The sequence below is a fragment of the Mya arenaria genome, chromosome 3 (assembly GCF_026914265.1).
Source record: "Mya arenaria isolate MELC-2E11 chromosome 3, ASM2691426v1".
Lineage (NCBI taxonomy): Eukaryota > Metazoa > Mollusca > Bivalvia > Myida > Myidae > Mya > Mya arenaria.
Window position 1 is genome coordinate 10,345,544 of NC_069124.1, and position 121,375 is coordinate 10,466,918.

The 121,375-nt window shown below is 33.8% G+C and overlaps 1 protein-coding gene across 1 annotated transcript; it reads right to left on the reverse strand.

Annotated features, from left to right (window-relative positions):
* Positions 1-16,228: 16,228 nt before the first annotated feature.
* Positions 16,229-90,779, reverse strand: LOC128225656 (uncharacterized). Its single transcript, XM_052935569.1, has 2 exons — positions 90,708-90,779; positions 16,229-18,820 (listed from the first exon to the last, which is right to left on the reverse strand). Exons 1-2 carry the CDS (start codon positions 90,777-90,779, stop codon positions 16,229-16,231), a joined length of 2,664 nt encoding a protein of 887 aa, XP_052791529.1.
* Between the last annotated feature and the right edge of the window lie 30,596 nt (positions 90,780-121,375).

Below are 121,375 nucleotides of genomic sequence, written 5' to 3' on the forward strand. Positions count from 1 at the left end.
CCTCGAAAACCATAACGCCATCTGCAAACCTCATCAACATCAGGTAACCAAACCACAACACTCAGACAGGCGATAGGAACAAGTCGGCAAAACATGTTCGATGTAACAGCATGAACCATTAATAAACCAAAATTCACTAACATCAAATAATCAAATAGCACTGACCACTTTTATATAGATAAGACAGCTATATACGGGTTACATCATTCAAAACGTTCGGGTTATTAAAGGATAGTTTTGTGCTTAGAAATTAATTAACAATAAAGAATACTTTATATAAAAAGCATATTAGTGTTTAGTCAAGACAACAAATATCACCCTCCGTTCGACGACCACTAATGTTAAATCGTTATTAAATTCTCTTACGTATAAAAACAGCTTCAACAATTGACAAATAACTCTGATAAATATGAAACTAAAAGATGATATGGCGATTTTCTTATCAGCCTATATGGTCGACGCTTGTTTCCGACGTAAATGCGATAATGACAAGAATGAAGTCAATATGGCTGCCTCCTTTTGCCTGACCCGACCGGAAGCACGTTAGTTTATAATCGCATTCCCATTCGGTGACAATGGGATGTAATTAATTTATATTATGTCTGTGTCCTAGAAAGTGCATTTAAAATATTGAATATTTAAGTTTTGATGGCAGACTGATTAGTTCAACTCATGCAATAGAGGCAAATTAAATCATATCGGACATTTTGAACACATGGGAAAAACACATTGTAAATTTGTTCCGCTCATGCATAAAATGTTTGTCCTGCAAAAGGACCAGTTTACCCCTCGCGCATTTTCCAAGAGCATCATAGTGCTATTTTATTCGGCCCATTTCAATAAAGACCTAAGTCAAAATAGTCGTAAGTTAATTATAAGGAATTATCTAAGTGTCATAGTTTCATTATTTTGCTACATAGTTGAGTGAATTCAGCTTTAGCCAGAACGGTAAATAAACACAAGGTTATCGAGTTCAAAATAATCATAGTGTTGCCATTTGTAACGTTTATACGAATTGAAGGTATTTAAAGTTACGACTAAAATTCTTCAATTTTAATATTTGACTTCAACGCAATACTTAATTAATTTTTTTGATCGTTCTTGATGCCCCCCAATACCCCCAGCCGTACTTGCGTGCTTGCTAATTTTAGCCTTCCGACAATTTAAAATAATCATGTTGCATTATATTTTATTTGAGGAGTTAAAGGAGTCGATGCCTTGTGTAAATTAATTAACACGAGTGTGTACATCACAATATTTAATTATTATCTACCCGAAATATTCAATGCTACCAACACGTCCTTAAATGTAAACCGCGAAAGTTGCAATTTGTTTACAGAGCAAATGTTTTCTATACAATTCATATGAACGGAATTTTGATTAATGTTTATATCAAAGGATTACCAAAGAAATCAATTGAATAAATATTCTTTGGCTTTTCATATAGCCAAAGGTAAAGTTCACATTTATATATAAATAATATAATATGACTATTGTGTTTATCGATATCACAACTCATCAGTATGTATTATATTTGTATTATACAGGCACAAATTTCTGCAAGCTTCTTAAGCTGAACTTGATAAAGTAGCTTATTTCAAATAGCCATGAAACATACTTAAGTTTCATTCTGATCAATTTGCTAAATGCAGACAAACAAATATTTAAGTTTGCTTTTTGTTGTAATGTTTCGAAAAATCATAAGCTAGTGAATGTATAGTGACACCACAAACTAAATCTGCCTGCCGAAGGAAAAAACATATTGATTCTCAAAATCACTCTGAAAAAGGTTACTGTTACATTTAAATAAATAGACTTCTTAGAATGGCCAAACGTGTTCACATGTATGACGATGTATTCATTTATTCCATTCTTGTCACATTGTTCCACATATATGAATGTATTTCTCCATAAACATTTGTCACACTTTTCCATATGAGTAAAGGAGTATTGCAACATCTTCCCACATTTATAAAGGTGAATCTCGGAATGCCGATTCTACACGATTCCAAATGAATGAAGGTAAATCCCTTTATACCAGTTTCACACGATTTCTCCATGTATAAATTTGTATCCTTTTATAGCAGTATTGCAGCACGATTTTCCATGTAAAATGTGAATCCTTTTATAGAAGTCTTGTCACACAATTCCCCATGTATAAATCTGTGACCCTTTATAGAAGTGTTGTCACACGATTCTCCATGTATAAATGTGTATCCCTTTATAGCAGTGTTGTCAAACTATTTCTCTCTGTATAAATGTGTGGCCCTTTATAGCAGTGTTGTCACACGTTTCCCCATGTTTAAATGTGTATCCCTTTATAGCAGTGTTGTCACACGATTTCTCATGTATAAATGTGTACCCCTTTATAGCAGTGTTGCAACATGATTCCTAATGTAAAAATGTGTATCCCGTTTTTAGCAGTGTTGTCACACGATTCCCACTGTATAAATGTGTGTCCCTTTATAGTAGTGTTGTCACACGACTCGCTATGTATAAATGTGTATCCCTTTATAGCAGTGTTGTCACACGATTCTCTATGTATAAATGTGTATCTATTTATAGAGGTTTTGTCACACGATTTCCCATGTATAAATGTGTATCCCTTTATAGAAGTGTTGTCACACGATTCTCCATGTATAAATGTGTATCCCTTTATAGCGGTGTTGAAACACGATTCCCCATGTATAAATGTGTGCCCCTTTATAGCAGTTTTGTGACACGTTTCTCCATGTTTAAATGTTTATCCTTTTATGGCAGTGTTGTCACACGATTCTCTATGTATAAATGTGTATCTCTTTATAGCAGTGTTGTGACACGTTTCTCCATGTAAAAATGTGTATCCCTTTATAGCAGTGTTGTGACACATTTCCACATGTATAAAGGTGAACCCCATTATAACAATTTTGTCACAAGATTCCCTGAGTATTCCTTTATGACAGTGTTGTAACTCGCTTTACCATTTATAAAGGTGTGCATCACTTTTCTAGAGTTGTCGCACGTTTTGGTATTAATAAAGGTGTGTCTCTCTATACGAGTGTTACATGTTACCACTTATATAAAGGTGTATACCAGTGTCACATATTTCCTCTCTATACCAGTGTGTCATGTTTCCACATGCATGAAGGTGATCGCTCTATACAATTGTTGTCCCATGTTTCCTCATAAAGGTGTGTCATTCTATACCTGTATTTCACGTATTTCCACATGCATAAAGGAGTATCTCTATTTACCAGTGTTTCATTGATAGGTTAAATAATGGAAGTCCGCAATATGTAAAAGCTGAAGGTGGATCCTAGTTTCTTATTATATACAATTTTTAACTATATGTTTTACATTGCTCTAATATTTATTCTGATGTATAAGCACGGGTCTATAGTCTTCTTGGCAGAAAAGCAGCTTTGGTTACAAAGACATTATCGTACAGGAAGAGTTATGTTATTGTTGATTCTATTTTAAGTTTATTACAAAGCTTTATTCTCTATTGAAAATGAATTCTCGATCTCTCCATGTATATGTTAAAGAAAAATTCATATGATGAAATAATTAACACAAAAGTTCGTTATATGTACAGACTGTCATTTCATTCATCTCTTATTCACTTTGCAGTGCTTCTGTCTGCTTAATCTTTATGGTAAAGATTGATGTCTGCTACAGTGAAAGCAACGTTATAAAAGGCATTGATAAACTATCTTGTGTGACCCTGGTGTGTGCTGTTCCTATTTTTGACTCGTTTGGCGTTCATCGACCAAATCTTGGACAGGTTCAACTTCATCTTACTTTCATTTGATTTTTTATGTGTTTTTTCCGTACAATTTGGTGATTTTAGACAACTATTTTGACAGATTCATCTCAATCATTTCAATGACATTCATTCCCAAACTTGGCGGCCGTAGACCAATCAAGGCAAGATACGATTCCAAACTTTTTTCTTCTTTTCAATGACAATTTCCCCAACAAACTCCATTCTATAATAAATATGTAGCTTATCAACGCAAATACTTTTATTTTAATAAAATGGGTCACTTTTAAATGTCATGATCAGTCTCATGTAAAAACCTTGGCTTTTGTGTTCAACTTGGTACAAGATCAATAAGTAGTTTGTTGAAGATCTCTGCTAAAACATGTTAAATCTGCATTGATTAAACGTTATGCACTGCATTCTTAGTCCACACCTAAGTCTGTATGTTTATCGTTCAAGTTAAGATGTTGTTGGTGATATAATTTAGTTCAAAAAAGTGTTACTTGCACCAGCTACGATTGTATTGAGTTTCAAATGGGATCAGACTTTCACTATTTTGGCTTGAGCGTAACGACGGCACAACAACTTAAAAGGTCAGTTAAATGGCCCAGTATTGTCTACTGCTTCAATAAATTATTAATCAAACCCGTCTTGTGATCCCGCCTTCTCTCGTTTAAATGATTGAATCGCTTTGGTATATACAGCAAAAGTTGTTGCATTATGAAGTTCACCATAAATAAGATCTTTAAGAGCCAGTGATCTTTCTGAAAATCATTCAGCCTCATGATTGTAAAATCCATTTAAATCGCCCGACAATCTAAACCATTATCCGTTTAGGATAAAATGTATCGTTTGCCTTTTCAGAAAAGAAAATCTAGCAGTTTAGTATTGCTTTGATACAAATGGTCCAATAGTTGGTTGTTGCATATTGTATTTACCCCATTTGAATATGAGTACCTACTTACAATATGAATGGAACACAAATCACACAAATGCATCTGTCAATTGTCATTAATCTCGTTATTTCTTTCGCATGGTATGATCCCAATCTTTTGGGAATACGTAGGTCTGCTGTCTGGGTTTTTGAAAGTGCATTTAGTGGCTTTGATAAAACGATCTTCTGTGATTTTAAGTGTATTATTTGTATGTCACATTTGGTAGTCACAGACCATACTCTTGACATATGCAAGTTCATCACATCTTAACCTCCGCACGAGTTTATTGTCAAGGAGTAACGAAATTATTGGAAGAGATTTAATCCAATCATTGCAATACCCAGTCTGTGAATACCACGTGATAAATTAAGTCATATATGCTAAGTTGGAAGGGAATTGTTTGCTTTGAATGGAGACTTTGTAACAAACCATATTTCATTTTCTTCACCATTTTCAATGAAACAACGAGCAGTCGCTTAAAGAGCCCCGCTTTCGTCTTGTTTTCGTAGTTTGATGATGTGATGAGTTCGACCAAGCTGTTTCCAAACTAATGTGTTGACAGTACTCAATCTGGTGATGTTTTTGTTTGTCGAAGTGTTTTCAAAAACTAAACTCTCAATGAAACTCTCGTAAAAGACCGAATGTGGGGATCTTTAAGCGGTGAAGACCGTGCTATGCTTCATTCAAAATGATGAAAAAAGTTATTTTTGTTAAAAGTGTTCATTCAAAGCAAAATATGGCATTTTGACGAAGCATTCCTAAAGCAAATTATCATGTGCTATAGCCACACTTATACAGCTCTTTCCTAAACTTTCTGTCTCAGACCAATCTTGTCAGTTTCAACTACACCAGATTATATTTAATTTGCAAAGCCATTTTCCTTACAAAATCAATACTTTTATAAGGCAAGAACTTACATAAGTCCTTAAGGATTAAACAAACCTTGATAACATTTTATCATGACAAGACATCAACAGTATTACGCTGAAATCGGATGTTTCGGAACCTTTTGTCGTTTATGCCACACAACGCATCGTCTACGTCTCAAACTGACAACACGGAAGTATAATAGCATTCGTATGCTTCTTTACAGCTACACATTTAAAATTCAGAACGATCCTTCGACAAGTGTGATATTTCATAACATATAGCAAAGGATAAGCAACTGCTGGTTAAGATACAAAAAATAGTCAGTTAAACTTAACAAGTAGTAATAAGTACAGCCCAAGGCTCATGTTAATGCCTCATTTAAGGGTAATACTAGACATTGCCAAGTTATTTAAAACACATATCTATTTAGATTATATCTTGAAAGCAAACTAAAATGATTTAATTGGCATTTGATAAACCCAATCCTTACTACTAAATTCGTAAACGCATATTTTACATTACAATGTGGTTGAAAAATTGTCTAACGGCTTTTTGGAGCAGTTAAACGATTAATTATTTAAAAAATTAGTAAACTATTATAATTTTATACTTACTTCAAAAAGTTGTTGTATTTCGATTTTACTAAATTCCATCTTAACTGCTTTTTCCGAAGGAAAACTTAGGATAATATATTGGGAGATTTTCGTCGGTAGGGCGAGCTGTTGGCATGGCGAGTTGGCGTCAACAAGTCGTACCGGTATGTCACTGGGTCTTATATTTTTTTTAATAATTTATCGTTTAACTGCTTTAAAGGGGAATTGTTGTTTTTAAATAATATAAAAAAGTTCATTATGACAAGACGGTATTGCCTGCAGTCGCATGTATGTAAGCAAAATGTCAATATCACACTTAATGGTCGCTTGAACCCTGCTTGTCAGGACTATTGCTGGTACATGTGCCTGGTGGCTTGCATTGATGGGTTTTATTATAAGTGTTGTTTTGATAAACACCCCTAGTTTTATTAGCCTTTATACCTTATGTTGTTGTTTGAGGATGTTTGTGTTGTTGTTTTGTGTTTCCGACTTTTTTGCTTAATAATTTATTTTTCTTCGTTTACTTATATAACATATTCCCAATATTAACAATGCAAAATAGAAGTTAAATAGCAATATTTGTGAGACCGGTGTTTCGTATTCAACACCAAGTTAATGGTCAATTATGAGTCGTTAATCAAAATTCCTTGTATTTCGCTAGTTAGAGACCCAAATAGACTTGTGTGTCAGTGAAGTGGAGTTTCACTGACCGTTTCAATGCGGTGTTATCAGTAAAGTGTGTGGTCTGTTTGTGGAGGTTGCGTTTTGTGTTTGTGGTGTTAATACGTATGTCTCTCTAATTCATTGACGTTCTGGTTCTTGCCTGGTGCCTCAAACAGGGTTCATTTTTACTAATGTTTAACCACTGGACTTGTCTATGTAGTTTTCATTGTATTGTTAGCTTGGTCAAAATCTAACTAGAATAAATCGTAAAAGGTGGCCATTGAAATAAACCTGTTGATCTGCAATTGTGAAATTGAGCGCTTGCCAACCCCTCCCGAGTAATTTTCTCGGTGTGTCCACAACACACACTGGTGATCCATATAAACTTTTACACGATTCATTAAATCTTTTTAACTGTTCGAACGTGTGTGTTGATTTGTTTGCGCAACTCTTAAATATAGGTTAAATACTCTCGGTTCCTCTATATTATATTTACCAAAAAAGAAACATGTGCATAAAAGCATTTAACAACATTTGTTGGCTTATTAATTCAAAATTAAATGTATTAAAATCGACCACGCAATATGTCCGTGGGCATGAAGACCAGAACATGCGTCATTTATGTATCATTAACTGGATTTAAAGAGGCCTTGACTATGATTGAATAATATTGTAAACAGATATTGTCCAAACCCGGAGCAATAAAATGTAGCTTCCTAATAGAAAATGAAATTAAATTAGCTGAATAAAGGGATACTGTTATCTACGGAAAATATCAACATTCTGAAACTTATGTAGTAGTAGAATGAATACAAATTGGGAACCCGGTGTATCTCAATGGGAAATGAAATTCAAACCAGATTTAAGTTTAAAATGTACATTCATACCAAGCTATATCGTGTACAAACAAGGTGTGTAAAATAAAAGAAATATTGTTTTCAATTTCATTCTACAGAGAACATGATTGAATTCTCACAATCCTCACGGTCTCAGTGTATCTGTGATACATTACTCGATATAAGATAAAACTTATCTAAGACAATAAACGACCGTAATAATAGACTCTTAAAACCCGTTCTCCATTGCGTAGCGAATATTTCGTACAGTTAGTCTGGGTACCGGATATTATTCAACATACTTGAAAACATTCGTTCCAAAATCATTAATATTTTACGTTTCTACGCTTACCACCATCTCAAGTACCGGATACTTGTTAAAAGGCTCTTCAACATCACTAACTATAAGCCTCATGAAAATCAAACATATCAGGAAACGGGAAGGCCCTTTTGGATATGAAATATTATTGTTTTTTATGCATTGACCACTTAAAACTGTGTTTTGCATAACGCACTTGAGAGATTGGATAAGATCAAAGAAGCCGTAAAACACGACCACTTATAGTTTAAAATATAATATGTGTAGTTAAAGCATGTTTAATTGCAAAACTGCTTCCTTTCGCACAAAAAGACGAATTAAAAAGACGGATACTTCAAAAGCTTAAACACTCGTAAACTTCAATATAGTATTTGCCTTTTTCTTTACGAGAATAACTGAGCACTGAATGTAATCTTTTTACTCAAAATGATTTACTAGTTAATGCGCGCATTCACCTTAGAAAAAGAGGCAAAAGAAAAAGCAAAAAGACTAAGAATAAGTAGAATAATGACAAATACAGTGTGAATCCCGGTGAAACAGTTTTTTTTTTCATTTCCTCGTGTTTCAGTGCAATGCATTTTGTAAACATTTATCAATAACTGTTAATAATGCATGTATGTTCCTTATTATAACAGTTAATGCACGTGTTTTCAATTGATTAGGGGGTGAAAACATTGACCAAATTACACTGAAAGATTATTAAAAAGGTCGAAAGTGCAAACAAAATAAACTAGGATTAACATTGAATTAAAAAAGTCCAAATTTTAGAGTTTGTTTCACGATACATGGCTTCATGATACGTGCATATTAAATCGCCCTCACTGTGGAAAGACCACGCTTCGTTGTCTGGCAGTTGCGTTTGGGTAATTTTGTTTACATTGTTAGTTCGAAATTGTTTTGTGAATTTTTCAGTCAGTTCGTTTAACAAAGTCAGACACTTAATAATATTAAATAGATGATATAACAGCGAATTAATGTTCGGGCATTTGTATTTATCAAATGTTATGTATAAAAGCAAATGCCGAGCATTCAGCTTCCAAAAATAATTTTTGAAAAATGGTATTGCCATTTCCCTTATAAACGGTAAGTTTAAATCATTATTTTGACAATTTCCTGGTTCAAAACTTAATAACTACGATTGGTTTTAAAAGAAGTTCTTAAAGTTGATATTTTCGCTCCTTAGTTTAAAAGAAATCACTGCTGTTCTTTCACTGATGAAATTCCATTATCAACTGAAAAGCATGAAGAAAAGGCGTCATTCGAGAATTTTCGAGGCGTTTTTACGAGTTTATTTTACGGCTTAAGGACAGGTATTAAAAGTGTTAATTACGTGTGAAAGAGCCGTTATTACGAGTTTAAAAGACATTATTACATGATAAATACTGTTGTAAAATTAAATGATTGATAAGAACGTTTTTTGAGAGGCATAATGCATTATCATTTAACATTATGGCTAATGGCTCGTTACAATGACAAGCTTATTTGTACAACGGATACTTTAACAGAAGCAAATAACAGTATATCATGTTAGAGCGTCATTTCTGTGTGAATATTGAAATATTATCTAATTATAACATAATTGTCAGGATTAATTTATGAGATAATGTAGGAATTTAACCTTTTAGCTTACTGAAAAATATGTGTTTTGGCTTACAACGAAACACAACAAAACTAATAAGCACTTCTTAAAAGGGAACTATGAACATTTTATTTTTTTTAAATAAGGTGTCGCTGTTGCTCTAGTGATTAAAGTGTTCCGGTGTAAGTACTATACATAACATTTATTTCTGCATGCGCCTGATTGTTCTTACGGTGTGCGTACGCAATGAAGTTTACTTGTATTGCTAGCCGATCTCAAAGTTTCCACAAGTCCAATTCAGGAGAAAGCTTCTGTCACCACAGTTCGCACAATATTGAAACGAAATCGTAGCCAACCTGCAGTTAAAGCATCCTTACACGGTACCACATTCTCCGATTCTCGAAATATGTCCATTAAAAAAAATCAAATCAAATATAAATCATACTCACATGTGTGGAAATAAGCACAAAGCACAGCTTGTTCCAATATGTAATGTATGATGAGACAGATTGAGCTGCGATTTCCATAAAACGCATCAACACACACACACACACACACACACACACATATATCTCCTCCTGGTTTTGTGTAAATTGACATGAAAGGCACATATATTTTGACCTGTGTGCGAGGGGTATTAAGAAAATATGCGGAAGAAGTTTCTTTTTTCTTCGAAAAAAAAAACGAAACGGGGTGAAAATTTTGATATGTAGATCAGAATATACCATTTCAATTGCACAAAATGTCGAAAGGTCATCGGTATGTTAATTAACACAAAGTATTCCGGACGAAATTGTCACCTTTAATCTATGTCTGCTTTCAATCTCATCGTATTTAGTTCACCATGTACAATATTATACACAGTTTTGTTACTACTGCCGAATATTTCTATAGTTTCGCGAGTCGTGTTTCGTCGGTACATGTCCAGCGACTGTACTCCGCCGCTCCATGGTTTTTAACTTACACTTTGCTATCGATCTTTTAACCTTAAACATCACTTATGCTTCGATGTTCCCTTTATGGAAAGGCCTTCTAAACCAATTGTTTTTTTTTTCTTTTTTTGACTTTCGATTAAGAAAAAAAAATCCGTTACTGTTGATCTTTGCTAAACTTTCATTTAACGAAACGGTTAAATCTCATCAGAATTTGAGTATACTTAGTGAACATGACGTTAAAGTTGAGCGCTTTATTGATGGCAAACTTGAAAGAGCTTAGGGTGATAAATAAACAAATGCAAATGGCACGACATGTCTCAAGCAATCAGACATTAACAAAATCGACAAATGGATCGGGTAACGTTAAGTGTTTCTAACATAAGGAATGCATTTCACTTATTAACATACATGTGACTGTAGGTTTTGCTTCATCAAAGCTCTACACCTTAGTCTACATCGGATTTAGATCATGTTTGATACACATTTTAACCCCATACATTTAAGGTCAAGTTCGACTTTGGTTACAAACCATTGTTTCTTTATGGGTTTGAGTCTCCTTTTTTCTAAATTAACGTGCAAAAAGGCGATGTCCGCACAATCACCCATTAAATGGTTGATGGATTGTAATAGCGAAAGGGTACATATGTTTGGTAATGAAAGGTTAAACGAATTTAAATATGAATTTGGTGTATGGAGTTTGGTACATTCATTTATTTTAAAATGAAAATTTATGTGTCCAGGCGGTGCATGGGAAGAATCGTCACGTCTGTAACAGTTCTAGTTGAAATTAGGAGGATTTTCAATTAAAATGTACTTTGCGATTGTTTGTTGGCTTTTTTCGAAAAAAAAACAGTCACTTCACTCTAGCATCCCTTTAAGAGTTATGACACTTACTAAACTGAGAAACGGTGTTTGTTAAACAACACTACACGGCTCCGGATCTTTTTATATATTCACTAGAATCAAACATGCACTCTGAATTTAAGCTATGTACAAATGTACAAACCGATATTTTGTCTAAGAGATGTTGTTTTGAATTACATAGCTCTGGACCTTTCAAACTTGTTTTGGTAGAATATTTATGCTAAATCATACTCTGGCCAGTATCAGACCGGCATATCGATTGTACTCTTGAAATTAAGAAAGATGCAAATCTGCGAACAGATGGTTTGGTATTAAAGTCAACCACCGGCATTACAGTGTTCCTTATATGAGGTACAACAATGCGTAAGTTTCCTTGCCACTACGATAATTCAATGGATTTAATGCCGGTTCTTGAGCCTCTCAGTCACCATCCGTGTCAGTGCGATTAGGCAGTGTATATTCGATTAATTCATCAATTTTAAGGCGATCTTACGTCACACTGCTGGTCTTGATATATGTGTTATTTCGATAAGATATTGACGCTCCGGTCAATGCGTCATCTTTATTTCATTTGATTTGAATAAAGGTGCAGACGGTGAGTTCCATGCAAACAGATACGGAAACTAGAAGTGAAACTTAAAGTGAAACCGAATCTGGGTCAATTGGTCGATTACAACAAAATAGAAGAAGCGGTTATATACATTGAAGACAAAAATCAGGCTGCAAAAACGAGAAAAACACTCAATGAGGGCTAAAATATGTCATGGTTTAACTATTTATAGATCCTACAGAAAACTGTTTATATCAATACCTAAATCATAAGTTTAACAAAACAAAATGAACATGTAGGTTGTTCTTTATTGACAACTATATTTGCACAGTTTTTAATAAAGCAGTCTTCACCTTCTCTCAACAGTCATTTTAGTGACATTGGTAAGACTTAAACTTTTTTATGTTTAATTAAAACATTTCTTTTCATCCAAATTGATTTTTTTTTCTATTTTTATTAATTAATGTCAGTGACTGTTATTGTATTTAACTCCTAAGTATTTCAACAAACATCCAGACTTGTTTAAAACAAATGCAGGTATGACCAGATCTCCAAGACAGCGGGGCTTTTCAAATACCACATGCGGGGAATGTCTGTCACGGTCTACACAGCACAAACGCCTCATCAGCAAAGCCGATTTGGCAAATCTTGTCGATTATATTTAGCAAGAAATCCAGTATTACCAGAGGTATTCGACGTCAGAGGGGGTGCAAGATACACCAAGATAGATTTTGACACACCACAAATTTCAGCAACTGAATCGAGACGCGAGTTTCAGATTGACGAGGATGAAATGGAAAATTCGAGGCTAACGCCTTAAACCTATCAGAAAAAACTTAAGGCGATAATTACGCAGGACAAAGTTTTATTAGATAGAAAGATGGGGCATACCCGGTCGCTCTACTAAAGATTCTCGTTGCAGATCCGTCTGCGGAATTTCTTGTGTAACAAGAACGCTCTGTCCTCACCAAGCACAACTTCCATCTGGTATATCAACACTCCACTCTTTGCCAGAACATATAGCCTCTTCATGGGAGATATGAGTCAGTGGGCTCTCACAAATGCAACCTACACTACTCATAGCCTGAGAGCTACTGCCATTCATGTCCTCAGTGACACAGGTCTGGATGCCAGGCATATCATGTACATGTCTGGTCATCCAAATGAAGCTTCCCTGTGGTCATCCACCAGGAAACCAATTGCCAACCAGAAACGCTTCATGAGCTATGTCCTCAACGATATACGCCTAAAGATTACCATATGCAACGACTTCATTTGGACCTTCTGTTCCGTATCTTCTTGCCCCACCCATTTTAGCTTTGGTTCCACGTCCGACTGTCACCTCCACTGTGCCAGTCGTCACATCTGAATTTGATGATTCCTCTCAGTTTGCTCAGGTTTGCACTAGTGCCACATTCAATTATTGTGTTTACCGGTCGGAGCGGTCTTTTTACAGAATGGGTGAGAAAGAATTATTGTAAGGTTTTCTTAAATTAAATATGGTATTTCTAACAATTCTGGAAAGAAATAATGAATTATTTGTGAACATATAAGTACTCAATTGCGTTATTGATGTCAATGTCGGGGTAATGAACACTGTGTGGGTGGTTAAAGAACGCGTGGAGTCCTCCACTCTTTAACCAACCCAACTGCATTCATACGCCGATAATGACATTAATCATGCAATTGATTCCTTAAAAAGACGTAAAAACACTGAATTATATCTTCAAAAAGGATATCTGGTTCATGCTTTATTTCAACGCATCTTCCGTCCTCACATTTAGTCCAGTTATAAACAAGGAATTTTTCAAAGGCTGAAACAATCGTTAGTCCCTAAATAGCATTTATTTTTATCTAACGAGAATTAGTGATGAATGAAATTAATCTCTCTTTTTTTCAAGTGATTGACTTAAAAAGGGCATTCTGTGATTATACTTTACTTTTTTGAATGCATAAAGCTAAAACAAAAAACGATACCAAAAATATGACGTTAACATCGGATGTTTTGGACTCAGCTTTTAGATATTAATGACAATAAAGTGTATCACGTACTGCACTTTTGTTCAAAATGATTCCAAACATTGTATAAAACTACATTCTTACGCACATCACAGTAACATAATATGTGAGTTTTGTTCAAAAATGCATTTTCTGAAGATTTCGAAGTTTGGCATGCACGTTGACATATTTTAAAGCAATCGTACAAAGACTACCTAACACGGCAAACGCACGTAGGCATCTCATAATAAGGAGTTAACGTACTTGTCAATAGCTATTTAAACTTAAATTAGTTTATTTATTTTATTCTAATTCTTAAATCCATTTCTATTGCGGTAAGATTTTAAATTTACATTACCATAATGCTTACGGTCATAAGCTATAGGGAAACACTTTATATGGTATTTATGAGTCTGCATGAACGTTCCGATGGAAATTGCTGTCTGCTTGAATAAAAGCCTTGCCTGTGATAAACGATATTATGTCACTCTGGTGTGTGATTTTCTCATTCCGTCGCATTTGAATATCGCTGACGAAGTTTGGGAAACATTTAGCTCAAATCCTCATTTGCTTTTCAATGTCATTTACTGACAATTCCATTCGCTTAATTACTACCAGTAAGAAATGAGGCACTGACAACCAAGAAATTGTAGTGTACATATTCCTTTATGAAGGCATTACAATATATGTCAATCATGCCAAATCCATAAAACACGTCAGCTTATTAAATAGATAATGCATTGCTATACGTTTCTCCTTTCTGTTGCTTAACTACTCGATTTATATTTTCTAATATAGAAAAAATAGCTTCCATAAAATAACAGCAATCTTACAACAGTTGAAGGTGATGCCTTAGTAATAGCATGAATGCATTTGTATACTTGACATTCACTCAATAGTATAATTTTCGCCGATAGATAGATTGAGTATGTATGTTTCGTTTGTATGACGTACTGTATGATATCTCTATTGTAATTCTGTGCACTAGCAGCATGGCCATAAAGCGTCCCTCCAAAAATCAAAATTATCACGAAAACGGTCTCAAATAGCAACAAATCAAAATAATTTTACTGAGTTTGAAAAACAAATTCCTTAAAAGTTCCCAGGTGGCTAGTAAACACTGTACCAAAAACGGAATGAGCTGACAACTCAAAACTCGTCGAGCTGTGTAAAGTCGTATCAACAATATAAAGGTGTACAACCAAAACAATTTAAATTCGCAGTATATTTATTGTCCTTACAGCCTTCAGGTATATTTCAAATACATACAGATCTTTAACCCGTGAACATATACCAATGCTATGTATATTTGAATTATATATTTTAATATAACACTTAATTTAAAACTGCTATAATGATGCTATTCAATGCTGTTCCCTATTGCAATAAACTCGTTTTCCTCTTTCTTCCTCATTATGTGTCGTGTTTATCTGCATCCATAGGGATTGATCACTCATAAACGTTGGACGGAATTAGTTCGTGTAATGCTTGCCCTTTGAACTAGATAGGAGGAAAATAATTGTTTACAGATCTGACAACGACAGGAGACTATTTATAAACGAATTGCGAGGAAACGTTTTTACGTAGTTAATAAAATGTTTGAAAAATACGGTTTTTTATTTTTATGCATGGACATTGTTTAGTTTTATTTTCAATTTATATTTAGAGAAGCTATGGAGCAACTTATTTTACATGAAAATAATTCAGTTACACGATATTTTTTCTACGTATGAAATAATTAACGCGGTTTGATTGAAATGTTTATTTCACAACGCCATTTTTCATTATGGCCGGTTGCATCAGTATCAGTTTTGAAAGGTTGTTTGCCACAATGCACTACCATAACATAACCCTGGTTAGAGCCGCTCTTATTTTTGAGGATACTGATGATAATTGTAGCGCTGATACCTTCATTGACACTGTTGATAGGTGCAGCGCTAAAACCTCCATTATCGGTGATGCTAGGTGCGGCGCTGATTCCTTTATTGACAGTAATGATAGGTGCAGCATTGAAACCTTCATTGGCAATGATGATAAGTGTAACGCAAATACCTTCGGTGACAGCGATGATAGATGCACCCCTGGAACATGAATAGACAGTGATGATAGATGCACCGCTGAAACATGCATCGACAGTGATGATAGATGAACCGCTGAAACATGCATAGACAGTGGTGATAGATGCACCGTTGAAACATGCATCGACAGTGATGATAGATGCACAGCTGAAACATGCATCGACAGTGATGATAGATGCACCGCTGAAACATGCATCGACAGTAATGATAGATGCATCGCTGAAACATGCATAGACAGTGATGATAGGTACAGCGGCGCTGATACCTCAATAGATAGTGATGATAGATGCACCGCTGAAACATGCATCGACAGTGATGATAGGTACAGCGCTGATACCTTCATAGATAGTGATGATAGATCCAGCGCTGATACCTTTAATGACAATGATGATAGGTGCAGCGATGATACCTTCATTGACAGTGATGATAGGTGCAGCGCTGATACCTTTATAGACAGTTATGATAGGTGCAGCATTGATACCTTCACTGGCAATGATGATAAGTGCAGCGATAATACCTTCATTGACAGTGATGATAGGAACAGCGCTGATACCTCTTTTGACAGTGATGATAAGTGCAGCGCTGATACAGCCATTGACAGTGATGATAAGTGCAGCGCCTAAACCTTCATTGACAGTGATGATAAGTGCATCGCTGATACCTTCATTTACGGTTATGATAGATGCATCGCTGATACCTTCATTTACGGTTATGATAGGTGCATCGCTAATACCTTCATTGGCAGTAATGATAGGTGCACCGCTGATACCTTCATTTACGGTTATGATAGGTGCATCGCTGATACCTTCATTGGCAGTGATGATACGTGCACCGCTGATACCTTCATTGACAGTGATGATAGGTGCAGCGCTGATACCTTCATTGACAGTGATAATAGGTGCAGCGCTGATACCTTTATTGACAGTGGTGATAGGTGCAGCGCTGAAACCTTTATTGGCAGTGATGATAGGTGCAGCGCTGATACCTTGATTGGCAGTGATGATATGTGCAGGACCAAAACCTTGATTGGCAGTGGTGATTGGTGCAACGCTGATACCTTCATTGTCAGTGATGGTAGGTGCAGGATTTACACCTTCATAGGCAGTGGTGATAGTTGCAGCGCTGACACCATTATTGACAGTAATAATACATGCAGCGCTGATACCTTCATTGGCAGTGGTGATACGTGCAACGCTGATACCTTCATTGACAGTGATGATGGGTGCAGCGCTGATACCTTCATTGGCAGTGATAATAGGTGCAGCGCTGATACCTTTATTGACAGTGATGATACGTGCAGCGCTGATACCTTCATTGGCAGTGATAAAAGGTGCAGCCCTGATACCTTCATTGACAGTGATGATAGGTGCAGCGCTGATACCTCTTTTGACAGTGATGATAAGTGCAGCGCTGATACCTTCATTGACAGTGATGATAGGTGCACCGCTGATACCTTCATTGACAGTGATGATAAGTGCATCGCTGATACCTTCATTTACGGTTATGATAGGTGCATCGCTGATACCTTCATTTACGGTTATTATAGGTGCATTGCTGATACCTTCATTGGCAGTAATGATAGGTGCACCGCTGATACCTTCATTGACAATGATGATAGTTGCAACGCTGATACCTCTTTTGACAGTGATGATAAGTGCAGCGCTGATACAGCCATTGACAGTGGTGATAAGTGCATCGCTGATACCTTCATTTACGGTTATGATAGGTGCATCGCTGATACCTTCATTTAAGGTTACGATAGGTGCATCGCTGATACCTTCATTGGCAGTGATGATAGGTGCACCGCTTATACCTTCATTGACAATGATGATAGTTACAACGTTGATACCTTCATTGACAGTGATGATAGGTGCAGCGCTGATAACTTCATTGACAGTGATAATAGGTGCAGCGCTGATACCTTTATTGACAGTAGTGATAGGTGCAGCGCTGATACCTTTATTGGCAGTGATGATACGTGCAGCGCTGATACCTTCATTGGCAGTGATGATAGGTGCAGGACCAAAACCTTGATTGGCAGTGGTGATAGGTGCAGCGCTGATACCTTCATTGTCAGTGATGGTAGGTGCAGGATAAAAACCTTCATAGGCAGTGGTGATAGTTGCAGCGCTGACACCTTTATTGACAGTAATAATACATGCAGCGCTGATACCTTCATTGGCAGTGGTGATACGTGCAACGCTGATACCTTCATTGACAGTGCTGATAGGTGCAGCGCTGATACCTTCATTGGCAGTGATAATAGGTGCAGCGCTGATACCTTTATTGACAGTGGTGATACGTCCAGCGCTGATACCTTCATTGGCAGTGATAAAAGGTGCAGCCCTGATACCTTCATTGACAGTGATGATAGGTGCACCGCTGATACCTTCATTGACAATGATGATAGTTGCAACGCTGATACCTTCATTGACAGTGATGATAGGTGCACCGCTGATACCTTCATTGACAGTGATAATAGGTGCAGCGCTGATACCTTTATTGACAGTGGTGATAGGTGCAGCGCTGAAACCTTTATTGGCAGTGATGATAGGTGCATCGCTGAAACCTTCATTGGCAGTGATGATAGGTGCAGGACCAAAACCTTCATTGGCAGTGGTGATAGGTGCAGCGCTGATAACTTCATTGGCAGTGATAATACGTGCAGCGCTGATACCTTCATTGGCAGTAATGATAGGTGCAGGACTAAAACCTTCATTGACAGTGGTGATAGGTGCAGTGCTGATATCTTCAATGACAGTGATGATAGGTTCAGGACTAAAACCTTCATTGACAGTGGTGATAGGTGTAACGCAAATAACTTCATTTACAGTTTTGATAGGTGCAAGGCGCTGAAACTGTTATTGGCATTGATGATGGGTACAGCGGTAATACCTTCGTTGATAGTGATAATCAGTTCAACGTCGTCAAAAATGAGAAGTCACATGCCAAAACAGCCAAAATCGTGTTCGACAAAAAAGGTTTTAAAAATAACATGAATAAGCAAAATCTTTATAAAATCAAAGGACTGAAAGCTTAGTTATGTAAGAATGCTATATTCAACCCTATATTTTGTTACATGTATTCATCTTCAAAAACTAGAAAGCAAGTGCTCTTCAAAATATTGTCTTTATATCCACGGTTTAAATAAAATCCAAGTAATTCATTGAGTCTATCTGCCCAACTAAATTCAATGAAACCAAGATCGCAGTAATCATACTTTAAATATGTTTTGCGCTTCCGAGAATGTCTTTTCCGAGATAATATCAATAGCTCTCATAAGCAATTCCAGACCTTAACTGAAGAATCAGACTTAATTAAGAAACTATTTCTAGGCAATCCATCATTTTAATAGTAACTGTGGTGAATACGTATAGATAGGAAATTAACATTCGGCTAATTGCAATATTAGTAATCGCATTTGGTGTAGTCGTTACTTTTAAAATCAACAGCAGCGGACATTTTACAGTATAATTTGGTTAACAAACACTTGGGAATTAGGTTTTTAGATTGCATTTGGATTTAATTGATTTGGCTTCATGTCACATTAACTGTCAGTCTAAGGTTATGCCTCGGTGTTCAGCAAAAACGCAATGATATGATACTACAAACCAACGTTTAACTTGTAAAGCTTTCTAATTTCGTCAGACAATTGGCAATTAATTGTTTTAACCAAATCGTTGTTATTCGTATTTTAAAAAAAAACGCGATATGTAATTGTTCTCTTTTGTAAACATACAGGCAAACAAATTTTACATATAATAACAAACAAATCACATCCTGAAATAACAAATGGATTGGATTACAAGTTAAAAGACAAAAGATAAAAAATATGCATGGTTATTCTTAGACATGTACCAATGTTATTGAAGAAATAAGTCAATGGATATAAAACGTATGTTGAAGAATCATGATGTTTTATATTTCCTGTGATGTGGAATGAAACAGTAAATAAAAAGAAATAAAACCCCGCAAATTGTTCCAAGGTGCTACACATGATGAGAAAACTTCAGCTCCGATGTCCATAAACCCAGCTGCGGAGGACGAGGTCTTTACCAGGAAAACGTTTAAGGGTATAAAGTGTATTATTTAAGACGTTTTCACGGTGCACAAATTGTTTGTTTGACAAAAACACAGAATCTTCAAAACGTTATTATTCAATTTTAAGCTGACATAATGCATGTGTTGTTCTTTTACACCTTTATAATTATTGACATGGTGTAATAGCTAAGCTTATTGTACAAAAGAAGTGTTATCATATTTTGGTCCAAAAAGCTATTACAATTTTCGCAAAAATTTGATAAAATCAGGATTTATTTCATGTGGAAATTTGTTTGATATTATCCAATCAACAATGTATTGTGGCTCTGTATTGATCGCCTCTATTCAAGAATAATATTTGCATTTTTGTAACCAGGAACTAAATCTAAGGCAGTATTTCCCCATATGTATTTAATTATTTTTATTTTATTATCTCGTCACGAAGCCATAAAACATTTTTGCCACGATCCTCTGGAACATTCGACACAAAAGTGTTTTGAAATACGTCCTCGTAAACATTTTATGAGTATGATTCGATCTCTTGCAGAATGCTATTTTTAATAACGTATTTTCTCATAGAATACGTCATTAAAAATGTCAATATTTCATAGAATACTCATTTTAGAGTGGAAAAAAAAATGAGAAATTGTTAAAAACAATGAATTTTACTCGAAAACATGTTTTGCTGTAGATTTGTCCCCTTTGAATCTTGATAAAGTCGTTAATCAGTATAATCAATGAGTGAATTCGCTTTACTAATACTATACACCATGTTAAGAATGTGCTGTATTCTCTGCCTGGAGGCCTTTGTTTACAAATACAATTGAGTGAAGTTGGTTTTTATTCTGCCAGCTTTCGTTTGGATAGAAACTATTTATCTTCGCTGAATTTTATGTTAGATATTTATTGTCTGGTAGAATAGAAAGCAACGCCACTGATAGACGACACGGTGTTACACAGGAGTGTGCTTTTCTAATTCCGTAACATTAGGCGATAGCAGACCAGACTTGTGACAGATTCAACTCTATCAAATCCGTATTTGCTTTTCAATGGAATTTCCTCACATTATTCCAGTCCTTCATAATAGAAGAAACAAGAAGAAATGAGGCACAAATCGACAAAGTGAAAGTGTAAAAAAAGTATTATTTATGACGGCCGAATAATATGTTTGCATAATAAATCACGCCCGGCGAGAGTTACTTAGCAAGATTTCAATGACTAAAATCAAGTTTTTTAACAAAATTACGACCCTCCTTTCGCAAAGTCATATCAGATATATAGAGAATACCGTTAGTGCCGTGGAAGGAAGACGTTTATCTAGCAAGGCAGAAGAATTCCGCAGCCAAGCCAGATTTTCTCTATCCATGGCACTAACCTAGTATTCTATTTATCCAGTTACTTTGTTAAATTTAACACTATAAATAACCTTAAAATTATTCAGTATCTTTAAAAGTAACTGATATTCCCTGTTGACGTCAACACACTCGGTATCCATGTTTAAATCGCCCCCAAAATTGTTCTCAAAACTGTTCAACTTTTTTAAATACGTTTATATTTAGAGTCATTGCATTTTAATACGTCAATTCAAAACATAAAAAAGCTTTTAACAGTGCATATACATAGATCAGTCTCCTATTATTAACTGATGATGTAACAATTATTCAGCAAGTCACAGAGTACATTACAAGATGATTTAAGATCACGAGTGTTTACAAACACTCGCCACATGTTAAATGGATTTAATTCCTGCTGATAGTGTTGGATGTTCAGAACAGCACCCGCAAAGAGATCATTGATATCTGTTGTTAGTGAGATTTTGTCATTCACCACAGAAATGGAATAAACTTTCGACGGGTATCATTGAATGCTCCACAATTTCCAGCATTTGAGTGTGGGGTACGATTTTCACATCACATGTACTAGCAGTAGATTTCCAGGTCGATTGTTTTGCCAGTGTCATAATTATCTTTCTGGGCGATGATTTTTTGAGGTCTGTTGTTGGCGGACTATTGATAAGATACTGAAACAGTATTTGGGCTTTTCCTCGGGCATTGCAGAATATAGAAAAGAAGTTCTTTTTCGCGGTCACATGACCACCTGACTGTGGATAAACATCACGTGGTTTACTATCCTAATGAACTACAATTTACACGGCACCTTGTTATTGTATGCAAGTGACAGGATCAAAACAAGATAGTAAAACAAATGGCATAAGTTGAACAACTAAAACCACAACAATCAACGTGTTCAATCGCCGCTGTTATTGAGAAGAAAATATACTTTTTGGCAAACCCGAAAATACTCAACCTTAAAAGAACAAGGGTCTCCACGGCTGGATTTCTTTCATAAGCTTTTGATAAATGTGCTATAAAAGTTCGTTTAGAGAGTGTGGACCTCTTGGTTTTGCCATAGTTTAACTCAACCATTAGTTTTGTGTGTTCAATTATAATAGCACATTCTTTACAAACTATCGAAGCCTTATTATCATTAAGGGTTTGGAGATTATAGCAAGGCTGCTCTTGGTAAGCGTTAAGAACAAAACAATTTCAAATCTTAAGTGCATGTAAATCAATCACCAACGGGCAGAAAAACTAATCGAAATAAGTATCTTGAGTTTTCTAGAATGGTAAATATAGTATGGAAAGAAAATTACAAAGGATGGAAAACGTACTTACATGCATGACATAAAAGAAACATATTTTACCGATTCACTTATTAAGCATAAGTCAAAATAATTCAATAACATGAACTGATTCTCGATATTAAGAGCTGAAACACGCCCTTTATACAATGTCTGAACATTAACATTTTAATAAGTCACAGATTTCACATTGCAGCCTTAGTGTAATCGTCCATTGAGTTCATTTGGCATGGCCTCTATGGGATGTCTGTCGCATTGCAGATACTGGTCTCGGGCAAGAAGGCTGCGTTCTGGATACCAGGTTACAACTGCAAAGCTAAGAAGCAAAGATATGGAACAAAATCTAAAAATATAGTTTAATGGTACATGCCCTTTGCACAATGACGGCTCAAAAAGGTGTAGCGAACGGAGAATGCTGAAAAATGAATGGCGGGATGGATATAACTAAATGTGAAATTGTTAGAATAAAAATAACCGACATGTCTTTTTTGGATGCTGGTGAAATATTATATAGTCCGTGCGCGTCCTTATAGAAATAGTAAGTCGAAATAGGTATCATTACATCATGTAATGAAACTTGACTTTTGAACTTTCCTTATTTAATTTTATTTCAAGGACGTATATCTCACGTATTCCTAGAAATAATATAGTACAAACTTGTGTTCATGGTGCGTCTTCATAAAGTTTATTGATTTTGTTATTTTATTCAAAGCTATAAAGAAATACTTTAGGGAATTAGATATTTTAAGTGAAAGCGATTAGTGTGTTGTTCGGGTATAAAATATCACGAAATTGCCTTTTAAAAAGTTTCTTCTTTTTTTCATGTCTACGCTGATCAAATTAGCATGTATTAAAGGAAGCTCAGAATGTATTCTTATAGCCAATTTGTCGGAAGAGTTTTATCTTATTACAATGAACAATGAAGATCACAATAATGGTGTTGTTTCATTATTAGGTTTTCCACCTATAAAATGAAGTTTACACCAATGAAGCACCTAATAGAACGTTAGACATATACACGAAATACTCATTCAATTTTAGCAACTGTAATGAGTTAACAGTCTAAATCCCGCTTGAGAGAGTCATTTCCAGAGCAAGTGTCCGAATGATTGCTTTCTTGCACTTATAATTCTCCCAGACTGTATTTCCATTCGAAATTCATGGTTTGGTACCTTACGTGTTGACCTTAACATTGAATACATGTACATCAAACGTACGGTGGCTGTTTTTGTCATTGCGTGCAACACGTGATGGTATAAATCAGCCGCCATTCAAATGTGAATTTCTTTCAATGGCAAATCAATGAGGATTTGTTTGTCAAATTCTTATATATGAAAACAACAAGCAACAATGTTTATATTATTTCTTGTTTAGAGAATGGACTTTAATCTACGATTAATTGAAATATATTGATCAACGTCTTACCTCCATAAACCCGAAGATTTTGCGCTAAAAATGGATTAAGTAATGACGAAAAACATATTTGACTAAATATCTGGCAGCTCTAAAGGAAACGCACAATACACAGAAGAATATATTCCTAACGAAGTTGATATTTCGGAAGGGAGTGCCGTTTTAATTTTGACCAAGACGTTAATTTCGCACTTATGATTGGGAAACGAGACTTGGATCAATATGGTTGAACCCCAGAGGAGGTCTGATAAAAAAAACAATGGAAGGACAACACCAGAAACGTCCAGTTTTTCCAAACACAATAACAGAAAAACACAAAGAAATGTATATACAAATATTCTTTCATTCTTGTGGCCCAGTGAGGCATTTGTATTTTTCCGTCTAAATGTTTTCGGGTCAAATATATGAAGCTTGTTATGCATGTGAAATTCACCAGTGCACTAAGGTCATACAAAGGGCAAAGCACTTTCATGGAACATTGCCGTATAGGAGATTATTTCGAGGGGTTGCAATAATGTTTTTTTCGTGTAATGGATTTTGATGATATGTTATGTACCGTATTAACAACTTTTTGTAGTACCCTCGTATGGGTGTCAATAGTTTTAAGAAGGCAATCAGCTTGAATCAGATTGTAATTAAAATTAAACCGGTGTTGAAATAAACAGGATCAAACAAATTTTTCTAAAATTCAATCAAGAAAGTTTTCACTAGCGCGGGAAATCAACATCCAGCAACTTTTAAACGTTACAAAATATGTTTAATCTCGAGCAAATATTAGTAGTAACAAAAGAGTGACATGACTTTATGTCGTGCAACGGAAGATTGCAATGCTGCATATATTTTGCTTTTAACTGCTTTACATGGCAGACAAGCTTTCTGCTGATATTTTCGTTTTGAGTCTCTTGTTCAGTAGGTGTAAGATCTTCGACAGAGTCTTGAGAGTTTGACTACTGGGCTTTTCCCTGTTGCATTTATATTTACATTTTTTAAATGAATGCTAAATATCGAATTGGAAAACACATTTGAAAGCACGGTGAACGTGTAGTGTGAAAAAGCTTTTCGTTTATCCGTACACCAATGCAGAATCCCTACATAATGATTTTGCTAAAGCCTCTAACAATAACCATTTTAGTAAACTGACTTTCAGACAAATGTATGTTAATGTTTGCTGACTGAGATTTCTTACTAAGCACCGTATATCAAGCTTATTGTAGAAACACGTCAGAGAAATTGGACGGAATAATATTTTCTGAGAGTTGCAACGAACCAGTAAATGTGAATGAGTTGAGGCCCTGCAAATTGTTCCAATTTTTTTATTCATGGTGAATCAGGATTAACTCCGATTTGTATAAAACTCTTCAGCTAATACCGGCTCCTAAATTCGAAAGTTTATTACTTTTTATAATAAGAGTTATCCCATTTAGGTTAAGCGATTTTGTTTGAAATGCGAATCGGTTTAATTATAAACGTGGTTTTATCAGTCTTAACGTAGGCAATGGTTCATACATGGAGAGTGATGTATGGGGAAAACGTTTCTTCGCCTTAAGTAGTGTCTAAATGCATTCATTTGTATTAGGTCCTTATATAAAACTCATTAATGTTTTAGCCTTATTAATACTATAATATGAAAAAGAAGCTATTTAAACACCAGGCTTAGTGTTTTTCCACGTACAGCTGCGAACAGCAACGTACAGCTACTTTATTATGATTGGTTTGTAAAAATATTTTGAAAAGATTTTCTCAAAAACAAAATGTGTATTTTTTGTATTCTTATTGAATGCTTTTGAATGTGTTCTGAATGTTAACACTTGTCTAATCTCTCAGTATTTGAAGCAAAAGCCGAGTTCGGTATACAAATGAATACTATCTTGAAATGGAATATATAAGTTGTTTATATATTCATAAAAGAGAAGAACAAAACATTGCACATTTCTTCAAACATGGCCTGTAAAGCTTGTCCCTGTAGTTTCCATTGTATTACCAAAGAGCCATCTGAATTTGCCTAACGGCAAATATATATATATACGGTCAAAGACAGTTTAAACTTAATATTATCCGCAGTGATTTGCATGTCAGTGATTTTCAAAGCGTTACTGCTCTTGAAGTTTAATGTGTACACTTTTGTTCTGCTGTATTTCTAAGATTTGAGACAATTGTTTCAGCTGTTTTTATTTAAATACAGATTTTCAGCTAAATCCGAATTTCCTGTTCCGAAGTATTCCAAATGTAATTCATATAAACAACGTGACAATACTTATCTAAAAAGCTTAGAAGCAAATAACTATTTAAATTTCAGCTGTCAGAATAGTTTAAAAGGTTAACAAAACAATGTGTACAATGCGATGGGTGCATGTAAATTGAACGTGTCTGATTGACGCGTTTTGACACTTTCGTTTACACATTTTTTGTTACGAACCAATTCAATTTATTTGTTCTCTGGTTGGCCTTATATGTCAGAGGTAAATGTAACAATTATTTTAAGTTTTTTATCAGAACTTCAACTCCTTGATAAGCCACACAGAGCCTATAATGCTGAAGGGTCAGGGTTCTAAATGGGTAGTTAGGTTTCTGGTGTGATAAGTCCGATTTAAAAACACTATCCTGATAATCTTTCGCACTTGAGTAGTCATACAAAGAAACGCCTAACGGGAATGTTTAGTGCTTATGCTGAAGGAGAAGTCATTCCTTGTATACCCCAGTCAAAACCTAGTGCATATGACCTCTTCATTTGTAGTAGAAAATATAATCCAGTAAAGTATATAAAGAGATTTGGATGAACGGAAAGACATTTCTAAAGTTCTAAGAACATTTTGACCGGAATGCCAGTCAGGATTTACCAGTGATATTACTTGTTGACAGCGTGAGTAGCCACATTGACTTGAACATTTTCACTTTGCAAAGAGAAAAAAGAGAACTTTAAAGGTTAATACCTATTGCAACCCTTCAGCCAACTGATAATGGAGTGTTTGGGCCTCTGAAGAAAGTATGCTATAATAATGTCAGAAAATATACTTACTTAAAAGGAAAACCCAGGTAAAAGCATAGAAAAAGAATGTTTTGCTGGTAAGCTTTATGAAGCATTGTTGATGTTTTACAAGCCGGTTATAGTGTCTAGCAGTAACGGATCTACTGGCATATACCGGTTGTTAAGTAAAAATAAAGAAAATACACTGAAACCATCATTAAATATTTCAAATAGAACCAATATGACATTACATCATTACTTGAGTCCTCAGTGGAAGAAAACTCTCATTCAAACAATTCACTATCAGGTCTGTCCCTTCTTGCAGACATTGCACTGACTGACTGTAACAATAATATCTGTAATAAGTCAACCAAGGCAAACAGTGTTTATCATGTTTAAACAATGCATGTCCTAGTGTAAATCTTAAAAAACCTGTAGTATCAGCGCTGCATCCTCATATGTTCAGTCTACTGACTGTGGTACCAATGTACCTATGCATTGAAAAGAAACACTTATATACCCCTCTTGTAGCATGGATGTGATTCTAAAAAAAAGTCAGATTCTATACCAGACACCTAAACATTATCATAGAGTATTGGGAGTGCAGCATTAAAAAGCTTGAATTTCAAGAAATTTTGCAAAAAAAGAAAAGGTTGCCAAGAATAAGTATGTTAAGAACATGCTAAGCAGACTTTAAACAAAATATTTCTAACAAAAAAGCAGAACCAGTAAAAGAAACGCAAAGAAATGTCTTGTCTTTCGAGACAAATCTGATAATTGTGTTATTTTTAAACTGTTGTGTGATGATGAATTAGGATATGTTCAATGTGATCCGTGTGACTGTTGGCTAGATATGACATTTATTCCAGGCCCAAATTTCTCGAAACTTCCCTTATAACAGGATAAACCTAAACGCACTTTCTTATATTTTCTAAAAGTTGCGCACTGAAAACACTGTTCAGAATTTTAAGACTTCAAACAGGAATTATCTTTAAACTTATCAAATAAACGACTTTTCATTCATCAAAGTATGTGTTTTGGTTATTGGAATTAGCTTCTTAAGCGTCTTAAGCTTAATAAGATTCGTGAAATTTGGGCCTGATGATCACGAGTATGATAAAAGTGCTTTAAGCCAATAGAATGAAGACGTCTATTGCCACCTTTGCGAACTTGAGTTATCCACTGTATTTAGATGCATATGAAATGTTAGTTCGTTTGTAATGTAGCTAGTATCACCATACTTTATTTTTGTCGCTTCTACTTTGAGATAGCTCTACTTTAAAATAGCTGTTATGAAATATACTGTTGACATCAATAATTTGAATAAAAAAGCAAACCATGTAACAATACTAATGTCTTTATTATGTAATCAAACAATTAAAGACATGGCATTTTTCTCTGGCATGGATGATAATGATAAATCCTTCCCCATTAAGTCCACATGTTTCTTATTTTCAGATTTAATAACACAATCACATGGGATAACAGTCCCTCATCCAATGTCATGCACAGCAGGCCATGGTGGGAATTTCTGACATGGTCTTCTTTGGCTATGGCACTGACAGAACTATCTGACTCTATAACCTCTCGATATGCAGCTGCCAAGCCTCTTTGAACATGACCAATATAAAGTCCAGCAATATCATTTAGCTTCAAAAAGCGTTGAGGGTCAGTTACATGTTTATGAATGTTTGAAGGGAATTCTTCAATAATTTGAATCCATACTAGTGCAGCATTGTCATCATGCACATAAGTGTATTTAAGATCTACTTTCAACAGTGTTCAGTGGTGGTTTAATCTGGAAAAGATGTTACTACAGATTCCTTTATTTGTATGTCTTTGCTTTACTCTGTGCTAGACTGATATAATATTTTTCCAGCTGTTATTTTTTTTATTCAGACTGATCTCCGAGCTCAGCGTCGAATATGTTTCGAACCCTATGAAAATTTGCATTTGACACTTTAGTATATTATTGAGCGTATAACTACCTTAAAAACTTGGTAAAATTCCCTGAAGGTACCCCTCATGCAATTTTTACATGAATGTAAAATGACGCCGGAACCGGCGAAAGTGCATCAGAACCGGATAACATAGGACAGTATTCAATATTGAATTTACTAATCATCTATGTATTTCGCTTGGAATTATAATTGTTTCTAATAAAGGACTGTATAACTAATGAATATGAATTGTGATACTGTAAGTGCAAATCGTTCTTGTTGAATGACACGCTTTGTTATAAATAGTGACTCGGAACCGGTCAACAAACTGTATGTGAGCACATCATCAAATAGCTCACGTTGAAAGTTAACAACAATGTCGTTAATTACGTTGTTTACTTTAACAAAGTTCTGAAAAATCGGTCTCATAGTCTTGATAATGCTTGCATCATTGTACAAAGAATGGGGTAAAAAGAAACAAAAGAAGAAAACAGTTATTTCATATGGCATCTAAAATTCGTCGACATGCATCCTTACGCAGAAACATTTTATTGTTTATAACCGGTTCAGGTAAATCTGTTTATATTAATGGTAAATAAACATCGTTTATACGCTTGTGCTGCCCAAGGTGTTTACAAAACTACAAAGACAAGTCCAGTAGCCAATCATTTAACGATCACCCTGTTAGAGGCACAAGATTCAAGGCCTAACAAACATATAACGAGAGACACACAGTGTGAAAAAGTACAAATACATATATCAAATGTCGAGATTACCGGCTTGAATTCGGTAAAAGCAACTTAGTTATCAATGTTGGATATCCTGGTGTGAAAATGTATGGAAAACGACGCAAATTCGAGAATGATCAACATCCAATTTGTATCACTGACAAAACGGAGTAGTGGACTGTTTAGAACTATTCGGACATCTTCCATTTCCTGTCATGAAACGGTTACAAATGTCTAAGGATGCCTGCTGTATTGCGTCCATTTGCAACCCCCGCATTTCACAACATTTAGAAATGATGTTTCATGCCTGGACCTATATGTAGAGTTTAAAAAAATTATCGTTAAAAGTCTGCTTACATGAGCTAACTTCCACCATTAAATTCTTAGCTAGATCTGTGATGTGTACATCCTTTTTCCTGCCTAGGGAACATGTGTACAACCTATTTCCTGGGACTACTGTAATGTTGGACACAAACAAACAAGTTTAAACCCGTAAGTCACCCTCTCGTTTGAAAGGATTTGAAAGAAAATAGGAATGATGTTTTGATGTTGCAAGGTATTCACCCCAACATTTACTAATACGATATATAAATGAATATTTATATGTGTTCTGTCTGTGTAGCATTGCGACCTTGAATAACTCTTGTTACGTGTCTTTCGTGTCTTGATCTGTGTGGCTCTATATAGGGTTATCGTTTAACGTTTAATGTTTGGCTATCAGGCTCACCGCACACGTAGTATCCATTTTATGTTGAAATATTTTCGAAATTATTTGAAACTTTATTCTCACATTCATTCAAATCCGCTTAAACAAAATAACATCTATCGTCTTTGAAAACGGCAGCAAAATGTGTGTAAACGTATTGTCATTTTCGAATTCGTGTCGTTGATATTTTATCTTAGTATTATGTTTAATTTGGACAAAACATCGTAATTAAACTTTTTTATGCAATCGTTGTTTGAATTTTAACGACATGTGTCACTTTTTGCGTGTCCGTTATGCATTAAACCATGAGCTTCTAAAATGTTATTTTCTGTGTGTGGGCTTGTCCCTGTAGTTTTAATTTGGTATTATCAATAAAGAGTAAGTATTATTTCTCTGTTTTAAATATCAAGTTCTACTCCACAGCAGAATATCTATTGAGCATTGTAAATGTAATTATAATAAAACTCTGTGCTACAAGGCACCGCCTACTAAGCGCCAATTACACAATTTATCGGTGGTGCAAAGAAAATGACTTGTGGACACTTCATCAGTGTATCTGTGCCTTTTGTTTATTTGCACACACGTTAGTATATTTGATCTCTTTTTTTTAAATGGACATATTTCGCATATACCTCTTTACACTTAAAAGGCGTATTTTTTTCTGCTAGTTGTGAGATGTTGTCATGACGTATGACATACTGTCTTCGAACTTTCAATCAATCTAAATTTTCGTAATAATTTCGTTGCATGTTTTCTTTAACACTCTTTCCAATTGTTCGATTTGATTATGAATTTTAAATTACTGGAATGTAATGTCCTGCATGGCCTTTCAAATACGGTTTTTATCTTCGCTGAAGGGCAATAAAGCAGATCCTGTAAAATCAGTGTTGTCACGCAAACGGCCCCTGACAATGGCGAATCACATCGAAATTTGTTTACCAAGCATGTTCAATAATGATCCCATGTGACCATTAACCAGCATTGAAGAACTGGCAATAGATGGAATACTCTCAGAAATTTTAAATGTTGTAAACTAGAAAAACCGCAATGCGACGAAACAAGGCTTCAATTTAAAAGGTTTAGCGAAATGAACAGTAATGTAAAAGGATGTTCAATAAATATAAAACAAAATATTGTTTTATTTGTTGGGGCGAAGGCAAACAACTCACGGTAGTGAACAAACTACATATAAAAATCATTGCTAAATTCCCATTTGTATGATATGTTAAAGGTAGTACCAGGTACAGTAAATGTAATTTTGATCTAGGTCTTTTACATGGCACCCAGGCTTCTCATCGATAAACATTTCTCTCAAATTATTGGACACCCTCCACCAATACATAGCCAAAATACAGCCCTTACAACTAAAATTACAAGGAGTTTTGACCAATTACTCTTTTGGGACCTTGACCTTTGAAATATTGACATGGACCTTGTACACAAAACGCTGGTTTCTCGTGGTAAATGTTTGCGCCAAGTTTCCCGTTGTGAATGTTTGCGCAGAGTTATTTCACAATCCCTGCGTTTCAGCCCGCACAAACCAAATTACAAGTCCTGTTGACATTTAAGTTTGACTTTGACCAGTGAATTAATGAAATTAGTTTTGCAAGCGACACACCGTCTGTTTATGGTAAACCAATTCGGCACGCAGAAATGGATTACGTCGTTCAGACCGTTTGCACGCCTGCTTATCCGCACACTCGTCCGCACGCCTAAATGCATAATAACCCTGGTTTCCTTTTGAAAACCTGTTAAAACACAGGCAGTTATCTAAGACGTTTTCATCAATGTGGTAATCCTAATAATTTTTAACACGCTATGTTCCTTTTTTCCAGTAAGCAGATATTTATTTCGATGTAACTTGCATCCTATGGGACAAGGAAATGTATGGCGTAAGGTTTGATCCGTCAACTAGATATATGAATATGAAAATGTACATAAATTATAAGAACGATATTATTACGAGACGTTGTCGATGAAAACGAGAAATTAAGTGTAAAGGAACGTTAGTCATTCATAAGATATTGAGTTGTATAGAACGAAAATCTAAGCGATACAGAAATGCTGATAAGAAACACGGTCTCGTATATGTTGTTTGTGTGTTGTACCTTAGCTTAGTGCCTTTTAACAGGGTCTTTTTTAAAGTGTGGACTACTAAACTTGTCCCTGTAATTTCCATTGCAATATGGTGTATAATGTATTTAACAATCCTTATAATGAATACAAATTCATAACCACACACACAGTTATCTCATAAGACCCATCTAACGTGTCCCTTTGTTTTTGCTGATGACAAAACATTATTCCGTAACGTCGCGTTATACAACGACTAAATTTCAGACCTATCCTCTTGGTTCTGATCTCACAATGTTTTGTTCTTGTTTTTTATCAAAAGGGGCCACGATGGCTGAATGAAAGGGATATAATGAGCCCGAGAAATAAGGGTAATGGTGCTATACACTAGCTCATTCATAATTCATAGGTATAAATATATGTATTATTTTATGTGACCGATATATTTGAACGCAATACATGAATGTACAAAATAAACTGTTCATGTATATAACTATTATGGAACTCTCCAAATGTTCCCGAGGTTCTTTTAATTCGCCAAGTACAAGGTGAAGGAACACTAAGTCTTGGTACTTTCCTCTTTTTAATACCATTAAAATGTTTAGCCCCATCCCTTTTGCCGCTGACACTACAGTTCAACAATGATTAAGGACCACAGGGAAATTGTTATTTACGACTTATTTCGGTGTTTGTCATAGGCAACTATAAGATATCTAAAAATAGGAAGATAGCGTGTTAAATATTATAAGGGCAGTGGTTCCAACAAGATCGTTTTTTTGTTTTTGGTCATCGATACATTGTTTTCACGATTTTCGGAATATTCTTTATGGACGAGTTTGATAAAATTTTGTTTTATATGATGATGAGTGCAATTTGTTTCTTCAGACGCTTATTCCGGTTAAGACATTGCAACAACAAAAGCCTTCCTGTTTCACCCGCTCTGATGATAGGCCGAAATGACAAAGAAACTCCATTTCCCGCGCTGCATGCTTTGCAGAAATAAATAGTACCTGGAAAATGTTGTAACAATATATACATCCAATTTTTATGAAAAATGAATACTGAGATGATATCCAGTAAGTACCACAATAAAATCATTATATTTTAACAAAAATTAGCTTTATATTCAATGGTGAAATGTCATCATCATTTTTACTGGTTATATTTATACGCTATCAATCGTCTTTTAAAGATTTTATCAAATAAAATTGGAAAAAAACACATGTGTGTTTAGATAATCTTACAATCATATTGTTTTAGTTTTAACTTTGAATTAAAACTTAAAAATCGTATAGCGGCATTTCAATCTTTCTGCGAAGAAGCCATTATAATGTGTTATTCCACTTCATTGAATAACTGTAATGGAAGTTTGCTTTATTTAATTAGTCGGATTTTATCCACACTAATTTGATTTGATATTTGCGTGAAACCACTTAGCTCGGGCATTTTAATTTCAATAGAGGTTTTTCTGATACATTTAGGTTATAAAATGTTATTTTATATGAACTTAAATATGTACAACCCTCTGATAACTAGCAACAGCCAAATCGCATGTAAATTCGAGTTATGAGAGTTTCCTTTTAAAATAAATACAAACATGTCAAACGTATGACTGAATCAATGAATAATGTATAAGTCTGTGAGCCCTAAATCGGGATATTACTCTTGTAAGTTGTTTGTCAAAGATTTTAACTGGTAGAATCAATAAACGATTCTCAAATTGGGCCGGAAATAATGATGTTATAAGTGACACGCGATTTTGTTTTCGGAAGGGACGTTCAACTGTAGACGCTATTTTTGTACTAAATGCTGTTGTCAGGAATTCGTGGAAAATCATTACGTACTGTTAAAAATATGTATGCAAATGCAAAAGTACGTGTTAGATGTTTTTTCGAATGCTCTTTTGGTTTCAAACAAGGGGAAGTTATATCCCCTTTACTGTTTTCTATGTGTTTAGAAGATTTAGAGATTTTTTGCAAGATGTGTTCAACAGTGGTATAACAATAAATGATATATTAATTGTATTAATGTTATTTGCTGATGATATGGTTATCCTTGGCAAAAATGTTGAAGAATTACAAAAACGTCTTAATCTTTTATATGAATACTGCCAAACATAGGGACTATAAGTTTACCCGAAGAAAAGTAGAGTTATTGTGTTTAGAAAAAAAGGAAATGTTATAGTTATTGAGAACTGGCCATATAGAGATAAACCTTTAGAAGTTAGCAGGATAGATAAATTCAATTACTTAGGCACTCAATTCAATTACACCGAAAGTTTCGTACTAAATCAAGCACTTTAGCTGGTAAAGTTCTAAATGCATTAAACGCTTTGTTAGTGAATGTCAAACCTTGTATACTTGATTACTAAAGCCAAGTACTATTTGTCAATTATTTGATTCTTGTGTTGATTCAATATTAAATTATGGATGTGAGATATGTGGTTTTATTAAAAGTAAGGAAATAGAACGTATACATTTGAAATTCTTTGAAACAACATTACATGTTAAAACCTTAACGTGTACAGCAGCTGTATGGCAAGCTAGGTAGATACCCCTTGTATATGAAAAGGTGGTTAAGAATTATCAAGTTTTGGTGTAAAATATAAGAAAGTAAAAATATTAATGTACAGCGTTTATATAAAAGTATGTTGGTTGGTGTTGCAAGAGGTAAAAGTAATTGGGCATCAAATGTAAAGACGTTATTAGATAATGCAGGCTTTACGGATATTTGGTATAACCCAAATGGCATGAATGTAAAATATTTCCATGTACTATATAAACAAATATTGATATACCAGTTCAAACAAATATGGTTAAAATCTGTATATATGTTATCCCTGTTTTATTTATGTATAGAGAGTTAAAACATATATTTGAATTTTCAGTGTATTTGGACAATGTACCGAAAACATACCACATTGCTTTTACAAAATTAGTTGTCTTCATACCCTTGATGTATTGAAACTCGCCGATACGGCATTTGTAGAATGAATAACGATATTGTTGTATATGTATATCTGGTGATTTGAGAGATGAGTATCGTTTTGTCTGTATTTGTAAAACATATGAAAATATTCGGAAAAAGTATCTTTCGAAAGCCTACCATTGAAAACCCAGTGTTGTCAAATTCATTGAACTTTTACAAACAGTTAATATTCATGCTGTTCTAAGATTGTGTAAATTTATTCATGACGCATTTGTTATACGTTCTGATACTGTTAACAATGTAGTGCAATAATAGTTATGGATTTAAATTGTTCTTTGTTTCATGAATAACAAACCAGTCCAATCTCTTTTGATATTGTTATTTATGCATGCATATGTTTATTAATTTTCTCTTTCACTTGTATACTTAATATGCGATTACTTGATTAAAAAGGTTTAATTCACATGATATATAATGTTAATTAAAACTTATCATGTAACAAGAAACAATATGTTTACGTTTCTTAATAAATATGTTTAAATCTTGAAATCTTAACATCGAAATCTCGAAGAAAGATCATTTCCTTTGTAGCCAAAAACCAAGGAGTCGTATACAATATCGTTCTGTTCCTTATCCTTACACAAACCTAAGTGACTCTATTCAATTCATTTGCCAGTTATGTTTACAAAATCAAAACACTTGGACTCTGATCTTAAAAGTAAAAAAAATCTAAGGTGTTTTTTTAATACAGCTCCAGGCGCCCGTTTCGATACATACATGTACCCAGTCGCTCCTTTGTGTGGTCAGCGGCATTGGAAGTTCGTAGTATTAATTCTTGTTGTTTTCATTTTGTGTTGGCCAATGACAATCGAGAATTGGTTGTTTTTTTAACTTATTTTACGCCAAAATCAATACACCCCCACCCCCACCCCCCCAAAAAAAAGAAGCGTCCGTTGATAGTTAGATAATGGCTGACAGTGACACCGCTGAGCGTCCGGTATGTTTGACTGCATTAGTAAGCACTTTGAGGGTGTTAATAATTCGGACTCAACAGACAACAGCCCCTCCGCAAATATGGCAAAGTACATAGATAAACAACTTTCGTTCCATTCAGGTTACAACCCTTTCAAAGAATAGTTTAAAATGGACGCAACCAAGCAGACTTCCTAAACAGTACCGTGACAGGAAATGGAAGATGTCCAAATTGTTTTAAACAGAGTACATTCCCCATCAAAGAAATCAGTTCTAAAAAGGCCAATAAGTTATATTAGGCCTCTCTCGGTAGTTTAACATACACAATTTCAAAAGATGTTTGAAGTTTGATACCGTCTTGTTACAACTTATGAACGTGAGAGTCGTGTGATAGTTTTAACTCAATTCGATTATCCAATTATGTACCAGACACACACACGGCGCGGGTAGCTACGTCTATCTGCACATAGAAAAGAAGTAATCCGTATCGATCCGTACCGGGGCCGTACCTCAACGTAGTATTCCGTATTAATCCGTACCAACACTTGGTCAAAAACGTATTCAAGAATTATCCCAAACTTGCAAGTTTCTCCAACTTTTGAACAGGCACAAACGTTTGAGGGATATGTGGCCATTTGTGCAGTATTGTTTGCAAAACGCTATGCTCCGCTCACTTATCGAGTGCATAAGCATATATTGAGTGAGTAAACACAGTCGTGAATCCTTAGTTATTTCCCATAATATTTTATAAAAAGGCATCGTATGATCCTTGGGGCTTTATCAAACATTTACCAAGAATCTATAAGAATTATATTTGTTGTATTCAACGACTAGATCACAATTAAGGTAACATTATTATAAAACATGTGTTTAGGTGTATATATCCGGCTATAATAACTGGTAGTTCTGAGACTTATAGAGTATTAGGAAGCATACAGTTTGTATAGATAAAACATTTATGTTTATCTATAATCTTAACCATTTTTAGATAGTTAGATTAACAGAAGAATTGCGTGTGTACATAAAAAATGTTGGGTTATAAAATTGTATTGAGAAAACGGTAATGACTTCAAAAAAGAGATATTATTTATACGTAGCTACGGTTAAGACGATTTTAGCGCGGCTTGTAACCGTAATGACACAGGTCCTTCTGGCATCTGACTAGCATGGCTCGTCCATCTTGTTTATATTTGATGATTTTTTCCGTCGTATTGTTGTGCAGGTAATTGCTACGTTGTACAGTTCTACAAACAAAGGTTAGTTGGAGTCGGTCTCATCTTATAGCCCTTCAGAACAGCGCTTGAGCCTGGATCGTCACCTCTTACAGACCCTCGAGGGCCTCTGGTACAATTGAAGCGGTTTATATACATTTCAAATATGTACAGCCCAGCCTCCTTGCCAACCATTAGGACTATTTTATTAGTGGATTCATCCTTTTCTTCAGCGATTCTGTAATTCAGTCACTGTTTCCCATACTTTATTGATAGAGGTCATCGTGCACATGAGAGCGAGTATCCAGTTTGTCATATGACTTTGCCCGTGCTTTAAGGTCCTCTATTTATGTCATGAGTGGCTGTACAACTTCATGTACACATGCTTTCAGAAGCATGGCAATTTTCAATTGAATGGAGGCTTTGACACACTTCAATAATTCAAAACCAGATACTATGAGTTGGAGAGGTATTTGACATAGAATATTGCAACGTTTGTCATGCAATAGTGGAAATATAGAATTTGCACTTTTTCAGAGGCCTTCATGGCCATAATTTACTAGACAATCAATGTGAAAGACACCTTTTCTATAAAAGATTTATACGGTTGTATAAGGTCGCATATTATAGTCTGAATGTTTTAACATTTAACAAATAATAACTTTAGTTTGTCTTTACAGGACCTCCAATACTTGATTACCCAATCCAATGTCGTACGACGTACGAATGTCTTCTTTAAGTCGTGTATGGAGTGTAATTAACTAGGAAATTACTGCAGTTGTGTTGGATGTTGTTGTTGCCACGTGATATTGTTTGCGAAAACGTCTACCAACATTGTGGCTTTCTCTCAATCATAATCATACTTTTAAACAAAGCGAAAATGTCTAATTTTTCAAGCATTTGCTCGGACAATTCATTTGTTAGTAATTCTTTCAATGTTGATACTTCCCAATGTAGTATATCGTTGTAAATAACAAGCAATCATAGTTCGTCAAAAGCTCAAATACGTTTTGTCTAGGATGGACAATGGCAATGCTGAGGAATACGGAATTCATCAAGCAGATAGAGTTCGACCGACGCTGAAGAATTATCAAATGTCCGTAGTAATAAGAATTCAAACGAACAGGCATTAATTGTTTTGACAGTATTCTTCGAGTTCGACTGACACGTTAAGAATTGATATTGACATACTTGTGGAGCGGCCTTATTCTGATTGACACGTCTTCAATAAGAAATACTGCCCCGGCTGCTTGCTTAATGTAACGTAGAGTGATAACTAACTCGGTGTAGTGAGTTTACAATTTATTGACTGATTTGCACAAACGCTACCTCAACGCACTCTGAAATATGAATTGCTGTTATTTATAAGAAAACAGTGTACAAAGATAAAAATCATTGGTAACAGGATAATGAAAGTTTTGTTCTATTGCAGTTTCGATCTATTATAGATTGACCTGATGTACCTAGAAATCGTTGATTAGATTGATTTTCATTATTTGGTGTTTGCACTTATTTATGGAACCATGCCAATCGAGGATTTACCCCATTTACTGTAGTTCCATATGACGAAGAGTAGATCTGACACAGTCTGAATACAGTATTTATTTTCATAGAGAATATTCCGTCGGTCTACGTGACTTGGCACACGTGTTTTGTTCATAGATCACTCTGTCCTCTGTGCATGCGCTAAGTAACTATGATTAACAGCTAAGGCTGCTGTTTAAACTAACACCATTAACCAGAATTTAAGACAAAGAATTGTTTTAGAACAGCTATCAAATCGTATTGACAACTATCAATTGAACAATTTAAATATTGATGTGAAAATATATATTTCATTTAATCAAACATGTTTAACAAGGTAAACAAATATAACATATTGAATGTTGACGTCACTACTGTATGCGTACAAGGGAGGCAATCACGTCATGATTTAGCTTAAATATTAAGGCAGTTATTTACCCTTATATGACATTCAAAATGTCACTGCGGCCACATGACCTGACAGTGAATTTTCGCTTGGTCACGAGTCAAAAATGTTGCAAATGTTTCTGACAGTCAAAATCTCTCTTTTTCGGGTAATGGGATTTTACAATTGAAGACAAAAGTGAGGTATACTAATAAACAATTTGAAACATTTAGTCAAAAGAGTTAAACACGAATGTAAATAAAAAATTTGCATCAACCTACATTTCTTATACATTTAAAACGGCCATGGTTAAATGATAGGCTGTCGGGTTAGTTGGGAAACATTAAGTTTACTATATGCTACTTGAAAACATCTACGGCTTCTACAATCTATTTATTCTATGTTCGTATTTTTGAATAAAGGATAGTTTTAAGACCCGATTTGGATCAAAATCGGCAAATGAAAAATTGAAATAACGCCAGTTCTTTCATGGAACCAAAATACGCGGCGAAAATAAATTTCTATTTAGGTTCACCAAACGGTAAACAACGAATAAAACAATGCAAATGGTCCCAATTCGTTATGCCTGATGAGACGACTTAAGCACTGGTTTCCATAAAACTCATTATCTCTTGCGGAAGTTTGCATTAAGGACGTATATTACTGAGGATTTCCGAATTGACAAGTGGGAATTAACATTAATCACGACAATTTGTTGGTGCATGCATTACATGTTGGCTTTCACTAGACATAATTCTTGTCCGTAAATTTTGAAGTGGTTTATTTCAATTGATATGGCCGAAACATTGCCAACGCGATAGACAAGAGCTGTGTTTTCAGTATTAAAGACACTGTTTATAGTCATGAATATAATGATAATACGGAAAGTTCTGTTGTGACCATAGTTCTATATAATTTATATGTTTTAAATCATATAAATATAAACATTGTATACAAGTTTAACGTCAATAGTCATTGGTCATTGGTCTACAATCTAATGATTTTAACCAGCTCTTACTAGAAACATAACAATCATAACTCTTTACTAAGTAAGGCTCATATTTTAAGTGTTTTTAACCATTTTAATGAACAGAAATGCAAGGCAAAATCAAAGAGAGGACTTTCAGTCATTGTCGTAACAAGAGATTTGTTGGACGTTTTGATCATACGGCTAAGACTAACAAATATCATACATATACACAACACTTCTTGAAGGTCAAAGATGAACGTATGTGTTGTAATACCACGTTTGGAAATGCCAGTATACAATAACTTCTTTCAGTGGGCTGGAAAAACTTCCAGAAAGAAAATGTTTAATAGTGCAAGGTTAAAATGCACCACACCTGTAAGTCGTTAATTATGTGTTCCTTATTGTGTCTAATATGCATTGATAGCATCAATCAGACTTATACAACTGATAAAAGGTGATCCTATTTACTTTTGTTTTTCCATCCTTTGATGCTTTGCTTATTTCGAATGTTTACATTTGCGCATGAATTGAGAGAATTTACGAGAACGTGTTGTCAGTGGTAGTGATGTGAGCAGAGAGTTAAAGTGCACTGTTTCGTCAACACATTACAAGAATGCTAGATTTTCGTGTTGAAATTTATTCAGTCGGTGGTTCTACAGAAAAGCCCACCGAGCATTGAAGGAGCAGGTTGTAATGATCCTAACATAATATACCCCATCGGCAGTCTTCATAATATTCCTAGCTGTACGAACCAAATGTTAGTGTAAAATATTAGAACATACCGTTCTCATACACAAGAGGTTCAACATCTAGGTGATACGCATAGAATCATCGCTCTGATGTACGGGAATGGTAAAATGCATACTGACCGCCTCTTTGAAATAAAACACACATGCTAACAGTATCATATATCGTTCCTTGCTGTGCTCTTTCACGACATGAAATTGATCATTTCACTGTAAGGCTATTAATAAAATCACTTAGTGCAAACGGAATAATTGCCTAAAAATAAAAGGAAATCATGTAAATAACGAAGCGGACACCAACACCATTAGTGTACTAATATCAAAACACTTCCCTAATAATTCCGTGCACGATTTAGTCCTTTTTGAGACGGTGAATTATTGCATTGGACAAATAAAAAAAATGAAAAGACTGCCATGAGACCACTCTTTCGCCTAGCATTCTTTAATCATGGCTGCTCGATCATGTATTGGCGAACATAAAGGAACAGCCTTTAGAGGTAGGGAGATCCAATTTTGACTGGTTATTGGAGAAAAGAATCGGGCGTGTAAATAATACAATGAAAATTACAGCGATATGCCCAGTAGCAAAACATTTAACGATGACCCTTTTATCTACTCTCTATTATCCGTGTATAGGACGAGGGTGGTGTTTATACGTTGGTTATGTAATTTAAGTTGTTATATCGCATCAAACAAAAATCCCCTACATCTGCGCTTTGAGCGAGATGGCTGGAAATACAGGACCTGGTTGGAAGAGAATACCATTGCATCATATGCTTAAAGAATAATTTGCTAGGAAAAAAGGGTTACTTTAAATTTGCAGTCTCTAGTTTATGACCAGTACGATTTAAACACTTGTTTTTTACATGAAAATAATTTACTGTAAGTTAAATATGTTTTCAATTCTAAACAAAACAATTGGTTTATAAGAAACTAACATGCATAAAATATTAATAGATTAGATTATTCCATCAGATGGCACGCGCGCATATTCCAAAGAAGAAATTACTAACCTCTTTTGCATTAGAGTATATATTGTAAAAGTAGAGGTTTCGATATATAAATATTTATATAATGAACAGCAGACATTTGTTACGTTGTAAAGAATTGATTAAATAAAAGTTATCGCGCTTAAAGGGACTATACACCAGATTGGCACTAAAAAAGTAACGAATCTCAGGACAATTATTTAATAAAATGTTTTACTCTTTGATATCATAGTTGTAAATATCACGTCATGAACGTTCGAGGTTTATTCAGTTTATATATGAAGCAGATTAGGAAATTGTAAATATGTTATTGTAGTATATACGTGCATGCTGAGAAGTGATTACTTCTATGTTAAACAAATTACCGAAGGTACATCATACTTAAAGACATCTTTCTTTTTTTATTTCAACTGAAGCCGAACGTAATGTTACCATCTTAAAAAAATAAACCCAAAGAGTAAATAGTTTGCTAAATTATTTTCGTTAATATTTTTGCTCTTCGTTTAACTGCTCATAGAACCCTTTCAAATGATACCAACATGATGGGTTACCAGGGATCGAACATTCACATAGAAGTGGTTCATTTGGAACACCTCGGCTATTTCTTATCGAAAATAACCATTAGTGTATATGGACGGTTTACAATGTCAGAAATATTTGCATTTTACTAAGCTGCAAGATGATCCCGTAGTAATTTCATTAAGCAGTAAAACTCAATGAGTTTAATGTGATAAAACACTGCAATAATTAATACTATATTATATTAAAATTTTACGAACTACTTCTACAGAAGTACCTGCATACATCCGAGTTTTTTTCGATGGAAAATTGCCGAGGCGTTTTGATTGAGGTGTGGATAGTTTTCCTTACATGCAAATTGATAAAACCATAAAAAGATATATTACATCCTGTTTAGCTGCCATTCAGGCATAAACTAATGCTCTTGCTGATTTGTCAAGCGAAAGCAGATATAGCCAATTCCCGTTCGGACTTTGGGTTAATTCCTGTCATTACCGCATTTATTTCAAAACAAGATTCCAATTTACAAGAAGCTGATAAGAGACATTTGTAGAAACATATATCAGTTTCATAGATACTATAGTAAGGATACTGCATGAGTATTCAATCAATGAATGCTTTATAAAACCTGGCAGTCAGTAGAAGTCGGAGATGGTGGTTGGGATGTATTATTTGGCTGCAGGTATATACTGCTTAAAAGCATTCATCAGATTGAACTGGTCATGGAAAAAGGTTTTAATGGCCTTGGATTGATCTCCTTTGATTGCAAACCGGTGACAACATATTCAATAGTCGCTGAAATTTCGACGAACAATAATAATAACAATGATAATTAGGCGACAGTTCAGTTGCAACATCAAATTAATGTTGGATACATGGCAGATGAGTTGTAAGTCAGTCATCATTGAAGATGTTGGTAAATGATGTCTATGGTATGTTGTATGTAAAATTGGGTGGTATTCAATAATAATAATTCTTAATATAAGAATTTTAATAAAATAAAGTAAAAGACAGAGAGAAAATGAGAAAAAGACAATAAAATTCAGTAAATTAAAATATAAACATCAATTTAAATGAAAAAAAAGCAAATGTTTGGTAGCATTAGCCTGAATTCTTAATATTTTACAAATATTTCTGTCTCAATTTAAACGAGGCTTTATAAACAAAACACAATATTGCATGAGAGAAGTCATTATATTGCTCAGAGGCCTGGTAATTACTGTTTAATTCGACATTAAAACAATGTCAGACACTTATCACGACCTGCACCTAGACTGTCCAGAAGGACCTAAACAAATAGTAAATCACTGAGAAAATTGACTATGGCCATCGGCTTAATCGTATACATGAACTATTCTAAAAGAATGAATGAAACAAAAATAAAGTATAACGATTAACGTCATGACTTGTAATATTTCGGAGGACTTAAAACAATCGTAATGTATCTAAGACGTATAATACATTCAGGAAAGAAGGTACTACGGAAACGCAAAATACAAGGTATTGTCAGCAGACACAATTTGATTGACAATTGGAACGGGTAACACTATCAAAGCCCCCCAACAAGGACCTTAGTGGTGTAACATTTTCACAAAGCACTTGATCAAATGTAATTAGTACGAGGAATTAACTAAGGATTAATAACTTATAAAATAAACATTCTTATATCGAAATAAATACAAACAACAGTTTATATTTATTAATGGAAACAGAACTCGATGTTGCTAGAAAATCAATCCCAATATTTTCTTAAATCCTTTTCCGTGTTTATGTTTTGTAGAATCAGAGAAGGACGATAGCTTGACATGCGTTGATCGTTTGTTTCGTCAAATAAGTCCCAAGTGGGTATTACCGTTCAGCAACAATCTAACTAATGCACATATACCGATTGCGTTCGAAACATCGGTTTTATACGTTTGGGTACAATAATCGGAAAATGTTAACAATAGGAAAGAACAATAATGACAGAAATACGGATCACGTCTACTGCAAGATTGGAACCAAAAAATGGCCAAGCCGTTACACAGTTTGGAAAGAAATAATGCAAAGAAAATGTAAAAATAAGAAAGAAAAAAATAAAATAAAGACACTATGTCGTTAGTCATGCGGCCTTGCATTACGTAATAAAATTGTATCGTTATTGATTTGTGTTATATGCATATGTATTTTTTACTTCATTGTTTAATAGTATGGTTTCATTGTTAGGCGATTTATATATGTATAGTTTATTTATAAAAGTAATCTATATTAACCTTATGATATTATAAGAATGTTTGTTCAGGATTTCTTTAGATTGTTCTAGATTTTCTATTTATTCCATATAGAAGTTTTAGGATAAAACAATTTTGTAGAATGTTCTAGAGAATTCTTATTTGATATATAAGGGCAAAACATGATGCTTTTCATACCCAATATATTTATTTGAATTACAAAGAAATATTCTAATTAACGTAAATAATGCGATATATTTTGTAGTCCATACTAATTTTATTGAACAGTTAGTTTTTTTATTGAATAAATATATTTGACATTGTGACGGACTGTGAATATAAACATGAACATATTACCTAATCTAACTTGTAAATCTACATAAAAAAACTTCAGTTCCTAGTCAACACTGCTTGGTTAACAAATTATACTATTCTGTATGCAATAATTTCAAAGATCCATTTCATAACAAACGTTAAATGCATGGAGATTTTCAAAACTAATTATCATTCGGTGTCGGCGCTCTCATGTCTTGATCTCCTTAAGAGTTTCTTCCAGGGTTGGTCAAAATTATGAGATTTAAGAACCGATTCCACTTCCACATTGCAGTTAATTTATATCATTATGTGTTTAACGCCAGAAAAAGCTTCCATGTTTTATTTAATTACGGGAACCCGTCGATAATTCCTTCAATTTTATCGTCATAAACAATAGAAATGCATTGCAGCAAAAACAGGAAACACGCACAATAGAACAGTTAACTTAAACGTTTAAACTATCAACAATGGAATACATACAGTGTGTGTATTTCATTTAGTGTCATTTAGTCGTGCATTTATACAGGTTATATGTGTTAACTGTTAGGCTACCGGTCTTCTCCCTGTAATTGTAATTGCATTACCAACATTAAATATATTTTCGTAATCGTGGTCGTCATTCAAACCATTAGTATCAAAGGGAATTTTCTTCATTAAATATGATACTAGTAATAGTTGACATTCAAAATATCCGTTGGGTTCCTTTCATAAACAAAACAATGATAGTATATCTTTCTGGACGATTCGACAAAAAATACATGATTTTTATTAAAATATTCTCACTATTGTTACTACTGCTGTATATGACCAATATTGCAGATAAAGCACTATTTCGACAATAAAAGGGAAAAGGAGAAACTAAAAGAAAAAAGAAACAAATAATGATATCAAATATATGTAACTAATTTCATATCAACACAATGTTTTCGAAAACATATATTAATCTTATGCCAACACACTTATGCTAAAAACAACTAACTTTATGTCAACAGAAAAAAACATAAATCCTATAATTTTACGTAAACACAAGAATTCATAAAACACACAATTTTATGTAAACATAAGGTTACATAAAACATATACTTTAATGTCAACACAATGATGCATTAAACATATAATTTAATGTCAACCAAAGTGTGTATAAAATATATAAATTTATTTCAACCAAAGAATGTATAAAACGTATAATTTAATGACAACACCAGGATGTGAAAACATATGTATAAAACATATACTTAAATGTCAACACATGAATCTATAAAACATATAATTTAATGTCAACACAATGATGCATGAAACATATCATTTAATGACAACACAAGGATGCATAAAACATATAAATAAATTTAATGTCAACACAAGTATGTATAAAACATATAATTTAATGTTAATTTAAGAATGTATAAAACATATGATTTTATGTCAACATAAGGATGTATAAAACATATACTTTAATGTCAACACAATGATGCATTAAACATATAATTTAATGTCAACCAAAGTGTGTATAAAATATATAAATTTATTTCAACCAAAGAATGTATAAAACGTATAATTTAATGACAACACCAGGATGTGAAAACATATGTATAAAACATATACTTAAATGTCAACACATGAATCTATAAAACATATAATTTAATGTCAACACAATGATGCATGAAACATATCATTTAATGGCAACACAAGGATGCATAAAACATATAAATAAATTTAATGTCAACACAAGTATGTATAAAACATATAATTTAATGTTAATTTAAGAATGTATAAAACATATGATTTTATGCCAACATAAGGATGTATAAAACATATAATTTTATGTCAACACAATAATGTATAAAACATATAATTTAATGTCAACACAAAGATGTATAAAACATATAATTTTATGTCAACACAATAATGTATAAAACATATAATTTTATGTCAACACAATAATGTATAAAACATATAATTAAATGTCAACACGAAGATACAAAAAGCATATAATTTATTGTAAATTCAAGGAAGTATAAAACATATAATTTAATGTCAACACAATGATGCATGAAACATATCATTTAATGGCAACACAAGGATGCATAAAACATATAAATAAATTTAATGTCAACACAAATATGTATAAAACATATAATTTAATGTTAATTTAAGAATGTATAAAACATATAATTTTATGCCAACATAAGGATGTATAAAACATATAATTTTATGTCAACACAATAATGTATAAAACATATAATTTAATGTCAACACAAAGATGTATAAAACATATAATTTAATGTCCACACATGGATGTATAAAACATATAATTTAATGTCAACACAAAGATGTATAAAACATATAATTTAATGTCCACACATGGATGTATAAAACATATAATTTAATGTCCACACATGGATGTATAAAACATATAATTTAATGTCCACACATGGAAGTATAAAACATATAATTTAATGTCAACACAAAGATGTATAAAACATATAATTTAATGTCAACACAAAGATGTATAAAACATATAATTTAATGTCAACACGAAGATGTATAAAACATATAATTTAATGTCCACACATGGATGTATAAAACATATAATTTAATGTCAACACGAAGATGTATAAAACATATAATTTAATGTCCACACATGGATGTATAAAACATATAATTTAATGTCAACACATGGATGTATAAAACATATAATTTAATGTCCACACATGGATGTATAAAACATATAATTTAATGTCAACACAAAGATGTATAAAACATATAATTTAATGTCCACACATGGATGTATAAAACATATAATTTAATGTCAACACAAAGATGTATAAAACATATAATTTAATGTCCACACATGGATGTATAAAACATATAATTTAATGTCCACACATGGATGTATAAAACATATAATTTAATGTCCACACATGGAAGTATAAAACATATAATTTAATGTCAACACAAAGATGTATAAAACATATAATTTAATGTCCACACATGGATGTATAAAACATATAATTTAATGTCCACACATGGAAGTATAAAACATATAATTTAATGTCAACACAAAGATGTATAAAACATATAATTTAATGTCCACACATGGATGTATAAAACATATAATTTAATGTCAACACAAAGATGTATAAAACATATCATTTTATGTCAACACAAGGATGAATAAAACATATAATTTAATGTTAACACAATGATGCATGAAACATATCATTTAATGGCAACACAAGGATGCATAAAACATATAAATAAATTTAATGTCAACACAAGTATGTATAAAACATTTAATTTAATGTTAACTTAAGAATGTACAAGACATATATTTTTTATGTCAACATAAGGATGTATAAAACATATAATTTTATGTCAACACAATGATGTATAAAACATATAATTTAATGTCAACACAAGGATGTATAAAACATATAATTTAATGTCAACACAAGGATGTATAAAACATATAATTTAATGTCAACACAATAATGTATAAAACATATAATTAAATGTCAACATGAAGATACAAAAAGCATATAATTTATTGTAAATTCAAGGAAGTATAAAACATATAATTTAATGTCAACACAAAGATGTATAAAACATATATTTTAATGTCAACACATGGATGTATAAAACATATAATTTAATGTCAACACAAATATGTATAAAGCATATCATTTTATGTCAACACAAGGATGTATAAAACATATAATTTAATGTGAATACAATGATGTATAAAACATATAATTTAATGTCAACACAAGGACACATAAAAAATATAATTTAGTGTCAACACAATGATACATATAACATATATGTTAATGTATGTAATGTGTGGTTCAAGAGCATATGTGTCAAGTGTCACTAGAAGGGGCTAAATGGCAGGCTTGGCGAATCTATTTTCGCGAAGGAAGTTGCACTCAGTCATAACACTGGAAAGAACTAAAAATAGTATCTGCACAATATTACAAATAGAGACAAGTTATGTTGTTCGTACATTGAATCTATGGTTCAGTGTCTATGTTCAAGTTTTAACCTTGTGCATTTATACAGAGCCATTTTTAAATGTTTGGCTACTGGGCTTGTCCGTACACATGCCTTGTATCTTTGAGAATATACGTACAGTCGAACGACCCAAACTAGTCGTAACAATGTCGTAACAATGTCATAGAGACTTTTAGAGGACGTGTGTTTGTCTTACCACCTGTCTCCATAATGTCTCAGGATTTGGTTTGACTAGGTCTTAAACATTAAATATTGTAAGGTGTCTAAACTGATGATGCTAATACATGACATACATAACACAGATATTTGGGTCAGTAGTCAAACATCGAACTAAGCCAATGTCCAAAACAATAAAGAATTAAATTATTTAATTTCAATGAGATTCATTAATTCTAATCATTCCGTTGTGCTCTGAAGCCTCATTATGAACAATATTTAATTAAGTAGTAATTTGGCATTTTCTTACTCTTTATGTATACGATATATTAAATACTTTATAACATTCGTTCATATATCTAGTATATCATAATTTAATTGCCAACGGTAATTGCTATATCTACCAATTAACAGGTTATATAATACTCGTTTCTGTTACAAGTATATATTTTGTCATTCAGTTGAGGCTCATCAAAACTACTCTCTCTTGTTGACAGTATTTTGGCGACAAAAACAGACCTAAACCACCTCCAAATGTACGACTTCAAGAGACTCGTCGAGTGAATGCGACCATGTAATTCATGCAGGAAGGAATTGCCGTCATCAATGTTAATTCACACTTGTATTTTCGGAATTAAACAGTATTATTCATCTCTAATACATATTTTCGCAGGAGATAATGAGTTTTACGAAAACCAGTGGTAAGGCCGTCTCTTCAGACATAATATATTGGGACAATTTGCATTGTTTCTGTTCTGCTGTTTTTGCCATTGTATTGCCCAAAGTAGGATTTGTTTCGCTGTGGCATAAAACTGCTATCTTAGTGGAATCAGTGTTACATCTATGATGCTCAGTTTCGAATGTGCTTGCGGTCTTTACGGTATCATTTCTTACAGTATCATTTGCAACACCTCATCCATTTTCCATCGACAACTACTTCTGATGTATATGGACGGTTTAGAATGTCAGAAATCTTTACATTTAACTACGATGTCAGTAAATCACGTGGTAATTCAAATTTAGTAGTTATACTTTATTGACTTTATTGTTTGGAATCTTATTAATATATTTTTTGCAGTAATTCTCTTTACTGGCAATCAATTGAAACTTAGTCATACAAAATACACATTAAAAAACTACAATAAATAATACCATGTTTTAATTAATTCTACTGATGTGCCGGAATACATTCGTCGGTTGAAAATTGTCGAGGTGTTCCAAATTTTAAGGTATTCGACCCTCAAATAAGCTTGTACTCAGATAACTCCATCATGTTAATGTTCGATCTCTGATACAATTTAAGTATTATTTAAACGGTGTTTGCTTGCTGGCTAGTAATGTGTACTATAAATGAGCGAACGTACAGCATACAAAAAAATATTACAGCTTGATCTCAACGGAAATCACACGTAAATATAATAGTTAGCAATAATTAAAGACCATACAAAACATCTTTCTAATATTATTATCGGTAAATGTCTTAACGTTTCCTTTTTGCACACAATACCCTTTTAAAGAAATATGTGGTCACTCTAGGCATTCAAAATTCACATTACTTCAAACATAATGTAAATGTAATGTCATAAATGTAAGACCACCCTGAATACTAGCTTAAAACCTTATTGCAACTGACAACAACAGTCTGTGCTTCAACAAAGTTTTCGTTGCACACATATAATACTGATGATACTTCTTTTAATTTTTAAAAGCATAACGGTCCTAGCATCAAACAGTATAAACATTCAAATGCATTCTATCATTTGCTGTTTATTCATCTTCTGTATATGCATTGAGAGTTATAATCATATATTAGTTAATCAACCTGTATTGGTACTGTGAAGGTCAAAGGGGTCCATGGCAATATATCTGGCGATGGCTTTGATAGATGAGCCAGTGTAACCTAATGGGGTGAAGTGTATATATCGTTCGATATATCTGATACGTCGCGGATACCCACTTATGACAGAAATCAATTATATCAAACATCCTAAATGTTAATGACATTTTACAGTCGTAGTTCATACATTAATGCCCATTTGACACTGTGGATTGATTAGCTGACAACAGGGACAAGTCTCTGGTGGAGTTCATGAATATGTCAATATGCAAGCTTCTTGCAATAAAACAATAGTTTGAAAATAAAACCACTCTTGAGGATGTACTAGAACCATTTCCGTGATGTTTCTACTCTTACTGCTTTTGAAGAAAAGTTTCTGTTAAACTTAATGATATATTTAGTCACGTTCTTTACGAAAATAATATATATAAGCATCCGAACATATGTTACCGGATATGTGAACGTTTGTAAATTTTGTTGAACTTCCCTTACTGATTGAGCGTCTCCGGCGTGTCTATCCGCTATCATTCGTCAGAAGGGATACCACGCCCGTTATAACCAATTATACATTCCGTTCACGCGCATTACCTGGATACGATATATTAACTATATCTGAAATGCCTTATTTGACTTTATTTTTCCCGAAGAATGCGATAACAAGATGCAAACATTGATTTAGAATGTCTTCCTTTGATTGTTTTTAGCCCATGTAATAAACTGAATATTAAATTTTATAAAACATTAGCGTCCCACAACCATATCACATTAAACAACATTGTAAACATCCGACCATCATGTTACCCCCAAACCTCCTCCGTACCATCAAACAACAACATCAGTTCCAGAGAATCATAACACAATTGGACATCCACAACAATCACAGATAATCATATCAACCGCAGATAACCACATCAACATTAGAGAACCACATCACCGTTACACAACCACATTACCCTTTGAGAACCACATTACCGTCAGACAATAAACTACCCTCGGACAACCAAACCGCGCTCGGACAATCATCCTAGGACAACCACATCAATCTCAGACTACCACATTGCACTCAGACAACCATATCACCCACATAAAAGCACATTACCTTCGTACAACAACATAATCCACGGACAACCAAATCAACCTCGGACAACCATATCATCCTCGGACAACCACATCCCCCATGCACCCCATATCACTCTCAAACAACCGCACCAATCTTAGCAACCATATCGCCATCAGACCATCACATTACATTCGGACAACCATATCATTCTTGGACAACCATACACCCGCAGACACCCGCAACGCCGTCTAACCAATACATTACACCCCGACAACCATATCACCCCTGGACAGCCATTCCACACTCAGAAAACCATAACGCCATCTGCAAACCTCATCACCCTCAGGTTACCAAACTACAACACTCAGACAGGCGATAGGTACAAGTCGGCAAAATATGTTCGATGTACCAGCATGAACCATTAATAAACCAAAATTCACATCAAAAACATCAAATAATCAAATAGCACTGACCACTTTTATATAGATAAGACAGCTATATACGGGTTACATCATTTGAAACGTTCGGGTTATTAAAGGATAGTTTTGTGCTTTGAAATGAACAATTAAGTATACTTTATAAAAATAGCATATAAGTGTTTATTCAAGAAAGCAAGTATCAACCTCCGTTCAACGACCACAAATGTTAAGTCGTGATTTGATTGTCTTACGTATAAAAACAGCTTCGACAATTGGCAAATACCTCTGACAAATATGAAACTAAAAGATGATATATCGATAATTTTCTTATCAGCCAATTTGGTTGAGGCTTATTTCCGACGTAAATGCGATAATTACAAGAATTAGGTCAATATGGCTGCCTCCTTTTGCCTGACCCGACCGGAAGCACGTAAGTTTAAAATCGCATTCCTATTCGGTGACAATGGGATGTAATTGATTTATATTATGTCTGTGTCCTAGAATGCGCATTTAAAATATTGCCTATTTAAGTTTTGATGGCAGACTGATTAGTTCAACTCATGCGATAGAGGCAACTTAAATCATAACGTACATTTTGAACACATGGGAATAAAACATTGAACATTTGTTCTGCTCATGCATGTAATGTTTGTCCTGCAAAAGAACCAGCTGACCTCTCGCGCATTTTTGAGCTAGATAGATAGATAGATAAGTTTTAAGGTTGTGGGAATGAAAATAATCAGTGAGTTGCCATTTGTAACGTTTATACGAATTTAAGGTAATTGAAGTTACGACTAAAATCCTGTATTGAAAAGTCCCCGAGATCTTTAACATCCAACAATCAAAATATGTTTTCATTAACTGATAAACCGCAATGCTTAAACATGCAATCCTTAAAAAATATCACTTATGCAATAGGGAAACCGAAATGGCATTATTTTGTTAGACTTATCAGCTGTAACATTAAATAATGTAGCAGTTCGTTTATTTTGATCCTTCCATACATGTGATTAAAGAATCGGCATTCGTCGCCATATAGATACAGAGCTAAATGAAGGCCTTTATTTGATTTTTACCATGATCTGATTTATTGATTGGCAGATAGGCATGTAGTTTCATTTTGAGTGTAAGGGAAATCATTCAATAAAATATGCTTTCGTAATAACAAATATGTCTTCTAAATGAGTTTTGTTTGTTTCGGAATGAAGTCGCTATAGCATATATATATATATCACCTAGTGAACACAAGAATATATATTTCACTAGCGGCGTACTGATACAAATCATATTTCTTTTTATCATATGCCTAAAAGGCAACAAAATAAAACAGTTTATTCTAGATTATTCAGAAAAGCGCGCAAAATTATATGCGAACATAACGTCATTTTGGATATTACGGCGCTGAACTTGTGTACCAGCCCAGTACGCACTGACGTTTGATTTGGACGTTACAGCTTGTTACAACAGTGAACATAGCTAATTAATTGCAATCATGACGTCATAGATAAATATCATTCATCTCTGTTCAACCCCAGTCACCGAGGCAGCCACCCATGTCCGGTATTGAACCATTATATCAAACGAAACCCTTGTGGGAAGTGTGATAGATATCCTAGGAATTAAATGGTTGTGCAAAATGATATATATTTATCTTGGGATAGAGCCCCTATGTATTCAAATACTTATTATTAAAATGTAAACGATGCTTTGGTGACCTACATTGTGCGTAAAAAAACACAATTGGACCATATTTTCAAAAACTGTATGTACGATTAGTTTGTTTTTTTTTTTTTCTAATTGGTAATTACAAGTAGTGAAAGTATTTATTTTGAATGCTAGGATTTAAGGATACAACTGATTTAATTATGCAAATAACCATTTCAATTTTAATATTTGACTTAAACGCAATACTATTAAATTTCTTGATCGTTCTTGTAGCCGGATATAGTAGCCCAAGTGAGACGTACACAATGCTATTTTACAGGGACGGTAAGAGTTTCACCTTTTTTGTTATAAATAACCAAAGTTTGAAACAATGAAGTATCCACTTTACGAGTAAAGACATGTCCAAGTCTACAAATATAAACACAACTATGGTGCTTGGCTTTAAAACATTTGTAAACTCGATGTAAAGGTATCATCAGTTATAACTTTAAAGTCATGTTACCAAGACGTCTTTAAGTGGGCTGGAAAAACTTTCAGAGAGAAAAAAGTTTAATAGAGCAAGGTTAAAACGCACCACACCTGTAAATCGTTAATTATTTGTTCCTTATTGTGTTAAATGTGCATTGATAGCATCAATCAGACTTATACAACAGATAAACGGTGCTCTTGTTTATTTTTGTTTTTCCATCCTTTGAGGCTTTGCTTATTTCAAAAAATACATATGCCTATGAACGGAGAGAATTTCCAAGAACGTGTTTTCAGTGTGTGTGCTGTTAGCAGAGAGTCAAAGTGCATCGTTTAGTCAACACGTTACAAGAATGCTACGTGTAGATCTTCGTGGTGAAATTTATTCATTCGGTGGTTCTTCAGAAAAACACACTGTCTAAGAAATTTTCCGAGCATTGAAGGAGCAGATTATTATGATCCCATCATAGTATACAATTTCGGCAGCCTTCAAAATATTCCTAGCTGTACGAACCAATCGTTAGTGTATATTGTAAGTACAACGCCATTCTCATACACCAGAGGTTCGAAATCTAGGTGACACGCATAGAATCATCGCTCTGATATAGGGGAATGGTAAAATGCATACTGACCGCTCCTAAAAACACACATGCCAACGGTATCATATTTCCTTCCTTGCTGTGCACTTTCACGACGTGTAATTGATCATTCCACTGTTAGGACATTAACACAATCACTTAGTGCAAACAAAATGATTGCCTAAACAGGATATCGTACAAATAACGAAATGGACACCAACACCATTAGTGTTATGAAATTTAAACACTTCCCTAATAATTTCGAGCACGCTAGAGTTATTTTTCAGACAGTGAGTTATTGCATAGGACAAATAAAAATAAATAAACTGCCATGAGACCACCCTATCGCCTAGCATTCTTTAATCATGGCTGGTCGATCAAGAAAAGGCGAACAACTAGGAATAGCTTGTAGAGGAAGGGAGATACAATTTTGACAGGTTATTGGTGAAACAAATCGGTCGTTTAAAATAAGACAATGAAAACTACAGCGACAATCACAGTACAGAAACGATGACCCTTTTATCTACTCTCAATTCTCCGTTTATTAGACTATTCGAGGGTGGTGTTTATTTTGTTGGTTATGTAGTTCAAGTTGTGATATCGCATCTAACAAGAATTCCCTACATCCGCGCGATTTATCTTCGTTGAGCGAGTTGGCTGGAAATTCAGGTCCTTGGTTGGTTAGCAATACCCTTGCATCATAAGCTTGATATATAATCGTCATTGTATCTTTAATTAAGGTTGTTTGCTAGGAATGATGTGTTTCTTTTTTAAATTTGCAATTTCTAGTTCATGTACAGTACGATTTTAATACTAATATATACATAACAAATTAAACAATTGGTTAATAAGAAACTAACATGTACAGAATATTAATAGATGAGTTTTTTCTACCAGATGGCACGCGAACAAATTCTTAAGAAGAAATTATTGACCTCTTTTGCATTAGAGTATTTATTGTTAAAGGAGAGGTATTGATAAATAAGCATTTATAAAATGAACAGCAGGCATTTGTTACGTTGTAAAGCATTGGTTAAATAAAAAATATCGCTCTTAAGCAGTCAAAATGTAATATACTATCACGTCATGAACGTTCGAGGTTTATTAAATTAATATATGAAGCAGATTATTTCAAAGTATTTAAACCTTTATGAAATACTTCTTCAGATGTACCGACATACATCCGAGGTTTTTTCGATGGAACATTGCCGAGGCGTTTCGATTAAGGTGTGGATAGTATTCCCTACATGCGAATTGATAAAACAATAAAAGATAAATAACATCCGGTTAAGCTGCCATTGTGTCATAAACTAATGCATTTGCTGATTTGTCATGCGAAAGCAGATATAGCCAATTCCCGTTCGGACTTTGAGTTAATTCCTGTCATTAACGCATTTATTTTAGAACAAGATTCCAATTTACAAGAAGCTGATAAGATATATTTGGTAGAAACATATATCAGTTTCATAGTTACTTTAAGGATTCTGCATGAGTGATCAATCAACGAATTATTTATGAAGCCTGGCAGTCTGTAAAAGTAGGGGATAGGTGGTTGGGATATATTAGTTGGCTGCAGGTATATACTGCAAAAAAGCATTCATGAGATTGGATCGGTCATGGAAAGGTTTTTAATGGCCTTGAATACATCTCCCTTGGTTGGGAACAGGTGAAATCAACATATTCAATAGTCGCTGAAATTTCGACGAACAATAACAATGATAATTTGGCGGCAGTTCGCTTCAGTTGAAACATCAAATTAATATTCATGCAGATGTTTAGATACATGGCAGAGGAGTTGTAGGACAAACATAAGTGAATATGTTGGTAGAAGATGTTTATGGTATGTGGTACGTAAACTGGGGTGGTATTCAATATTGGTCTGAATGGGATATAAGATTGATGCAGCGTATTGGATTACGAAGTGTAATTAACAAACCAATTCCGTCAATGAAATCAATGAGGTATGACCATAAGACAACTTACAGGCGATCTGCAACATGCCAATTGCACGGTCGACGGTGGTTGCCAATTGACAATGTGTTGTTTTGCCGGAAGACAACATCCTCTTTATGAAGTGACATCTATAATACAATGCAAACTACTGAAACGTGTCCATCAGCCAAATTAATAATTTTAAGTTGTTTGAATACCAAGGCATCAATTCCTCACTGATACATACCAATACAAGCTAGTAATGTATCGGAAATAAACACTGACAAAGTATTTAAACGCTCCCCATAACATTGATTGATTGGTATATTTCAATACATGATCTTTACTAGTACTTGTTTAAGGATTAAAATTCGACACCACCCATTTTGAACAGCCCAATTGCATACCATACCCCAATAAAATACAACATGTCGAATTTTAATCCTTATATTTACATTCATTTAAATCTTCGTTGTTGCTAAAATAAATTGATTATTCAAGAGCATTTTCTCTTTTTTCTTTCTCTTATTGTTCTCAACGGTGGGTAAATTAGAACAGCTATCGTAACCTAATTTTGTACCACAATGAATGCACAGATAAAATAGTTCCTTATTTATATGTTTACTTTCTATCTTTTCAAGGTCAAGAATATTATAAATACGTATTATTGCTTAAAATGTGTGTTTTCGGTTCGTTATCGTGGTGTATTAAAACGCAAAAACCCAGGCGTTATCTGTAGAAAACGTGCATTAATCAGTAAATTCACGTGCCGTTAATCCCCGGTTTTTTGTTTTACATATGCGCTATCCTCCGAACTGGTAATTTTTGTCGGTTTTATTCAGAACATACGACTTATATGGACATGATTCCATTACGTCGTATGCAATGAACAAAGAAATTTCAAATATTTTTTCTCTGATGCTGAAGATGCTGTTCATTTTATCAAGAACATGTTTACAAAATTTTCAGGCTTAAATTAGTTATCAAAACAAACAATGGTTAAAGTAGGACTGAATAGGTAATTAATTGATTACCCAATAAGTATTGTGTGTAAATAATCCCAGTAATCTAGTCAATTTTCGAAAAAACAACACTTTCAAAACGAATGAACACTGCAAAAAAATGGCGTCGAAACAAAATGCAGCTGCCGAGTAATGTTGCGGCCCGAATCGAGCTTAATGTAAAACTTTTTCAATGACATCACTCATGACGTCATACAAGCACCCGTTATCGAGGTTATTTTGAACTAACAGTTTTTGCATTTTCGTGACATTTAACAGCCTTTTTAAACACAAACGTTTCTTCAACTGTTCCATCCATCATGAAATCATCTACATTAAAATCAATCAAATTATCGTTGCTTATATTTTTTTAACTGCTTTACTGCATATTACAGTTTTGCATGTTGCCAATATTGGCAATCATTTTACTACGATTTCATTGAAAAAAATAGTTCCGTAGTAAATATGCCCCGCCCCTTGGTATTATTGCGCCAAATGACAGGACAGAAGTATCGAACAAACGCACGCGATTTCAATGGGAAATGCCATTGCACTTTATACAGAAATAAAGTGCAATTGATAAACAACAACCATCGTTAGAGAATGAAGTGTGAATGTAAATATATAATGATATCATTTTAAGAGCTAAAACCCATTGAGATCGTTAGCATGTTGCAATGAAATATTGTATTCATGATTTCAAAAAGAATGTTGATGTTTAAAACAGACGTCTTCGATAAAAACATAGTTAAAGACATCATAAATCTCGATAGACATTTCCAGACACAAGTACTGAAGAGTTTGCAAGCACTAACAAAATGAATAAAGTTGCTCATAATAAAGATATAATTGAAAACGAAACTTAAGATTTATTGGCTAATTGCGTTTCTACCTTAAAGAGAGAGTAATAAAGTTTTGCTAAAACCATCCATTAAACAGTGATTATCTGTAGACATTTTAACCTTATTCTTGTTCATTATAGTCTGCGTGTGGGATCATTTTATTCAAACCAGACAAATGTTACACCCTGGGTTCATTCAAATCACGCTCACAGGCAGAGAAGCGAATGGAATAATCCTACTCAAAAGAGAGGATCAAAATTACGTATGTATAACCAGTGTTCATGAATGCTGTTTTTCCAAACTAATAACTTAGTAAAATGGTATATCAAATTAAAGAAATCAGTTGTGTTAAATGTTTATTGTGTTTAAAACAACAGGTATTCCATGAAACGGATCTGTTCTATATAGAGAGCGCGCAATGTTTTCTTTTTTATTCACCAAGACAAAACAACAAATGCTCCATTTCCATCACTGTTTTACTGGGAGCGCGAAACATGTCTGGTGTATAGATCTGTGTTGTTCCTTTTGAGTTCAGAGCACTACATGTTACACGTTCAGGGTGCGTAATTGTGATAGACAAAGGACTGTAAAGACCAAAGGACATTTTTAAACAAAGTACCTGTAAGGACGCACAGGGGAAATACCTTCAGACACGTAAAAACGTTTACCAATACTGATGTGTTTCCGCAATCATTATCTTACTTTTAACCGAAGCGAAATATTGTAATGGTCAATTCATTTCTGTGTGATACTATCAATTTTGACACTTTTTCAATGCAGTATATCGGTGTACGTATCAAGCAATCATGTTTCGTCAGGAAGATAGCCTAACAGTTCTGATGTGTTTTGACTTGGAAGGACAATGGAAATCCCGAATAATACGGTATTAATCACGTAGATTAAGTCCAACCGACAGTTCTCAAATGAAGATTTATAATATATCCGCAGTAATAATAATTCAAACGATCATGCATTAATTGTGTTGACAGTATTCCCCGAGCTCGACTGACAAGTGAGGAATTGATATTGACATAATCGCCAGCGGCCTTATTCTGATTGACACATCTTAGATAAGAAATACTGCCCCGGCTGGTTGTTTAATGTAACGTAGACTGATAACGTAATCGTGGTGTGAGCTTACAATGTATTGACTTGTTTTCGCAAAGTTAACGCTATCTTAACGCACTCTGAAATATGAATTGCTGAAATTTACAAAAATAGTTTACGAAAATAAAGCCAGTGGTAAGAAGGTTATGAAAGATGTTTATTAGTAACATATTGCAGTTCTTCGATATACTGCAGCGTGGCGTTATTTTTCAAGTAATCGTTGATTAGTTACCTGTTCATTATTTGGTGTTCGCACTTATTTTTTGGCCAATGACAATCGATGATTTACCCCATTTATTGTAGCCCCATATTATGAAGAGTAGATTTGACAGTGAATACATCATTTATTTTCAAAGAGTATATGTTGTCGGTCTACCTGACTTGGTATACGTCTATTTTTTTTATAAATCGCTCTGCCCTATTCGCATTCGCTAAGAAAATATGATTGCCAATTAAGGAATCTGTTTTGAAAACAACTATTCAGTGCAAAATATTTTTAAAACATGACGTGAAAATATTTAAACACAAATTAAGCTTTAACGAATTCCCTTTAAGACGCTCTTTATAATTAATAACCAAACAAGGAAATTTAGTACCAAACAATGCATTCTTTTTGTTGGTCGTTATTGAAAAAAAAACTAAACGAGGTCATCCCTGTAAAGATCTGTTTAATGCAAATCAGTGCGAACCTCAAATAAGTTAGAGTTTAATTTAGCGATTTACTGAAAATGGTGCGAGCTTTCTCGGCCTGCGGCTTCGCTGCACTCGATATATTTTCTGCAGATTGCCAAAATGAATACTTCAGTTAACATTTACGTAGAGCATAGGTTTTGATTTTCCCAGGAGATTCAGTGTGTGAGCACATCACAGTTTTTCTTAATTGTGGTACCATTATTTTTATTATTCGTGTCCTTTAGCTAACCATGATAGACAAAGAGCATAAATAATAAAAGAGGTTGTTTTTTTCAAAGATCTTTTAAAGACCTATTAGTTGCAGTTTTCTAGTTATAAAACAAACAAAATAGTTTCGATGCTTTTGAAATACATCTGTACGTTAATATTAGTTCTACATATAAGAAGTTTTATAAAATAAAGTAAAAAGAAGAGAGAAAGGGAGAAAAAGACAATAAAATTCTGTAAATTTAAAATCTAAACATCAATTTAAATGAACAAAAATACAAACGTTTGGTAGCATTCGCCTGATTTCTTAATATTTTACAAACATTTCTGTCTTAATTAAAACGAGGATTTATAATGAAAACACAATATTGCATGAGAACAGTCATTAAATTGCTCAGAGGGCTTGTAATTACTGTTTTAATCGACATTAAAACAATTTCAGACACTTATCACGACCTGCACCTAGACTGTCCTGAATGATCTAAACAAATAGTAAATCACTGAGAAAATCGACTATGGCCCTCGACTTTATCTAATAAATGAACTATTCCAAAACAAAGGAATGAAACGAAAATAAAGTTTAATGACAAACGTGAATATTTATGTGAAAAACTACAGAAACAAGCTCAGTAGCCAAACGTTTAAACATAAACCCTGTTTAATGCCTCAAGGTAAACGCAAAAGACTTGGAAGACAAAAACAAAATATCACAAACAAAAAACATGGAACAACAGCACAAAATCCAAGAACAACACAGTGCATATATACTGTATAAAAAAAACTAGGTATGTTTATCAAGGATTACCAGGTACCGCCTTGGAACGGTCAGTAAAATGTAAATGTGAAGACTTGTAATATGTGTGAAGACTTATCATAAACGTAACGTCTCTATGACTTATAAAAACTTCCGAAAGTATTAGGGGAACACACAATACAAGGTATAGTAAGCAGACTCTGTTTGATTGACAATATTAAATTGACAGCATTGGAACGTGTAACACTGTCAACACACCCAAACACTGATATTAGTGGTATTCCATTTCCACGAAGCATTTGATCATGTGTAATTAGTACGAGGGATAACTTCTAACATAAACACTTTTTAAATAAATACAAACATCTGTGTCTATTTATCATTGGAAACAAAACTCGATGTGATATAGGTTGCTATAAAATCAATCCAAATATTTTCTTAAATCCCTTTCCGTGTTTATGTTTTGTACAATCAGAGAAGGACGATAGCTTGTCATGCGTTGATCGTTTGTTTCGTCAAATAAGTCCCAAGTGGGTATCACCGTCCGGAAACAATCTAACTAATGCACATATACCGATTGTGTTCGAATCATCGGTTTTATACGTTTGGGTACATTAATTGGGGAATTTTTACAATAGAACAATAATGACAGAAATACGGATCATGTTTACAGCAGGACTGGAACCAAGAAAGAGGCCAAACCGTTACACTGTTGCCGTGCTTTGACCGTTTGTTGTGGTAAAGAAGTTTGGAAACAAATACTGCAAAGAAAATGTCAAAAAAAAGTAAGAAAGATAAAAGAAAATAGAGAGAAACACTTCACGTTCGCATCAGAATTTAAACTGAGATACTCATTAGCATTTTGAAGTGCACTTACGTATTAAAAAAAAGTAGATAGACGACAACATCTAAAGGTATTTCATTAGTTTTGTTTTAAACTGTTAAATTGGATGGGAGCGTGAGAGGTGTCCCTTCCGTAAGAAAAATACAGTTATAAATCCCATTGTCATATATTGTGGATCGCTACATTTAGTGAAAGACTATAACCTTAATCAAGTAAACGTTGTTTGCATATATGCACATACTTTATATACATGATTTATATCCATGAATTCGAGATTCAAGCACTTGCCTTTTCTGGGAACTGAAATTACCTCAAGCAGTCTATAATTTAGTTTTGTATTTGTAGATATAAAGTGATTAACTAGCAAAGCTAAATAAGAAATTTTGATTGCTCCTTTGTTGTTAAATATGCGGCCTTGCATTACGGAATACAATTGTATTGTCATTGATTTGTGTTATATGTATGTTTTTTTTATATTTAAGTACTCCATTGTTTAATAAATAATATAGTTAAATTGTCAGGCGATTTATATTTTTATGAAAGTAAACTATATTAACCTTATGATATTATAAGAATGTGTGATCTGGATTTCTTTTGAATGTTCTAGATTTTCTATTTATTCCATATAGAAGTTTTAGGATAAAACAAGTTTTTTAGTTATATATGAGGGCAAACTTCTCCGATCAAAACATCACATGATGCTTTTTTATACCCAATATATTTATTTCAATCACAAAGAAATATTTTAATGAGCGTAAATTGTTTATAAATGCGGTAGATTTTTATGTCCATTCTTATTTTATTGAACAGTAAGTTTTTTTATTGAATAAATATATTTGACATAGAACATTGTGACGGGCTGTGTATATGAACATGAACATTTTACCAAATCTAACTTGTGAAACTACATCAAAAGCCTTAAGTTCCCAGTCAACACTATTTTGGTCAATAAACTATCTTATTATGTATGCACTCATTTTAAACAACCATTTTAAAACAGACGTTAAATGCAGGGAGATTTTCAAACCTATTTATCATCCGGTGTCGGCGCTTCATGTCTTGATCTGCTTAACAGTTTCTTCCAGGGTTGGTCAAAAGAATGAGTTAAGAACCGATCCCACTTCCACATTGCAGTTAATTTATGTGATTATGTGGTTAACACCAGAAAATGCTTCCACTTTCATTTAATTTAAAGGAACTCGTCGATAATTCCTGCAATTGTATCGTCATAAATAATATAATTGCATTGCAACAAAAACAGGAAACATTTACAATTGAATAGTTCAGCCTTTAAACTATCAAAAACTGAATACATACATTGTGTGTATCTCGTTCAGTGTCAATTAGTTGTACCTTTAGAAAACAGGTTATAAATATTTATTTTTAGGCTAATGGGCTTCTCCCTATAGTTTAAATTGTATTACTAAAATTAAATGCATTTTCGAACTCGTGGTCGTTATTCAAATCTAAAATAGTGTTCTATCCACAGCCATTAGGAAATGTACCCCTTCTTTGGTCTCATATGCCCTGTAAAACATTAAGTGACATTAAGTGACATTTAACCTTAAAGTATTTAATTTAAAAAGGCTCTATGTAACATGGTTGGCATTTAGGCTTGTCCCAGCACTTGCCATTGTATTTTTGAGAATATAGGTAAACTAAATAACGTCAAAAAGAAATAAAGAATCAAATTATTAAACTTCAAAGAGGCTCTTTAATTCTTGTTATTTATTTGCTGCTTTATGAACGATTTACAACATTTGTTTTAGTAGTAACTTGGCAATAATGTGCATTTCTTACTCTTTCTGTATACGATCTATTTAACATTTAAACACATTTGTTCATATATCGATATAGAATTACCAACGATAATTGCCATAGACAACAATTAACAGGTAATAGAATAATTATGTCTGTTATAAGGAACACGTATAATAGTCACTTTAAGTTGATGCTTCTCAAAACTACAATTTCTTGTCGACAGTATTTTGACGATAAAAACTGACCGAAACAAACTCTAAATTTACGACTACAGGACACTCGTTGAGTGAATGCCAGCATGTTATTCATGCATGAAGAAATTGCCGTTATCAATGTTAATTCACACTTGTATCTTCGGAATTGCACAGTAATATTTATCTCTAATGCATCTTTCCGCAGGAGATAACGAGTTTTATGGAAACCAGTGGTAAGGCCGTCACTTCTGACATAATATATTGGGACAATTTGCATTGTTTCTGGCGCCTGTCTTTACCGTTGTCTTGCTCAAAGTAGGATTTGTTTCGCTGTGGCATGAAAATTCTATCTTAGTGGAATTAGTGTTACATAAATAATGCTCAGTTTCGAATGTGCTATCGGTTTTTACGGTATCATTTCTTCCGGTGTCATTTAGACCACCCCATCCATTTTCCATCGAAAACTACTTCTGATATATATGGACGGTTTAGAATGTCAGAAATCTTTACATTGAACTATGCTGTTAGTACATCGCTTGGTTATTCAAAACAGTTATACTACATTGACGTTGCTGTTTGGAATCTTAATTGTTTTTGCAATAATTTTCTTTACTGGCAATTAAATGAAACTTCAATTAAAAAAAAACGTTAAAAAGTTAGAATAAATAATATCTTGTTTTAAATTACTTCTACTGATGTAACGGATTCATCCGTCGATTGAAAATGGTCGAGGTGTTCCGAATGATAAGGTATTCGACCCTAGAATAAGCTTGTACTCTGATAGCTCCTTTAACCAGTTTGTGTATACCACGTGATAATATGCGTCATAAATGCTACGTCTAAAGGCAATATTTTGCTCCGAATGAAGACTTTAAACAAAGATAACTTCACTATTTCTTCACCATTTCAAATTAAACTTAGCGCAGTCTACACCGCTTACGGACTCCCGCCTTCGGTCTTTTACCAGACTTTGTTTGAAAGTTTAGTGTCTTAAAACACTTTGACAAACTTTTTTACAATACGGCCGTCAGAGTACTGTCAAAACATTATTTTGGAAACAGGTTTGTCAAAGTGTTTGATGAAACTAATCACCATATCATTAACACGAAAATTCGTTCCACCTTAAGCGGCCTTTGTTTTATTTTAAATGGAGTAGTAAAAGAAAGATTATCTTTGATTTAAGTCTTCATTTTATGCAAAATGTTGCCTTCAGACTTAGCATATATCACGCAATTTATCATGTGGTATACACACACTGTTAACCATCTCTCATTTTCGATATCTGGTGATCTGATACAACTTTAGTACTATTTAAAAGGTGTTTGCTTGCTTGTTATGAGTTTGTACTATAAATGAGCGGAAGTACAGCATACAAAACGTTATTACAGCTTGATCTCAACTGAAATCAGATGTAAATGCAATAGTTTGCAATACTTGAAGACTAAAAAATATATCGGTAAATGTCTTAAAGTTCCCTTTTCCGCACACGTGGTATCAAGTGGTATCAAAGAAATATATGGTCACTCTTGGCATTCAATATTAATATTTTTTTTAAAATGATGTAAATGTAATGTCATAAACTTAAGAACACCCTGAATGCTAGGTTCAAACCTTATTGCAACTGACAACAACAGTCGGTGCTTCAACAAAGTTTTCGTTGCACACATATGATACTGATGATACTTCTTTTAATTAAGCGTAACGGTCTTAGCTACAAACAGTATGAACATTCAAATCAAATTCAATCATTTGTTGTTTATTCATCTTCTGCATATGCATTAAGAATTATAATTCATATATAATCATATATTAGTTAATCAACCTGTATTGGTACTGTAAAGGTCGTAGGGGTCCATGTCACTATAGCTGGCGATGACTTTGATAGATGAGCCGGTGTAACCTAATGGGGTGAAGTGTTTATCTCTTCCGATATATCTGCTACGTGAATACCCACCTATGAATGAAATCAATTATATCAAACATCCTAAATGTTAATGACATTTTACAGTCATAGTTCATACAGTAATGCCCATTTGACACTGTGCATTGATTAGCTGACAACAGGGACAAGTCTCCTGTGAATTTCCTGAAAATGCTAACATGCAAGCTTCTTGCAATAAAACCATAGTTTGAAAATGAAACCACTCTTGAGGATGTACTAGAACCATTTCCGTGATGTTTCTACTCTTACTGCTTTTGAAGAAAAGTTTTTGTTAAACTTGATGATACATTTAGTCACGTTCTTTATACAATACTATATATAAGCATCCGAACATCTGTTACCGTATATGTGAACGTTTGTAAATTTTGTTGAACTTCCCTTACTGATTTTCGGAGCGTCTCCGACGTTTCTATCCGATATCATTCGTCAGAAGGGATACCACGTCCGTTTTAACCAATTATACACTCCGTTCACGCGCATTACCTGGACACGATATATTAACTATATTTGAAATGCCTTATTTGTCTTTATTTTTCCCGAAGAATGCGATAACAAGATGCAAACATTGATTAAGAATGACTTCCTTTTATTGTTTTTTAGCCCATGTAATAAACTGAATATTCAATTTCATAAAATATCAGCGTCCCCCAACCACATCACCTTAAACAACATTGTAAACATCCGATCATCATGTTACCCTCAAACTTCCTCATTACCATCAAACAACAAAATCACCTCCAAAGAATCATAACACAATCGGACATCCACAACAATCTCAGATAACAACATCAACTGTAGAGAACCACATCACCGCTACTCAACTATATTACCCTTTGAGAACCACATTACCGTAAGACAATAAACTACCCTCGGACAACCAAACCGCGCTCGGACAAACATATCATCCTAGGACAACCACATCAATCTCAGTCTACCACACTGCACTCAGACAACCATATCACCCATATAAAAGCACATTACCTTCGGACATCAACATAATCCACGGACAACCATATCAACCTCGGACAACAACATCAACCTCGAACAACCATGCACCTAATATCACTCTCAAACAACCATACCAAACTTAGCAATCATATCGCCATAAGATCATTACATTACACTCGGACAACCATATCATTCTTGGACAGCCATTCCACACTCAGAAAACCATAACGCCATCTGGAAACCTCATCATCCTCAAACCACGACACTCAGACAGGCGATAGGAACAAGTCGGCAAAACATGTTCGATGTAACAGCATGAACCATTAATAAACCAAAATTCACATCAAAAACATCAAATAGCACTGACCACTTTTATATAGATAAGACCTATATATACGGGTTACATCATTTGAAACGTTCGGGTTATATTAAATTATTAAAGGATAGTTTGTGCTTAGAAATTAACAATTAAGTATACTTTATATAAATAGCATATAAGTGTTTATTCAAGACAAATAGTATCAACTTCCGTTCAACGACCACTAATGTTAAATCGTTATTTGATTGTCTTACCTATAAAAACAGCATCGACAATTGGCAAATAACTCTGACAAATATGAAACTTAAAAATGATATATCGATGATTTTCTTATCAGCCAATATGGTCGACGCTTGTTTCCGACGTAAATGCGATAATTACAAGAATTAGGTCAATATGGCTGCCTCCTTTTGCCTGACCCGACCGGAAGCACGTAAGTTTAAAATCGCATTCCCATTCGGTGACAATGGGATGTAATTGATTTATATTATGTCTGTGTCCTAGAATGCGCATTTAAAATATTGCATATTTAAGTTTTGATGGCAGACTGATTAGTTCAAATCATGCGATAGAGGCAACATAAATTATGACGGACATAATGTCATTTTTGTCCTGCAAAAGGACCAGCTAACCTCTCGCGCATTTTTTGAGCGCATCATAGGGTTAGTTTGTTGTTCAATAAAAACCTAGATCGATCCTAGTCGTAAGTTGAAATTATCCTAATGTCATAGTTTCATTATTTCGCTGCATATTTGGGTAAATTCAGCTTTATACAGAACGATTAATAACTGCAAGGTTGTGGAAATGAAAATAATCAGTGAGTTGCCATTTATAACGTTTATACGAATTTAAGGTAATTGATGTTACGACTAAAATCCTGTATTGAAAAGTCCCCGAGATCTTTAACACCTGACAATCAAAATATGTTTTCATTAACTGATGAACCGCAATGCTTAAACATGCAATCCTTAGAAAAATATCACTTATGCAATAGGGAAATCGAAATGGCATTGTTTTGTTAGGCTTATCAGCTGTGACATAAAAACATGTGGCAGTTCGTTTATTTGCATCCTTTAACACATGTGATGAAAGAATAGACATTCGCCGCCATATAGATACAGAGCTAAATGTAGGCATTTATTTGACTTTTACCAAGATCTCGTTTATTGATTGGCTGTCAGACGTGAAGTTTCAATTTAACGGTAAGTGAAATTGTTTAATACAATATTACGTTTTTTGTCTGTCATAAAAAATAGTTTTGTTTGTTTCGGAATGAGATCGCTATATATTTCACCTAGTGAACACAAGAAGATATATTTCACAAGTGGTGTACTGATACAAACCATGTTTCTTTCTATCATGTGCATAAAAGGAAACAAAATAAAACGGTTTGTTCTGGATTATTAAAAAAAGCACGCAAAATTATATGCGAACATAACGTCATTTTGGATAATACGGCGCTGAAATTGTGAAACAGCCCAGTACGCGTTGACTTTTGATTTGGACGTTACAGCTTATTACAACAGTAAATATATATATTTAATTGCAATCATGACAGCATAGATATATATCATTCATCTCTGTTCAATCTCAGTCACCGAGGCAGCCACCCACGTCCGGTATTGAACGATGATATCAAACGAAACCCATGAGGGAAGTGTGGTAGATATCAAGGATCTCCATGGTTGTGCAAAATGATATATATTTATCTTGGGGTAGAGCCCTATGTATTGAAGCACTTATTAAAATGTAAATTATGCTTTGGTGACCAACATTGTTCGTAGAAAAAAAGCAATTGAAACATCTTTTCAAAACCTGTATGTACGATTAGTTTGAATTGGTCATTACTAGTAGTATAACTTTATATTATTTATTTTGAATGTCAGAATTTAAGGACACAACTCATTTAATTATGCAAATAACCATTTCAATTTTAATATTTTACTTAAACGCAATACTTGATTAAATGTCATAATCGTTCTTGCTGATTTTAACCTTCCGACAGTTTGAAATAATCATGTTGCAATATATTTTATTTGAGGAGCCTTGTGTAATTTATTTAAAACGATGGTGTACACCAAAATATTTAATTTTATCTACCCGGAATATTCATATAAACCAAAAAGTTGCGATATGTTCACATCGTGTATGTTTTTTATACTATTTAAATGAAATCATGAAGATGAAAACAGATAAAATTCATAGGCTAGCCTGAAGGTGTTGAGAGTTATCGTAACGATTCGTGTGATACAGTTGTATACAATAGGTACACCATGCTGTAAAATATATCAATATGCAGAACCCGTGTCCACATTTCACCACATTGGCAAAAAACAAGCCACGCATATAATTACTTATGATAACGATCTATGATCGACGTAATTGCAACATCTGGAATTTCGATCAATGTTAATATCAAAGGATAACCAAAGAAATCAATTAAATGAATACCCCTTGACTGTTGATTAAGTCAAAGGTTAAATTCACATTTATATGTTTGATATTTGTTCATCGATAGCACAACTCATCAGTATGCATCATATATTTAACAGGCACACATTTATGCAAGCTTCATAAGCATAACTGGATAGAGTAGCTTGTTTCAATTGGCCAAAATACATACTTGAATTTAATTTTGATAATTGAAAACTGGTTTATGTTGAGTATTATGAAGATACTTCTAATTGAAAGTATAATAAGTATTGAATATAATACTGACGTTAGAATAATCTGGTTAAAAGATTAAGAAGTTTCGAGAAGATGGAGCAACGACCTCCCTATTACACTGAGCGAATGGTACACTGGTATCATTTAAGTATATCTTCATCTAGTATGACGTGGACATACTAATCTGATAAATTTGTTTAATGCAGACAAACAAATAGAAGAGTTTGCCTTTTTAACTACGTGTATATTGATTTTAAAGTTTCTATAAATCATATGCTAAAGAATGTATAGTGACACCATAAAGAACATCTGCCTGCCGAAAAAAACACATAATGTATTGGTTCTTAAAATGCTTCTGAAAAAAACTGTTACCTTTAAATATATAGAGTTCTTGATATTGGCACATATACGAAGGTGTATGCATCTATCCTATTGTTCTATAAACAAGTGTAATACGTTCATATGAATGAAGGAGAATCCCGCTGAACCAGTATTGCAACATCTCCCTACATGTATAAAAGTGTAACCAAGAATGCTACTGCCTAACGATTCCAAATCAATAAAGGTAAATACCTTTATACCAGCGTCACACGATTCCCCATGTATAAATGTGTATCCCACTATACCAGTGTTGTCAAACGTATCCACATGTATAAAGGTGTGTCCCACAATACCAGTGTTGTCAAACGTATCCACATGTATAAAGGTGTGTCCCACAATACCAGTGTTGTCACACGTTTCCACATGTATAAAGGTGTGTCCCTCAATACCAGTGTTGTCAAACGTATCCACATGTATAAAGGTGTGTCCAACAATACCAGTGTTGTCAAACGTTTCAACATGTATAAAGGTGTGTCCCACTATACCAGTGTTGTCACACGTTTCCACATGTATAAAGGTGTGTCCCACCATACCAGTGTTGTCACACGTATCCACATGTATAAAGGTGTGTCCCACTATACCAGTGTTGTCAAGCGTATCCACATGTATAAAGGTGTGTCCCACTATACCAGTGTTGTCACACGTATCCACATGTACAAAGGTGTGTCCCACTATACCAGTGTTGTCACACGTACCCACATGCATAAAGGTGTGTCCCACTATACCAGTGTTGTCACACGTATCCACATGTACAAAGGTGTGTCCCACAATACCAGTGTTGTCACACGTATCCACATGTATAAAGGTGTGTCCCACTATACCAGTGTTGTCACACGTATCCACATGTATAAAGGTGTGTCCCACTATGCCAGTGTTTTCACACGTACCCACATGTATAAAGGTGTGTCCCACAATACCAGTGTTGTCACACGTATCCACATGTATAAAGGTGTGTCCCTTAATACCAGTGTTGTCACACGTATCCACATGAATAAAGGTGTGTCCCACTATACCAGTGTTGTCACACGTTTCTACATGTATAAAGGTGTGTCCCACTATACTAGTGCTGTCACACGTTTCCGTATATATAAAAGTGTGTCTCTATAGGAGTGTTACATGTTACCCCTTAAATATAGGTGTATACCAGTGTCACATATTTCCTCATGTGAAACATGTGTGTCATGTTTCCGCATGCATGAAGGTGGTCGCTCTATACAATTGCTGTCCCATGTTTCGTCATGTATAAAGGTGTGTCACTATATACATGTGTTTGACGTATTTCAACATTCATAAAGTATTATCCCTCTTTACCAGTGTTTCATTGTTAGGTTAAATAATGGAAGTCAGCAACATGTTAATGCTGAAGGTGGATCTAAGTTTCTTTTTTATACAATTTTTAACTATTATTTTTTACATTGCTCTAATCTTTATTCTGATGTATAAGCATGGGCCTATAGTCGTCTCGGCATTACAAAGACAGTTTCGTACAGGAAGAGATATGATATTATTAAATAGAAATATTCAATTCATATGATAAAATAATGAACACACACATTCGTTATGTACAGACTGTCATTTCATTCACTTTGCAGAGTGCCTGTCTGCTTAATTTTCATGGTAAAGATTGCTGTCTGATATAGTAAAAGCAACGTGTTACAAGTCATTGATAAACTTCATCTTGTGTGACCCGGGTGTGTGTTGTTCCTTTTTTTGACTCGTTTTGCATTTATCGACCAAATCTTTGACAGGTTCAACTTCGTCTTACTTTCATTTGATTTGTCATTTTTTTCCCGTCCAATTTTGAGATTTCAACCAAGTATTATGACAGATACATCTCAATCATTTCAATGACATTGATTCCAAAAATTGGCGGCTGTCGACCAATCAATGTCAGATACAATTCCAACAATTTTTTTTTAATGTCACCCCACCCCACCCCAACAAACTCCATTCTTTAAAAATATGTAACTTATTAACGCAAAAACTATTGCTTTATTAGATGTGTCGCTTTTGATAGTCATAACCAGTCTCATGTCAAACTCTTGCCTAATGTGTTCTACTTGCTTGGTACAAGATTAATACGAAGTTTGTTGAAGATCTCTGTTTAAACATGTTAAACGTAATATATGTACTGCATGCAAGTTAGTCTGCATGTTCATAGTTCCAGTAAAGGTGATGTTGGTGATAGAATGTAGTTCAATAAAAATACAAGTGTGACTGGCACCAGTTACGATTGGGGTGAGTCTCAAAGGGGATCAGTCTTTCACTATTTCAGATGTGGCGTAAAGACAGCACAACACAGGCATGAACATCAGCAGATATCCTAACTCAAACACAATCGCAAACCCAAATGCTGTACAATAGAATTTATATAGCAATCCGTACTTTCCAGAATCGTAATCTGTATATAAAACTGATTTCTAACATATTCATTAGCAATATCATGCCTCAGAAGTATACAATAACATTCTTCAAATTTAACAGTAGCATGTCTTATGGTTATACAAATCATGCCTTCAGGGTATTCAATAACATACATCAGGGGTTTACAGCAACATATATCAGGGGTAAAGAAAATCATTCCTCAAGAGTATAAAGTAAATTGCCCCAGGGGTTTATCAGAACATACCTCAGGGGTATACAATAACATACCTCAGGTGTAAACAATAATGTATGTCAAGGGTATTCAATAACATACCTCATGGGTATACAAAACATACCTTAGCGGTATACAAGAACATACCTCAGGGGTATACAAGAACATACCTCACGGGTATACAAGAACATACCTCAGGGGTATACAAGAATATCACTCAGGGGTAAACAAAAACAAACCACAGGGGTATTCAAGAATATCACTCAGGGGTAAACAAAAACAAACCACAGGGGTATTCAAGAATATACCTCAGGGGAAAACAATAATTTACCTCAGCGGTATACAAGAACATACCTCACGGGTAAACAATAACATACCTCAGCGGTATTCAAGAATATAGCTAAGCGGTATACAAGAACATACGTTATGGGTAAACAAAAACATACCCCAGCGGTATTCAAGAATATACATCAGGGGTAAACAAAAACAAACCACAGCGGTTTTCAAGAATATACCTCAGGGGTAAACAATAATATACCTCAGCGGTATGCATAAACATAAATCAGGGGTAAATAATAACATACTCATACATCAGCGGTATACAAGAACATACCCCAGGGTATACAATAACATACCTCAGGGGTATACAATAACCTACCTCATGGGTAAACAAAAACATACTTCAGCGGAATACAAGAATATTTTTCAGCGGAAAACAAGAACATACCTCATGGGTAAACAAAAAAATACCTCAAAAACATACCTCAGTGGTTAACAATAACATACCTCAGCGGCATACAAGAGCAAACCTCAGGGTATACAATAACATTCCTCATGGATATACAATAACATTCCTCATGGGTATACAAGAACATACCTCAACGGTATACAAGAAATACCTTAGGGGTATACAATAACATACCTCATAAGTACACAATTACCAACCTCAATGTTAACAGTAACATGTCTCGTGATAATCAATATCAATACACAGTGACATGGATATATATAAAAGGCATACTATAACACATTTAAATGGTTTTGCCTAAAGGAAAATCGTTTACAACACACAGTGACTTGCATCTGCCACAAGTACATGTAATAGCAATACGCAGTAATTAAATATATGCAGGAAAAATAAACATGAAATTTGCATACACAATTAAAAAAATAAATTATTCCCATCCTTCAGACATGTATGAATATAATAAGTCGATTTATATTTCGACGGAGATATACAGAATTATATTAATATTTTGCATGTAGACGTTAACAAGAGATGTACGTTAAAATGTCTACCCCCTGAGTGCAATATTTTCTGGAATATTTGGACAATTGAATAAAATATGCATGTAGAGAAATGCCAGCTTATTTGACCTAATGAGTCAAAAATCAATAGGTGTTTGTTACTGGTCACGCTCAACCTCCACGTCAGGTCAGTGCAGACATTGTTAAATTGCCACTCGGACAAAATGTTCAGGTGGAATGGCACTCTGACGTTTAACTTATACCTGATGACTTCAAACTTAATGGGGTTCATCTACTGGTCTAACCCACACATTTCATATCAGGTTTGAGGGTCATTTTTGCAAGCATTGTCAAGTTATTACTCGGACTAGCTTTACTTTTCATTTATATGATTATTGACAACAAGACCATACATTACAAAACATGTTGATGTTAGAATAGCGGGTTATATAGTTAGATGACAGGAAGTTAAAGTTTAATAATTAATAATCGATGGAGTGTTTGTATCGAACAAGCCCTTTTCAATTATGCGGAAATAACTACTTCAGGTCAGCTAGCTGAAGTAGATTACAACCTCATTTGCTGACACATTGTCAACGCAAAATCTGACGCAGGGAGTTTGAATTTGATGAGTGGCAATAGGCAGTTTTTCATCTCAACTATGGATACATACACACGTTTAACGCTGTTTAACGTGAGTACACTCAAACAATTTAGATAGAATATTGAACTGTAGAGTAGATTTTCTTAAACCGACTTGGCTATCCCGTAACATTCCATATTTATTGTCAAAAATCATTAGTCTTTGTTTATGATACTGGAAAAGGCTTTTGCCATTGAATTCATGAGAGTAATACCCCTTTTGTTTGTTTTATACTTGGTCTTCGTTCTCTTTATTGTACACAGGTACTATTAGGATTTTTATTCAAATGTCTGGTTAACGTCCAATGTTCAATATGAGGTTAAAAAGGTCAGTTTAATGGTCCAGCATTGTCAACTGCTTCAATAAATTATTAGTCAAACCGTGTTTTGATCCCAACTTGTCTCGTTTAAATGATTTAATCGCTTTGGTATCTACAGCAGAAGTAGTTGCAATATGAAGTCAACCATAAATATTAAATTTAGGAGTCAGTGATCTTTCTAAAAATCATTCAGCCTCATGATTGGAAAGTCCATTTAAATCGCCCGACAACTTAAACTATTATCCGTTTAAGATAAAATGTACATTTTTCCTTTTCAAAAAACACTGTAGCAGTTTAGTATTGCTTTGATACATATGGTTCAATAGTTGGCTGTTGCATATATAAGATACTCCATTTGAATAGGAGTACCTACTTCCATTATGAATGAAACACAAATCACACAAATGCATTTGTCAATTGTCATTAATCCCGTTATTTCTTTCGCATGGTATGCTAACAATCCTTTGGGAATACTTAGGTCTGCTGTCTGGGCTTTTGAAAGTGCATTTAGTGGCTTTGATAAACGATCTTCTGTGATTTTAAGTGTATTATTTTAATGTCCCATTATGTAGTCACAGACCAAACTCTTGACATATGCTAGTTCATCACAGCCCAACCTCCACCCGAGTTTATTGTCAAGGAGTAACGAAAACACTGGAAGAGGTTTAATCCATTCGTTGCAATACCCAGTGTGTGTATACCACGTGATAAAGTACGTCATATATGCTATGTTGGAAGGCAATTTTTTGCTTTGAATGGAGACTTATGACAAACTATCTTTCCTTTTTCATCACCAATTTCAATGAAACAAAGAGCAGTCTTTGTCATTTTAAGAGCCCCGCCTTCGTCTTATTTTCCGAAGTTTGATTATGTGATTAGTTCGACCAACCTGCTTCCAAACGTATATGTTGACAGTGCTCAATGAGGTGGTGTTTTTGTATAAAAGGGTTTTCAGAAACTAAACTCTCAATGAAACTCTGGTAAAAGACCGAATGCGGGGATCTTTAAGCGGCATAGACCGTGCAATGCTTCATTCAAAATGGTGAGAAAAGTTAGTTTTGTTTTAAATATTCATTCAAAGCAAACTATGGTATTTTTACGAAGCATTTATGAAGCAGGTTATCACGTGGTATAGCCACACTGATACAGCTCTTTCCTTAACTTTCTGTCTTAGACAAATCCTGTCATTTTCAACTACACCAAGTCTTAATCTCATTTGCAATGTCATTTTCCTCACAAATTCAATACTTTTATAAGGCAAGAACTAATATACGTTCCTTCAATTATTTTTAAAGAAAAAACAGGAAAGTAGAAGATATATATTTAAATTGTAAGTATCCTCATTGAATAAAATGTTAATTTTAAATAACAGAAAAAAGGCAGAAAGGAAGGGGGGAGGGTTAAACTACTATTACATATTCAAAGTGTAAGTATTCTTACTGAATAAAATTTTACTTTAACATAACAGAAAAATTGATAGGTGGGATGAACATTGCATCACTACTTATCGCAATAGTAGACCAGTTAGCACCTGCTGGTTAAGATACAAACATTAGTCAAATAAACTCAGCAAGAAATAATCAGTACAGCTCATTGCCTCATTTCCGGGTTATACTAGACATTGCCAAGTTATTTACAATCAATTTATATTGCTATGATATCGTGAAAGCAAATTAAAATGATTTAATTGACATTTGATATACTTAATTGTTACATTTAAATTCGGAAACGCATTTTTACATTATAATGTGGGTTACAAATTGTATGACGGTTTTTTGGAGCAGTTAAATGATAACTTATTTTAAAAAGTAGTCTATTATAATTTTATACTTTCTTCGTTGTTTTATTTCAATTATACTCAGTTCCATCTTAACTGTTTTTCCGAAGGTTATTAGATTGGGGAATGGTCGTCGGTAGGGCGAGCTGTTGGCATATCGGATTGGCGTCAATAAGTCCAGGTATGTTACTTGGCCTTATATAGGCAAAATTTGAAATCCTATATGTTGATCGTGTACATTGTGTAAACCTTAAAGTATATCAAAATGAATATGCTTTACTATTCTTACGAACGTAAGAGAAATACTTGAAGTTGAAAAGCAGGAAGCACACTTACAATTCCAAAAACATTCTCTTCAAAGAAAGGGACAGAAAAACTAAATGTAAGTGTTAGTAAATACCATAAATTTACTTTTATCTACACACGAAATATCGTTGTGTTTAAACTAACTAGATAAACTAACACAAACAGTACTTTCCATTAGGACGAATTTGCAGAAATAACTTGTCTTATTTTACGATAATGTCGATGATATTAATTCAGATGAAATTTAATTGAGGTAGATACGCATATATACCAAAAGATAAATAACGTGTATAACAACGTGACAACGGTCAGCGAAAAAGAAAAATCTGCTGCATCTTGTCATCTTGTGTTTACCTACGTGAAAATTTAACATGCACGAGTGAACTGACCGCAAATCAAAGTCCAAGTGGTAGAACTACCTATATTTCGACACGTGGAACACATTTATAGATGAAACCTCTTAATAAGTAGCAATATTCGTCTTATAGTTTTAGAAGTCAATGCATAAACCCTGAAAAAACCCACTTCAAATCTTTATTATAATTGCTATAAAATATTGTGTGTGTGTTTTGTTTTTTCGGATAAAACAGGTTTATTATTATCAGAAAAAAAAACAAGCTATTGTATGTTCTATGATTATGGCCTCAGCCTCTCAAACTGAGCTTCAATTAAAGTCAGTTATAATTACGTTTTATCGCACACATCTGTTTATCTGTATCATTGTTTGGGACGTGTTAACGATGGGAATGAGCATATTCTCTTCTTGTTGGATAATTAAAACATCAATATATTCATCTAAGAAATAAACCGCCCTATCACTTGAACGAGACGCATTTTGATAAATAGCATATTCGTGAACGTTCGAAACAAAATTTACGAGCCTCTTTTGAATAACCTTTCATTGTAATATCAAATTGTTTCGACATAAATGCGGCAATTACATTATATAAATCAGAGTCCGAACAGGACTTCTTTGTCTTCTTTCGCTCGACAAACTCGAAGGGAAAATATCATTTATACTTGTATTACTATTGGCTGACATGAAAACTGTGTTTTATACATCTCTCTTATAGCATTATGGACTCAAAAGATTTTTTAAAAAGTTAAAGTCTTTTTGGCCAACCAATTTTTGCAGTTCATATAAAAAAGAAATGAAAAGTAAATTTCGAAACGCATATAGAAACACCATGTTTAACTTGTAAAATCGTCTGCCAATTATAATGTACTCACAAGCATTAAGATTATGCTGCTGCTAAAACTTGTTTAAGCCATATAAACTAGTTAGAGCCCCCAGTAGACTCGTGTTCCAGTGAACTCGAGTTCCACTTGCCGTTCTAAGCCGGTTATACTATTATTTATCAGTAAAGCTATTTTGATGAGTATGTGGTCCGTTTGTTGAGCTTGTTTTTGTGTTTGTGGTGTTAATACGTATATGCCTCTAATTCATTGTCGTTCTGGTTCTTGTATGTGCCTAAAACAGGGTTCATCTTCACTAATTTTCAACTGGGCTTGTACAAGAAAGTTTTCGTTGTATTGTTAGCATGGTCAATATTTAACGAGAATTAATTGTATAAAGTGACCATTGGTATGAACCTGTTGACCTGCAATTATGCAGTCGAGCGCTTGCAAACCCCAACCCTAGTAATTTGCTCGGGGTGTTCACAACAAACACAGGTAATCTATATCAACTTTTACACGATTCATTAAATATTTGTCAAGTGTTCGAACGTATGTGTTGATTTGTTGGCGAAACTCTTGACTAGAGGTGAGTCTCGGTTCTTCTGTATTATATTTACCAAAAATGAACATGTGAATAATAGCATTTAACAACATTCGTTGGCATGTGAATTCCAAATTAAATGTATTAAAATCGACCAGGCAATATGTCCTTGGACATGAAGGTCAGAACATGCGTCATTTATGTATCATTAACTGGATTTAAAGAGGCCTTGACTATGATTGAATAATACTGTACACAGACATTGTCCAAACCCAGAGCAATAAAATGCAGCTTCCTAATGGGAAATGAAATTGAATTAGCTGCATAAAGGGAGAATGATATCAACGGAAAATATCAACATTCTGAAACTGCGATTTTCGAGAGAACTATTTGTCATGGAATATCTTTAAACACAGTGGCTAATTTAGCCAATAACAAAGACATTCTTATTTATTGAAAGAAAGACATTATTTCCGTTATATGTTGCCAAAACGTGTTGTCCCAAAATTAGTTGCTTTTGCAAAACAATACCAGAGACATGCAAAGTTCTACAATCGGTCTGAAACAGAAAGTTATGAAACAAGGACTGCTTGATTTTAAAACAATACGTATATATACGAATTCATTTATAATTGATCATTTAAAGCATGGCATGCTGTGTGCCTCGTGTAACTTGTGTGCTGGGCCCTTAGCGTTTTAACAGGATAAACTAATTTTGGTCCAAAAACTTGAGCGTGTCCCTTTTATATAAATTCAATTCCAATAATGTGTCATTTTAAAACAATAAGTATATATGCGGATATGGTTAATACGGATCATTTAAAGCATGGCAGCATGTTGTGTGCCTCATGTTTAGTGGCTGCTGGCCCTTAGTCTTGTGTGTTTGAACGATTATCGGCTTTATAACAGTTTGGATATATTCACATTATATGCGCTGGGTATGGTTTCTTTCATGCTTTTCGATGAACTATGGGGTTTTAACAGTGAAATAACAACAGTGAAAATATCAATTTACAGATAATCCGATATTTTTACCCCACCCACACCTCAAAATTTGTCAACAAACTAGCGTGGCATTCACTCTTTATCTGGAAAACGAACCTGTTTTCAAGCACAACAGATTGGTCTCTGACAGTAAGATGAATATTTCACTCGTGATCATAGAAAAACTACATTTTCACTCGTGTTTCGCCACTCGTGAAAATATGTTTTCCTATGACACTCGTGAAATAAAATACGATCTTACACTGAAATAAACAAATATCCTCTATATCTTTGTGGAGTTGGTATAGCTGTTACCTATGAGTGTAGTTTAAAGGGACTCGCTCATAGTATGTGTCACTTTTTATTACGAAATAAACTGTGGCAAAACATTAGGGGTGTTAAAACTGTGATATACTAGCTGACAGCTGGAAGCCTTCAACAAATGTCGATATTTGCTCAAATATCGTCTTTGAAGACCACAATTTTTACTAGCGTTACTTACGGCTTTCAATGATTTCATTGTTGCGTAATTCGTTGATTGACATTATCACGTGATGTTATCAATGTATTATTGATAGGTCAAAATAACCATTTCCGCTGTATGAGACCTTGTAGCCTAGTGGTTATTGCGTGGGTCTTCTATTTTTCTTGACTTTAACGTTGTGGGTTTCCAGCCCACTAAAGCCCCCCCTCAAAAAAAAAAAAATATATATATATATATATACTTTAAGTGTTTGTTTTGCTTCGATTTCGATATGATAGATTAACATAATAATAAAATAAGTGTTTTCAGATACAATATCGAACAAAAAATTTTGGTCAAAAACCATGAGCATGTCCCTTTAATATAAATTCAATTCCATTTAATTAAATGTGTCATAGACCCACTATATACATCTTTGGACAGGAGGTTAATATAACTTATACTCTATAAGTTGTGAATCATGTTTTACAGAAAATAACTCTACGAAATATAACAAATAATTTGTTCAACCACGGTACAACCTCTTTCACTGATGTCCACCTATGTTCGTTTCTAGTTTGAATCGTTTCTGTCTGATTCAAAGTTACTGTTTGGTCTTGAAAAAAATGTCATTTTTTAACCTATAGAGCATATTAAAAGATTCATGTAAAGTCAAGATGGAAAACAAATATAAGGACGGAATTCAAAGCCACAAAACTGTGCTATTGAGACAAGTATCCAACGGAACAATTTTTAAATATACACCTGAACAATGTGATTAATTCATACAACCTCGATTTTCTAAACATGTTATATATAGATACGACTAGGAAAAACGGTGAGTGAATAAGTACATCATGCTGTAAATATTTCAATAAGTAAAAGCGTACCCACCTTTCATCTGTTTAGCACAAAATCAAGCCATGCAGAAAATTACTTATGATAACAAACTGTGATTATATTCAAATTCAAAGCAAAATACCGAGTAAAAGTTGAATGAAACATTCATCAAAGAAATAATATAAAACATACATACATCTTTGACTATCTATATAATTCAAACAAATCTTCAAATATGTACATTATTGTCACATTTACATTATCACAACACATTAATTTTGTTTAAATCAATATATTTCCTTTATGATTGATGAAAAAAACATGTGTATTATTCAGATTGGTAAAATTCCCTACTGAGTACTCCAAGCTATAGTATTTGTACTTTGAATTATGCAAAAGCATGCAAGATTTTTTTAGATATTACATGAAACCATTATTTGACTCTTGAAGACTCAACAATGTATTCTGTGAAAGAAGGTATAAACTATATGTAGCCACGAGAATATTACTTTTATTATTATTTTGTTCTCAATTGTATGTGATCATGAGAAAAACCACAGGGGTTTCTATCGATTTTTTACCCTATATATAATATATTGACAAGGGTTACAACAACGTTTCCGCTATCGTGACACGGGTGCGCAAAGGGAAAATATAGGTAGGTAAAAGTCTCTCTATCAACCAAAAAACAAATATCACACGATGTAAATCAATAAAATAACATCAAATATTCACATTGCATGCGTATTTAAAACTTTAAAATTTAAACAAGGGCGCAATAAACCGATTTTTCACACAGAACTTATATTTTTTTTCAATCAGCCTTTTTATGTGATGGCTGTCATCAGCCAATGAAATTGCTCGATACTTCCGGTGTGCTCAGAAATCAAAATGGCCGATAAATTACCAAAACAATTCTTAATGAGTGACTTTCGCCAATTTAAGTGGTGAAATATATGTACATTCATAACCAACGAATAAAGTGTCCGGAATTATAACTTTTGATTTTTTATTGAACAGGATACTTATTTTCGTTCAGCACTGCAAAACGGGGTTTTTACAAAGGTAATTACATTATTATGATTTTTGAGAACGTGTGTCCGGATGCCGTCATATTCATATATTAATTGATAACTCAATATTGTATAGATTTTGGTCATTCAAAAGTCTTTTTTTTAATGTTACTTACTTGGTAAGTATAAAAAAATATGTCAATTCCCATACATTGTTAATTTCATTAGTTTTTTAATTACTTTTTGGAGTTGTAACCCTTCTGAATAGATTATATATAGGGTTATAATGTCGAGAAAGACCTCTGTGAGCAAAACAACTATAATCTGGATAAGGCGTCAGATGCTACGTTCCTTATAAAGTACAAATTGGGAACCCGATGTATCTCAAAGGCAAATGAAATTAAGACCAGATATAAGTTTAAAATGTACATGCATACCAAAATAAATCGTGTACTAACATCGTGTGTAAACTGAAAGAAGTATTGTCTCCAGTTTTATTCAACATAGAACAGGACTGAAATCTCACAATCCTCAGTGTCTCAGTGTATCTGTGGTGCAAATGATGAATTTCTCGATATAAGATATAACTTATTTAAGACAATAAACGACCGAAATGATAGACTCTTAAAACCCGTTCTCCCTTCCGTCGCCTTGAGAGCCTTCGTGCCAGGATCGTTAATATTTTACGTTTCTACGAAACGCTTACCACCATCTCAAGTACCGGATACTTGTTAAAAGGCTCTTCAACACTACGTTCTATAAGCATCATAAAAATCAAACATATCAGGAAACGGGAAGGCACTTTTAAATATGAAAATTTATTGTGTATTTATGCATTGACCGATTATTGATTAATTAAAATTGTGTTTTGCAAAACGCACTTGAGAGATTGGATACGATCAAAGAAGCCGTAAAACACACCAACTTAATGTTTGAATTATATGTGTAGTTAAAGCATGTTTTGTTGTAAAACTGCTTCCTCTCGCACGATAAGACCAATAATAAAGACGGATACTTCAAAGGCTTAAACACTGGTAAAATTCAATATTGCATTTGCTTTTTGCTTTACGAGAATAACTGAGCACTGAATGCAATCTTTTTATTCAAATGATTTACTAGTTAATGCGCGCATTCGCCTTAGCAAAAGGGGGAAAGAAAAAGAAAAAATACTAAGAATAAGGAGAATAAATATAAATGACAAATACAGTATGACTCCCGGTGAAACAGTTTTTTTACAATTGATTTTCTCTTGTTTCAGTGCAACACTTATCAATAACTTTAATTAATTACTCTTACTCAGAAGTTCTGTTTCATCATTGTCATTGAACAATATCCCAGTATCGGCTGGCTGCTAAGCTTGACAACTTCATTGAACTTGTGATCAATAAATTATAGAACTAATCTCTAATGAATTGTCAACTAGCGACGTTTTTTTCTTGTTGTTTCACTATTATCCTTACTTTCATTAGTATAACTTTAATTATTATTACTTTTATTTTGAACCGCGAGAGTACGCGAGAAAACGCGCGTGTGCCATTGACTATATTAGCAATACTATAATGTGACTATATTTAAAGGCACTCGCGCTAAATTTGAAATGAGTGTTCTGGTTAGTGCTATTTGCTATTTTAGTAAATTTGGGCCGAGGTTATCATTGTTCTGAAAAATTAATGGTAAACTATATTTGTGCACGTGTCCACAAGGATGATTTAATGCATAAAGTTTTTTTAAAGCTCGCCTATTTTCTAATAATTATTTTTCAAGATGGCAAATTGACTTTTATGAAATATAGTAAATAAACGCTAAGGTTCTATTTTCCGAAGACTCGTTACTTGAGCGGCCATCTGTTTTATATGTGCCTAGAGCATCATACGGTATCAAATTTCCTGTGGAATCAACGAAGTAGTAAATGTGGGCCAATTGAGAGCCTGCAAATTGTTCCAATATGTTATGCATGATGAGACAGATTGAGCTGAGATTTCCATAAAACGCATCAACACACACACATATTTCTCCTCCTGGTTTTCTGTGAATTGACATAAAAGGCACATCTATTTTGACCTGTGCACGAAGGGTATTCAGAAAATACACGGAAGAAGTTTCATTTGTCTTCGAAAATAAACGACACGCAGTGAAACTTTTTTTGTATGTAAATCAGAATAATGCATTTTGATGCTTATAAAAGCGAAAAGTTATAGGTCTGTTAATAAATTGAAGACAGTCTCTATTTTAATGTCACACAACGTATTCCGGACCAAACTCTTACTTTTTATCGTTGTCTGATTTCGACCTCATCATATTCAGTTAATCATGTACAATATTATACACAGTTTTCTCCTACTGTCAAGTATTCCTATAGTTTCTCGAGTCGTGGTACGTCGGTATGCGTCCAGTGACTGTGGTCAGCCGCTTCATGGTTCTTAACGTACACCTTGCTTAATTGATAGGTCATCTATACCAATTTATTGTTGATGTTTTCTTGTTTCTTGACCTTCCAATAAGAACAAAACTCATTACTGCTGATCTTTGCTCAACTCTCATTTAACGAAACGGTTACATGTCATCGGAATTTGAAATGACTTAATGAACATCACGTCAAGGTTGAGCGCTTTATTGATGGCAAACTTAAAAAGCTTAGGGTTATAAATATCCAATGCAAATGAGACGACATGTCTCAAGCAATCAGACATAAACAAAATTGAGAAATGGAAACGATTACGTTAAGTGTTTTTACCATAATGAATGCCTTCCACTTATCAACATACATGTGACTGTATGTTTTGTTTCATCAAAACTCTACACCTTAGTCTACATCAAATTCAGATAATGTTTGATTCACATGTTATACCCCATACATTTTAGGTCAAGTTCGACTTTGGTTACAAAACATTGTTTCTTTACGGATTTGTGTCCCCTTTTTCTAAATAAACTTGCAAAAAATGTGATGTCCGGACAATAACTCATGAATTGGTTGACGGATTTTAATAGCAAAAGTGTGCATATGTTGAGCAATGAAATGTTAAACGAGTTTTTATGCCCCCACAAAGTGGCGGCATATAGGGTTGCCCTTGTCCGTACGTACGTACGTACGTACGTCCCGAAGATTGTTTCCGATCTAATTCTTGAAAACCGTTTGTCCAATCCTCACCAAACTTTAAACACATGTTTGTGACCATAATATCTTGATCAAGTTCGATAGTCATGGAAATCGCTTTAGTCATTTAGGAGTTACGGCCCTTTTTTGCCAAAAATTCCCGAAGATTGTTTCCGATCTAATTCTTGAAAACCGTTTGTCCAATCCTCACCAAACTTTAAACACATGTTTGTGACCATAATATCTTGATCAAGTTCGATAGTCATGGAAATCGCTTTAGTCATTTAGGAGTTACGGCCCTTTTTTGCCAAAAATACTTCAAAAATATATGTTTCCAATCTAATTCTTGAAAAGTATGTGTCCAATCCTCACCAAACTTTACATACATGATGGTGACCATAATATCTTGATCAAGTTTGATAGCCATGGGAATCGCTTTTGTCATTTAGGAGTTACGGCCCTTTATTTGCAAAAAAAGACTTGAAAAATACGTCCCGAAGATTGTTTCCGATCTAATTCTTGAAAACTGTTTGTCCAATCCTCACCAAACTTTTAACACATGTTTGTGACCATAATATCTTGATCAAGTTCGATAGCCATGGAAATCGCTTTAATCATTTAGGACTTAGGGCCCTCAGATTATCCTGAATAATCATTATGGCTTATTTTCTGTGACAAAAAATCGAAGTGGGGGCATCCGTGTCCTATGGACACATTTCTAGTTTAAATATGAATTTGGTTCATGGAGTTTGGTACATAAATTTATTTTAAAATGAAAATTTCAGTGTCCAGGCGGTGTGTGGGAAAAATCGTCACTTCTGTGACAGTTCTAGTTCAAATAAGGAGAACTTTCAATTTAAATGTACTTTGCGTTTGTTTTGGGGCTTTTTTTTCGAAGAAACAGTCACTTCACTTTAGCATCCCTTTAAGAGTTATGAAATTTACTAAACTGAGAAACGGTGTTCGTTACTTTTCAACACTAAACGGCTCTTTTTATATACTCACTAAAATCCAACATGCGCTCTGGAATCGCTGATTAATTTAAGTTGTGTTCAAACGTACGAACCAGTACTTTGTTTAAGAGATGTTGTTTTGAATAGCATAGCATAGCTCTGGACCCTTCAAACTTGTTCTGGTAGAATATTTATGCTAATATTATACTCTGGCCAGTATCAGACCTGCACTCTATATAAATTAAGAAATATGCAAATCTGCGAACAGATGGTTTATGAAAGGTACAACAATGCGTAAACCTCCTTGTCACTACGATAATTTAGTGGATTTCAGGTCGGTTCTTGAGTCTCTGTGTCACCATTCGTGTCAATACGATCAGGCAGTGTATATCCGATCGATTTTTCAATTTTTAGGCGATCTGCCGTCACACTGCAGGTCTTAATATCTGGGTTATTTCGATAAGATAGTGAAGTTCCAGGCAGCTTTGAGGCGATCTTCCGTTTATTTTATTTTCATTGAGCTACTTCAGGAGTGAAGAATACACCCACACGCCATCTGGACAAAGGAATGGTAAACTTTTTTTATATTTGAAAAGAAACCAGTGTACCACTTAGTACCACTTAGTGTTGTGCCAATGATCGATAATAATCGACAATTGATCGGAAAGGCTTACGTCGGCGACAATCGATAGTGAAATTTGAACAATCGATTATAGAAACAAGGACGAAACCGCTACCGACTAATTTACTTATTTCCGGTTAATTCTAGTTTATGTTGAAATGTAAAGGTGTTACTATGTTCAGTTATGTACGCATATTCTTATGAAGTCAAAAAAGTCACTACAGTACAATTACAAATTTTCTTTGTAGTTTAACTGCTAAAAGATTGGTTCTCAACTTCTAACGTTTGTGGTTTAAAAGTGGTTTTTAAAACATGTCACCGTTTACTTTTAACCATGTAAGAATTTAGTTTTTTTCAGTTCTCTGAAAAAAACTGTTCTTAACTGCTTGTTGTACTTGTTACTGACTCATTATTAAAAAGAAATTGATATCTTTATTTGTGTTTATTTTACACATGTATACAATGCTAAATTAATGTAAGACAAAAATTAGAGCCTGTGTTCTCATTTCCTCTAATAGTAACTTGTCAACACTGAACGATAGTCGCTTTCGGAGAAATAGTGTAACTTATATAAAGAAATCTACCAACAAGATTGTAAGGGAACAATGCATATGCTGTGGTGCTTAAAACTGGTGCATGCACTGTAACTGTATAGTATGCCTTAAATATGATGACCAAAGATAATTAAAAAAAATATGATTAAATCGATTAGTAATCGATCATTGATCGGTTTCATAATCCGATTATCGATAGTAATTTTTCCGTCCGATTCCCAACACTAGTACCAACGATTATTTAAATTCTTACACCTTCTCGTATGTTTTCGTCCAGACATCTTTGGCGTTCGTCCTTATGCTATTGAACAGGAAACTGCTTTATTTTATTAATTAATGTAAGTGACTGTTATTGTATTTACTTCTATATATTTCAACAAACATCCAGATTTGTTTAAAACAAATGCAGGCTTCAAGACAGCAAAGCTCACACTCAACGGGCTTCTCAAAGATCAGTTGCGGGGAAGGTCTGTCTCGGTCTACAAAACACAAACACATCATCAGCAATGGCGATTTGGCAAATCTTGCTGATTATTTTAAAGGGGCAACATTCGCTGCCTCGGTAGCGAGTAAATGGGGAGTGCATATTTGTAAATTCCCTCAGCTATGTACCTGTCTGTTAAACTCAGTGTTCTATCTTTAGCACACACAAGAGAAATGTAAACAAACAGGGCTGATCAGAGCAGACGATGTATTTCCCCACACTACAATCTTCTATATGAAATAAAGATGACCAAGCCATCTTTAACATATGTTTTCTTTGGAATTATCATTTTCTTGTTCCTGACTGGCATTTTGTTATTTCGACTAAATCTTTTTTTTCTGTATGGGACATCCCTCTCAAATGTTTAGAATAAACATTCTCATTCCAGTCCAAAATAGCAAGGTTAATTCTAAGTCTGGAATCAAAAACTAATTATTTTGTCAACATACAATAATAATGATTTATTGAATGCATTCACAACACTAGTACAAATTAACCTTATTGTAAACGAGTTCAGCAAGGAAACAATTCAGACAGTGTTGACACCTTTAATTGGTAATTAATTGTCACTGGCTGGAATCTGGTTTGTGTATTCATAACTGGAAATCAAATGCACATTTTGAGTCACAAAGGAGGGAACTCAAACACAGTTATACATGAACATTTGCAAGACATGGAACTAGGTACTGCCTTCCTTTAAAATAATAACTTTGTGCAGAATAAGAAGACTCAAAATAGGGAACAAAATAATCAGGACAAAGATAAATATATAGTTTACATGACTGAAGAACAATAGGAGATATTCACTTTACCTTGCTGGGATATAAACATTTGCAATGATGACAAAGCTTTTGATAGAAAAGCAAAGGAGCAACTAACTTTTAAGCAATGAGGTTCATAATTATTTTTTAAAAACAACAAATATGAAAACAATGTTACATATTTAAACCTGGGAAAGATTCACCAGACTTATTAATTACGTAACGCTTCAAAAGGAAAAAGTGTTAATATCATAGAAAACAATTAGACTAAAATGTAACATATGAAGCTGGTGATATCTATCAATAATTTTGTGATATGCAGGTGGAATAAAAACTTATCAAGGTTTGTTCACTTTTGTTACTAGAGTATTAGATAGTGAGGCATGTCGTTTGCTACAAGCAAGCTGCTAGGGATGTAAACACCAGCACGTGGTAATGTTTACAACAGAGAGTTCATAACCCCCAGAACACCAATTAGCCACTCCCCCGGCAAATTCAAATTTTCAATCTGACAGTTGGATTTTTTTCTCAAAGTCATGTTTCTAGTAATGTTTCAAAAACAAATTAAGGATTTTTTTATTTGTGTAACCTTCATTCTACATGCCTGCAAAGTTTCATGTCTCAACTTTTTGTAAGCATTGCATAAATTTGGAAAAAGTGTCCCTGATGTGAAACATGCATAAAATTATACAAAAGCTTGCCCCAGCGCCACCTGGAGGTTTATATAGTCCTGTTGGCCCTTTAAGTTCGAAATCCAGTATTACCAGGGTCGGTAATAGAATTTGCCGTTAGAGGGCCATGCAAGAAGGGGAAACATCCTTTTGACACACCATCCTTAACAAATCCATAAATTGAAAGATTTGAATGTCACTAGTTTAATTTCTTCAATCTAAAATGGCGGTTTCTGGTGTATTCTACTTTTTTTCTTTTAGACATAGCATAAAATCTTACAATATTTTCAAAAACAACTAGTTGCTAGAAATAGTATATATTTTTCCTAAGTGACAATTTTAATATTTGCAGCAAAGCAGAGACATCACCAACGACGGTTTTATACAACCTTGCCATTCACTTTTTCAGCCGCAATTTGGAGTTCCATTAACAACTGAAGTTTCAGATTGACGAGGATGGATTGGAAAATGCGAAACTGACGCATTAAACCCAACAGAAAACCATCCAGGCGAGAAATACGAAAGATAAAGTTCTATCAGATAGAAAGATGTACGTCAAGGGCATACCCGGTCGCTCTTCTAAAGGCTCCCCTTGCGAACACAGATCCGTCTTTGGAATTTCTTTTGAATTAATGTACCATGAACGCTCTGTCCTCGCCCATCTGGTTTATCAACTCTCCACTCTTGGCTAGAACGTACAGCCATTTCATGAGAGATATGAGTTAGCAGACACGCCAGTCTTATTCTATATATGTCTGGTCATCGAATTGAAGCCCGCCTGCGGTCACCCAACAGGAAACAAAGCCCTTTTTAGAAACGCTTCATGAGCAATGTCCTCCATACGATATACGCCTAAAGATTACCAGATGCAACGACTTCATCTGGACCTTCTGTTCAGGTTCTTCTTGCGCCAGGCATTATTGCATTGGTTCCACGTCCTACTGTCATATCCACTGTGCCAGTCGCAACATCTGAAGTTGATGATTCCTCTCAGTTTATTCACTGGAGACACATTCAACAACTGCAGTATTCAGATAGCCATCAATATATGACAAAAACACAATTATAATCCATTCCAACATGTGCATTTTCAGGTCTCAGTCATCGCGACATTGAACATTGTTTTTCTTGTTGTTGTTCGTATTGTGTCAGCAGTCCACGAAAAACTTAAATATATGTTCAATTCACGTCATAAAGTCATCTAAATATGGGACTTTTTTGCCTGTAGCAATAAAACGTGTTCACCGGTCCGGTCGTTGTTTTTACAGAATGGGTGGGAAAGAATTACTGTAAGGTTTTCTTAGATGAAATAGGTATTATTAACGATTCTTGAAGAAATAATGAATTATTGTTAAACATATAAGTACTCAATTGCGTTATTGATGTCAATGTCGGGGTAATGAATATTGTGGGGTTGGTTAAAGAACGCGTGGAGTCATTCACTCTTTAACCAGCCCAACTGCATTCATACGCCGATAATGTCATCAATCAATCAATTGGTCCCTTAAAACACTCAATTACAACAACAAAAAGGATGTCCGGACTAGTTCATGTTTTATTGCAAAATTACTACCGTCTTAACAATTAGTCCAATTACAAACAAGAATATTTCAAAGGCCGAGACAATCGTAAATCCCTAAATAGCATTTACTTTTGCCTACCGAAAATAAGCGATGAATGAAATTAATCTCTGTTTTTCAAGTGATTTACTTAAAAAGGGCATTTTGTGGTTATACTTAACTTTTTGAATGCATAAAGCTAGAACAAAACTTGACAGCTAAGTTATGACCTTAACATCGGATGTTTTGGACTCGGCTTTTAGACGTTAGTGACACGTACTGCCCTTTGTTCAAAATAATTCCAAACAATGTATAAAACTACATTCGTACCCACATCACAGTAACATAATATGGGAGTTCAGCGCGGTTTATTCTGACGACTTAAAGCTGTGTGTCATTCGCTAAGGCCCTGAACCTTGTGCCTCTAAACAGGGTCATCGTTAATTGCTTTAGCTACTACGCTTATCCCTGTTGTTTCCACCGATTTATTCTGGAAATAATGTTCCGTTCTAGGAAGTTTTGAAACTGTTTGGAAATACTTTGATCGACTTGTATGATATTGCTGTTCGGCTTCACTGCACTTGCAATAGGGTCATAAAACGCTTGTAAAATTGAGAGTCATCCTTTGCGGGCTCAAATGATGACAAATTATTTTATTTGTTTTATTTATACATTTAATGTTATTGGTTTCGAAACAAATCCAATGGGAGAGTTAAATCATTGTTAAGAAATGGACAATGAATAGAAGAAATCTTAGAAAAATTATGGAAAGCGTACAAAAACGGTATAAACACAATAGTTTAACACATCCTCTATACAAGAACAATTGTCATTCGCAGTGAGTGAACAGTAGTCAATAGAATGTTTATAAATAAAATGGTGATAATTGAAGATGTCCAACTTCAACACAACTTATTTATTAATGAAACAACGTTTCGGCCATTTGCCCTTCGTCAGGTTGTATGTATATTATAAAAATGAAATGACGTCAACGTTGATAACGTCAAAATATAGCACATACTTTGGCGCAAAAGAATGTCTTATAGGATTTATAGAGATACAATTAAACTGGTAAAATCTCAAATATATTTATACAATTGGTTATATCTACTTATGATTCGCGAATTTCACTAAGTTAGTGGTAACACGAATCTTATTACGTTAACCAGTTAGCATGTTACTTATCAAGTGGAATCCGCAAACCATAACTAGAAAACCAGTCACTGTTTGGAGCCAAAGGTGAATATATAGGTCAGTGGTAACACGATTCTTATTACGTTAACCAGTTAGTATTTTGCTTATTAATTGGAATTCGCAAACCATAACTAGATAACCAGTTACTGCTTGGAGCCACTAGATAACCTGTTAAGGTCTGAATCTAGAGTGTATTTTAGCTAAGTGGTAACAACACGAATCTTATTGTGATAAACAGTTAGTATGTTACTTTTTAAGTGGAATTCGCAAACCATAACTAGTTAACTTCTTAGTGTTGTATAGCTAAAAAAACGTAAAATGTGGTAGGTTTCTTACCGATATTTTTGTAATACGTGATAGTTCGCTTAAGTGACATAGCGCAAACAGGAATGCATTCTATTGTCTTTTGATCGGTGTATTGGTCAAAATTTATGTTTACATAGTCCGAGAATACTTTGATACAAATAGTGTCCAGGAATACAAACGCACGTTGCTAGTGTTAAAATGGCACATATTTAAATCAAAAGCCATATTGTTTTGTGTTTTTTTGTCGTTAGTTTTTAAATTTTACATTAGTTTAGTTATTTCTTCCTATTCTAATATCCATTTCCATTGCGGTAAGAATTTATATTATTTAAATAATCATAATGCTTACGGTCATAAGCTATAGGGAAACACTTTATGTTGTATTTATGAGTCTGCTTGATCGTTCCGATGGAAATTGCTGTCTGCTTGAATAAAAGCCTTGCCTGTGATAAACGTTATTATGTCACTCTGGTGTGTGATTTTCTCATTCTGTCGCATTTGAATATCGCTGACCAAGTTTGAGAAACATTAAGCTCTATCAAATCCTCATTTGCCTTTCAGTGTCATTTACTGACAATTCCATTCGCTTAAATTGCTTCCAGTTAGAAATGAGGCACAGTTCAATGAAGCAATGGAAGTGTACATATTCTTTTATGAAGGCCTGATATTATACAATCAAGAAACAATCATGCCAAATCCGTAAAACACATCAACTTAAATAGAATATGCATGACTAAGCGTTTCTCCTCCCTATTGCATAACTACTCGAAATATATTCTATAGAAAAAATAGCTTGCATAAAATAAGAGCAAATTAACAATAGTTGAATGTGATGCCTTACTTTAAGATGAAATGCTGTGCAAGCACCAGCAAAAGGCTTTTCAGACATGTGTAAAACTGTGTGAAAAAACCTGCATGCGTAACAGCAAATGACGTTATTTCCCCTTTACGCTATGAAAACATAGGCGACGATTATTCCAATTCATAATGCACAATGATGAGACAATTGAGTTAGTTATGATGTCCATAAAACGTATACGCAGACGGGGAGGTATCCCCCCCTTGCACCGTCGTGTCAACGGCTAGTTTGTAGATTCAGTAGACACATTTTATTGCTTCCAATCTTACCTATCATCGTTTGCCCACATGGACAAAATTTAGGCTCGGCCTTCCATGTCCTTATATACCATATATGCATTTTTTACTTGACATATATCCCAATAGTATAATTCTCGACGATATATAGATTTCTTATGTAGCTTATGTATGTTTCGTTTGCATGACGTACTGTATGATATTTGTTTTGTAATTCTGTGCTCTAGCAGCATGGCCATAAAGCGTCCCTGCAAAAATCAAAATTGTCACGAACTCGGTCTCAAAAAACAACAAATCAAAATAATTTTACTGAGTTTGTTAAACAATTTCCGTAATAGTTCCCATGTGAATAGTAAACACTGAACTGAAAACGGAAATGAGCTGAGAGCTCAAAAATCGACAAGTCGTGTAAAGTCGTGTGAACAATATACATATGTACAACAGATTTTCGCAGCATAGGTATTGTCCTTCTAGCTTTAATGTATATCGCAAAAGCAAAAATACCTTTAACCCGTGAACATACATCAATGGTATGTACAAGTCCATTAATTTATATATTAATATAAATCTTAATTTAAACCCGCTATAATTATGCTTGTTCCCTATTGCATGAAACTCATTTTTTTCATTGTGTGTTTTGTTTATCTGGATGCATAGGGATTGATCACTAATAAACGTCGGACGGACTTAGTTTGTGTAACGGTTGCCCTCTGAAATAGATAAGAAAAAAAGATTATTTACAGATCTGACAACAGACATTGTTTAGTTATTTCAATTTCTTTGAAGAGTAAGTTAAACTATGGAGCAACTTATTTTGGATGAAAATAATTCAGTTGCACGATTTACTTTAATAACTATCGCGGTTTCATGGAACGTTTATTTCACGACGCCATTAGCCTTTTTACGGCCGTCTGCATCAGTATCAGTATTGAAATGTTGTTTGCAACAATGCACGAACAGAACGTAACCCTGGTTAGAGCTGCTCCTTTTTCATAGTTCATTGAGTATGATTACAGCGCTGATATCTTCATTGACAGTGATGATAGGTACAGCGCTAAAACATTCATTGACAATGATGATAGGTGCATCGCTGCTACCTGCTTTTGACAGTGATAATAGGTGAAGGGCTGATACCTTCATTTACAGTTGTGGTAGGTACAGGGCTAAAACCTTCATTGACAGTGATGAAAGGTGCAGCATAGATACCTATATTGACAGTGATGATAGGTGCATCCCTGATATTTTAAGTGACAGTTATGATAGCTGTGGCGCTGAAACCTTCATTGACAGTGGTAATATGTGCAGCGCTGAAACATTCATTGACAGTGAGGATAGATGCAGAGCTACCAACTTTATTGACAATGATGATAGGTACAACGCTGAAACCTTCATTGACATTCATTATAGGTACAACGCTGAAACCTATATTGACAGTGATGATAGGTGCATCCCTGATATTTTAAGTGACAGTTATGATAGCTGTGGCGCTGAAACCTTCATTGAGAGTAATAATATGTGCAGCGCTGAAACATTCATTGACACTGAGGATAGGTGCAGCGCTAAAACCTTCATTGACAATGATGATAGGTACAACGCTGAAACCTTCATTGACAATCATGATAGGTACAACGTTGAAACCTTCATTGACAATGATGATACGTACAACGCTGAAACCTTTATTTACAGTGATGATAGGTGCAGCGCTGAAACCTTCATTGACAATGATGATAGGTGCAACGCTGAAACCTTCATAGACAGTGATGATAGGTACAACGCTGAAACCTACATTGACAATGATGATAGGTACAACTCTGAACCCTTCATTGATAGGTGCAGCCCTAAAACCTCCGTTGGCAACGATGAAAGGTGCAGGGCTGATACCTTAATACACAGTGGTGATAGGTGCAGGACAAAAACCTTCATTGACAGTGGTGATAGGTGCAACGAAAATACCTTCATTGACAGTGGTGATAGGTGCAGGACAAAATCCTTCATTGACAGTGGTGATAGGTGCAGGACAAAAACCTTCATTGACAGTGGTGATAAGTGTAACGAAAATACCTTCATTGACAGTGGTGATAGGTGCAGGACAAAATCCTTCATCGGCAGTGGTGATAGGTGCAAGGCGCTGAAACTGTTATTGGTATTGATAATGGGTATAACGCTAATACCTTCGTCGATAGTGATAATAAGTTCGGCGTCGTCAACGGTGTAATCAGTTTTCTATAATCAGGAATCGCTATTGTTTATCGTCATGGGCTCAAACAACATACATAGTATGGAAACAGCGTTGTAGGTTCGATTAAAACTGTTTTTTGAAAATAAGGAGGAAGATCAAAACTGTCAAAGGTACCATACTACGGCTTGAGCGGAATTTGTTTCGAATACTCATTTAGACATAATCAACCAGAGTTATCTCAATTTTAAAACATTTTTACACAAGCTAATTTTGAAGTTTTCAATTTACTCCTAACAAATTAAATTACCCGTATTATGTTCACTGCGCATTTATTTATTTTCTGGCGGTTCTTCATGTTGAAATTAATGAATGTGTCTGAATTAATTATTCATTTTTCTTCAACTGGTGCCACGTTTACCTGAGCTAAGGGATGCTCTCAGCGTTTCATATATAATTGAAATAAATTTAATGAAACCAAGATCGCTGTAATCATACTTAAAATATGTTTTGTGCTTCCGACAATGTCTTTTCCGAGATGATATCAATAGGTCTCTTAAGCAATTCCAAACCATAACTGAAGAATCAGACTTAATTAAGGAACTATTTCTAGGCAATTTATCATTTTAATAGTAACTGTGGCGATTACGTAGAAATTGGAAATTAACATTCGGCTTATTGCAATATTCGTAATCGCATTTGGTGTAGTCGTTACTTTTTAAATTCAACAGCTACGCACATTTTACAGTGTAATTTGGTTGACAAACACTTGGGAATTAAGTTTTTAGATTGCATTTGGATTTAGTTGTTTGTCTTCGTGTCACAATAGATGCCATAAAAGACAAGCATTTTAACATCAGTCTCAGTGTTCAGCAAGAAAGTAATGATTTAATGCTACAAACCAGCGTTTAACTTATAAAGCTTTCCAATTTCGTAAGACAATTGGCAATTAATTGTTTTAATCAAATCGTTGTTATTCGTATTTTAAAAAATAGTTAAGCCATATGTAGTTGTTCTCTTTTGTAAACATACAGACAAACAAATTATCATACAATAACAAACAAATCACTAAAAATATAACAAATGGGTTGGGTTACAAGTTAAAAGATGAAAACTAGGCAAAAACATAAAACGTATGTTGAAGAATGATAATGTTTTCTATTTCCTGTGATGTGGTATGAAGCAGTAAATATAAAGAAATAAAACCCCGCAAATTGTTCCAATTTGGTACGCATGATAAGAAAACTTCAGCTCCGATGCCCATAAATACAGCTGAGGAGGACGAGGTCTTGAAAAATGTTTAAAAGTATAGTGTGTATTACTTAAGACATTTTCACAGTGCACAAAATGTTTTGATGGACAAGAACACGAATATTTAAAACGTATTTATTCAATGTTATGATAATTTTTGTGTTCTTTTAAACAAAATTATGGACATGATTTTATGGCTTAGCTTATCGGACGAAAGCAGTGTTATCATATTTTGGTCTAAAAAGCCATTGCAAATTTCTCAAAAGTTTAATAAGATCCGGATTTATTTCCGTGCCAATTTGTTTGACACTATCAAATCAACAGTGTGATCGCCTCTATTTCAAGAATTAAGTTTGCATTTTTGTAACCAGGAACTAAATCTAAGGCAGTATTCCCCCCTATGTATTTTTTTATATTCTATTATCTCGTCACGAAGCCAAACATTGCTCTGGAACTTTCGATGCAAAAGTGTGTTGTAAGACGTCCTCGTACAAAAGTAATGTAATATCAACACATTTCTAATAAAATATTCCTTCGTAAAATTTGCTAATATTTTCATCACACCAAAATAACGAAATTCGAATGATGAATGTTTCACTCTTGAAAATTACTGTATCTAAAATTTGTTTGACTGTTAAGCGATTGTATCGTTGGTAACTTCAAAAGCATAGCTACGTCAACAGTAATATAGTAATAGTAAATAAAACTTTACGAGTTAAATTACATAGAACAAATGTCCTAAAGCGCTTAGTAAGAACAAACCCGGTCGTTTGGATTCAGGACTTGGAATTCTTTAAGGTAAACCTCTTTCTTAACAACGCTGGTTATTTCATATATAAACATAATATGTTATTTGGGCAATTCCATTATATATTATGCAACATGATATAATCCAAATTAAAATATAGAAGACAGAACATGTCCATGTTATTGGCAATTATGATAATAGTATAATTAAATGCAAACATACTAGCGGTCATTTTGACGTGTGTTGTTCTTGGCTTGTTTTAGCTAAGTTAAGATAATTCCATCACATGGTAAAGATGGACTAGGGCAGTAATGGGACTCTAGGGACTCTAAGAAAACTATTAAGCCAGTAAATATTGGACGTGTTTTACCAGACACTTACCAGATACTTGGAGTGAACACACAGTAGTTCCCGACTCAAAAAAACACAAAAATACTCAAGTCAAAACTCAATCTCAATCTCAACTCAATTTACCACATGGAGTCATAGTATGATTCGATATCTTGCAGGGTTTTTTATTTTTACTAACGTATTTTATCATAGCATACGTCATTAAAAATGTCAATATTTTATAGAATACTCATTTTAGAGCCGAAAAAATGAGTAAATGTTAAAAACAATGATTTTTACTCGAATACATGTTTGGCTGTATATTTTTTCCCTTTGAATCTTGATAAAAGTCGTTTATCAACATAAATAATGAGTAAATGCGCTTTGGTGTAATAGCCTATATAATTTTAATAATATTGATGCTTTGTCATGGTGGATCACCGTACATCGGATATAGTAGTCCAAGTGATACGTAAACAATGCAATTTTACAGGGGCGGTAAGGGTTTCATCTTTTTTTGTTTTAAATAACCAAACTTTGAACTATAAAGTATCAGCTTTACGAGTAAAGACATGTCCAAATCTACAAACATAAACACAACTGTAGTGGTTGGCTTAAAAACATTTGTAAGCTTGATGTAAAGGTATGATTAGTTATAACGTAACAGTCCTTATGTCCATGTACTCAAAATTACGCGCACATGTTAAAAGTGAAGAAAATATCATTAACCACCCATTTACGTGTAATACAGGTATCATTAGGGATAATTGAATACATCGATAATATTTTGTCTTTTCCACAACTACATACTATCATACTTAGGGACAACTGCAGAAATGATATGTCCATTTCAAATATCATCCCAGATATACGCAAACGATGTGACTACATATACAGCAAACAAACCTCAAGTTATAACTCAATGGAATATCTAGTTTCTGTCAGAAAAGTGGGCATACAAGTAAACTTATGAAGACATATATTGTTGTCTTAAAGAATGGCGTGCCAGTACGGAACTTCAAAAGGTTTTTAAGCGGCAAACGATTTAATTTCAAAATTGATATAAGAATTGCTCTTGGAGAATACGCCCGTCAAATATTGGTGCAACTTAATGTTTATACAAAATCATTTTAATCCGGTTAATTGCAATAAAATGCTGAAATCATTGGGCGAAATGGGTTGGCAACTAGCTTTTTACTTTTTAAGTTCGGTTTTTTCAATACCTTTGCATCTCCCAGGATGTAAGAGATGTGATAATGGGTGTTTATACCTTCAAGCAGCATACTACTGACTACTTAACGCTATATAGATATATATCCCCTCGTTGTGACACTTTTAAAAATTGAAATATATTTTTAAACCACTCAAATGTCTGACAATTGACATACAATTATGATTAGCCGAGCAAACGGGAAATTCATGAATTAAATGTATAATTGGGAACGTAATGTACAGCGCGATTACGAAATGTGTTTGCGTTGTTTTACAATTTTTAATGTGCTAACACCAAACTTAACAGAGAAAGAAAACAAACTTCACAGCAACCTTCATTTACAAACAGTTTTACAAAAGAAACATTCATTTAATAACAGTTTTACAAAATAACTTTCAATGAGTAATGCTTAAATTAACACATAGAATTAAGAAGTGTCCAAAGTTTCAAACTTCACAATTTATCTTCACTGATCCTGGTATTTTTATGTCCACAGACTGAAAGTGCACATATTCATATTAGCACTATTTATATCCTAAAATATTTCAGAACAATTCCCCACCAAAGATTTAAATATTATCCTCACATAGGAAATGCTCTGGCTCTAGTGAATGTTTATAGAAACCTTCACCCAAATTCTGAATCTGGTTTCTTTTAGAACGTATATACATGCCTTAAACAGATACAACATTCTAGACAAAACCTGTTGTATGCAAATTTACAAATATCATAGTTCAGTTGAATAAATTTAGGTCTTCTAGCCATTACACAAGACAATTAAACAATGAAGTAATAAATTTAAAAACATATACATGCAACACAAGCTATTTAAAGCCTGTTTTTGAGTGCCGAGAAATCACAAATGCAGTTGATAACAGGTGTAACCGAAACCAATCAAGAAAGAAAGATGGCAATGATAGTGTTCCTATAAACCTTGTTAAGATTGTGCTGTGTTCTCTGCCTGGAGGCCTTTGCTTCATAATACAATTGAGTGAAGTTGGTTTTCATTCTGCCAACTTTCGTTTGGACTGAAACCATTTATCTTCGCTGAATTTTATGTTGGATATTTATTGCCTGGTAAAATAGAAAGCAACGCCATTGATAAACGATACGGTGTCACCCAGGAGTGTGCTTTTGTCATTCCGTTACATTAGGCGATAGCAGACCAATCTTGCGACAGATTCAACTCTATCAAATCTTTTCAATGCCATTTCCCCACAATATTCAAGTCCGTCATAAAAAAGAAGCAGGAAAAATACGGCACAAATTGACGAAGTGAAAGTGTAAAAACAGTATTATTATATGACGGCCGAATAATATATTTGCATAATCAATCCAGCCCGGCGGAAGTTACTAAGCATGATTTCAATAAGTAAAACCGAGTTTTTCTTTTGCAAAATCATATCAGATATAAACAAGATAGTAAAATAAATGGCATGGGTTTGTGAACAGACCGTTTAGTATTTGACAAGACTGTGTTTTTGCCGTTTTGACAATTAACGTATTCGGGTCACCTTTGTTATAATAACCGGCTTGGCATGTTTCAAATCAAGCAATTTGATTGGTCAAGGATTTATATTTTCTTGGTTCTGGTTGGATGTTGTTTATTGTACGAAGTTTTGCAGACATGGCATGGTTTCTTGAGTTATGCATTTGAAATATTTAATCTAAGTTTAGGAATGTATGTAATTTTGGATTTCAGTCATGTATTTGTTTGTGTTCTCGCTGAGATCATTTGTGCCATTGCATATATTGATTCTGCCTTTATAAATGTATTTCCGAGATAGGGTGCTATCCGAAAAGCAGTATAATTCCGATAATCTATTTCTTCTCACGTTTCTTATTCTGTACACTTACCATTTTTTTAACCTTTTACAGCTCTATTGTTCTACTAACGATCTGAAGAGTGTAAAAGTCAGACTGGAGTTAATTTGTAAATGCTGTGTATGTTCTTGTCAGATGATGTTTTGAATTTGCATTGATTGTATGTCATTGTGATCATCTCTTCTTGTTGTTATTTCGTAGTGTATGCAATGTTCGTACAAAGTCATTGTATTTAACCAGTTATAGTGTTGATCGCTATAGATATTTGACCGCTAGCCTTGAATTATGATGATATCAGGAAATTCTATGAAAATAACTAGATATGTCTTATTATTACATATGTTTCATTATTTAGGTGTGTATTATTATATATTGTAGAAAACATCTTTAATCAAGTATCAACTTGGTTGTCCTTGTACTCATATCATAGCAGAAGCGATCTGTTATAGGTTGACTGACTAAAACCACAAGATAACATTCAACGTGTTCAATCGACGCTGTTATTGAGAAGAGAATATACTTTTTTGTCAAACCCAAACATACCCTACCTAAAAAGAACAAGGGTTATTACATCTCCATTGGCTGTTTTTTCTTTAGTTTTTGATAAATGTGCTATAAATAGTTCGTTTAGTGAGTGTGGACCTCTTGGTTTTGTCATGGAAAAACTCAACCACTAGTTTTGTTTGTTCAATTATGATTACACACTCTTCACAAACCATCAAATCATTTTTTCTCATTAAGGGTTGGGAGATTATAGCACGGCTGCTCTTGGTTAGCGTTAAGAACAAAACAATTTTAAATCTTAAGTGCAAGTAAATCAAACACCAACGGGTAGAATTATTAAATAAGTATCTTGAATTTTCTTGAATGTTAAATATCGTTTGAAAAGAAGATTATACATCATGGGAAAAGTACTTACATGTCATAAAATATAATTACTGATTCACTTATTTAGCATTAGTCAAGATAAGTAAATAATATGAACTGATTTTCGATTGTAAAAGCTGACAAACGCCCTTTATACAATGTCTGAACATTAACATTTTAACATAGTCAAAGATTTCATATTGGAGCCTTTGTGTAATCGTCCAATGAGTTCAATTTGGCATGTTCTCTATGGGATGTCGGCTGCGTTGCATGTACTAGTCTGGGGAAGAAGGCTGCTTTCTAGATACATGGCTCCAAATGCAAAGCTAAGAAGCAAATATGGAAACAAGATTTAAAACTTTAGTTTAATGGTACATGGTCTTTGCACAATGACGTCTCAGAACAGTGTAGCGAACGGAAAAAATGAAAAGGCGGTCGGCGGGATGGACATAACTAAATGTGAAATTGTTAGCTTAAAAATAACCGACATGTCCTTTTTGGTGCTGGTGAAACACTATAAATTATATTCCGTGCGCGTCCTTATAGAAATAATAAATCGAAATAGTTATCATGACATCATGTAATAAAACTGGACGTTTTGCTCTTTCCTATTTTAATTTTATTTCAAGGACATCTCACGTATTCCTAGAATAAATGAAATACAAATAAGTGTTCATGGTGCGTCTTTCATAATGGTTATTGATTTTTTTATTTCATTCAAAGCTATAAAGAAATAGTTTAGCGAATTATGTATTTTAGAGAAAGCAATTAGTTCGGGTATAAAATATCACGAAATTGCCTAATATAAAGAATCTAGTTGATTTTTTCGTGTCTACGCTGATCAAATTAGCATGTATTAAAGGAAACTCAGAATTAATTATTGTAACCAATTTGTCGGAAGTGATATTATCTTATAACAATGAACAATGAAGATCACAACAATTGTGTTGTTTCATTATCAGCTTTCCCACTTAAAAAATGAAGTTTACACCAATGAAGCACCTGAAAGGACATTAGACATATACACGAAATACTCATTCAACTCTAGCAACTGTAATGAGTTAACAGTCTAAATCCCGCTTGAGAGAGTCATTTCCTGAGCAAGTATCCGAATGATTGCTTTCTTGCACTTAGAATACTCCCAGACTGTATTTCCATTCGAAATTCATGGTTCGTTACCTTACGTGTTGACCTTAACATTGAATACTGTGGCTGTTTTTGTCATTGTGTGCAACACTTGATGGTTTAAATCAGCCGCCATTTAAATGTGAATTTCTTTAAATGACAAATCAATGAGGATTTGTTTGTCAAATTCTTATATATGGAAACAACAAGCAACAATGTTTATATAATTTCTTGTTTAGAGAATGGACTTTAAGCAGTTAGCACTCGCACACTGCAGACAGGGACCTTAAATATAAAATATACACCGTATACAAAAACTGACCACAACAAGATGAAACAATCATATGACTTTCAGATATAGAAATAACAATGCGCTAAAGTTGAAACAAAGGCAGCCTTAAATATCACAATATCAGCAAGCATAAATGTTTTGCTTAAAACTGTGTATGCAATTATCAAAAGTCAACAAAGCTGCTTATTAATAATGCTGTCTTATTTTCTGTTGACGAATAAATATTGACATTACTTAAAGCTTCATTTGTTAAATAGTGCATTCACCCGTTACAAGGGAACTTCAGAAGGTTATGTTACTTCCAGTGTACGGTATTCTTAATCTACGATTAATTGAAATAAATTGATCAACGTCTTACCTCCATAAACCCGAGGAGTTGAATGATAAGATATATATTAATTGTTTGGGTATGCAATATATGATTATTTTCAGATGGATGAAGAAATTCAACACTGGTTTATAATGTACTAATCAAGATGACCATCGAAATGGCAACTAAAAACATATTTGACTAAAAATCTGGCAGCTCTGAAGGAAACGCACAATACACAGAAGAATATATTCCTAGAAAAGTTGGGAGTGCCGATTTAATTTTGACCAAGACGTTCATTTTGCACTTATGAATGGGAAACGAGACTTGGATCAATATGGTTGAACCCCAGAGGAGGTCTGATAATAAACAGTGGAATGGACAACACCAGAAACGTCTTTCCAAACACAATGACAGAAAGGCACAAAGAAATGTATAAACAAGATATTCTTTCATTCTTGTGGCCCAGTGATACAATTGTATTTTCCAGTCTCAAGAAAATGTTTTCGGGTCAAATATATGAAGCTTGTTATGCATGTGAAATTCACCAGTGCTTTAAGTTCATTCGAGGAAAGCACTTTAATATCACGGAAGATGTCAATGAACTATTTTCAAAGCTATTTACTTTGCTTTAAGTTGCGTAACATTCATTTCAGAAAAAAAAAATCAACAGCGAATTGAATTAAACCTCTTTTATTATATTTTTGGTGTGAGTTTCTTGTTCAGTATGTGTAAGACCTTAGAGTCATGTTAAGCATTCGAATACTGGGCTTTTCCCGGTAGTATTCATAATATTATTATTATTATCAATGATATATATCTAATTGGGAAACACATTTGATAGCACGTTGAAAGTGTAGTCTTGTAAAAGCACGTCAGATAAAATGGACTAAATGATATTGTCTGTTGGGTGCAACGAACCAGTAAATGTGAATGAGTTGAGACCCTGCAAATTGTTCCAATTTGTTATTCATGGTGAGACAGAATTAACTCCGATTTGCATAAAACTCTTCAGCTTATTCCGGCTCCTAAATTCGAAAGTTTATTACTTTTTATAATTAGAGTTATTCTATTTACGTTAAGCCCTTTTGTTTGAAATGCGAATCAATTTAGTTATAAACGTGGTTTTATCAGTCTTAACGTAGGCACTGATTCATACATGGAGAGTGATGTACGGGGAAACGTTTCTTTGCCTTTAGTAGTGTCTATATCGAGTATATATATATACATGGAGTAGCCACAATGTCTTGAACATTTTCACTTTTTAAAGAGAAACAAACTGAACTTTATAGGTTAATACCTAATGCAACCCTTCAGCCAACTGATAATGGAGTGTTTGGGGCCCCTGAAGAAAGTATGCTATAATAATGTCAGAAAATATACTAACTTAAAAGGAAAACCAAGGTAAAAGCATAGAAAAAGAATGTTTTGTTAGTAAGCTTTATGAAGCATTGTTGCTGTTCTACAAGCCGCTTACAGTGTCTAGCAGTAACAGATCTACTGGCATATACCAGTTGATAGCCAAAAGTAAATGAAAATACACTGAAACCATCATTATTTTTTTCAAATAGAACTAGAATGACATTGCATCAGTACTTGAGTCCTCAGTGGAAGAAACTCGCAGTCAAACAATTCACTATCTAGTCTCTCCCAACTTGCAGACATTGCACTGACTGACTGTAACAATAATGTCTGTAATAAATAAACCAATGCAAACAGTGTTTGTCCATATTTAAACTATGTACACCCAAGGGTAAATCTTGAATATACCTGTAGTATCAGCACTGCCCCCTCAAATGTTCCGTCTACTGACTGTGGTGACGATGTTTCTATGCATTGAAAAGAAGCACTAATATACCCCTCTTGTAGCATGGATGTGATTGAAAAAATGACAATCAATGTAAGATTCTTTACCCGACCGCTTAACATCATCAGAGAGTATTAGGAGTGCAGCATTAAAAAAGCTTGTATCTCTAAGACATTTTGCAAAAAAGAAAAGGTCGCCAAAACTAGTATGTTAAAAAAATGATAAGCAGACTTTAAAGAAAAAGAAACTTCTAACAAAAAAGGCAGAACCAGTAAAACAAATTCAAAGAAATGTCTTGTCTTTAGAGACAAATCTGAAAATGTTGTTGTTTTTTAAACTGTTGTGTGAAGATGAATTACGATATGCTCAGTGTGATCCGTGTAACGGTGGCATTTATTCCAGGCCCCAATTTCTCGAAACTTCCCTTATAACAGGATAAACTTAAGCTCCCTATTTCATATTTTCTAAAATATGCGCACCGAATACATTGTTAAGAATTTTAAGACTTCAAACAGGAACTATCTTTCAAATAATCAAATAAACGGTTTTTCAGTGATCAAAATTAGATTTAAGTATGTATTTTGTTTATTGAAATTAGCTTCTTAAGCCTGTTAAGCTTAAGAAGATTCGAGGAATTGGGGCTGATGATCACGAGTATGATAAAATGCTTTAAGCCAAGAAAATTGCGACGTTTATTTCACTTGAGTTATCCACTGTATTTATATGCATAGGAAATATGATAGTTTATTTGTTATGTATCTAGTTTCACAATACTTTTTATATTTTTGTCGCCTCTACTTTGAGATAGCTTCTACTTTAAAATATCATTGTTGCCAAGTTTTGTTTTGTACTAATTTGATGATATATGATAAATTTTACTCTAAACCAACTGCTTTTTTCGACATATATTATCAATAATTTGAATACAAAAGCAAACCATGTAACAATATGCATTTCTTAATTATGCAATCAAACAATTAAAGACATGGCATCTTTCTCAGGCATGGATGATAAAGCCTTCCCCATTAAGTCCACATGTTTCTTGTTTTCAGATTTAAAAACATAATCACATGAGAAAACAGCCCCTCCTCAACAAAGTTCTGAAAATTCGGCTCATAGTCGCATTATGCTTGAATCATTGTACAAAGAATGGCGTTAAAAGAAACAACAGTTTTTTCATATGCCATCTAAAATTCGTCGACCTGCAGTCATACGCAAAAATATTATGTTGTTTAGATCCGGTGCAGGTAAATCTGATTATATTAATGGTAAATAAACATCGCGTTTACGCCTGTGCTGCCCTAGGTGTTTAACAAACTACAGGGACAAGTCCAGTAGCCAAACATTTAACGATTATCCTGTTAGAGGCACAAGGTTCAAGGCCTAACAAGCATATAACGAGAGAAACACAGTGTGAAAAAGTACAAAGACATGTATCAAATGTCGAGATTACCGCCTTGGATTCGGCAAAAGCAACTTAGTTATCAATGTTGGATATCCTGGTGTGAAAATGTATGGAAAACAACGCAAATTCGAGAATGACCAACATCCAATTTGTGTCACCGACATAATGGAGTAGTGGACTGTTTAGAACTATTCGGACATTTTCCATTTCCTGTCATGAAATGGTTATAAATGTCTAAGGATGCCTGCTTGATTGCGTCCATTTGCAACCTCCGCATTTCACAACATTTAGAAATGATGATGTTTCCTGCATGGACCTATATGTAGAGTTTTAAAAATAAATTTATCGTTAAAAGTCTCCTTACATGAGCTAACTTCCACCATTTAATTCTTAGCTAGATCAGTGATGTGTACATCCTATTTCCTGCCTAGGGAACATGTGTACATCCTATTTCCTGGGACAGCTGTAATGTTGGACACAAACAAACAAGTTCAAACCCATAAGTCACCCTCTCGTTTGAAAGGATTTGAAAGAAAATAGGAATGAGGTTTTGATGTTGCAAGGTATTTACCCCAACATTTACTAATAGGATATATAAATGTATATATGTATTCTGTATTTGTAGCATTGTGACGTTGAATATCTCTTGTTACGTGTCTTTAATGTATTTATCCTTGTGGCTATAGGGTTATCGTTCAACGATAAATGTTTGGTTACCAGGCTCACCGGACACGTAGTTTCCATTTTATGATGAAATATTTTCGAAATTATTTGAAACTTTATTCTTACATTCATTCAAATCCGTTTAAACAAAATTATATCTATTGTCTTTGAAAATGGCAGCAAAATGTGTGTAAACGTATTGTCATTTTCGAATTCGTGTCGTTGATATATTATCTTAGTATTATGTTTAATTTGGACAAAACATCGTAATTAAACTTTTTTATATGCAATCGTTGTTTGAATTTTAACGACATGTGTCACTTTTTGCGTGTCCGTTATGCATTAAACCATGAGCTTCTAAAATGTTATTTTCTGTGTGTGGGCTTGTCCCTGTAGTTTTAATTTGGTATTATCAATAAACAGTACGTATTATTTTTTAATTTATTTGTTTTAAATATCAAGTTCTACTCCACAGCAGAATATCCATTAATCATTGTCAACCTAATTATAATAAAACTCAGTGCTACTAAGTACACGCCTATTAAGCGCCAATTCCACAATTTATCGGTGGTGCAAAGAAAATGACTTGTGGACACTTCTCCAGTGAAGCTGTGCCTTTTGTTTATTCAGACACACGTTATTAAAACTTATATTTTATCTGATATTTTTTTAATAAAATGGACATATTTCGTATATACCTCTTTCACTGAAAATGCGTATTACACTGCTATTTGTGAGATGTCTTCATGACGTTTAACATACAGTTCTTTATGTCTTCGAACTTTCAATCAAACCAAATTTTCGTAATAATTTCGTTGCATGTTTTCCCATGTGACCATTAACCAGCAATGAAGAAATGGCAATAGATAGATTTTGTAAACTAGACAAACCGCAATGCGACGAAACAAAGCTTTTAAAGGGTTTAGCGAAATGAACAGTTATGTAAAAGGTTGTTCAATTAAGTATGAAGTTGTTCTATAAATATGAAAACAATATTGTTTTATTTGTTCAGGCGAAGGCAAACTACTCACGGTGACCAAACTACACGTAACAATCATTTTTAAATTCTCATTTTCATGGAAGGTTAAAGCCAGTACAAGGTACAGTTAATGCAATCTTGATCAAGGTCTTGATATAGGTATTAACATTTTATTGGCAGTTCCAAGGCGGTACCTAACAATCCTTGATAAACATACCTAGTTGTTTATATATAGTATGTATGCACTGTGCTCTTTGTGGAGTTTTGTGCTGTTTTTCCATGTTTCTTTTTTTATTTTTTTTATTTTTGTTTACTATGTCTTTGGCGTTTACCCAATGTCATTAAAGCGGGTTTATGCTTAATCTACTGAGCTTGTTTCTGTAGTGTTTCACATAAGTATTGCACATGACACACCGGCTTCTCATCGATAAACATTTGCTAGTGTACACCCCCACAAACAATACATGGATAAAATACAGCCCTTACAACTAAAATTACAGAGTTTTGACCAATTACTCTTCTGTGACCTTGACCTTTGAAATACTGACATGGACCTTGAACACAATACGATGGTTTTTCGTGGTGAATGTGTGCGCCAAGTCATTTCAAAATTCCCATATGCCTCACCAGGTTACAGCCCGGACAAACCCAATTGCAAGTCCTTTTGACAAATGACCCTTTAGCTTGACTTTGACCAGTGAATTACTGAAATGAGTTTTGCAAGCAAGACACACCGTCTGTTTATGGTAAACAATTGTGGCACGTTATTTTCTAATCCTACTATGCATACTAAGGATACAGCCTTGACACAAATGGCTGACGTCGTTCAGACCGCTCGCACACCAGCCCATCGGCACATCCGTCCGCACGCCAAATGCATAATAACCCTGTTTTCCTTCCTAAATCCTTATAAAAAAAAACAGGGTAAAACACACGCAGTTATCTGAGACGTTTTCATCAATGCTATAATCCTAATAATTTTAACACGCTATGTTCCTTTTTTTCCAGTGAGCAGATATTTATTTCGATGTAACTTGCATCCTATTGGAGAAAGAAATGTATGGCGTAACGTTTGACCCGTCAACTAGATAAAAGAATATTACCATGTACATATTTGATAAGAACGATATTATAACCAGACGTTTTTAATAAAAACTTTAAATTCAGTGCAAAGAAACGTTAGTCATTCATAAGGGATTGAGTTGTCTAAGTATAATTATAATTTATATAAGTTTACGTGACCGATATATTCGAACGTAAGACATGAATGTACAAAATAAACTGTTTATGTTTTAACTATTATGGCACTCTCCAAATGTTCCCGGGCTTCTTTTGTTTCGCCAAGTACAAGGTGAAGGAATACCAAGTCTTGGTAAATTCCACTATTTTATAATGTTTAGCCAAATTCTTTTTGCCGCTTACACTACAGTTCAACTATGATTAAGGACCACAATGCAATTGTTAATTAGGACTAATTTCGTTGTTTGCCCTAGGCAATTATTAGATATCTAAAAAAGGAACATAGCGTGTTAATTATTATTAGGTCAGTGTTTCAAACAAGATCGGTTTTTGCTTTTGGTGTTCGATAAATTGCTTTCACGATTTGCACTTTTTATAAACTACGGAAATACCTAACCTGCACTAAAAAACCAATGAAACAAATAACATAACCATAGAAATTTACATGTTTGATACCAGCGCCTAATGCCTCTCAAAGATGTGTTTTCTATTTGTTGTTTTTTTTCCATTTCTTGATGAAATTATGCGGATAGGATCTGTCACGAATCGTCATATAATACACAACTTAAGTCAATGAGTTCAGGATATCCTTTATGAACGAGTTTGATAAAATTAAGTATTATATGATGATGAGTGTTTTGTTTTTCTTCAGACGCTTTTTCCGGTTAAGACATTACAACAACCAAAACCTTCCTGTTTCACCCGCGCTGATGATGGGCCGAAACGACAAAGAAACTCAAATCCCCGCGTTACATGCATTGCAGATATAAAAAGTACCTGGAATGTTTTGAAACAATATTAACATCCAATTTTTATGTAAAATTAATTCTGAGATGATATCCAGTAAGTACCACAATAAGATCAATATATGTTAGCAAAATTAGCTTTATTTTCAATGGTGAAATGCCATTATCATTTTACTGGTTATCCTAATATGCTATCAATCTTCTTTTATCAAATTAAAATTTTAAAAAAACACGTGTGTGCTTAGATAATCTTACAATCATATTGTTCTGGATTTAACGTTGAATTAAAACTTTAAAATCGTTTAGCGGCATTACAACATTTTTACGAAGAAGCCATTAAATATGTTATTCCACTTTATTGAATAACTGTAATGGAAGTTTGCCTTATTTAATTACTAGGATTTTATCCACACTAATTTGATTTGATATTTGCGTGAAACCACTTAGCTTGGGCATATAGTTTTTTCTGGTACATTAAGGTTAAACAATGTTATTTTGTATGAATTAAAATATGTACAACCACCGTATTACTAGTAACAGCCAAATCGCATGTAAATTCGAGTTATGAGTGTTTCCTTTTAAAAATAAATACAAACATGTCAAACGTATGACTGAATCAATGAATATTGTATAGGTCTGTGAACTCTGTATGAGGATATGACTCTTGTAACTTGTTTGTCAAAGATTTTACTGGTATAATAAACGACTCTGAGATTGGGCCGAAAATAATGATGTTTTAAGTGACACACAATTTGGTTTTCGGAAGAGATCAACTGTGGACGCCATTTTTGTACTCAATGCTGTTGTTAATAAGTGTTTAAATGAATATAAAAGATTAGCATGTGCTTTTATACATTTTAAAAAGGCCTTTGATAGTATTTATAGAAATTGTCTATGGCTAAAATTTAGGGATGCAAACGAATATTCGAATATTCGATCGAAAGTTTGGTATTCGAATGTCAAAATCGTTATTCGAATATTCGATGTTTTTGTTGAATTAATATATTTATAAACTTTTTGCCTACAACTGTGTTCTTCGTCTGTCGTGTTTTTACAACGATTGGCCCCTATTGCCAGAGGTGTGAACTTGATGACACTATACACGCGTCATATCCTAAATATCGTAACAGTCTCCGTTTAAGGATATTTGTCCTGTATTATTGTACAATACATTAGTCCAAATTGATTTTCTATAAATATATTTCGTACACATTTATCCCAGAACGAGGCCGCAAGTCCCACGTTGGCGCATATCGTCATTTAACCGGGAAAATACGAAATTTCCCGAACTTATTTTGCATTGTTTACAAATATGAACGCAGAGGAATTGATACAATTCGCTTTTTGTCTAAAATATATCGCTTTGTCTTGGGATATATTCTGAAAATGGGGGAAATTCAGAGGCTTATTTGTGGAACAATAGGTGTCCGTCGCGTGTACCGGATACGACAAAGAAGGGTCACAGGGCCCCTGCTATTACGTTAGTGAATAATAGTTTACTACAATTCTTAAACGTTCATTTTGATATTCGAATATTCGATCGAAAGAATTACCGAATATTCGAATATCAATTTTGCCATTCGTTTGCACCCCTACTAAAATTAAACACGTTAGAAATTCGTGGAAAATCATTGCGTACTGTTAAAAATATGTATGCATAGGCCAAAGTACGTGTAAGATTTTTTCCCGATTTTTTTCGAATGCTCTGTTGGTTTCCAACAAGGCGAAGTTATGTCCCCTTTACTGTTTTCTTTGTGTTTAGAAGACTTAGAGATTTTTTGCAAGATGATTACAATAGTGGACTTACAATAAATGATATATTAATTATATTAGTGTTATTTGCTGATGGTATGGTTATACTTGGCAAAAATGTTAAAGAATTACAAAAACGTCTTTAATATGAATACTGCCAACATATTGACTAGAAGTTAACCCTGAGAAAGTAAAGATATTGGGTTTAGAAAAAGGGGCAATGTTATAGTTACTGAGAACTGGCTATATGGAGAGAAACCATCTGATGTTAGCACGGTAGATATTTTCAATTACTTAGGCATTGTATTACACCGAAGTAAATCAAAGCACTAAGCCAAGTATTATTTGTCAATTATTCGATTCTTCTGTTGTTTCAATACTCAATTATGGATGTGATATATGTGGTTTTAGTAAAAATAAGGAAATAGAACGTATACATTTGAAATTCTGTCAAACAACATTATATGTTAAAAACTCAACTTGTACAGCAGCTGTATGGCAAGCTATGTATATACCCTTGTATATGAAAAGGTAGGTTAGAATTATCAACTTTTGGTGTAAAATATTAGAAAGCAATAATATTATTGTACAGCGCTTATATAAAAGTATGTTGTTTGATGTTGCAAGAGGTAAAAGTAATTGGGCATCAAATGCAAAAATTTCATTAGATAATGCAGATTTTACGGATATTTGGTATAACCCAAATGGCATGAATGTAAAATATTTCCATGTATTATATAAACGAAGATTGATATATCAGTTCAAACAAATATGGTTAAAATCTGTACATATTATCCCTGATTTATTTATGTATAGAGAGTTAAAAAGTATATCTCAATTTTCAATGAATTTGGACAATGTACCGAAGAAAAACCGCATTGCTTTTACAAAATTAAGGTTATCTTCATACCTTTAACGTATTGAAACTGGCCGATACGGCATTTGTAGAATAAATAACGACTTTGTTTAATATGTATATCTGGTGATTTGAGATATGAGTATCATTTTGTCTGCATTTGAAAAACAATATTAATATTCGGAAAAAGTATCTTTCGAAAGCCTACTATGGAAAACCAAGGGTTGTCAAATTCATTGAACTTTTACAAACAGTTAATACTTATGCTATCCTAAGATTGTGTAAATTTATTCATGAAGCATTTGTTTTACGTTCTGATAGTGTTAACAATATAGTGCAATAATAGTAATGTATTTAAATTGTTCTTAGTTGGATGAATAACATACCAGTCCAACCTCTTTTGATATTGTTATTTATGCATGTATATGTTTATTAGTTTTCTCTTTCACGTGCATACTTAATATGCAATTAATTGATTAGAAATGTTTAAGTCACATGATATATAATGTAAATTAAAACTTATCATGTATCAATAAACAATATATTTACGTTACTTAATAAATATGTTTGAATCTTAAAATTTTAACATCGAAATCTCGAAGAAAGATCATTTCTTTTGTAGCCAAAAGCCCAGGAGTCGTATACAATATCCTTATTTTCCTTATCCTTAGACAGGCCTCAGTGACTACATTCAGTCCATTGGCTAGTTATGTTTACAATCTAACCAAAACACTTGGACTGTGATCTTAAAATTAAAAGAAATCTAAGGTGGTTTTTGAATACAGTCCCAGGCGTCCGATTCGATACAAACATGTGCCTAGTCGCTCCCTTGTGTGGTCAGCGTCATTGGAAATTCGTAGTATTCATTCTTGGTATTTTCATTCTGTGTTGGCCAATGAAATCCGAGTATTGTTATTTTTTTTTAATTAATTTTACGTCGATTCTTTCGAATGCACAAAAATAGTTTTTTAGAGTATATTTCAGCCCGTTTGATGCAAAAATTGACTTCCAACATATTCATGGTAACTCAAGGAATTTCCAAATGTGCTACAATTAATCCTCGTCGTTTTCGACTAAACTCTTAAAACATCAAACAATATTTGTTCAATAGGCACGTTAGCCTTACCCTTTTCAAACAAATATTAGTTGATGTATTAAGAGTAAAGTCGAAAACGACGACAATTAATATTCATCAAATACGGATTAAGCAATGTTTACGAGTTTGTAATAATGCATATTTCGAATACATATTGTTAACTTTCATCAGGTGAGTAGATATCAAACAAACGCTTTCATTCAATTCTGTTATGAATAACACAAATTATTATTGTTTGGTTAAAATGAATTAGAGTAATATAGCTTAAACGCTGCTGATCGCTCTGAATTATTATGAAACGCTGTCGATTTTCCGTGTGTATCTATGTTTTGTGACGCCAAAATCGCTGAAAAGTACATAATGATACCTAATTATATAATGTCGGTGCAAATAGGCGTTGACAGTGTAGCCTGTATCTGGAGTTTCAATAAAACAGAGACTCATTTGTTCGTATCCCTAAGATATCGTGCACCGGAATAATCTTTTTTCAAGACGTAATTTAGTTATGTCCAATAATTCTCCACTTCTTCTTGAATCACGGTAACATCGCTATAAACAACTTATAAATTATGTCAAAACGTCTTCTCGTAGTAACCAGCTGATAAATAAAGTATCGCCGTTGTCAAATCTGTGTATGATCGTATTCATTTATCGTATTAACAAGTCAACTGTTAGGACATACAATTCGTCAAACTTTTCGAATTATCTGTCCCTAAGGATGGCGTTAACCTACAAATTATCTAGAAAAAAATAACTGTATTCAGACAATAGGAAATATGTGTATTTAATCGTATAAGGATAGTTTTAATGTTGCGAACTTCTTCAGGCCAATAATAAAAAATTGTTTGTTTCCCCTCTCACGACCGACCCGCCAAAATCAATGCACTCCCCCCCCCCCAAAAAAAAAAAACCATAAGCGATCGCGTATTTAAGTGTCTGTTGATAGTTAGTGGGAAAATGGCTGACAGTGACAGCGCTGAGCGTTCAGTATGTTTGACTGCAATAATAAGCACTTTGCGGGTGTTAAAAACTCGGACACAACAGACTAAAGCCCCTCCGCAAATGTGGTAAAGTGCAAAGATATACAGGTTGGGATAGGTGTTTAAATGCTATTGTTAGTCAAAATGGATTTATAGTAATTGTTGATGTCAGATACCTATCTTATGTTAGTTTGATGTTTAAGTTTGTTTCCAAATTATAATATCAAATTTTAGATAAAGAATATTTTTATACCTTTCAATATAAACTGATCATGTTTGGTTCAATAGCTTTTGCCATAAAATTAATATTTGAAAGATTGCTCCATATATTCTCTATATTGTACATATTATACCAGTTTAATACATTAAAGTGGTTTCCAGTATTTGTAATTATTTGCATACACATGTCTTTTGCTAGGGCATTTGCAACGAAGGCCCGGAATGTTCGCAAGAGTGTTGAGTGCTACGATTGTCACAAGCCAAGGTGCATCTATAGCAGAACGGCACTCTCGCGGTACACCGGTAGAATTCTTCTTTTTTGCATCAACGTTTAGCCGCCATGATCTGTACTCCTACTGTGCGGCTATTTTGGCGGAAAAAGCCAGCACTCTGTAATCAGTTTAGAGGTGTCCTTCCCATGTGTTTGGCCTACCAAAACATGAACAAATCAGTTCTTGAAAGAAATCCGATTAAGTGAAACTGTATTGAAAAAGGAAAGAGTGTTTGCTGGTGAAATATTATTATACCTTGGGCACATTAATGTGTAAATGTTCTACACTTAATTATGATTAAGAATATTCTGAGGCTCTTATTACTGAAATGCCATTTTTTGACTGGACACGTAGGTTGTATTGGATATAAAGCCTTGGGCAAATTACATGTTCTACATATTGTAGAGTTGAATGAACATGATAGAAACGTTTGTTTGCACTAAAAGTTGCTTTCAGTAGTGAAGATGTCAGATAGATTCTATGTGCCAGTTCTAGTCATTATTTTATGTCTTTTAAAGTTCAAGTCATTTGAAACTATTATTAGAGTCAGTTATATTCTAGGTAAGTTGTGAATGTTTGTTGTGCATAAATATGTGATGAGTGTGTTGATACATAATTTGGGCTTCAATGGGCCGAGTGTTTATAACTTTGTTCAATTTAACAACATATCACCTTTAGACATTTTCTGCTCTTGAAGTTTCTATAGCTACACTTCTAAACTGCAGTACTTGTTTTTGTACAAGTTTTGAGACAGTTGTTTGATCTGTACTGGTATGATTTAAATATATGAGCACATAACAAAATGTATATCATTTAAAAGTTTGCAACAATGTCGTTTATCACATTGTTAAATTTATCAAAGTTCTGAACGATTGGCCCAATGTGTTTGTACCAGTATACTTAGTCAGGCTATAAGTATATTTAAAGCCAGACTGATGGCAATCAAGTGTTAGGCCATGCACAATATGTATATGAAAAACTACAGAAAAAGCTCAGTTGCCAAAAGTTTAAACATAAACCCCGTTTGATGGCACAGGATAAACGCCAAAGACAAAGAACACCAAACACTAACAAGAAACATGGAACAACAGCACAAAACTCCACAAACAACACAATGCATATGAACATACCTTTGTTTAAGTTTATCTGCACAAATGCTGAATCATGTCTTGCTATGGATACAAATACATGTTATTAGAAGAAGAAGTTTCTTAACCAATACGCCATACGGCCCATTTGGCCAAACAAAATATTTGCAAATATTTACAATGGCACATATAAATACATGATTAGGAGAAGGAACACAATTATAGTTTTATCAATGCTCTAAAGATTTGTTTTAACTTATACTAATAAGCTGTATCACATCGCAAATACTGTATAAAATTTTATGGTTATAGTACTATATTATTTGTATATGCGTCAAACATAAATTTATAACCAAACCATTAAAGAGATTTCATAATGGAATAAATTTCTATGATGATTGCATTCTTAGAATTTTAACACTTAAGTGATTTTAAGGAAATATTGTTGCATCTGTTTCTAAATTGAATGTAAATCGGTTTATATATGAAACCATGCAAGGGCATACCTAGCCACTGGTCAAAAACGAAAGTGTGTCTACGACTTTGGCATGGTGACATTCAGATAAATATACACAATATTTACATTCCGTAATAAATCAAACAAAGAAAGTGCACAATATTAACATAACGTAACAAATACGACAAAATAAATAAACGATATGCGCTATAAGTTGTCAAATTTCAAATAGTGTGTGCCAGTAAAGTGTTGATAAAAATAATCGATTAATAGGTTTACAGGGGATTAAACAAGAGTAGCTAACGATGACTCGCGGTCACTTTACCTGCTTACGACAAACAACAGTTATGTTTCTACACGCTTGCAGAAGTCCATGCATGGCTGTGACTGCAGATTATTGAAATATATCACATAAAAATATGTGAGTATATACTTGTATGCATGTCATTATTTCTATACAAGCTTATATCAGGTTCCGTTATAAAACGTGTCCGAATCCAATGCTTAGAATCCGAATAATTGCTTTACAAATACTAAATGGCGTATTAACAGTACATATTAAGCTCAGACTTTGTTTTTTATTAAACAATTGATATGCATATAATTATAACATGACCATTAATTAATTTACGAAAACTGTCATTTTCCTTATCTTCAGATATAAGGATACAAAAATAACTTGAATTCAATAGCAAGTGACGATAAGTACTGTGAGTATATATAACAGTAAGTCTTAATGTTTAATTTTTAATAACAATTAAATGAGCTTATTAATAAAATGGAGAGTATTTATAAAAATAATTAAACTGATTTAAAAAGACAAGCTCTGCATATTCAACTAAGTACTGGAATGTGTTTTGTTTTTGTTTTTCAAACATGAACATATCTTCACTGATTATATAACTTATGCATCATTATACTTTACGTAGAAAAGCTGTATAAGCACAATTTGACAGTTGAAGTAATACAGTCTTATTTTGGCAAGTCATAAGATCAATAAATTTGATCATATATGGTCCTTTCAAGTAATATTTATTAATGAATAATTTTCTTAAATCATTTAATAGGGTACATTCAATAACAAAGTGGTTCTCATCGTCTAAAATATCATATATTTATTACACAACGCAGTCAGATTTGGTTGATCGACTTGAAACTGATATAAATGGTTTATTCACAGTATAGGTAGTATTTTCTTAAATGATGTAAAACATATAAAGAACAACTTGACAGTTTGTGTCGTTAAAAATAAAAAAAAACTACCCACCCTACAGTGGGTCACGGGAGGGGAAACAAACAAAATTTAATTATTGGCCTCATCTGTTGTGTCTCAAACTCAGTTCCATATCTTTTATAAAACTGGGTTTTCTATTAATTGCCTTTCGGTTGTCATTATTTAAGAGTCTCCCGGGATAATCAGAAGACATGTATAGCATGCTTTGTAAAACTATTCGAAATTATTTGTCGTCATTGGAGATAGTTTTCGTGTGATTACTGATTTTTGCAGAGGTTATTTATCGTCGAACTGAAAGTGCAAGTAAAATCATTGAAATAGGAAATGAAATATATCCAGATAAAGTTATTACTCAAATAGAATAACAGAGCGAATACAATTCTAGATAAATTAAAAGACAGTCACATTGCTATAATTAAATAGCATTGTAACATTTGCTAAAATGTTTGGAATTTCGCTCTATCCATGCAAATATGCTGGCCGTTCCAATATCCAAAGTACACAAAAGACGTGCATGGCGTATCTATATCCAATGCAGAGCCACATATTGCTAGAAATACAGCAATTCCATACCGGCTTTGTTGCCATAGTAACAATACATTTTAAGTGATGTGTATCATTTCTTTATTGGCCACTTAGGCACTTGTACACATAATTTCTTATTTTATTTGCATACTTATCACAGTACCCATTTTTTCGGATGGATTGAAAGCCATTCACACAATGTCTGTTGTCGTAGCAACCACATAATTTGTCTGACAAAGAAATGACATGCATTATCTTCTTATGACTTTCTTACCACGTACCGAGTTTTATTAACTTAGCTTGCATCCTTCTTGAGTTTTTGCAAATCTTATCAAAAGGAATGATATTTTCACTGTTTATGTTGCCAAAGCAACTAAAATTGAATACTGAAAAAAGGGTAAAGTACCTTATTACCGAATGGCCCTCTAGCCATATTATTATGTTCTGGAATCTCCTATATGCTTTAGTTATGTCAATATCAAGGTATTTTCATTATCTTGTTTGCCATATCAACCACTTTTTTCCGACAAAATAAAATAAAAATACATACACAATCATTCTATTGCAACGCACTAAACTAAATAAATATAGCTTGCATACGTCTTGAGTTATTTCAGAATCCAGTCAAGCAGTCATATTTTAATATTTTGGTTGCCTTAACAACCACATGTCCGACATTTTCTTAAAAATCGTGTATAAGATCCTTTACCACTATCCATATATCAAATTGAATTCACACAACATGTATATGCATTGATATATTGCAAGATCCAGTAAAAAAAGTGTATTTGTTTACTATAGCCGTAACCATAGCAACCACAAACCAAGTATTATTATACTAGTTTACATAATTCTCGAATTATCGCAAAGTCTATTTTTCCGGACAGGCAGACGGACGGACGGACAAATGGTAAATCTAAAGTCATTTTCCTTGAAAATTCTAGGTGACTGATAAAACTGATCAATGACAAATACATCATCTTTTTGATGTCAACATTCATGTACAGTTTACAAACATCAAGAAATACAAATCTATAGAGGATATATGTTGATTTTAGTGTTAGATCGTATTTTCTTTCACGAGTGTCATAGAAAAACAGTTCCACTAGTGGCTTCAAAGTTATTTCATATATAAAATAATAAATATTGTTTTTCTATGATCACGAGTGATATAAAATAGGACCTGATACTGAATTCATCAAATTTAATTGATTCCTGATGTTTATTGGTATCTTAAATCTTTTTCTAAATACCCCCTTTATGAAGAGTATTTTGCTACGCCGCTACCCTTGGGACGCCCCTTGCAAAAATGTTTTGATAGCTGATGACGAAGTTGTCATTTCTGTTTCCGGTTCGTGGAGAAATAGAGTTTGTTTTAAAGTTTATTATTTACTTGTGATTTAGTGCAAACATTTATTTTAACAAACTTGTTTATTTATGCAGCTATGTTCCATATAACAACAATTAATGCATGGACGTATTGTTAAAATGAACAATGCATAAATGCATGACCAAAATAACACTGGTCGTCATTTGCAGAATGAAATTAGGAGAGGTCGAACGTTAAAGCATAACAAATATGAATTAACAGTTTTCGAAGTTTAAGAGTTTGTTTCAATCGCCACACACTGTCAGAGATTAGTCTGATTTGCTTGAAGACGGGTCGTTTTCCAGATAAAAAGTGAAAACCACGCTTGG

What these genes read in the sequence shown, in the direction of transcription:
- LOC128225656 (XM_052935569.1), bottom strand. Translation starts at nt 90,779, where the DNA reads ATGAAATGGCTGTACGTTCTAGCCAAGAGTGGAGAGTTGATAAACCAG. An exon ending in GCGAGGACAGAGCGTTCATG is followed by an intron (nt 18,821 to 90,707) that starts GTACATTAATTC and finishes TGCCAATAACAG; the next exon opens with TTTCAGCGCCTTGCACCTAT.